The sequence below is a fragment of the Uloborus diversus genome, chromosome 6 (genome assembly GCF_026930045.1).
Source record: "Uloborus diversus isolate 005 chromosome 6, Udiv.v.3.1, whole genome shotgun sequence".
NCBI classification, from domain to species: Eukaryota; Metazoa; Arthropoda; class Arachnida; order Araneae; family Uloboridae; genus Uloborus; species Uloborus diversus.
The window spans coordinates 133,279,092-133,423,270 of NC_072736.1; the positions used below are offsets into that span (position 1 = coordinate 133,279,092).

The 144,179-nt window shown below is 33.8% G+C and overlaps 2 protein-coding genes across 2 annotated transcripts in view; one reads left to right on the forward strand and one right to left on the reverse strand.

Moving 5' to 3' along the window:
- The first annotated feature begins 19,818 nt into the window (after positions 1-19,818).
- On the forward strand, positions 19,819-119,941 carry LOC129224458 (uncharacterized). The gene is made up of 4 exons (XM_054858911.1): positions 19,819-20,457; positions 97,658-97,774; positions 99,941-100,126; positions 118,720-119,941. Exons 1-4 carry the CDS (start codon positions 20,178-20,180, stop codon positions 119,043-119,045), a joined length of 909 nt encoding a protein of 302 aa, XP_054714886.1. The 5' UTR covers positions 19,819-20,177; the 3' UTR covers positions 119,046-119,941.
- Positions 119,942-138,795: 18,854 nt separating this feature from the next.
- Positions 138,796-144,179, reverse strand: part of LOC129225149 (calcium and integrin-binding protein 1-like) — a 12,213-nt gene continuing 6,829 nt past the window's right edge. Inside the window, exons 6-8 of the mRNA XM_054859710.1 lie at positions 142,445-142,554; positions 140,231-140,319; positions 138,796-138,887 (exon numbers count right to left, since the gene is read on the reverse strand). Of these exons, the coding sequence (XP_054715685.1) occupies positions 138,866-138,887; positions 140,231-140,319; positions 142,445-142,554 (221 nt within the window). The 3' untranslated portion in view covers positions 138,796-138,865. The remainder of the gene's footprint in view (positions 138,888-140,230; positions 140,320-142,444; positions 142,555-144,179) is intronic.

A 144,179-nucleotide genomic window follows, 5' to 3' on the forward strand; every position in this document is an offset into this window, starting at 1 on the left:
TCCGAAACACTTAGACCATCAAGAGCAGTACTATGATTGCATGCTTTTCTTTTCGCAACTAATTAAGAGAAAGCTGAATTGTTGCTGGATGTTAATACATAAAGTGTACACCAAAACCTAAACAGTCCCGACCCCAACCCCTCTTGCTTCTCCTCCCCCCCCTTTCCGAAACATTTGCACGCTGATCATTTCAGTACCATGATTATACGCGTACAGCTTGAAAATTTAAGATGTTACCGGGGTGTTCCTTTTTACTTTCTTCTATATTTTATATATAGAAGAAAGTATTGGATTCGTGCAAATTTTCGTATTTCGAATTTTGACGGATTCAAACGTTTTGAGGTATGCTGAGTTCATTTCGACTATTTTTGGAAAATGTCTGTCTGTCTGTGTGTGTGTGTGTATGTATGTATGTATGTGTGTGTGTGTATGTGTGTCACGTCTGTGTGTGACCAGTTTTTTGTGGCCGCTCTACAGCAAAAACTACCGCATGAAATCGAACGAAATTTGGTACACATATGTGCCCGTATGTGAACTTATGCCCATTGGTTTTTGGCGCGAATTCCTCCAAGGGGGGTGGAGCGATGGGACTTTTTTGAGTTACGCGTGCTTGCTATTCCTCAGGAAGTAACTGGCGGAATCAAACAAAATTTGGTCCATATGTTGCCATTAACAGGAACAGGTGCTGATTCAATTTTGGTGTCAATAACTCAAACGGGGGTTGAGCTATAAAACGTTTTTTTGTCGTCAATTGTGACTGCTGTATCTCAAGAAATAATGAACGGAATGAAAGAAAAATTTATCGGCAAGTAGCCCTTAGTGGGTATAAGAGCTGATTTTATTTTGGTGTCAACAGCTAAAAGGGGGGTAGCGCAATCGCCCGTTCTTTTTTTCCATTGTGAGTACCCTATCTCAAGAAGTAATGCTACGTTCTGGTTGAAATTTGGAATATATGTGAATCCATACGTAAACAGGCTTTGGTTCAATTTTGACGCCAATCGCTCCAAGAGGTGTTGATTTTTTTTTTTTTTTTTTTTTTTTTTTTTTTTTTTTTTTTTTTTTTTTTGCGAATAAAAATAGCTTTATTAATGCAAGAATAAGAAAGATAAATCGTAATAGATTGTCGTCTGCGTATTTCTCGCGATTTTAATTGTATGGAAATGATCGGAAATATTATCTCAATGATTTAAAATTTTTAACTGTTGCCATCTTATGTTTGTTAACAAATAAAATATTTGTAATTAATTCAAGCAAGGCTTTTAAAATAACTTTCAATTTTCGCTCTTTGCTTTGCTTTTGCAATAATTCAGACATTGGGATGGTCGTCAAGTTTTTGCATGTGTAATTTTGTTTTTGTTGGGAATATTGCTTCCTCGTCAAGCATGGGGAGGGATCAGAAAAAAAAAAAATCTAGAAGAAAGTTTCGTGATGGCCACTACATACTAGTTTTTTTTATTTCACTCCTTCCAATATTATAAACCAGTGGTGCCCAACCTAAGGCCGAAGTGCCGTATCCGGCCCGCAAAGCTGATCCGTGTTACCCGTTGTTTTGTGAAATGTTACAACTCGAAGAGCACGATTAATGACAATGTTACAAATTGTTAGCAAAATATTTAGAAATTGATTTCTGAAAAACAAGTTGGGGACCACTGTTATACACAAATTATGATACATACATTTTTTATGTAGATAGCCCAGTTTCACCATTTTGCCAACTTAATCATATACCAGAAAACTCACAACAAAAACCAAAAAGTAACTTCAACAAATTATAGCTTTTTATCATTACATCTTGGAAAGAAATGTTTGAACAAAATTTATAGATAACTAGAGGACCCAACAGACGTTGTTCTGTTAAAACTTTGTAAATTGAAAAGTTAAAAAATGTCAATAAACAATCAAGTGTTTGAACCGTTTTGTTGAAAAAAATAAGCAAAAAAATGTTTTAAGCTGCTACTAGAGAACCCGACAGACGTTGTTCTGTTCAAACTTTCTGATTTGAAAAGTTAAAAAATTTCAATGAACTATCAAGTGTTTGAACAGTTTTGTTGAAAAAAATATATAAAAAGAAAATGTTTTAAGCTGCTTGGTGTCTGTCAGAATGTGTACATTTATTACAACTTGATTTCTCTTATGTCCACTGAGTTTTTGTTTTATTAAACACTTTTTCTCCTGTACTTGATGGTTCAGCCATACTCAAAGGATAAAAAGAGTCCTCAGATATTAAGTGTAAAAAACTAACTACCCATCTAGAACAAACGGGAAATCCCGCTGCAACATCACCTATATGAAAAAAGAGTAAAATAATCGAAAGGTTTCTCGAAAAGAATAAAACAATCGTTTAAAAAAATATATAAAGGTAAAAACAGTTCTCTGAATAAGCGAAAATCACTCATCCCTCCCCCCTCTCGAGTTAAAATAAACACATTCTTCAACTAAATTGACTAAAAACTCTTTAAAAATGAAAAACATTTCTTTGCAATTTGAAATATTTCGCCAAATAAACAAAAAATACAATAAATTACATTAACAGTAGCTTTGAAATATAAACAAATGATCACGCAACTCTATTGTTTATAGCCACAGTCGCCAAGCCACCACGTTACTGTAGTCCAGCCGATCAGTGAGTGAAGCCAACTCCGACGAATTAGCAGTCCGATCTTTTGAACGAAAACTTTTAAAACTTCATATATTGCCTAATTTGTTCTTTCCACCAAAGATAAAGATTTTCCACTTAACTGATCTTTTGTGTAAAGAACTACCCTGTTGTAATTTATCTGTATGAAAATAAAATTTGTTTCGTCTTTAAATTCCATCATCTTTTCCTTTAATAATGTACTGATTAGTTTGATAATCCTTCAAGTATTCTTGACATTGGTGCCAAAACTCAGATGGATTTCAGCCGAGAAACAAATGTTGCTAGGTACGGTACTTTCTGATCATTTGATTAGGAAAACCTAAATCACCGATCCAGTCACATGGTTCAACTACGATGATAGAACATACGTTTTGCGTGAACCTTCCAGTACTTTATTTTAAAATCTATCAGGGGACCTAAAATCGTTGCTTTTAAGAGAGAGAGAGAGAAATGAAGGCTTCACTCTCTCTCTCTCTCTCTCTACGTTTTATATTCTCAATGACATATCACACTAGGAAATTTCATTAGAAAAAGCAGAGCTGGCTTTCTTATTCGGAACTCCAGCGCTCGAATACGCTACCTTGTGGTGATTTATAAAACTGCGAATGCACCTAAAACTTTGCCACGTTGCGTTCCATGTGTGTCTGTTGACGTAAACACAGGCAGTTTGTTCTGAGTATTTATTAACGCAATCGATGTGTCTTAGTTTGCTTTCAGCTACAGAAATTAATTCGACCCTTAGTAGTATTCTCGAGATCCTCAAAATAATGTTAGTTTTCATTATTTCCTTAATAATAGGTGAAAGCGAAAATTCTGGATTAACAAACTTGGATAACGTTATACAAGGTAAAAATTTTTATTGTTTTGTATGAATTTGTAAGAATATGGGAGTTTTTTTAATCTTAAATTAATTAAACTTACCATATTTTACAGCAGCATTTAGTTGGAATGGACAGTATGCAAAATATTTTCTTGAATATATTATCGTAGAACAAAATGAATAACCGAGAAAGAATTTACTTTATTCCTTTTATTCTCAGCTGAAAGGTATCGCCAAATTTGTTTAGGGTTATAATTCTGGCATTGTGCGAGCAAAGTAGCCTCGGCGAGATTTCGCGTTTTTAGTTAAACCATTTTCAAATTTTATCATGAGTGGAATAAAATGGTAGTAAGATTACAGAATTCGATAAGTAAAAAGAAATAATTGTCAATCAACTGAAAAGAAAACTGCCACCATATATCCGTGAGAATTTTGTTGATGATTTGCATAACATGACACAATTAAATCGTAACTCAGAAATTAGAAAAATCGAAACAGAAAATTTTTAAATTAACCGATTCGGGAATTCAAGAGAAATAACTCAGCTACAAATGGAAAACAAGCGCTAGCCAAAGCAAAGCAAAGAAGTATCATCTTCTTTTGGTAATAATTTGTAATGTCATATTAAATTTTCTAGCATTAATTGTTATTCTTGTCAGGCCACAATTATGATTTAGTTTTATCAAGAATTGATAAATATCGAATTCAACATCGTGAAAATGGCTGCTTAGAACTACGAACTACGTACTTTGCATTAATGTTTGACGTTTAGTAATGCTTCTTGAATTCTCATTTCTTTCTACGTGGGCCAGAATATCAACAAGACTTTGAAAATTAATTTAAAAAGAATAAAGCGAAACAATCATATGTACGAACAAAAATCACAACACTTTTAGCATTTTCTTCGTTACCATGTGCGTTTGTTTTAGTTTTCAATTCCGCCATTAGACAGTGACTTCAGTGCCCCCTATAGTTCGTTGGAGTTGCGAATTGTCCTTTGGCAACGTGTTAAATATTCATTTCAGTTCTCGCTCAACAATAGGTTAAAACAAGGCTTCACTCGATGCGTGTCTTATCAGGCTCAGTCATTTCTCAAAAGATCAAAGGCGCCGCCTTGCCCGTAAGATGGCGCTGTAGTATAACCGGGGGAAATCATTTGTTTACATTAGTTAACGTATTATTTCTGCTGTAAAAAGTGATGTTTTTTCAATCTTTAACATAAAATTTCATTTATATGGTTAACCGATGTGTAGTACAAGTGAATTGATGCCGGAACGGCGCACCGGGTCTGTTTTTCAAGGAAAATAAATTCCCTTTTCAGGTAAAGCTAGTCCCAACTCAGTATTCAACTATTTCTCATTGGCGTTCACTTCTGGCAAAATGCATCCCTGAAGCACAGGGAACTCCAAAGCATTTTGAACCTTGGTCTCACTTTTAATAAGTCGGCCCCAGGGATTACGTATAAATTTTTTGAGACATTTAATGTGAGTTGATATCGAGAAGGGTTCGAACATTACTCTTCCTCTAAATTTAAAATAAAAAAAAATGTCTGAGAAGAAAACCTTGTTGTTTATAAATTATATAGTATTTTACTGCATATTTAAAAGTGGTATTTAATGACGCAATCGTCAAGATTTCGACAATAATTGTTTTATTTTCACAATATCGGTAAGACTGTAATACATATTTGCTCTTTTGATATTATTTAGTTACAGGTATGTCGCTCAGCTTGGTGAATTTTATCTTTACCATTACTTGGCGAAAACTGAAAAATTGCACTTACATCATCGTCGGCGAAAATTAAAAAATACGACTTACATTGTCGTACGTTTGCTTCTTTTTCTAATTTTACAAAATTTACACTTTCAATTTTTACTTATGACAAGGTAATTTATTCTGCTGATTATGTCACATAATAATGGAGAATTAAAATTGATTTAGCGAAATATTTTGACGAGATTTCTCATATTATTTATTGGGCACCACTGGTTTATAATCTTGTCAGAAGTGAAATAAAAAAAGGAATATATATATATACTCCGGTATAATCATCAGCTTTCGAGATGTAAGCGTATAATCATAATGCTGCTTTTGCAATGTTTTGGACGGGGCGGGGGGGGGAGCAATAGGGGTAGGGACTTTGTGATTTTTTAGTGTATACTAACATCTTGAAAAAAAATCAGCTTTCCTTTCATAGTTGGGACACAAAAAGCGTATAATCAAAGTACTGCTCTTGTAATGTTTCGGAAAGGGGGGGGGGGAGGGTCAGGACTTAGTCTTATTTTAGTGTATAATTTTTGTATTAACATCTTGAAAAACATCTGCTTTCCCCAAATTAGTTACGACACGAAAAGTGTATAATCATAGTACTGCTCTTGCAAGGTTTCGGAGGGTGTGGGGAGGAAAGCAAGAGGGATGGGGATCGGGACATTGTACTTTTTTAAAGAATAGATTACGTACTAACTTCCTGCCAAAATTCAGCTTTGTCTTAATTAGTTGAGACACGAAAAACGTACAATCATAGTACTGTTCTTGCAGTGCTTCGGAGGGGTTGGGGGGAGAAAGAGTGTTGGGGATCGGGACTTAGTACCTTTTTAAAGAATACATTACGTACTAAAACATCCTGCCAAAATTCAGCTTTCCTTTAATTAGTTGCGACACGAAAAGCGTGCAATTATAGTACTGTACTTGCAATGTTTCGGAGGGAGTGGGGGGAAAGCAAGAGGTTGGGGGTCGGGACTTTGTATTTTTTTCAAGAATACATTATGTACTAACATCCTGCCAAAATTCAGCCCTCTCTTAAGTAGTTGCAACACGAAAAGCGTATAATCATAGTACTGCTCTGGCAATCTTTCGGATGGGGTGGGGGAAAGCAAGAGGGGGGGGGTCGGGACTTAGTATTTTTTTAGGAACAGACAGACATTTATTTATTTATATCGGGCTCTTGAACTGAATTTTTCAGTGAATCCAAGTGTGAATCCAAATGGATTCGTATTCACAGATGTGAATCAGAAATGATTTGGATTCATAGGTCTGAATCTGAATAGATTCGGATTCGGATTCATAGGTATGAATCCAAATTTCGTATTCGGATTCACACTTGCAAATATGAATCTATTCGAATTCACACTTGTGAATACGAATGTATTCGTATTCGGATTGACACATTAAGGTACTGTAAATCAAATTCGGATTCGGATTTACGAATATGAATCTGCCCATCTCAGCAAGAGAAGCCCTAAAACTGAACCCTGAGGAACCCCGCTTAAAACATCACTCCATTTAGAATAATTTCCCCTCACAATTACTCTTTATTTCCTTCCAGTAAGCCAATTTCTAACCCAAAGTAAAGTTTTTCCTCCTATTCCTATATCAGCTAATTTGCTGAGAAGAGCAACATGCGGTGCCTTATCAAAAGCGTTTTGAAAATCAATATAAACAACATCCACAAACTTTTTGTTATCTCAAGCCAAGGTAACCTTGTCGTAGAAATGCAATAAATTAGTAAAACACGATTTACCTTTCCTGAATCCATACTGCAAACTAGTCAACAGACTATTAGTCTCAAAGAAATTCATAATATTACTTTTGATCAAAGTTTCGAAAATCTTACAAACCACTGAAGTCAGACTTACAAGTCTATAACTCCCAGCATTACCCCTTTAGACCCTTTCTTGAAGAGCGGCGTTATGGTAGCCAGTTTTCATCCTCTGGCACTGCCCCTGAGTTTTATGAAGCATTGAAAGTATTTAAAATGACATCCACTCTAATTCCTTTGCAAATTTTGATGCATTCGAACTTAAATTTAGAAAGTTCTCATATATCTGGCTTGGTCCCCTCCCGAAATAAATTCCTATGCGCTCCTGTTGCTGAAAACTAATATCTAGCCCTTTTGACGCATGCAATAGTGCGACATTAAGATTCTTTAATTTTTAATAAAATTATTTTGAAAACTTAATTGTGTAACATGAAGCAACATGCTCTGTTATGCCATTCCTCGCGTCCTCCAGCGAATAGCAGTTGCGACTGGCAATGTTAGAGCTCTTAATTCAACTAAAGTTTTACACCTGTAAGCGATCCCAAATCTCAACAAACCTTCTGAACTATGATCTGAATTCGATTACCCGATCAATACTCCACTTTATCTCCGAGGTAGCTGAAATACTGTATCTTGCAGAAATGAAAAAAAGTGGAGTGGCCTGAGATTTAACACCTATATATATTGCTAAAAAAGCAATAACAAGGAGCGGATGTGGTCATTTAAAAAAGCCAAGTGAAAGATTTCTTCATATACTTTTCTCAATCTTTTTATCTTCACTAATTTTTGCCATTTTCCCCCCATAATTGTTAATTCCTAATATTTATCTTTTTTTTAGTTGAACATCAAGATTAGTACTTATATCTGCGATTTTATCATATAGCCCGCATAATCCGAGTTTTCAATTATCTAAGTTAGTGTTCCCGATCAACTGGGATTATCTGAACTGCACTGCAATTCAAAAACATTTAAGTGTTTTTTTTTAAATTAATTAATTTATTTTTAAGTAGTCTGCCTCATATTCAATAAGAAATTAAGGTGGAAAAATACACAAATTTAAAGGGGAAGGAACACGCATAAAAAGGAGCTAAAATCAAAGCATTCATAACTTTTTTAATTAATAAATTTAAGTAAAACGTTAGTCTTTACAAAGAAAAGAAAATTTGCCCTGATAAAGTAAATGCAGTAATAATGAACCGTATACCTATGATGAGTCCCATGCTTTGATTGGTGAAGAACAAGTTTGACATTGAACTCTGTAAAAGTAGTTTCTTAGCCAGGGCAGTATCAGTGCAGAAAAAACAACATGTCTTCACTGAAAAATACATACATTTAGGATTTATAGTTCGAATTAATTTTAAATACTTCGTTCTTAACCCTGTTAAGGGAATTATCGGAACAGAAAACCTGTCAAATTGGCAAAAAGAAAAAAAAAAATCCTTTTCCAGAAAATTCTTTTTTTTTTTTTTTTTTTTTTTTTTTTTTTTTTTTTTTTTTTTTTTGCCGTCATGTTCACTCCTCGTGCTTCAATTTTACATTTTAATGGAACTTGTTTATTCATTCATTTATTTACTTTTTTGATTATTATTGATTTGATATATTTTTTGGGCGGATTACTTTAAATTATGATGGAGCTCTTATTTTTGTTTTATTTAGTTGGAGGACTAAAAACCAATTAATGGCTTATTTCTTTTATATGATGGATTTTTTTTCCTCTTAAATGGTCAAATTATTTAGTAAAATCATTTTTCAGTTTGATGGAACTTTTAGTCTTCTTTTGCTTAAGATGTAAACATTTAACATAAAATTTCAGCAGCATTGTCAATATTAACAGATTGTGTTAAAATTGACACAAAAATCTGAGCCTAGCATTTAGTACCATGTTTAGTGAAAAATTTCAAAAACGCAGCAAGCATTACATGTTATGACAACTCTTACACCATGTTAGGGGTCATTCATCAATTACGTAAGGATGATTTTAGCAATTTTTGCCCCTCCCCCCCCCCCCCATGTAAAGGTACGTAAGGTTTTTTTAAACCCATCCTCCCTATTCTTACGCAAGATTTCATTTCGTTTCTCAAAATAATAAACCTCCCAAATAATCTTACCTCACTGGAATAGTTATTAAATTCACTATCATTAAATTATTTTTAAAAACCTTTTTGTGTAAAAGAAATATTTACTAAAAAGTTAAAATCCAGAGTGAGTATTTTTCGACTTTTTTTCCCGTGTGATGCGACACTAATTAAAAATTAAACGTGCCATATACATAGTGCAATTCTTTTATTATATTTTACACTATTCATTCTTTGTAAAACAAGTAAAAAAGAGCTCATCCTAATACGTTTTTTACCTCCTAGATGCAAATGATATTTGATCCCTGCCAAACCACTTGACCGTGCAATTCTTAATATTAAATATCGACTTAGAAAATATTTCGTAAGAATGGGCTTGATACTCCTCCCGCTCCCCAAATTAAGGATATGTAGCGATTTTTCAAACCCTCCCTCCACTTAGGGACTCTTACGTAATTAATGAATGGCCCCTTAGTACCACTATTTTTTACCTGATACATTTTCAGCATTACACTAGTATGTTGTAGCCATCACGAAACTTTCTTCTATATTTTTCTTTTTTTTTCTGATCCCTCCCCATGCTTGACGAGGAAGCAATATTCCCAACAAAAACAAAATGACACATGCAAAAACTTGACTACCATCCCAATGTCTGAATTATTGCAAAAGCAAAGCAAAGAGCGAAAATTGAAAGTTATTTTAAAAGCCTTGCTTGAATGAATTACAAATATTTTATTTGTTAACAAACATAAGATGGCAACAGTTAAAAATTTTAAATCAATGAGATAATATTTCCGATCATTTCCATTCAAATAAAATCACGAGAAATACGCAGACGACAATCTATTACGATTTATCTTTCTTATTGTTGCATTAATAAAGCTATTTTTATTCGCAAAAAAAAAAAAAAAAATCAACACCTCTTGGAGCGATTGGCGTCAAAATTTAACCAAAGCCTGTTTACATATGGATTCACATATATTCCAAATTTCAACAACAACGTAGCATTACTTCTTGAGATAGGGCACTCACAATGGAAAAAAAGAACGGGCGATTGCGCTACCCCCTTTTTAGCTGTTGACACCAAAATAAAATCAGCTATTATACCCACTAAGGACTACTTGCCGATAAATTTTTCTTTCATTCTGTTCATTATTTTTTGAGATACAGCAGTCACAATTGACGACAAAAAACGTTCTATAGCTCAACCCCCGTTTGAGTTATTGACACCAAAATTGAATCAGCACCTGTTCCTGTTAATGGCAACATATGGACCAAATTTTGTTTGATTCCGCCAGTTACTTCCTGAGGAATAGCAAGCACGCGTAACTCAAAAAACGTCCCATTACTCTACCCCCCTTGGAGGAATTCGCGCCAAATACCAATGGGCACAAGTTCACATAGGGGCACATATGTGTACCAAATTTCGTTCGATTTCATGCGGTAGTTTTTGCTGTAGAGCGGCCACAAAAAACTGGTCACACACAGACGTGACACACACACACACACACATACATACACACACACATACATACATACACACACAGAGACAGACAGACATTTTCCAAAAATAGTCGAAATGGACTCAGCACACCTCAAAACGTTCGAATCCGTCAAAATTCGAAATTCGAAAATTTGCACGAATCCAATACTTTCTTCTATGTATTAGATATAGAAGAAAGTAAAAAAAGAGCCATGCGTTTAAACGTAGAAATATGGCTACGAACAGTCGTTAGTTCTAAGCTTGCGATACAGAGTCCGGATCCAATGGCACCATCAAAGTAAAATGAACCAGATTACTAAAGATATCAAAGCGAAATTTGAAATGCTGCTGGAAGATCTCTGCGGGTGACTTCATTAATATTTTTATCACGGCACGGGCAAAGTCAAGAGCCGTGTGACAGCGCAGCGGTATGAGGTACTTCTAACATACACTACGTGTCGAAAAAAAAAAAAAGTCGCATGCCTTAATATTTGGTTGGATCACCTTTTGCACGTATTACGGCTTTCATACGCCGTGGCATTGCTTCAGTGAGCTTTTGTAGAGAAACCATTTTTATTTTCGCCCACAATTCCATCAAGAGGTCTTCTAAACGTTCGATAGAATAGATTTACGACCACAAAGACGTCGCGAACAGGTAGCTTCTCCGCCATCTTTCCACCTTTTAACAGTTCGCAATCCTATACCACTAATTTCAACTATATGTCTTTGCATTTTGTCCCAATTTGGTACAGGCCAACAATTTCCCCTTTTTGAACTATGTTACATCACTTCCTCGAACACAACTACCGATTCCAGCCATGCTTTCTTCGACCTAAACAGTCTCCTAGTGCAACGCCCGCATTTTAAGATTGCATCGAGCAAAGATTTATGCAAATATCAATAATACTCATCGAATCACCTTCTTCCAAAATTGGAACGCTTAAAATTCGACCGCGACTTTTTTTTTTGGACACTTAGTGTATACAGTGAAATTCCGTTACAACGAGTACCGATGCAACGAAATGTCCGTTAAATCGAACAAAACGTTTGGTCCCGTTTTAAAACCCATTAATATAATGTATAAAAAATCTAGTTTTGACAAAGTGATATTTTTCAAAAATTCGTTACAACGAAACGTTTTTTTCAACGTCTAGCCCGGTCAATTTAGACATTGGAAATAACAAAAATTCTGACAAAGCCAAATTTTTGCAGAGACCTTGGAATTACCATTACAAATAAAGTGCCAAAAGTCTCCATCGATCCCACGTGAGCTAAAAAAGTTATTCGGGGTTAAAGGTCAAAATTTTAGGTTTTTTGGATTTTTCTCAAAAACGTTAAGTTTTATCAAAAAGTACCTCAGACCTAAGTTGTTGATCTCAAAATTCTCTATAAAAATGATCCTTATGATTTTTTCTCTAAGACCAAAACATTTCCTAGATATTGCGTACTCTCAAAAGACAGCCAGTCATTTACAGAATCCCTTCTACTCGCATGGCCTTGAATAACATCTGGCTGTTCTAGTCCGTGTGGCGTCGTTCACGTACCCTGCGGTGCCCACCCCCCTAAAGCCAAATGCGCACCCCCTTCAATATAGCGGAGATCCCCCCAAAAGCAAGCCCTTCCCTCAAAATGAAAAAATACCCCTCAAAACAGCCTCCTAAAAAATTCGATGGGACAGTCTGACGTACTTGCTTCTTTTAGAGTTAAACGTGCAGTTCGAGTGAATAAACGTATTTATTACAAGCGTCTACTGTTGTTTGTGCTGATCAATATTTAAGAAAAATGTTACAATTTTGCTTTATTTGCAATAAACTTTTGACTGAAGGTGAAACTTTTGTGCTGGGTAGAAGTGGAATGCCAACTTTAATCGATACAAGTGTCAGGAGAAGTGATAAGAATGCTAGTTATAAGTCAAAAGTCCGTTACAATTCACGTGGATTGCAGAAAATCATACACCCGGAAAAGTCCAATCTCTGCTGCAACGTGAAGATGAACAGGCCAGTACTTCAAAAGTAAGTCCACCTCGTACTAGAGCGCGATTAAGTGAATTTGAATCCAGCTTTTGTTTTAAAAAAACACTGCTTATTTTGTGGCGATGAAGTGGATGAGGAGGCTGAGAAGAAGAAAGCTCAACATCATCGCAAAAAAATTCATAAAGCAGCGACTAAATCATACTCAAAATTAATACGTGCAAGGGCAGCTTTTGACGCATCTCAGAATAGCTAATTTTAAAAGGGATTCTTTGAATGTAAGAGTAGAAAATTTATGAATTTTTCTGCTATAATTCTGCCCTTTCTTCTCAGTCTCTTCATCCGCTTCATCGCCACAAAATAAGCAGTGTTTTTTTATAAAACAAAAGCTGGATTCAGATTCACTTAATCGCGCTCTAGTACGAGGTGGACTTACTTTTGACGTACTGGCCTGTTCATTAGGGTGAAGTGCAAAAACATCAAAATCTGATAAACGCTAAGAAAAAGTGCGGAAAAGTTACCTTTTGTAGAGATATTTAGTCATGGCAATAGGATTTCGACAGAAAAAAGTAGCTTGAGGTGTCGCTCGCGCCTTGAAGTTGACCATTATTGCATAAAAACTGGAAAAAGTTACAATTATATCACTTAAGAACAGGCTTTTTGTGTAGATTACACACCGCATAGGAATTGAATAACATCGTGTTGGTCTGTACTTAAAGAAAAAGTATTAGAAGTTATGAATTGTAAAAGTTTGCTTTCACATTAACTAATTCTTACATAGATATGGAAAAAATAAGTAATAAAAGCATTTCTTATCTAGTAAAAAAAAATGTTAATACTCCACTTAGCCCATAACTTTGGCTCAAAATGCCAAATTTACCCATAATAGAAAACAAAGGTTAAGTATAAAAAATTTTAAATATAATTGTGGCTTGCAACAGCCCACATAAGTTACCCTTCAAAACAAAAGAAGTTGCTAAATAAATTTTAATGGTTTTTGAGCCCTCAAACTGTAACCACATTGATTACAGTAAAACATAAGTTTGGCGGCGAGTTTAAGTATTTGACTTCTCATAATTTTAGTCTTGATTGAATTATGCCTTGATGGTATTGTGGCTTAATATTGCTAGATTCTAATCTTACTCGAATAAATCGATCCCTTTTGATTAGATAACAAATTGTACCTGACACTTTTTTTTCTTATTTTACCTATCGTCTCACTACTTTAGTATGACATGCGATGTTTTGAAAACCATACTACTCAGTAGGTACGCCATCAAGCACCATTTCTTTCAAAGTTCCATCGGGAATCCCCTTTTTGAAAGAGGGAGCCGAGTTTTGTCTGTTCTGCTTATCGATGAGCTCATAGTAGTCTCTCAGATTCAAAATAGAAATCTGGAATTATAAGTTTTCATTGTCCAGTTTAATTCTTCGAATTGGTCGTCGTAATCCGTCTCGAAACAAGTTCTCTGATGATGGTCATCCGCAATACCAAGCGTTATATACAGTCGAGCCCGCTTATTAGAATATCGGTTAATATAATATCCCGCTTATTGTAATACATTTTCAATGCACTAAAAGAATGTAATCTGTTATTTTGATCCCGGTTAATGGGATATCCCGCTTATTGGAATATTTTTTCATGGCAAAATGGCTATTCCATTAAGCGGGTTCGACTGTATTTAGATTCTCAAAGTAACCAGTTTGCAGAACAAGTGCAGATGATCCAAACGTAGAACGATGGCAAGTTTGAAGCATTCGATTGGATAACGAAAATTTACAATTCCAAATTTTAATTTCTATGCAGAGAGACTACCTTGAGTTCTTTGAAAAGCAGAAGTATTAAAACTCGGTCGGATCATCCTCTTAAAAAAGGAATTTCAGATAAAACTTTAAAAGAAATGGTGCTTGATGACATACCTACTGAATTATATGACTTCCAGAACCTCACGTTACGTTAAAGCAGTGGAAAGATGCGCAAAATTAAACGAAGAAGCGTCAACCACAGTTTGTTGTCTAACCAAGAAAGAGGGATTTCTTAGAATCAGATTAGAATCCAGAAATCTTACCCACACTGTATCACTAAGGTCAAACATTTTCAGGAGTCAAGATAATAATGCGACTCGCCAGCCAAACTAGGTTTTATTGTATGAAATGTGGTTACGGTTTGAGAGCTCAAAAAACATTAAAAGGGGGGTTGTTTTAAGTGGTATTTATCTCATTCTTTGGAGGGGGGCTCTTGCTTTTTTGGGAGGGGGGCTCCTCGATATTGAGGAGGTGCACCCATGCCCCTAGGGGGTGGGTACCCCTGGGTACGTAAACGGTGCCACGCGGACTAGAATAACTGATGTTATTCAAGATCATGCACTGTAAAAAAAATTCGGAAACGTTTCTGAGTATATCGTGCAGCTGCGGTTCATGAAATTTTCAAAAACGTTTCTGAGTATTTCGGAATTCTCTTTCTGTAATGTCCGGAAACGTGTCTGAGTATTTCGGAATAATCTTTCTGTAATGTCCAGAAACGTGTCTGAGTATTTCAGAATCCTCTTTCTATAATTTCCAGAAATGTTTCTGAGTATTTTGGAATCCTCTTTCTGTAATGTCCAGAAACGTGTCTGAGTATTTCAGAATCCTCTTTCTATAATTTCCAGAAATGTTTCTGAGTATTTCGGAATCCTCTTTCCGTAATTTCCAGAAATGTTTCTGAGTATTCTGTGCAGCTGTGGTTCATGAAAGTTTCGAAAACGTTTCCGAGTATTTCGGAATTCTCCAAACAATTTTCAAAAACGTTTCTGAGAATTTCGGAATCCTTTTTCCGTGATTTTTTTTAAAAAATAATTCTTTTTTAATAGTATTGCATGCCATATCAGTTTCAATTCTTTCATATCTAAGAGCAATGAAACAAGCAATTTTAGAATCATTCGTGGATTTTTTTTTTTCTGAATTTCTAATGACAAATAGCATGGTTAACAGCATTACATATGCACAGTTATAAATTTTTGAAAATTTATGAAATAATATAGTAGTTTCATTCATAATCACAAAATCATCGGGGGAGGGAAGGGGAGTACTTTCTCAAAAGTGGGATTGTTTGTTAAACAATATTAAACTTCAGTTTTTCTCTCAATATTTTCAAGACAAAATTATCAACATATTATATTTTTAATGCAGAACTTAAAAACATATCTTGTATCAAACTTGATAGCTTTTATTTTCGGATAAAATTTGACAGAACTTACCTACACTTTGCGTTCCGAAATTCGTTCACGTCAAGTCAATTTCTTTGACGAACAAAGTGTACCGAAAAGTACCAACAGAGAAATTGATGAATTTAAATATGACACCAAAGTCCCCCTGCTGGAAACATTCGGGTTTATTCCTCTGTTCTTGCCCTTTTCCAGTTTATCACAAATATAGATACTTAATCAAAATAGGTTATTGGTTTAGAGTGTGCGCAAAATGCATTATATATTTTATTTATTAAAACATTGAACTCTATTACATGATTATTCCATTTCATATATACGAGAGTTCCCCCCCCCCACACCATAAGAGTGATGGCGCAGCCATAAAATGATATAAAGTGCCCCCCCCCCCACCTTAAAAAAAGCAACCCCTTGAAAATGTCAATGGCACAGTCTGCGTGGTGAACGCCCCTCGTCTTCTCACCATATGTGCATTGCATATTAATAACATAGTATTTAAAAACTGATCACTTTTAAAACGATGACATGAAATAATATTACTTTTTATTTCAGCATGTAAATGCAGCTGTTCCATTTTTGCCACTGACTCATTCCTCCTGACTGTCCTACATTAAACTAGTATATCCACGAAGGAAATGTTATTTTCGGAACTAATGTCAAGGAATTTTTTTATTGTTAACCACATTTAACAAAATGAATAAGCAGATGAATTAATTTCATAACTATGTTCTTACTAATAGATAACATGGTCATTTTCTAATGGTATAAATATTTTTAAATGAATGAATAAATTATAATAAAAAAAGATAAATTATACCGGCACATTTTTTGTGAAGCATATTACAATACTAGAAAATATTTGCATTACCATATTTCTAATGAATTAAACAATTGATTTTTTTTTCTTTTTGAACCAAAATGTATGTACATCCAAGTATTTCGAAATAACTTTTCTGCGATTGCTTCTCAAATATAAATCTTACTTCTTTTGCGTAATTAATCAGTTTCAGTTGGTTACAACAAATAGTACACCGCGCACATAGGTATGTAGGATAACTTTAAATTAATTCGATAAACCCAAAAACAGTTACAATTGGAGCCTCATCAAATGCAAATCAACAAAAATATAAATGTATATAACAACATGTTTTAAAATATTCGTTAATACTTACAAGTGAACATGAGCGGAAGAAAATCTAAGTACCTCCATTACAACTGAATAAGTAATCCAAAGGGTTTCGTTTCATTAAGTATAAACACGGGAGTTGAAACTATTCACGCTTGAACACACAATATATATCTAATTATGGTCGCATTGGAAATTGTAAAGAAGCAAATGGTTATTAACTAACTTAATAGCTGCGTACATCGTCTAAAAAATCAAGGGTAGTCCAAAATGCAAAGGCGTAAAATTAGTTTCGACACATTTTACTACTCTCTAGACATGAAATAACAAGCAATCCAATGCTAAACAGTTGCTAACTGCAGCAACCATAGATAAGAAAAAAAGAAGTTCTCGTTATTTCCGACTCATTGGCGCCTGTGTTAGAAGGATGAAATAGGTTTCGAAGCGTTGCGTCATCACTTCCGCTTCTAGATATCTTGAAATAACAAAAAGCTTTCTGAATATTGAGGAGTTCGCTATTGGATGAAGGATTCTTACTATTTCGGAAACGTTTCCGATATATCTAGAAACGTTTCCGAAATTTGTTACAGTGTGCGAGTAGAGGGGATTCTGTAAATGACTCTGTTTTTACCGGACGCAATATCTAGGAAATGGTTTGGTCTTAGATAAAAAATCATAAAGGTCATTTTTATAGAGAATTTTGAGATCTACAACTTAGGTCTGAGGTACTTTTCGATAATGAAGTTTTGGGGAAAAATCCAAAAAACTTAAATTTTTTACGTTTGACCCTTAATAACTGTTTTAACTCACATAGGATCGACGGGGACTTTTGAAACTTTATTTGTAATGGTAAACAGAAGGTCTCTACAAAAATTTGACTTTGTCGGAATTTTTGTTATTTGATCACTATTTTTATGTCTAAATTGACCGGACTATACCTTTCAAGCGACAGTACTTTTGCCGTGGCAACTGAAAAGTGCAATCTGTTTTTGGACCTCAAAAGTGTTAAAAACGGCAAAAATGCCACTTTTTTGTGACCTTCATTGACGGCGGGTGATCCCCTTCTGGGGAGAGATAGCAAAATGAGTTTAAGAGTAGATGAAAAATATGAATACTTCAATTCAGTAAGGTTTTTCCAAATATATTAAATCATATATAACATGGGAAACATGCACAAGAAAAACTAATCATATGAAAAAATATATTTTTTCTCCTTCTTCTAGTGGTTTAGGTATGAATAATTATTTCATTGGAAAATCAGTGAAAACTCGTTTTCTTTTCACTTATGCATCTTCTCAGGGCAAGTTTGAATCAATGCTTCGGAGTCAGAGGCGGACAGATTTTAAACCAAAAGAGTCGGAGCTGGAGTTGCTAAAAACATGCCGACTCCGACTCTGAGTTTTTAATTATTTTTATTAAAAAAAGCTTCTTATAGAGACGCTCTTCTTATTTTTTAGTACTCTATCATTAGCTTCATCTGTAAATATGTATGTATGTATTCCATGAGAACGTAATGGAATCTTGCGATTCAACCTTCGACCACTTCCTGTGATCGAATTCTTGAAATTTGGTTTGTTACCACAGAACTGGTGACAATACAATATTCCATAATAAAAGTAATTAATCCCTTACTATTCGTTTTTTCCATTTTCAAGCAACATTTCCGCATAAATCCGTTAATATGAGAGTGAAAACCTGCTCGCGCATATATGTATTACAGATGGCTTGATAGCCCTAATTTTCTACTTTTGATGAAATTTGTTCGAATTTTCCAAAGAAATGAGTCTAAATTTTCATTGAAATAACTTGTTTTATTTACTAACTTATATCTTTTGACTTGTTTTTAGATTCAATTTTACAATATATTAACCGTACGTTTTTATTTTTATTTTATTTATTTATTCATTTTTAAAGAAATTAGCCTTAAGAAAGGCATTTTAATGTTACGCGGACAAGATAAAAGTATCATTGAACAGGTCATGTGCTACGTAAGTGTTTCACCTTTTTCAGTAGCCATTGGCCATCAGAGACTGTTGCGCAAGGAAAAAAACACAATTCCCCTTCCTCTGACAATAAAACCCCCACAAATAACAGGAGCCTGATTACCGCACAGGCCTACTAGGTCTGGGCCTGGGGCCCCCTACTCCTAAGGGGCCCCAAATTACTTAAAGAATTATGCATAGCATTACAACTGTCAAAAAATACACACATTTTTAAAATAATAGCCTTCAGGGGGCCTCAAAATTATTGTGGGCCTTGGGTCTCACTTTTAGTTAGTCGGGCTTTAGCAAGGGCACCCCCCCCCCCAAATCACGAAGACCCCCCTCAAAGCAAGAGTTCATCCAAAATAGAGGGGAAAATACTTCTAAAAATAACCTGTTGCTCATAAATCTCAATAGCGCAGTTTGCGCCATGACCCCCTCCCCCCTAGGTGGGTACGCCTGCAAATAATATTTCGTAGAAAAAAAAGTTTTCAAAACACAAACCATTCATCTTCCCTGTTTGCGCAGTTTTGTCTAAAAAAATCGTAGTTAAATATATCCACACGGAATCAATCGATTCTTTGGAAGAAAACCGGTTCATATTTTTGCTCTTCTATTTGCCATGATACTTTACATGATTAACTGCCTCGACAGGAAAACTTTCCCTTTTTTTTTATTTTCACTATATAGTCGATTCTGAGCAAATGTTTTAAAAACGAGGAGTTAAAAAAGAACAATCAAAGGAAAACCCGCCTACACATTATTTGACACGGTTTCGAATTCGAAACTTACAGGTAAGCTCGTATTTCACATCATTGTCCGGAGAAGAAAACAATGTAAAGCCGCCGCGATCGTCTGCCTGATCAGAATCGACCAATCGCGTCGCTACATTCTTTCTCATTGGCTTTTTATTTTTCTTTCGTCACGTGGTTGAATGTGATTATGATGCGAGCTTCATTCCGTTTGACAGCTGGCGGTGGGGAAGATGATTTCGAATTCGGCGCGTAGAAAGTTCTACGAACGTTTCGATGACATGCAATGGAATTTAAGAAATCAAAAAAATATTCGGTGGTAAATATTTTAAAGAATTCTAAAAATGGATTGAAGTGAAGTGAAAATTTATGTATGGAGACATTTTTCCGAATGCAAGAATGCGAGATATTGATGGGTTTATAATATAACTTTATGCATTAAAAAATTAATGAATCGTCTGAGATAGTTGAAGTTTGAGTTTTGAAATGATGCAAAAACTAAATGCTCTGACAGTTTTACAAGAGTAATTATGAAAATGGAACACTATTTTTTTCGTTTCATAAATTAAATTAAAAAATACCTCGCCATGTTTCCTACATATTTTCCTATGGACACTATCAAACGATGCTTAGTCTGTGTTGTGTTTTTGATAAACTGTGTGACATTTGCTTTAATATGTGCGGCAATGCTAACACAAGAGTGGACCGTGGTCAAACCGGTAAGAACCGGTCTGAATATCAGTATTCGTAACACAGAACCAATGGATCCTGAGACCAACAGATTTCAGGGACTCATATACTTTGGACTTTTCAGTGGAAAGAAAATCTTAAACTACGGATTCGGAAACAGAGCATTTGACCTTAAAAGTAAGCCCTCTTGTTTATTTAATTTAATACTTCACGAAAAACTAGGAAAATTTGTATCAACTTGAATTTGTTTTTGATAAATTTTCACAATCAGCTAGTTGATTATTCTGTATTTCTAAAAATTACAATTTTGCATGAATTTCAGTGTATCTCTTCAGTATTTTATTCATGCTAAAAAACGTACTAAAAGAACACCAATGAATATTAATGTTTTAAAATGTACACCATAATTAAACCGTTTATTTTAAAAACTAGTCAAGCGACGAAATTTCGTAAAAATATTTTTACTTTCGTTAAAAAACTTTTATATAAAGTTTACAACGTTTTAAACTGAAAGGGCTATATATTTAGGTAAATTTTTTTCAATAAATAATGTTGTAAGCCTTTTTGAATAATTTGATGTGGTGATATAAGGGGAGGTGATGTACGTTGGACGCGAGGCACGTTGGACCGGTCTCAATTATTTTAATACTATCAATATTTTTTATTTTATTTTATGGCCAACAAATAGCATTTATGGTCCCACAAATCCGATAATGAAATCACATGGTAGTTATATTGAACAAATTTTATTCCAGAAAGTGTTATTTCAGGAGTCCTGAGTAATTTTCAGAAATCTGTAACTTTATTTTTTTTTAACGGTTTTCACCAAGATTGCGCGAAAACAAATTGAACCCTTTTCTTATAGTAAGTTCTTTTAGTTCGATATAATTGGCTTTTTTTTTTGAGCAATCACGATTGCTTATTGTTCTCATTTGACCGTTTTTGGTGTCCGTGCCTTTTTCAACTTGGACCAGAAGCCGCTGCAGCACCACCGCCCACCGTCCTCTGCTGGCGGCGCGGCGCGGCTGCTCCGGTTTTAAGCTATCCGCTTCTCCTGGTCGGAGGCGTCCATGTCCTACACACACGCACGTTCACACACATACACACATACGACTTCACACACATACACTCACACACGCCTACGTGCATACACACAGGTATATGCACTTACACAACTATGCACACGTAACCGCCCAGGAGGAGAGGTAGGCTTGGGGGGGACAGGAGCCGTTTCTATAGAAACAATAACTCCAATGAGTAGGGTCCTGTCTCAGTTCGTGATTGCGAAAAACATAATTTGGATTCAAAATTTCGGAATTCAAATTACTTTTTTTTTTCTTCTTTTCATTTTTTGTCAAAAAGGAAAAAATTATGACATCACGTTTTCAAACCAAGAAGGTGGGGTAGGTTGGTCCACTCTTTGTGAGGCACGTTGGACCCAACCAATCTACCCCACATAATTTTAAACTTTTTTTTTTGCTCTTAAATCTCAATATTCCATAATTTTTCTTTTGATTTTTAAAATTAATTGCGTACTAATGGTGAATGCTTATTGATGTTTTTAAATAAAGATGATTTATCAAAAAAATCAATTTAATATGTTGTTTTGATCTTAAAACTTAATTCTCAACTCCAATAAACTATAGGGGGCGCTGCAGTCACTGTCTAATGGCGGATGAAAAAGGTAAAACAAACAAATGCCGTAACTTATAACTTGCTTTGACGCTTAGCGAATGACAGTAATTTTTCATCGTGTTTGTGGAAGCTTTCTTTTCTATTCTTCTGAAATTACATTACGCCGCAAACTGTCTGAAGCCTGTAATTTACCCCAAAGAAAACACGTGTAATGGAATGTTTTATCTTTTTTTTTAGTATTGGTAATCACCGCAAGGTAGCGTATTCGAGCTCTGGAGTTGCGAATATTTTTCACTCTACCTACACACAACAGAGAATATGGCAGTTACAAAGTTTAATGGTATTTATCATTAAAATTGTAACAAATGCTATTTGAGTTATGCGGTCCAACGTGCCCCACCAGGCGGACCAACGTATCCCGCTCCTGGGGCACGTTGGTCCACTTTACGAGGTTCCGTTAAAAAAATAATGTAAAAAAAGTTTATCAATTCAACACTTCCAAAAAATCTGTGGTGTTGAGAAGTGTTTAATGAAACTGAAAATTGAACTAATTATTAAATTTTTTGATGAGATAAAAAATGATAAGTAAAAAAGTGGACCAACGTGCCCCACCTCCCCTTAAATGTTTTCCTAAAATTAGCAATTTTGGTGTTTGACTGGTTTTTGAAATAGACGATTCAATTTGTAAAGCAATCATCAAAAATATATTTCCTCTGCAGTAAAAACTTGTGCACAGTTGTATTATTAAATAAAAGATGCTCTTAAAAAAAATGTAGTACTTTAAAAAATAAGAACAAAACCTTTCCATTTTCAAGGAGACAAAATGATAATCAAAAACATATTTCAAATGAACTCATTTAAATATATTTGATGTAAGGAATTCTTAAGTTGGATATGATTTAAAGAACAATCATTCATGATTATTGCAACAAAGTGTTTAAAGCTAAATGGCAAAGATAAAAGTTCAAATATCCATTTTGCTAGAAAATGCTAAAAAAGGGGAAGAGGAGCAATAATAATAACAATAATAAAAATAATCAATAAAGCTGAATTTTTTCGTCTGCTAAAAGAAATTATTAAATCATACGAAAACATTAAACAAACGGTATTTATACGTGGGAAAAAGTAGACGATAGTGTTGAATAAATATTGAATAAATACCTTTGTGCATGAAAGTGAAATAAGATATAACAACGTTTAATTGTATAACAACTGATGATTAATGCAGAAATATAGCAGATTAATACAAAGCAGATTAATGCAGACGATAATGTTTAATTCTATAGAATGAATATCATTGGAAACGGAGCAACGTATCCCGTGACTCGCTATCTACCAATCGCAAAAACAATACATCTTGAGATGAGGTTTTGGGCAAAATGACGACAATAAGCCATGAGTACCCACCTGGGGGGTAGGGGAGAGGGGTATGGCGCAGTCTGTGCCATTGTAATTTTTAGCGTTGTGTTTTGAGGGGTATTTTTCTCTCTTTTATGGGGGCTCTTGCTCATGTGGGAGGCGGCGGGGTTTCGTGGTATTTGGAGGAGTGCGCCATTGCTCTTGGGAGGGGGGGCACCCCTGATTAAGTAATTTTGATTGCCCAATAATTTCTAACAGTATAATAGTTTGGTAAAATCATGTTCTGAATATGTTTTTATCACTTACGTAACTCAGAAACGTTTCAAAGTTGCAATTACAAAACATCAAAAGTTACATAATATAAAGCATTTGAATTAAAAACGGCATAATCAGACTAATTTTTTCCGTCAGTAAGGAAAGATATAAATTAATAAAAGTTATTTTAAGCACAAATAATGTTACTAAGAACAATTAACTTAAATGGTAAATGAATGACTATACTGATTGTATACCAGATAAAGCTCATTTATTTTAGTTTAAACGAATCTCTCATCTTATAGAAATTAGAAATTCTAAATGTCAGTTCATATCGCCTATGTATCATATTTTCCGTAAATATGGAATAGGGGGAGATGGGGCACGTTGGCCCGCTTTTAAACTTTTCATTTTTTATCTCATCAAAAATTTAATGAGCAGTTTGAGAAAATACAATAAGTTTATCCAAACATTTCTCATCATCTCAGATTTTTTTGAAAATGTCGAATTGATTAACTTTCTTTTATATTAATTTCTTATTAGATTATAATCAGATAATCTTACTGAACCTTGTAAAGTGAACTAAACATGGAACGGGGCACGTTTCACCGCCTTAAGCAACCAACTTCTGTTATAATTTTAGTGGTAAATATTATCCAATACTGTAACTAACTTATTTTATTTTGTGCTTAGAATGAAAAATATGAAGTTTATAGATCAATATAACATAATAAATTGATTTTACTTGTTAAATCGTCTATAATTAAAAAGAGCAATAAGCATCCACCATTAGTACGTAATTATTTTTTTAAATCAAAAGAAAAATAATTATTGAATATTCATGAGAAAATGAATGCGGATTAAAGTTTACAAAAGATGCGTTAGATGATAACTGAAAATATAAAGAGCTTCTTACTGAGCAGACACTGGGTTTTAGAAGGATAAGTTATGTGTCACTTTTATGCGCAGTTACATCAATATTTGCTGGGGGGGGGGGGATTTTCTGGGGATTTTTTTTCTTCCTTGCATTGAAAGAAAAAAAATCGAAAAAGAAAAGAAGCCTATCAAACAATACCATAAATTTCAAAGGAAAAGTACAATAAAGACATCATTAACTTAGTATATCTTTGTTTTAAAATTAAATGTAGAAAATGTAATTAGATAATCTTAAGAAAAAGCGCCTTTTACCTTTTTTTCTTTTTCCAATCAATTATTTGTTTGATTTATTTTGCTTCTATGTAAAATGCTTGTTTGACAAAAATTTATGTTTAATACAGGAACATTATCATTGCATGTTTTTCATATTTCTTTCTTTAAAAACAATTGTCTGCCAAAATTTAAAAGACTATTTTTAAATAAAAATCTTAAAAATGTGCAAATATGAAATAAATATTTTGGTAAAAATAATTTAGTATAATTTGTGTTAAAAAATGTCAAATATACCTTTGTTCTCTCCCCCCTCCCCCCCCCGTTTTTATTGCTATTATTTCCAAACATGTTTCAGTTTTCTGAAAATTACTTAACACTAGTGAAACAACACTTTCATAAACAAAATTTGTTCATTATAACTGTACCGTATGATTTAATTATAGGATTTGTAGTACCTTAGGTGTTATTTGTTAGTCATAAATTAAAATAAAAAATATTAATGATATTAAGATAATTGAGACCGGTCCAACGTGCCCCATCTCCCTATACCCTTTTATCTTCCCTAGCCTAATATAGGCAGCATAATAATAATAATGAGATCGGTTTTTTTTTCGAAATGTACTTTTTAGGGAAGGGGAGGGGGGCATTTTTATAATTTCATGCTTATACCTTAATGCTGGGTTTTTCCTTTTAATTTTTCGTTGCTTAATTTTTTTATTCGTTTTATTTTAATAAAAATTTGTGCTAACAAATATATATTAAAATAAAACGTTATTTTAATTTGGATTCGTTTCTAGCACTCAGAGATATTCATTTGAAAAGATTGGTTGCTTTTAATATTTATATCCTGCAAACAAGTACTTTAATTTACTGAAACAAGCTTTTTTCTCGTATTTTAATAATTGAAATATTGCATTAAACTCCCTGATTTAATTTGCAGTAAACTAATACCACGTTATTGGATTTCCTACTATTGTATTTGTATTTCAAAGTAAATATATGGCTTACTTAGATTTTAACGTAGGGCTGCGCCGATAAGCAACTTGACCGATCACCAATTACTGATTAATCGGTTGTTGATAATCGATCGATTAATGATCATAATAATTATATTTAAAACTACCAGTTTGCCTTTTTTTTTTTTTTTTTTTTTTTGCTCTTTAACAATTTCGACTTTAGAGATAGTTTTATTTTTGAGAGTAGATTTATTTTTCTTCATTTTCCTAATTTTCCTAAAATAATTTTAAAATTTCATCCAATTTCTTTGAGCCCATTTTGATGTTATTGTTGATAAAATTACATTATAGGTATAACAATTTAAAAAACATGAAAATTTTAAAATATTATCGGGTAGCCTGTGGTCAGCAGGCTAATTTAAAAAAACTTTAACTTAAATTTATTGTTTAGATACTCGTATTAGTACCCATTTCACCCAAGACTTTTTTTGTGAAAATTATAAGGTTTTTTAAAAGTACTACACTGAATGAGAAAAGTATCGAAGCATGAAAAATGTTGCAACATTGTATAACCTGCGTATATTTATTCAAAATAGAAAAAATACATAAAAAACAAACATTTATTTTAACCATCTTCTTTTTTTTTTGCGGATTTAGAAAAACCTGATTTTTGCCGTTGAAACGTAGAAATGTTCAAAGCAACAAAATTTTTCCTTGCTTTTTAAGGCAAAAATAGATGAAAATAATTGCAATACGTAAAAATATTAGTAAACATTTGGAAGCAAACGGGAGAGAATTACTTTATGTAGGTTTTTTCAGTAATACCACTGTGCGTGTATGTTTCAATTAGATAAAATCTCCCAAAGTATTATGTACAGCTTTTGTCGAGTGCGACTGACTTGTGGGACTTTTCTGGATACACTAGATAATGCATCCCCAGAAAAAAAAGGCATGAAAAATATAACTCATTAATTTGAAACCAGGCGCATTGTTCCATTGGAAAAAGCTTGTATTTCCTGAAGTTTTATTATTTTCTCTGGAAAGTGTGTCATGTATTCCCCAAAAAGAAAAAAAATTAAAATTCAGAAATTACGCGCTCATAACTGTCAATTCTTCCCTCGGCGGGGCACGGGTGCATGACGGGCGATGCTAAAATGCGAGCGAATCTCGTGTCTAATTTTTACTATTCTCCACAAATAGGTATGGCCTTGCCTGGTCTCGGATCACCGGGTGCTCGCGGGGAGGAACACTCGCTCTAGGCGTCTTTCGAACCACATGCGTTATGTTTCCGGAAAAACTTCTCCACCTGTCGATTCTCAGACGATTTATGAGAGATATTTCGTTTCGAAGATAGCGCGATGGAACTACTGATCGTTGCTTTTAGCGAAATGAATACAAGCACTACTCTGGTGAAGATACCAAAATACGGTGGGTGAACTGTCCTTAGTGCAATGAGTATACAAACTCCGATAAAGATTTCAAAATAAGATGAATCATATCTGAGGAGCTGTCTTTTGTGCAATGAGTATACAAACTCTGATAAAGAGTTCAAAATAAGATGAATCATATCTGAGGAGTTGTCTTTAGTGCAATGATTGCACAAACTATTCTGATAAAGATTCTAAAATGAGGTGAACCATGTTCTGGGGTCTAATTTGCTGTCTAAGAATTTTACCCAAAAAATGGGTTAATGTCACAGCCAAGCGACTATTTTTTTTTTTTTTTGAACAACTGAGCTATTTATTAAAGTAGATATTGCATTTTCGCCAATTTGAGGCGAAAAGAAATGTTTCTTTTCGAAAATTTGCTGTAACAATAAGCAAAAGGATAAATGCTTTTTACTTCTTTTATAATTGAATATTGAAAAGTGATTTTAATTGCTATACTTTTCGTTTCTTGATTCCTCCTACGGGATTATTTAGTTTCTTTAGAAACCTAATGTTATTACTTTCAATCTAAATTATGATACATTTTTTTCCCTTTTTCTACTGAAAAACTAAATTATGAATATGAAAACTTCATTTCATATCTCATTGTAAAGTGGTATGCAATCGTCTTTCACATAATTTTAACCAAAACTCAGGATTTTATTACATTGCGTCGCCTCAGAAGAACAGTAAGACATATAAGTCAGAGAATACCAGCTAACTATTCCACTGTTGCTCTGAGACGAATAAACTTAACGATAATCTAATAAACTTTGAGGTTGTCACTACACATAACCTTAGAAGAAGAACACTGATTTAGAATGTGATCTAGTTAACAGAGAGTCAGTCTTGTTCCTATTATAAAGTGATTACGTTTAATACAAGGAAATGACTGTGGGGTAGTAAGTTAACCTTAAACTTGCAGAACTCCCTAATAGAGGGGTTCCAAAAGTGGGTGCTGCGGCACTCTGGGGTGCAGCAGTGAGAGGCGAGGGGTGTCGGGAAGTAACCACTGTATCAATATATGTAATATAATAGGTATGTGCTAGGGTGCCGTGAGAAATTTCTAATATTTTTGAGGGGCGCCGTGAATCGGAAAAGTTTGGGAACCCCTGCCCTAACACAAATAGATATCAAGCACAAAATTGATTTTTACAAAATCGTTTTATTACGTTTCTTAAATTTAAACTACCCCCAGGAAATTTTCATTGGAACATAAGTCATAAAACAGACCAATGAAAAGATGAAACAGTATTAGTTCTTAATAAAAGAATAGAGTTCATTTTGGTTCCTTTAAACTAACTAAAAATAATAGCATATGACTTTTGAAATAGAAACTAACAATTAGGGACAATCGTAAACGTTTAGCAAAATCTTCATTATATAACGATTAAAAGTCGAAATTGGCAGACGTTTCCTATTTTCTTCCACCATACATGAAGTATTACATCTACCACAGTCATGTATACAATCATTATTATGTACCTGGTTTCAGTTTATGCACCACAGTCCCATTGGTAACTAAGGACATCTTCAGTTGGGATACAATGAATAGTTAGTTTTTGATAATTTAATTAGCAATCTTAATTGTTTTCTTGTTGAAATTATAAATAAATTGAAGGTATTATGTTTCATCTAAAAATATTCATTACTTCAAATGTACTATGTAGGAAATTTATGAATATTAACACACGAGAAGGAAAAGTGGGGTTATTTGTAAAAAATTAAAGACACATTTGAAAACTGGTTTTGCAGACACATTTGGTTAAAACGAAGGAAAAAGTTGACCCTTTACAAACTGGTTCTTCAATTGCTAAAAATAACAGCTCACACAACTTCCAAAAAAAACTGAAACCATTGTGCAAAAGCTATTTTTTCTCAACTTTACTTAGAACTTTTCCAATCTTATTTTAGAACGGAACAGTCCTCTACATTCCATCGCTGGTTCCGAAAATACCGATGAAAGCACCGTGCACGCAAACTGGCGATTCTACTCTCAAACGCCTGATGAAAGGGGTACATTAGAACGGAATCGATGTAAAGACGCTCAAAAGACTTTCTCGGGTCACGTTTTATTCTTGCCAAGAAGATGACGGTCACGATGTTCTAAATGCGATTAGCGGTTCCTACGTGCACCCAAACAAGCTTAGTAATCGGATTTAGGAATACAATCGTTCTTCAGCCGTATCCCGTTTCTTTCCCAAGAAAGATATGAGAAATATGTTGATGGTTTTAAAATTGTAGAGTTGGGACTCGCGTTAAAGCGACGATTGGTGTTGAAAACCTCTACAACAACTTCTAAACATACAAGTATAACATCTGATGGGACGGTAAAAGCATTTTAAAATTGTTGCAGGTTTTACATTTCACAAGGAGAGGTGACAATAAGGTAGCGTTGGTTGACATCCAATGATAAAAACCCATTTTTACCTACATTTGTAGTTTGGGCTTATTTTTTGAAATGCAATTGGCATCCAAGAAGCAAGCGATTAGCAAATTCAAGGGGGTAATTGTAGCTATCTTTTTCTTTCTGATTTTACAATATAATCGATCTTCAACCGTATTCCATTTCATTCCCGAGAAAAATACGAAAAATATGTTGATGGTTTTTAAATTGTAGAGTTGAGGCTCGCGTAGAAGCGACGATTGGTATTGAAAACCTCTGCAACAACTTCTGAACATACAAGTATGGGGTCTGATTGGACGGTAAAAGCATTTTAATGTTGTTTGCTTGCAGGTTTTAAATTTCACGAGAGGAGAGAATTGATACTTTTCTGTGTTAAAGAAATAGGTTAGCAACATTGGTGACTGTGGCAACGTTGGTGACATCCCTTGACAAAATCCATTTACACCCTCATTTGCAGTTTCGGCTTATTTTTCGAAGTGCAATTGGCATCCAAGAGGCAAGGGATTAGCGAACTGTGGTTATCTTTTTCTTTAGGATTTAGGAATGCAAGCGTTCTTCAGCCATATCACGTTTCTTTCCCAAGAAAGATAGGAAAAAATATGTTGATGGTTTTAAAATTATAGAGTTGGGACTCGCGTAGAAGCGACGATTGGTATTGAAAATTTCTGCAACAACTTCTGAACATAGAAGTATGAGGTCTGATGGGACGGTAAAAGCATTTTGAAATTATTGCAGGTTTTAAATTTCATGAGGAGAGGTGACAATAGGGTATCGTTGGTGACATCCCTTTACAATATCGATTTATATTTACATTTACAGTTTTGGGTTACATCTTGAAACTTAATCGGCATTCAAGAAGCAAACGATTATCAAACTGTGGGGAGTAATGGTAGCTATCTTTTTCTTTAGGATTTAGGAATGCAATCGATCCTTAGCCGTATCCCGTTTCTTTCTCGACAAATGTACGGAAAATATGTTGATAATTTTGAAATTGCATAGTTGTGATTCGCGTAGAAACAGCGATTGGTATTGAAAATCTCTACAACAACTTCTGAACTCATAGATATGAGGTCTGACGATACGATAAGCGCAGTTTAAAGCTGTTGCGTGTTTCAAACTTTATGAGAGGGAAGAACTAATACTTTTCAATATGAGAGAAAAAGGCTGACAACATTGATGGCAATTGGGCAACGTTGGTGATATCATGTGAAATATAGTTCAGATTTGTGCGGCTTATGTTTTGAAGCGCGGTTGGTATCCATTAAGCAAGTGGTTAAAAAACTGTGGGAGTAATGGCAGTTATTTATTGCTTTTCATACATAGCGAACGTTTGCAACTGCTTCGCCTGCTTTATTGAAATTTAAAACCGCCCAATTTTGAGCTGGTGTGCAAACTTTGAGCTTTAAGCTAACTGTGAAGGCAATAGTAATCATATTTTTCTTTTTCATGCCTACTTTGCAACTCTGTCGCCGTCTTCGAATTGGAAGCCGCCCTGTTTTGAGTCGGAACAGTTTAAGTTTTTCCATAAATAGAGTGGTCATAATAGCATATAACACAATCTTTTCAACTGATATTGCGACTGTTTTGCGAAGTAACGATTAATCGATTAACAAACATATATCTTCTGCTGTACAATGAGTATCATTTTAAGGAATGCTGTATTACTTTTATAGAATGCACGGATCTGCTTCGACTTAATTACATATCGACAAAAGATTGTGAAACTCTTTTGCAAATTCTATCAAGGATTGTTTTGAAAGTCTATTGCATTTTGAGTTAATTCTTAAATTTTATGTCTCGCGTTCACCTTGAAGAATTACATCGAAACCCTCTTTTTTTTATCAGTAAACTTCAAGAATGCGTAAAATAATCGAAACAAAGCATGAAACACAGACACACAGCTGTATCCAATAAAAAAAAACCTCTAGTTGTTCTACATAATAGCTAATTGCAAATGGTAACTTTTGAACCGAATACACATTAAGAAATTTAGTATAATCAAACGAGGACATGGAGCAAGACCCGACTGTTATGACACATAAAGTCAAACAAATGATTAGTCGGTCGGAGAAATTATAATTTAGTTGTTTGTTTCTTGAAGAGTGTTTGAAGCAACAGTATCATTGATATTAAAAATCATATCAAGGTAAGGGCTAAAAATCATATTAATGTAAAGGTAAAACGCCGTGCTTCTCGCCTATGAATCACACTCAAGGGCGTGTCAAGGGAGGTCACTGTGACCTCCTTAAAAATCCAGATTCAGTAAATTTTGTCGGGAGATCCTGCAAAATTATTATAATTCAGCAAACTTTGGAGTTCTCTTTGGCAAAACGATCATAATTCGTTGAAATTTGGAGTTCCATTTGGCAAAATTATCATCATTAGGCAAAATTTGAATCTCCATTCCGCAAATTGAGAATTTCCACCCTCCCAAAAATTCAAGCTCGGGGCACCCCTGGTCACGCATTTTCTTCCTAAATTTTAATGCTGAAATTAAGCCGTGACATATGGGAGGAAATTTTTTGCCATGTAAAAACTGCCATAAAAATTGCTTCAAGATTTGACCATTTTGTGTTATTCCGCAAATGCAAAAACCCAATTTTCATTGCGATACGAAACGTTAGAAGTGCCATTGAGTTGTGATTAATGTCCAATATTGTAAAACTCATTTGCAGGTTAGTTCCTGGAGGATTGTCTTACTTTTGCCAATAATATAGTAACTACCTCGTGAAAAGTAGGCTGCGACTTTAAAGAAGATAATATTTTTTTCGGCGAATTTTTCTATTTCAAAACTAGCATGCGAGGGCGACTTTAGCACTAGCAAGATCTGTGTACCGTATCACACCATCGTCCTAAAAACATTCCTACAAGACGTCTGCACTCTTATTCGTTCCGAACGTGCCCAACCCTCATATTCCTATTAACTCTTCGAAAAGGCCAAGTACTTTCGCTGGAAGATGTTATCTTATTGACCAACTAATGGATAGTTTGGAAGATCGTTTGACGCCCTCTCCAGTTAAACGATATCTAGGAGAGTTCGCAATGACACCGGGACTGCGAGAGTCATTGTCTGTAGTTTGACAATTGCTCCTATTATTGTTGCATGGCCATTCCTTTGAAGCTACCCACGAGTTCAAGCGGAAACTGGTAATAGGGCGAATAGGTTAAGATACTTCTTCTCAAATGAATAGAATTAAATAGTTCGGATTGGAAGAGTCGGCGATTTTAAAGGGGTGATAAGACGTTTGAGCAAACGCCCCTTCATTTTTCTCAGTCGATGTTCTGTAATTTCACAAAATATATTTTTAATAGGCATTGCACATCTATAAATGAATAAAAAAAACATTCAGTGATAGCTCAATTTACTTTTGTACCGTCACATACATGCATGCACAAAAATTTAGACACCGCACAAATTTGATTGTATCAAAACACTCTTAAAGTTAAAGCACTAAGAACTTAAATATAATGATGTATGAAGACCTACAATGAAATAAATTAAAATGGTAAAGCAAAAGTGGCTCATCAGTAGTGAGCTTGTTGCAAATTACAGCTTAGAATGAAAAATATATTAACACAAAAATGTACGTGGGTTATTCTCCAAAAACCTGACATTTTGCAATCACATTTTTTTTAAATAAAAATGCTGAAAACAATCTGAAAAAAAATCATACTTACTCTTTGCTAGGAACTTATTAAGGGAAAAATAGATGGAACTCATTTTAACTATGTTACACCCTCAAAAGAGGAGTCAAATTTTCATACAGCAAAGAGACTGACAAGCAGCACCAGGAGAGTTACAAAATGAATTTCTTCATGGGTTATCTAAAATGTAACTATAGTAATAAAGAAATAACTGAAGCCTAAATCAAAAAGTATGGTTATTGAATGACAAAACAAAATTTATGTAAAACCTCCCTTAACGGACACCCCCAATTTCTTCGAGTACAAGTCCCACAGAGGTTTTTCCATTGGAATAGCTTACACTTCGAATAACGGATATTCATTTCAACGAAAAAAAAATTGATTGCTACATTAAAACTTTTTTAAACTAGCCATACGAAGTATGATAAAATTTACAAAAAGAAAAGTTGCCTTCTCATTTCCTGCGAATTTTTTTATGTTTCAGGAAATACAAACATAAAGCAAAAAGGGAATCAGCGATATTAATGACATGTATTTTACTTTTAATTTAAAGCAACTACGAAATTTATAGCAACTTCACTAACCTAATCGAGCAACATTTAGATCAACAAATGTCTAACCAAAAGATCTCATTTTGAACGATTCGTCTGAACAAAAAAAAATATTACACTGATACATTTTTTATTTATCGTTTGCCAAATTTAACTTTCCTTTTTTCCAATCAATCTTATTTTCCAACTAATGTATTGAAAATAAATCCTTCTATTCTACGGGATGCATTACCAGCGCTTGAGAAATAATGCTAGGAGAGTGGTTTTTTTAGGACAGGAGTATGACACTTTTTAGGACAGAAGTATGACACTTTTTTAGGACAGGAGTATGACATTTTCCATACAATTTGCCTGTTGTGCAAGCCCAGAATTATAATTAAGGTAACTACTGTTATTTTTCGATTCTGACCTCTTAATTCTATTACACACTATATGAGTAGAATTATTATTTTTCTTTTACTTAACACAGAAATTTTTTCCAGAAGAATGACAGCCAAAATGTTTCATACCCATTTTTGAACTTCAAAGTTTTAGTAAGAACAGGAGACAACTCATATGAACTTAATACTCAAGGAATCTAAAAAATGATGAAAATAAACAATGATGTAGCACGGCAAATCAAAAATTTCTTTTTTTAATCTATAATAACTGAACTCATTCCTAGGGTAGGAGAATGACATGAAACCTGGGGACAAAGTTTAAAACGATGTACGTTGATGATTTAAATAATTTAATTCATTTAAAGAATGCTATTTTACACCTTTAAGTATGCTTAACTTTGTACTACAAATTGAATTTCTGGATTGTTGATAAAAAAATTTTAATGATTTAAGGTCCATTTGAAAAACGGCTGTGACTTTTTGGTTATTTAAAAAATTTTGTAGAAAAATCTAAATGAGTTATTGTTTTAGTAAGAATAGAATAACATCAGATAAGTTTTTTCTAACTATTTAAAAAAATGAAAACACTTTCTGAGTTAAGCAATTTTTGTGTTTGGCTACTGGGACATAATATTGTTAGAATTTTGGAGAATCACCCAGGTGCAACATAACTTTTAGCATCTGTGACTAAACCTGTGATCAGCCTGTGACTAAATCTTCTCCCTGATACGTGTTGTGCTCTGAACTAACACAGGACCTATTCGAAGTTATCATTAGTAACGTTAAAGGCCAGTAGCGCAGCCTGGAATTATTTTCTGGGTATGGTTTTTAATCATAACTGCGCCTGCGGGAGGAACGTTCTGGGAGGGGTTTTGACCCCCAAACACTCCACCTAGTTACTCCGGCGTTAAAGATCTCAAGGATCACCCAAGTTCAATATTTTTTTCGCCACTAAATAACACCTGGAGCCATTCGCTGCTTTATGACATACTAGTGGTATCCGCACGGCTTTTCCCGTAGTAAAAAAAAATTAAAAGGTCTTTTGGTCCGTACGCCACAGCCTGTATATTTACAAACAGTGTAGGGTGAATTTCTTGCCAATTGGTTTGCCCATGTTACGGTTCCACGTTATGATAACTTAATAATTTACTCGTCCATCTTATGATAATTTCGCTCGGGAAAATGTTCTTAAAATAGGAATAGAAAAAGAACAAAATCGAATTTTCGAAATATCGCTTCGAGGTGCACACTCCCATGCTACAAACTAACTTTGTGCCAAATTTCATGAAAATCTCCCGAACGGTCTAGGCGCTATGCGCGTCACAGACATCCAGACATCCTAACATTCAGAGAGACTTTCAGCTTTATTATTAGTAACTAGTGGTACCCGCACGGCTTTGCCCGTAATAGAAAAATTAAAAGGTCTTTTGGTTCGCCTGTATATTTGCAAATAAAGTATGATGAATTTTCTCGCCAATTGGCTTGTACCCATGTTACAGTTCCACGTTATGATAATTTCGTATCTCGCCAATTGGCTTGTGCCCATGTTACGGTTCCACGTTATGATAATTTCGTAATTTACTCGTCCATCTTATGATAATTGTGTTCTTAAAATTGGAATATAAAAAGAACCGCATCGAATTTTCAAAAAATCGCTTCGAGGTGCACACCCCCATGCTACAAACTAACTTTGTGCCAAATTTCATGAAAATCGGCCGAACGGTCTAGGCGCTATGTGCGTCACAAACATCCTACACACATCCAGACATCCTCCGGACAGAGAGACTTTCAGCTTTATTATTAGTAAAGAAGATGAGGCAGTGAGTAGCAAACGGAGGTAAATGCCAAAATTAAAAATTTGTTGATAACCAGTACAAACGGTAGGTGAAATTCTCCTCTGTTTTGGGCAAAAAAGTAGTATAGTAGCAGTGGTAGATGCTGCTATACATCATGATTAAGAAAAACATTTCAATGAAAGCCTATACCTAGGAAATGATCTTTAAATGCGTTTTACTCTAAACTTGAAAATGACCACTTACATCCCTTTGCTTCTCACTGCCCCATATCTTAACTTGCCCAAAGCAGTTGAGCTTGTTTATAATGTAATAACAAGAAGGGTTTGCGCTGCATTTTTGCTCATCTAAATTGTTCACATTCAACAATCTTTCAATGATAACGCGTTTTTAATTTGATTTTCAGACGCTCTTTAATTTGAAGTCAGTTTTTGCATTCGTCTATGATCCCGAATGCTGGTCACTGGAGCCTTTTCTCAGATCGTGATTTCGTTTCATGTACGTATCGCCTCAGGACATCGTAAGATACAACACCGCGCTTCGAACGGTTTAATGATAGACATACAATTTGAGCAACACATCCTTCACAGCTTTCATCCCCCAAATCTTCAAAATCTCGACATCCGTGATTCGCTTCGACTTTGGCGTCGTTTTAAGCGTTCTAACTTCTTTCAGGCCTTGCGTAACAACTCTGAAAAATGTCCCGTCGGCCAAATGGGCGTTTTTCTCACTGTTCATTTACATAAAACTGGCACATCATCCTAAATGCATGAAAATCCTTATTCTAAAGTGTTTTGATATTATGTTCCCAGTGCTTTTGAGAAAATTTTAAGTTGTAGAATTATCGCTTGTTCTTGTTACAATATCTGTGAAGTGTATTGCAAGTTTTCGCCAGGACAGCCGAGAGCCAAGGCGGACCTCTTATCAGATTGATAGTGAGGCCCCCTCCCCTTTAAAACTTATAAAATTTATACTACGTTTCAGTTCCCCCTCCAGGGCCTTGTCCCTTGCTTCTGACTAGGCTGACATGGCCTCTCGTTGGCCCCGGTTTTATCTTTTTTGTTTATATCTTAGCATTGGTGCAGGAATCTGCATTACTTTCCTCTTTACTTGCGGTTGTTTTCAGGTATTGACTTGAAATGTTTGAATCAAGTGATAAATTAATTTTCTTACCAAAAACATATTCAAGAATATAAATCTTTTCTTGCATCATCTAACGCTCTTGCATATAACTGCTATTGAGTCGGTAGTTTAAAGAAGGGAACAAACGCCAAAATATGAAAATTTGAATTTTGAACAAAGACCGAACAAGTTCCCTTGTTCCAACTGATGAATTTTCTAAACTCAATTCTTCACATGAAGAGATAGGATTTTGTATTCGTCTTCTGCCTTACATTACGAGCCAACCTTCAAACAATTTTTAACCGCTAAAATTCAAATTTTCATATTTAGGCACTTGTTACCTTCTTCAAACTACTGATTTAATTATAACTACATACCTTTAGTAACCTGGATTGCTAGATGTGTGGACCAGAGGTATTGCATAGGCCTTGGAACTAGAAAGTTCCAACTAAAACTTATTTTGCCTTTAGCAATACAACTACCGTAAAATGGTCCAACTCTGGGCAACTTTTTGATGTTTTCAATGAAAATTCCTTGTACATTTTTGATTTAGAAATTGATTAGAATTTTTGATTAGAAATCTACCGCAAACTAGATGGAATGATGAAATTCGAAAATTGGCAGGCATCAGATGGAAGTCCCAAGCAGCAGACAAAAAAAATTGGAAGCAGAAGGAAAAGACCTTCATCCAGCACACCCACCCACACACACACACACACACACACACATATATATATATATATATATATATATATATATATATATATATATATAATATTTGAACGAGAAGGAACGTAAAATTGTATCAATCTCAAAACACCCTGGGGCCTCATCAGGGGGCTACTCCTCGATATATTTCATGTATATATATATATATATATATATGTGTGTGTGTGTGTGTGTGTGTGTGTGCTAGCACTATTATGCATCATTACACACACATATTGGAGTCTAAGATCGAGTCATTGCTCAATCCTCTTCGGGTTTCCCCTTTTTTTCTTCTGTAAACTTAATTTTAAGACCAGTACTGTCATTTCAGCTTTCATTTTTAGGTTTTTCATGGCGTTTCATGAAATCGTTCTTTTTTTTCAATGGCGAAGATCTATTGCAACGCTACATTTCGCACTTTAAATGCATAATTCATTCCGAGGTTCTGCTTCATTTCAGAGCGGAACTACTGATACAAAGACCCGCAGCTTCTTAATGTATGAATTTTCTTCGATAAAAATGCAAACGACCTTTCAAACATGTGTTCCTTCTGCATGAACTGATGTGCAGGAATAAATAGAAGCATCTCTCCGACCCAGTAAATAAGCATATTTAGTTCAATCGTTTGGCCTCAGTGCAATGCAATACGCACTTGGCCACACGCAGTGAGTATAATACCATCGAGGGCTTTGTTCAAAAATTTGGGAAATGTCTTTGAAGGAGAAAGTTTCTGAAGTTTTTATGGGGCTGTTATCAAGGCTGTTTCTTCTGATAGGAAAATTGACAAAAGCGCTCTGAATAACTTGGCTGTTTGGTCACCAAGCGTGAAATTACAGCATTTTGTTTTAAGATCACATTGTTTCTAAAACTTAAAATTGTTGGTCTTATGATTTTAACCTTCACTTTCTAAAATTTTAAGGAGAATTCTTCGTCATAATTTGCATATTTAGTTTATACTGCAATTTATGCTGTCAAAATCCAGGAAAATATTGGATTCCTTCAACAGAACCGCAGAAAAGAAAAGCTTCCTTTTTGGAACTACTTCCTTAATGCCGCGAAAGTGTTCCAATGATCTGAAAATGCAAGATTTCCCACTTTTTCTTAAGTGGAAACCATTAACCTATCTCTAAAGTTGGGAAATGCGAGATTATGTGCCCAGCGTGGGACAAATATGTAAGTAGTACGCTCTTTTTGAATATGCACTTCATTCATTTATCAAACTCGCTTGAAAAGCGCTTGAAGATATGCTGTTGCTCTTGCTTATGTAACTTACTGGACAGTATTATCACAGCAAGTCCATGAACGCGTAATTGAAGGGTCGAGAAAGAAGAAAAAAATTAAAACATCTAGCACTCAGCATTCATTTTAATTTGTCGACTTGAATTCAAATGATGTTTTTCGCAATAACGAATTTGTGATAGGACTCGACTTGTTAAGTTTCTTGTTTCTATAAATGGAATAGAAATGACCAAGAAATTTGCACCCGTCATATTACGACTAGTGATTTTCTAGAATAGGTAACACGTAGCATAATCGTAAAAAAAGAAATGGTGGTTATGATGTGGTAATAATGATAAAGATTTTATAGCCGATATACAGCAGTACACATACTTCATAAAGATTATTTAAAACGTATAACGTTATGTATTTTTATTTACTATCAATCATAAATGATGGGAATTAGTAATCTGGTAATTTTGCATTTAGAGGAAAATTTTTGCTGTTTAAATACATCTATATTGGTGTTTTCCTCTGAAAAAACGTAATTTTGCACAAAAAAAAAAAAAAAAAAAACATTTTTTAAAAATTTTTGATGTAAAGTCTACTTGAGTTAAACCCTGAAAAAAATATGAATAAAATCAAACCACAGAAGACTTGTATCTATGGAAACGAAAATTCCGCTCTCTAAATAAATATTACACTACTGGCCATTAAAATTGCTACACCAAGAAGAAATTGCCAGAATGAAGCTAAATTTTGAGCACGTGACAGCAAAATTGACATTATAAAGTGATTACAAAATGAAAGCAAATTGATCATTTATTGTTGGAAAAATCTCAAACGAATGGAGGTTCAAGTACCCTGTTAAGTAACCTCTAGCGTGAATGTACGATGTACGAAACGATACAATCGGGCGCTGAGGCATAGCAGTCTCCTACGATATCCTACGTCATCTCGTACCACAGTTGCTGTAAACGTGCCACTCATTCGATCAAACTCATGCGCATGTGTTAGCACTCACGACGGGGCTCACAGGAGCCATTTTTTACCATGACAATGCTCGGTCACACACAGAAAGGGTGCCAAAGGACTTCCTCTTCCACGGTATCACTTTCTCTGGTCTGCGCGATGCACTGATTTGTCACAAATCGAGCATATCTGGGATCACTTGAGACGGTAAATTGGACAGCGTGTAAGTTTGATCGAATTAGTTGCGCCTTTACATCAACTGTGGTACGGGAGGACGTAGGACATCGCACGAAACTGCTGTACCTCAACGCTCAACCTTATCGACTCTTACATTCTAGCTAGAGGTGGCACAACAGTTTACTTAAACCTCCATTCATGTGAGATTTTTCCAGTAATAAATGATCATTTTGGGCCGTGGTAGCCCGATCGGTAGAGTGTCGGATTCGGGGCCGGAGGGTCCTGAGTTCGAACCTCGATGGTCGAAGATCCACCGTCGTCCATTAAAAAGGAAAGGGCGACGTTAAATATGCTCGTGGTCTCAATGTCCTCCAAGTGAAACGATACCTCTGGGAGTGCTAGCACCAGGTAGCTATTAGCTCCTGGTCTAGTTCTAAATTCTCATTAACTGTTCGATCCGGTGATGGTGCTGCCATCTATCGGTATAAAAAAATAATGGAGGCAAGGCACTTAGTATGCAGTCCTCGACATAAATACAGTTGTAGTCAGCTGTGACTCGGAATCGAAATGATCATTTTGCTTTCATTTTGTAATCGTTTTCTGGTGTCAATGTTGCCCTTACGTGTGCAAAATTTTGTCTCATTCTGACAAATCTCCCTTGGTGTAGCAATTTTAATGGCCAGTAGTATAAAAACGACCGTTATCATAGTAATCTGAAAAATCAGAGCATTATCAACTTTGATCAAGTGAGGATAGTTAGCAGTTCGTGATTGCTCAACAAATCAAGTCTTGAAAATAGGCAGTCTTTTGGACTCATGGGCAGTCCAAGATATGTGAAGGGTAGCCTGAGAGGAGTAGCACTGCGGGCAGAGAGGGGAGATTTTATGCATTGCCTCACATTTCCTTCCCAGTAAGTAGCCACTGCTAAACCTGGAATGTACAGTACAGGGTTTTTCGGCCACCCAATTTAATATAAGTGGCACCTGACTTCTTGCTTTCATACCAGCTGCTTGAATATACGAGACAGGGAGAAGCAAAGGGATGAAAGTGCCAAAATTCAAAGTTTGGAGATAACCAGTACAAATGGTAATACCAGTAGCCCTTGTAGGTGCTGCTATGAGTATGATTTAGTAAAACGTTTCAATGAAAGTCGACTTGATATTTAATCGTCAGCCTGTATAATTACTATTATTTTTCATTGTTTTTGGCAACAATAAAAAATCGGGAGTCTATTAACTTTATTATTAATATTATGTTTCAATGTTTCTTCAATTATGTATTAATAAGTGGAAGTATTTTAACTTCATATAGGGGTCGTTTCCGAAATTTCAAAAGTATTTTTTTCTAAAAGAGCATGCTTTAAAACATAGGCTTTGACCATTTTGAAAATAGTTTGACAAAGTTGAATATTTTTTAACATTTATTTTAATCGGCGTGCAGATTTGATTTCATTTTTTACGCTTCTTCACATGACATCACAAGTGATGAAATGCCATTCACTGATGCCATTAACGCAGAGCGCAATAGTATTTAATTCGCCCCTTTACTCCCAAGTACTGGCAACGATATGGTTGATAGCAAGCGTAGAGCGCTATGTTTAATTCGCTTCTGAATTATCATAAGCTGGAAACGCGTGAAAAATCGGGCATTTAAAAAAAAATAATTAAAAATTAAACGTTTTGAAAACAAAAGTTTTTTCTCGCTCCATATTATTGTTTTGCTCATTCTATCAACTTCAGTGACTAAAAGTAGTACTTTTGACTGATGGAGCCCCCATTATTATAATTTTTCATCGTTTTTGGTAACAATTAAAAAGGAAATACGTCACATCCGTCACACAAAAAGGTTGCGGGTCAGAATTTTAAAGCTGTCGCATAAAAAGTTTCAAATCAATAGCTGAGAATATCTGCCTTTTCTTTCACTTTCATACTGTGATGATAAGAATTACAACAAAACTTGAGAATTTGCAGGAAAGTTTAACAATAAATTTATTTTTAGTGCTTTCATAAATGTGATGTGGCTCGGTGTTACAAATGATTATTTCATGACCTGGTGCTCCATTTTATTCCAATAATACGCTCAAAACCGATTTGCAGATTGTTTAGTGGGATTTTTCAAGTACTTTTCCTTTGTGATGGTTTGGTCCTGCCTGATAAGAAACTTGCGGAGGTTGGAAACGAAGTTCATTGAAACCAAAACCAGAAATGAATCGTAACATAACCGCGGCAAGTTTCATTATCGTGCGAGGATCGAAGATGCGTCAGTATTTCATTTTTCTTTACAGGAATTCAGAAAGAGTTGTATCTTTCCTATTTCATGCATCTGACAGTCATGTGTGCAGGGGGGGGGGGGGTCATGACCCCTCCCAAACCGTGGACAGTATTTTGTCAAGTGTAAGAATTTCTGCCGCAATTTGAGCGCAAGAAAAGAGTTTTTTCTTAAGCAGACGGAACTGTCATGCTTAAGAAAAATATTTAAATACATTTTTTTCAATGGAAATTTATCGATTGATTTGAAAATCAATTTTTAAATTACCTAGTTTTCAAAATTGATTAGTTTGATCATTAATATAAGTTTATAGTTTTTCTGGCCGATTCGAATCTTTTCATTCACACTTGAAACATTTTAGAAAATTTCGATCCTCAAAGTCTTGAACATATGACCCCACCCCACCCCCTAAAATGTTGGTCTGTATTCTGTAGCCGCACTTGCATTGCTTTATGTAGCATGCTCATTTGAATTACCTTTGTATTTAACTAGTTTACGTTTTATATACTATATCATTATCTCTAATGCAATAGTCCTTACGTTTATCAGTAGGGAAAGGGGGGGAGGGCAAAACTGTGCCCTTTTGCCTTGAAGTAAAATTAAAAGACATTTAGAGACGACTTTTCTAAATTTTCAATTAGTCAGCATGCATGCACTTTTCATTCGTTAGGACGTTTTCTAGAAAGTCTTTTATGGTTTTAATATTGTTATAAAAATCCTCGAAAGCTAATAATAGTACAGTGCAATTAAACATGAACCTCAACATCCAAAGTAAAAGTTTCCCGTCAACTCCAAATTGTTGTATACTGTCCACATATTGTTTGGTAAAAAGTTACACCGTTTTCAGCGTCGGGTTTGGGGGGGAGGGGGGGAAGAAGTTGGTAAATTAGTAGTTTTTATCAGTTTTTCCGAAATATTTAGAAAACTTTGGTGTTTGGCGCGAAAAGTGCAATATACAAAATAATCTACACTAAATTACGAACAAAATGGTCCTAAACATTATTTTGTTAAGTGAACGGTTCCGGAGTTATGGCTGGTGTAAAAGTAGAAAATTTTCGCATTTTTAAGATTTTTTGGAAAATGCAATTCTAACTACTACGTAAACAGAAATAACTAAGCAATTTTATTAAAAGGTAATATTGTACAATCGTATTCTAGTCTAAAAGAAACTGAGAGGCACCACATGGGGTTAGAAACGTAGAAATACTTTGAACGAGAACCGGTTTTCTGCAATTTGCGTGAACTGTGATAAAGCACTTGAAATTAGTTTCAAAAAAGATTGAGAACAAAACATTCACAGATACACTTGAAAAGAAAGTTAGCTGTTCAGTCTCTAGCCTCTATTACCAAGTCTATGATAATTAACAACACCACTGTATGTGAACCCTAATACCAGGGGTTTTGTGATCCGAAGTTTTAGAAAATTCCAAAACTTTTGGGTTGACAACACATTCTTAAACTGAAAAATTATTTAAAAAAAAAAAACTTTAAAAATAATTTTCATCCATGATTTAAATGATTTTTGTATGCATATTTGAAGAGTTTTTACTGGGGAGGGAGAAGGATTTAGCTTCCTCATACTTTCAGAAAATTTCACACTGCCTTCAAAAAATTTTACTGGAGTCCACGTGCACTCTTGCCTAATACTCTTTCACATCGGATGGTGTGCACGGTAAGAAAATATGAGAGACTAAGAAATACTGTCGAACCCGCTTAAGTGAATAGCCATTTTGCCACGAAAAAATATTCTAATAAGCGGGATATTCCAAAAACCGAGATAAAAATAACCACATTACATTGGTTTGGTACACTGAAAATGTATTATATTAAGCGGGATATTCTTTTAACCGATATTCTAATAAGCGGGCTCGATTTTATTTTAATTCGAATTACGTGCATATCCTCCACCCTTGTTCGACGAATCAGGCTTGATGAGGAAGGGGAGCAAATCTCCTAGTGGTGTCTGTTTTGGTTCCAGATTCAAATGAATCATCGGTCACCCCTTATTTATAAAAAGCGTCCTATATCATTGATGAAGATCACCTTCTTCATCGTGTTTTCTGACGTTTCCCAGCTACCTTCAGACAGACTTGCGAGCAATACATAAATTCCGTAATTGCTCATTATAGGCCAGCAACTTGTTTTTGATGAATACGAGCAAGGAACCACAAAAGATGAAGAACAATTATGTAGATCACGTTCTACTACTAACATTGAAGTAAAAGTTGAAGACTCAATCGATGTAACTATCAACCAAAGTGAATTTCTAGCTAACACTAAGAACAAAATGGGCCTAATTTCTCTCCTGACAATGTACTTGCAAAGAAGCAGTTGCACAGTTTATCAAGCATCGGGTGACGATGACTTATTTATAGTTTTAACAGCGATCGATAAAGCTAAGAATGGAGTTGAAGCTTGTGTGATCGGTGATGACATGGACTTATTAGTCTTGTTGAATGTTCACACACCATCAGAAAACAAATTGAAAATGGTGGTACCAAAGAAAGGCAATCAGCAGGAGAAGGTGTGCACTGTTTCGGACATTCAGCGAAGAATTGGAGATATGAAGGGTGTACTCTTTGCAATATACCCCTTCACAGGATGTGACAATGTACCATCTTTCTACAAGAAGGGAAACATTTCACCGTATAGGAAAGTGTAAGCCAACAACGCTCTTCGTACGAAGCTTCTAAATCTTTAACGATTCCAAAGCTGATCCCAGTGTGGTGGCTGACGCAGGAAAGTATTTCTTTCTTGCGATGTTTGGAGCAAAGAATACTGATGATCTAGATAACTTTCGCTACCAGTGGTACTTGCAGGCTATTGCAAAGCAGCCCATACATTCATTGTTCACAAGTTGGCTTACCACCCTCACTTCAACAGCTACCAGGCAGCCTTCATGTAGAACCTACCACCAGGTTCAGCAGCGGCTGGATGAGGAAAAGAATTTACCTCCAGTGGGGGGTGGAAGAAGATTGGTGAATGCCTGAGACCAATTATAACAATGCCTTCTGCAACTCCCTAGGAATTACTTCCCTCATAGTGCGCGTTTAAAAAGCCGAATGCGTCCATAACTGCGAGTGCAGAAGTAGTGGTCTAAACTGCTCAAGTATGTGCAGTAATTGCTCAGGTCTAGGAAGTAATAACAGGGGCACTAATATCATAGACGAAAATCTAGAAAAGGACGGTGGTATACTTGAAGAGGACTGAATCCTGGTGTACTTTACATCACAATATGGCGCATTCAACGTTCTGCATTTTTATTAAATATTAGTATTAGACTCAGTTTACGAACGTCAAAAAGTTTGATGAAATATGGTTGCAATATACAGGCAACTATGCCTATTTTCTAAAGAAAAAACTTCAAAAGCTGCACTTATAAAAATGTTATTATTAAAAATGATATAACTATAAATCATAATTGTTATGAATTTTTATAATTTTAAATCATCTATGTTTAAAATATATTCATTCTTTTTGCGGCATTGTCTAGAGAAAGTTTGGGTTTCTACGTGCCGCAGATTTATTTAACCATGGCCCATGAATGCTTCTTTTCCCTTAAAAGTAGAGCCCCTTGGTGAGGTTGTCGTTCCTTCAAGGGCTAATCACAAACATACCACCTGCCCCATAAACCGCAATTTGCTTTTACAAAACACTCCCCATACAAAAAATTAGTTTCCAGATTGATAATGAATTTTTTTTCCGAAAAATCTAAAAAAATACGAAAAATTTCTATTTTCACCTATGGTAGCTCTGCAACCGTTCACTTAACAAAATAATGTTTAGGACCATTTTGTTCGTAATTTAGTGTAGATTATTTTGTATATTGAACTTTTCGCGCTAAATACCATAGTTTTCTAAATATTTCGGAAAAACTGATAAAAACTACTAATTTACCAACTTCTCCCCACCCCTCCCCCCAAAACCCGACGCTGAAAACGGTGTAACTTTTTACCAAAAAATATGTGGACAGTATACAACAGTTTGGAGTTGACGGGAAACTTTTACTTTGGATGTTGAGGTTAGGCCTTTTTTCGGTCTATTTGCACCGTACTATAAGTCAATGTTACAAATGACAAAATAATTATCCTTAATAATCCTTCACAGTTAATTATTTTTAGATATTTTTGGTCATTTGTAGGGGTAACTACTGAGCCTTGACCATAAGGGAGGCTTGACCCACCCTTCAATTTTTGTATTTAAAAATATTTTAGCTGTTTCTCACGGTTTAGGGTCAAAATGTCGCCACCGAAATGTCGCGGGACAAAATGTCGCTGCCAAAATGTCGCCGGCCTAAAATGTCGCCAGTTCAAAATGTCGCCGGTCCAAATTGTCGCCGGCCTAAAATGTCGTCGGTCCAAAAGTCGCCGGTCCAAAATGTCGCTTGCCCAAAATGTCGCCAGGCCAAAATGTCGCTTGCCCAAATTGTCGCCAGGCCAAAATGTCGCTTGCCCAAAATGTCACCAGGCCAAAATGTCGCCAGACCAAAATGTCGTCGGGTCAAAATGTCGCCAGTCCAAACTGTCACTGATTCAAAATGTCGCCAGTCTAGGAGGTCGCCGGTTCAAAATTCGCTCATTCAGTCGGTAAGAAAAATGTAAATGTATAACAATGCTGTTAAACATCAAATTTTCGAATAAATGGTAACTGCCTTAAATGAATGTCTCCATCAAAAATGGAACTGAGAGAAATAAGTTTCTTGATAAATTCTAAAAACTTTCTGCCTTTTTGTTTCGTAACTATTAGCTGTTTTTCAGCAAATAAATATAGACTACAAGCAAACGCACTTTCATTTTTTACGTTATCTTATTCTTGTGACTCACTATCTACCAACTGTAAAAAGTTCTGACGGCGATCAGTTCAGACGTTCGCTGCATTGTTTTGAACTTTTCTTTAAGAATAGTACGTGTGTATGTTTCCGATTTTTTGCTGCCATTCTACCTAAAAACCTGTAGTAAGAACTCGAACGATGCCCGCGAGTACCCATGATTTAGGGCTGAGTGGTTTTTTGCGCCATTCGGTTCAAGATACTGGAGCAACTGAACGTTTTCATCAATATGCGTGACTGACATTTCTCAAGAATGATGCTCGGAATCAAATAAAATGTTAGGATGCAGCAGCTGGACAGATGTCGGAGCCATCAACACCACAGGGTGGTGCAATAGAACGTTTTTTCCCTTTCTTTTTTATTATTTGTGACTGATATATCTCAAGAAGTGATACAAGGATTCAGACAAAATTTGGTCTACAGGAATATCTTAAATGGCGAGTTGCTTATTTATTTTTGGCTTCAATCATCCCAAAAGGATGGCGCACAGAATAATTTTCCACGTTTTATGTGACTGCTATATCTCAAGAAGTAATGCAAGGATTCATAAAAAAAAAAGGTAGTACGCAAGTGAAACTAAACAAAAACAGGCATTGTTTCCGTTCTAAGTTGATTTTCGTTAACGTTTGCATGAGTAAGTGTAGTTAAATAAACGATGAAAAATAAACTAAATTTAAATATATCACTCAAGAAAGAGAGAGGGGGGGGGGTTGAAAGAGAGAGAGAGGACTATTTTATATATCAGTGCTACAGGGTTGGAGGGAAAATGGCTGACTCTTGCCATGGGAGTTTTGGAGCCTTCGATTCCAACTCCTTCACCCCAAAATCAGATTGACAACTTTTCTAGCACTGTAAAAAAAAATCCAGAAGCGCTGCTGGAAAATAATGCGCTACTAATGTGTCCAACATCTGCAAGTAACATATCTTGCAAATAACAGGCATGTTTTTCGCTAAAACTCAGTAACCTTCCTGAAAATATTCTGGCATCTTTCTGAAGAGTTCAGTAATTTCCCCGATAAAAGCCATTCGTGCCTTTGGAACCTTTAGAGAAAACTTTAGTAAGTTTAATATAATAGCTTGACACCTTCCTGCTTTTCCAAAAGATTGCCTAAAGCATTATTGAAAACATGACCAAAGCTAAGACAGAATTGCAGGCAAGTACCACGAATCTAACTCGAAAGCAGTTCTTGCAAAGCTACTGAATCCAGATACTTATTCACTCTTATTGGGAGCTTTGTCAATCTGGACGGGCCGTAATTGAACTAAAGCCAATAAAATTATTAAATTCGCTCAGTTAACCTTTAAACTGGTAGCTTTAAGTATTTTTCACAATAGTGAGTAGCCTGCACTTGTGCAACTTGTAACAATTCAGGAAACCTTTTGACAAATATACTTGATTTTCTTAGGAAGTGAATAAAAACCTGTGAAATCTCGAAATATTCCACGGAAATAATCAGTAACGTTTCGGAATTTTTATTTACAGTGAGCTGCGCTAGCACTGGCACACCTGCGCCCTTTGAAGGAAAATGACCAACTCTGACTCTTGGAATTTCAAACTTTTGACTCCAGACTCCGACTCCGATGCTTTTACTTCAAACTTAGTTCGATTCTGACTTCGAGCGCGCAGCCTTTTTCTATAAAATTGTTCTTGTTTTACCAGGGGTTTTAAAGAGTTGTTGTCTGAATTTTGAAAAAAATACTCACTGCTAAAACTTTGTTTAAGGTTTCAAACTTAAATGATCCTAATATCAGGTTTCTATATTTTCATTTCACGTACATTATTATTGTTTTTTCTTTATCGCGTTTGTCGTAAATGACAAAAACAAAGGGTACCCAACATTCGATGCTTCTGCCCCACAATTGAAAATTCCTTTAAAAGCTTTGCATACATGCTGAAATCAATCATAAATACTTTATTTGTTAAAAATACGACTCGAAAATGGCAAGAGATGCAAATTTGAATTTGTTGTGATTTTTCCGATCACCAGTCAACAATGAAATCGCAACAAACGTGAAAAAGAATTAGACTTCATATTAAAATGGGCTTAAAAAAGGTTATTATTCCAGCTCTATATATGGTTTGGTATTTCAAAAAGAACAATATATTAATGATGATAATCCTCATATAAATAATAGCCAATGATCGAGTAACCCGCGTGTTTCAACAGTGAAACTCGCACCACGGCATGATAGTTTGATATTATGTTTCCGTAATGTTTAACATTCAGGGAAAGGCTGAACTCGATCCGGCAACGTAACAGTTTTACTGGTAAGACTGTCATTTCAGGGGAATGAAGAAACGAAAAAATGGTCAACAATGAACGCTACCTACTGGAGTTTTGGATTAATCTACTGGAGTTAAGTTAACCATTTCAACTATCAAAATATCACCAAACAGGAAATGGCTTCGTTCAAATGTAATTTCACCCGTCCTACCTTGACGGGCAACTTTCTAGTAATAATTAAATGAATAAATTGTTCTTGAAAGGAATCGATCTTTCGAGTAGCTAATTTTTACTGCATAAATTGTGAAAGAATTCTAATTCAGTTTTTAATATCCCCGGTAATTAAAATTCTACAGAAAAAGAGGAAAATTTGACTAATTTATTTATTTATTTTTTGATATCTTGCTCAATCGCCCTCTTTCTTACCTGATCTTGAGACGATCTAAAGGAAATATTTAAATTTAATGTTTACTTAAGTACGCTATGACTCGCGCAATTAATTAAAAAAATCATTTTAAAACAGAAATAATAGTTCCTGTTTCCGTTAAGTTTTACTTCCATAGCAATTTTTTTGTCTGAATCCTTGCATGACTTCTTGAAATATAGCAGTCATCTTCCTTACTAATAATAAAGCAGAAAGTCTCTCTGTCCGGAGGATGTCTGTAGGATGTCTGTAGGATATCTGAAGGATGTCTGTGACGCGCATAGCGCCTAAACCGTTCGGCCGATTTTCATGAAATTTGGCACAAAGTTAGTATGTAGCATGGGGGTATGCACCTCGAAGCGATTTTTCGAAAATTCGATGTGGTTCTTTTTTTATTCCAATTTTAAGAAAAAAACTATCATAAATTACGAAATCATCATAACGTGGAACCGTAACATGGGCACAAGCCATCCTTACTAATAATAAAGCAGAAAGTCTCTCTGTCCGGAGGATGTCTGTAGGATGTCTGTAGGATATCTGTAGGATGTCTGTGACGCGCATAGCGCCTAAACCGTTCGGCCGATTTTCATGAAATTTGGCACAAAGTTAGTATGTAGCATGGGGGTGTGCACCTCGAAGCGATTTTTCGAAAATTCGATGTGGTTCTTTTTTTATTCCAATTTTAAGAAAAAAACTATCATAAATTACGAAATCATCATAACGTGGAACCGTAACATGGGCACAAGCCAATTGGCGAGATACGAAATTATCATAGCGTGGAACCGTAACGTCGGTACAAGCCAATTGGCGAGAAAATTCACCATACATTATTTGTAAATATACAGGAAAACCAAAAGACCTTTAATTTTTCTATTACGGGCGAAGCCGTACGGGTGCCACTAGTTACTAATAATAAAGCAGAAAGTCTCTCTGTCCGGAGGATGTCTGTAAGATGTCTGTAGGATGTCTGTGACGCGCATAGCGCCTAAACCGTTCGGCCGATTTTCATGAAATTTGGCACAAAGTTAGTATGTAGCATGGGGGTGTGCACCTCGAAGCGATTTTTCGAAAATTCGATGTGGTTCTTTTTTTATTCCAATTTTAAGAAGAAAAAAACTATCATAAATTACGAAATTATCATAACGTGGAACCGTAACATGGGCACAAGCCAATTGGCGAGATACGAAATTATCATAACGTGGAACTGTAACGTCGGTACAAGCCAATTGGCGAGAAAATTCACCATGCATTATTTGTAAATATACAAGCGAACCAAAAGACCTTTAATTTTTCTATCACGGGCGAAGCCGTGCGGGTGCCACTAGTATTAAATAAAAAAGAGAATTCCGTTGCACCATCCTCACGTACGTTTACGTATGCAATAATGTGCAGCAAAACGTATGTTTTTCTGTATACTATTGATTTTCTAGAATATGTCTGACGTTTACGAATTAAGACAGAAGACAATTTTTGAAAATTTTCAAGGAACTTACTTAGAAAGGCAATTAGCATTCTTTCGCAACTTTTATGCTGAAAACAATCGACGTACATTTAAATTTTTCGCATCACTTGAACGAGGGAATTTGGCCCGGCGACATTTTGGACGGGTGACATTTTGGCCCGGCGACATTTTGGAATGGCGACATTTTGAACAGGCGACATTTTGGACTGGCGACATTTTTGCTAGACGACATTTTGGACTGGCGACATTTTAGCCCGGCGACATTTTGGCCCAGCGACATTTTGGCCCGGCGACATTTTGGACCGGCGACATTTCGGACTGGCGACATTTTGGGCTGGCGATATTTTGGGCTGGCGATATTTTGGACCGGCGACATTTTGGACCGGCGACATTTTGGCCGCGACATTTTGACCGCGACATTTTGACCACGACATTTTGGGCGTATACCGTTTCTCACTATATGACAGTCAAAGCTAGTGATGTGATCAGGCACCCATCTTAGTTTTATCCATCTAGTTATCAGATGTGTGGAGATATTTAGAAAAAAATGTTTTTCAACCTAAAAACTAAGAATTTTGAGCATAATTTGTAAGACCTTTTCAGCAAATGTAATTAGTTAATACTTTTGCAAATGGGATTTTCTAAATACTATAACATTAAGCTTTTATTATAATTATAAAGTTTGTTCCTTGAATTAGGCTTAACCTCACCATGTGCTACTCTGTACAAAATGGGTAGGTGGGGAGGCTTGACCCACTCTATGTAAGGGAGGTTTTGCCCACTTGGTCAAGGCTCCCTTACTTAAATAGTTTAGGAATTCTAGAAATACTATTTATCAAAAACAATTTATAATTACAATAGTTACTTTATGGGGATAATATATATGGTTATTATATATTTTGTATGTTTTTAATAAAACCAAGACATTGATTGTTAACAAATATTAACCTATCAGTTATTGTTTACAATGGAATTTTTGTTGCAATAATTCATAACAAAAACTAAATAATGATTAATTCATATAGTAGGCGCTGCTTAATGTGATCACGGTTAATGTTATCATTTGCTTAATGTTATCAGAATCACGAAGTCCCGGAACACTTGTATGTTAACACACGTTAAAAAAAGTCGGACATTGTAATCAGCGTCTTTGTTTATTGTTATCACTTTTTCATAAACTTTCAATTTTTTCCCCGTTTTTGTTCCTCAATTAACAGAAATACATGGGCAAACCCTGACGAGACTAACTTTCTGTGTAGCATTTTATGGTTTTCAATAGCAGTTCAAATTTTTTCTAGGAATGAAGCTACAGAAATTTTGCCCCCAGTGACCACAGACTCCCCCTAAGAAAACTTTCTTTTGCACCTAAAAAAAATTCAGTCGCTGGACATTTTGCAGGCATTGATGTAGGACCTTCATTGTTGCTATTACTTTGTAAACTATTAAAGAATTCTGTCGAGACTGAAAACAAAGCGAAATTAAGTTAAAATTTAAACAACAAGCAAAACCATGCTGGAAAATATAGAAAGCTGAATGTGCTTTGAAACTTTTTTACGAATGTCAGGGAAAACGGTCATATTTTACTTCACCTATTACTATGTGATTAAAAATTGCATAATTCAGCTTTAACTTTTTATAATTCAGATATTTCCATTCTGTTAATTTAATAATTTAAAATTGCGTTCAGTTGAGTTATTGTGATTTTAATTTGAGGTTGCCAAAATAAATGCACCTTAATTGGAAAAAAATCATTATTTTGTGTTTCCTGGATTCTTTTCGGTTATTGTTATCAAATTGTATTTGTCCCAAAGTGATCACATTAAGCGACTTACATAGCCAATTCTCTAGATTTATTCCAAAAAAAAAAAAAAAAATCTGGTTTTTGAGGAAAATTTGCAAATTTAAGTTAATTTTTCTCAAAAAGTTTCTCTGTTATAATTATTTTTTTATAAATATTAATTTTTTATGAATAAATTATTACTACTAACACAGAGAAATACAATATTGACACACCTTTTAGCTGCAGTGAAAAAGAAATAGAATATTTTATAGTAGAAAATAATAAATTTGATTTTGACGACTTTGCTGTTGTAAAATTTGCAACAAAAAGAGATTTGTGTTATTTTGTTGGGAGAGTTACACGAGTATTGGTACTAAATGATGAGTATGAAGTCACCTTCTTACGACGATGTGAACAATCATTTAGTTTTATTTATCCAGAAAACAATGATTCATAAATTCAATTCTAAATAATATTAATGTATACATGATCTTAAAAATAATTTCTGAACATTCAATTATCATGATAAAACATGTATACTTAATATTTACATAATTAATAAAAAATATTTTCTATTTCTCATTTTACAAATATATATCACTACCCGGGTCAAGCCTCCCATACCATGAGTCATGCCTCCCTTAGTAAGGGAGGCTTGACCCGCTAACCTAAGTTTTAAGAAATATTAATTTTAGAAAAGAAAAAATGTATTGTTTACATTATCGCAAATATATTCCTGTTGCCAATAGAATGTACTTCAATATGTGCTATCATATGATATTTAAATTTTCAAAATAAAATTTACAAAAATGTTTATCTGAAAACGTGGTCAAGGCTCCCCAGGTTCCCCTAATCTGTAATCATATTTTTTTTTAACCGGTACGTGAAGTAAACTGGCTGAAACACCGGGATTTTGTCCGAAAACCGGCACTGTCCCGATCAGCCGGAACATCTGGCAAGGTTACTTTTAGTTATTGCTATTGAAATTTCAGATTGTAGTCCCTCAAAGAATTGAAATAAATAGCCTAAAGTCGATTCCGACATCAATACGGGTGACAACTACTGAAAATTAATTGTGTCTGTACACGCAATTCGAGACAAAAATTCTACTAAATTTCCTCGAAAGAAAAATTGTCATTCATCTATTATTCCCAGTCATGTCGGAGAGTCAGTTTGAAAGAGAACGCTTCGTATTTTTAAAAAGTTTCGACAACAAAATATGTAATTCTTTTTCCACATTTAGAATTCATGAATTTATGACGTTTTACAATTTTTTTTCACTACGTTAAACCACAAATACGTCGAACTCTACTAACTCCACTATATTGAACCAATATTAGCATTTTAGCATTCTCAACAGGTATAGCCCTTTGCCCTATAACATTCTACGGGATTAAACGGTCTGCAGAAAAAGATGCGTGAGAAAAAAAGAATTTGGTAACTTTATGCATAAACTATTCTCAAGCGCGGATGCCGAGAGGCGCCTTATTTAACATAGCCGAAAACTACGTTTTGAGGACTTAATTTTTAAAAATTCTCCCCAGACTCGCTATTTATATCCGAATGTCGCACTTTCACCCCTCCCCCTTTTGATGATGACCCTTTTCCAACACCAAACGCTGGATCCGCCCTTAACTATTCTTACTATAATTATTTATTCGAAAAGCTATTGCTTGAGAAAAGGGAAAAGGAAAAAAAATCCCTTGAATTAACGACCCCCCCCCCCCCTCTTCCCCCTCTGATGCAAAATAGTCATTTTCATTAACTAAAATGCGTAAAGATGCTTTTAAAGAGCTAAAAACAAATCTTAGCAATTTAAAATATTTCGCCAAATAAAAAAAAGACATTAAATTACATTAACAGAAGCTTTCAAATGTAAATTAATCCATCAACTCTATTGTTTATCGCCAAACTCGCAAATCAACCACACTACCGTAACCTAACCGATTAGCGAGCGACGCGAAGTCCGGTCGATTATAAATCCAATCTTTCTGACGAAAACATTTAAACGATAATCCTGCTCTCTCGCTTTTCCCCGCAGGAAAAAAAACGTAATTAAAAATGCATTACATCTAGAACAAAAGGAAAATCCCACTCCCCTGTCGCCTATAGAAGAAAAGAATTTAATTCAAATACTCTTTTTCCCCAAAATCAGACAGACTCCCACTCTTCGACTCCGACTCAGACTCCACAGCCCTGTTCCATAGTAGTAAATTGATGTGTAAATCTTTACTAATAATAAAGCCGAAAGTCTCTCTGTCTGGATGTCCGGATCTCTCTCTGTCTGGATCTCTGTGACGCGCATAGTGTCTAGACCGTTCGGCCGATTTTCATGTAATTTGGCACAGAATTAGTTTGTAGCATGGGGGTGTGCACCTCGAAGTGATTTTTCGGAAATTCGATTTTGTTCTTTTTCTATTTCAATTTTAAGAACATTTTACCGAGCAAATTATCAAAACGTGGACGAATTACCAAATTATCATAACGTGGAACCGTAACATGGGCGAGCAAATTTGCGAGAAATTCACCATTCATTATTTGTAAATATACAGGCGAACCAAATGAACTTTTAATTTTCTACTACGGACAAAGCCGTGAGAGTACCAATAGTTTATAAATAAAACAAATGAATTTTTTAAAACTGTTGGAAAGATATTTCATCAAATTTGGTGCGCAAATAATTCAGAGTTGTTCATGTACCTTTGACTGTATTTTAAAAATGCCGCCAAAAAATGTATGCGAACTACAGTAAATATCTTTGGAACCGAACTTCAGAAAATATCTTCCCAATAGTTAAACCAATTCATTAACAACCTGTCGACGTATACAAAGTGCTATATCGCACCGTAATGATAGGATTTTTTTAAGCAAAACACGTGTTGCATATACGGTGGATAATTAACGGAAACTAATTATTATTGCATTTTTCTGCAAGGTCATTTGCCTAACTCGCTTTCTTCATGCATAATGCTAATGAACATTTCTTCGATGTGAAGAAATTTCCGATTGTATAGCTTCGCCGAAAAGGGCATCATTAGTAAAGCTTAATTTGGCATTATTCTGTCTGTCTGTCAATGTACGATTGGATGTTTTGATTCGAGTATACTCAAACCGAAATTATAAGTATTTGAATCAGAACTGGAACATGGTGTGTGACGAACCATTAATTCAATTGTTTATAAAACCTCATGTTCTGAAGTCTTACATTGCTTGCATAGTTTGTGCTGTGACTACAAATGACACACAAGCCATAATACAGAGTAGAGTGATTATTAATAGAAAACTAGAAATTATAAAATGTAAAGAAGTTTTCAGAGATGGGCTATAAAATTCGATAAAGAGCACGTTTTTTTTTACTGCCTGCAATATCATGAAATATATAACGCTGTTTTTCACTTTTTCTCCCATCTTTTCTTTTTCTTTTTCTTTTCTTTTCTTTCTTTCTTTCGGGTTTTTTTTTTTTTTTTTTTTTTGAAAACGGCGAAAGAATGCGGAAAGGAAAAGTAGGGGAATATGGGGCAAAGTGAAATAGTGAAATATTTACTCTGCTTTTAGCTCCACCTATCTCGTAATGTTTTAACTATGCAGTAGCACATGTAGTTTATTCCAGTCAGGAAAAAGTACCACCAAAGACTAAAATATATGATACTGCAGACAACTTTCAAAAATTGATACTCATATTGTAATGTTTCGTTGTAAGTCAAAAATTATTTTTGTTTTTACAAAATGATATTGTTCTTGTTATTAACATTTAATATATTCATTGGGCCCTTCTAATATTCAGTGCAATATTTATTTAGTTAATGTTAAACTTATTTGTGTTTTAAATATTTTTTTACAATTAGCCAAGTACATGCGGGGCAAAGTGGATGGAGCAAAGTGAAATAGTTTATTTCGTTTACTCAATCAATCATTTTCTAAATCACTTACGTATTCATTTGTTAATTGATTCATTTACATTCCTTCATTTAGTAATTCTCTTATTGGTTCAGTCATTCACTTTCACGCACAAGTTTATTTCTCTTCATGTATTAATTAATTATTTAATTAATTATTCATTTATTGTTTCATTACCCCTTCATTTATTTATTTAACCTTTTATTTACTGATCCATTTCATCAAAAATATTTTTTGTAATCGAATAAAAAATATTTTATTAGAAAAGTATTTTATTTTTCACTTTGCCACATAAAAAAAGTAATTTTTTTTTTAAGGGGGAAAAAATTTATTGCCAAAACTAAAAAATAGGGTTTAAATGCAACTTTTTTTTATAAAATACAATGTTCTTTCTTTATGTACTGTAATTTTCACAACAAATTTCCGATTTGTTCATTTTGAAAAAGCTCAGTCATCTTAACTATTTCACTTTGCCCAACATTCCCCTGCGTACATAACAGCATTTTTTTTTTTTTTTAACTCGAAACAGATAAATTGCTCAAGAATCAAGTGAAAAAGAAAAAAAATGTTGAGGTTTACATAAGGGGGAAAAAATGGATGAGAAAATTTTACCCTCTGTTGAAATTAGAGCGTGAGTTTTAAAAAATATGAGAAATATTTTAACAAACATTATTTAATTTAACATACGTGATAAACCCGTGAGAAAGTCCCGCATCGAAATATTTTTCGAGTGATTTTTTTTTTAAAGTGCGCTTCTCGCACTCTATCGGGAACCCTGTTGGTTCCAAAAGATGTATTGGGTTATTTTCGAAATTTTAAAAGTTTTTTTCCCTCGAAAAAACATGCTTAGTAACGTGGGATTTAAACATTTTCTAAATGATTCAACACAGTTTAATATTAAAATATATATATATTTAAATCTATGCGCAGGTTAATTTTATTTTTTACGCATCTGTGCATGACATCACGAGTGATAAAAATGCCATTCACTCATGCCATTAGCGCAGAGCGCAATATTTTGGTGCCAGATAAAGATAATTTTCGGCATTAGATAAAGATAGAAATATTATAGCGCAATGATAGTAATGAATTTCATGTTTGATCAGAAAAGCATTTATTCAAACTTCTTATTGTGATTGCTACTAATATTACTGTTTAATGGCAACTTTTTTTTTCTTAGCAATGCGTAAATATTCTGCGCGCCAAAGTACATCACTTGTGACTTCATAAAGACCTAGCCCTATTTCCAAAATCGGACATTAAAAAAAAAAAGATAACTGTTGGAAAGGTAAAAAAATTCTGGCTCCATGTTCTTTTTTTTTTTTTTTTTTTTTTTGCTTATTCTATCAAGTTTAGTGACTGAAAGTAGTTCTTTTGAGTAAAGGAAAACAATCCCATTGTCATGAGTATCGATCGATTTATTGGTGAACCAGAATTGTACATAGAAATGTTTTGCTGAAGATTCCCCATGAAAGTTTCTCTTATCTCTTAAGAAGCTTTCGAAAGAAAAAAAAAAGGAAGAAGAATGAAAATTTTAGTGTCATCAAGTAACTCCAAGAACATAAAGTCCTGAACTTCCCAAATGCACTTTTAAACATAGCCATTAAAGCTCGTAACAATTTGTAGAGGAAAAGTTATTTCAATCTTCCACCTATTAAAGAATCTATCGTACTAGTCTTTTTCTTCTTCTTCATTTTTTTGCTTCCTAGTTAAAGATTTATGTCCGAAATGCGTGAGAATTTTCTTCGGAAGACTGAACCTTGCAACAGCCATTTTCTTCAACTATTCGCGAAAGTTCTACGCCTTGTTACCATCCAAATGCTGCTATTACTGTTTAAACACTTTCACGCGTAATGTTTGAGCTGCAACAAATTTCATGGCTGTGGTAAAATTAGAAGATTCACCAGTGAAGCTGCTTTTTTTTTTTTTTGTGATCGTTACAAGTGTGTGACCAAAGTCGTTGAGCAGCCATTAAGGATGCTCTTAAAGGTGAAAGTGCTTTTTCGGGTGCATGACATCGGTGTTTTACCATCGTTTTTCAAACAAAATGAAGACTGAATTGTTTTTCCTGTTTTCCTACTACCCACAAGGACTATATTTAGTGCTTTTTTTTAAAGTTGTACTTGTATGGAAGAAAAAGTTTGCAATTTGAGATTTAGTTGCCAAAAAACACATTAAAGTTCTTAAGTTTGGAGTCATTAATCTTATGAGATTATTATTTTTTTTTTCAGGGCGAAATTACCCATTCCTACCACAGCATACTTACAAACAAGGGGTTGTAGGGCTTAAAGATTTTTCCTCATCATCTTGAGTCACTTTTATGTCGCAATTTTTGTTAGTTTTAATCCTGCTTTTAGGTGTTGTTATGAAAGTTTAATATTTCAATAACCAAAAAGTAATTAGTTTCCGAAACTAATTACTTTTTGGAATATTTGAGTTTTTTATTTCCCTATCTTCTTTAAGTTTAGAGTCATTAATCTTCTGGTGTTGTTATGAAAGCTTAATATTTCAGTCGTCAAAAAGTGACAAGTTTCCTTTAATTTTGCAAGTGCCATTCTGTACATACCATTTCCACATGCTATAGTATTAAATTAAGTATTATAGGTATATAGGTATAACTATTCAGGGTAACTTTGATTCACATTTCTCTTCTTTAAGTGCCACCATTAGTATATTTTAGTAGTTTTACTGCATCTGTTGGCATAAATGTGAAGAAAAACTTTTAGTGTGCTGTATAGTTATATAAAATTAATAATAATGATTATAAAAAACCATTTTCAATAAAATATTAACACGCTTCGAAGTTGTCCTGTTATTTTCCATTACTCACAGAAACTCGCTTTTGGAGACTTTTCTAACATTTCGGCAGACTTTAAGACCCCATATTTTGATAACCTTGTCACGAAGGCAAATAATTTATGCGACTATAAACATGTTTTACGGTGCTTCTTCGATTGTTATTTATTTATTTATTTCTTCTTTCATTATTACACTATCTTATAATTTCCTGGTAAGAAGTGTGTCTTCTTTGCTTAGTTAGCTGAATTCTAATCAACAAGCAAGGTAATTCGAATTCTTTTCTTCTGACAGGCGATTTGAACTGTTGAATATTCATATTTGTATAATAATGTTATATTTGTATTAATGACAAAAATAAAGGAAATTTTTCCTTTAAATTGCTTACGAATCATCAATTTTGGAATAATTATTACCTTTTATGCATATTCTGTAACTGTAACTTTTCTGTACGATTTCCACGACATTTTGTAAGGCTTATTCATCCACTTTGTTATTTGGCCATTTCGTTACACTAAGGGACCAAAATATTTAAAAACCTTTCATAAATTACTCATGTAAAAACCATTGATTCTTTATTATGCATAAATTAATGAAGAATCAATTAAAAAATGATTAGTAGGTGAAAATTATGAAAATTAATAAACAAAATTTAAAAGTGCCTAACGCGATTTGTGCTATTTTCGTGAGAATGACAAATACATATTTTTCCCCTTAATTATTACAGAATTCAAAGAACGTAAAATTTTCGGTGAAAAAAAAACTGCCTTCTCTCCCCCAGTCTCTAAAGCCACTCCTTGACTACGGTCCTTTTAGATGAGCTGTATTATAATATTGATTCATGTTTTCAAAAGCATTAGAACCTGTTTTGATATTTTTTTCCCTTCAAAATTTGCATCGCATGTAGAACCCAAAGACATATCATGTGAAGGTATTTGGGCATTGACCTTGAAATCAGGACTAACCGCATATAACTAGAACATCTGCCTCTTTTAAGCAGACGAGATTATCAGTTAATAATATTTTTCGCATCGACCTGCTTTTATTTGCATTTTACTGTGCCGATATTTTTATTTTTGAATCTTCTCTTGGAGAAGAACCGGTTTAATTGCTCTCTGTTTATCTGATGCACGAATTTCAGATTTGTTTTCAATGCGTAAACTTCGGCTGAGATTCCTATTTAAGAATTTTGTTTCGTTTTCCCGTCAAATTTTTCGCTGCTTTGTATCTTGAATCTTTATCAGCAAATATGTTTGGAAAGGAAGCGTTGTTAATTGAAAACAACTTGTCAGAAGATTCACCTCAGGAATGAAATTTCACTTGTTCATTTTCGAAAATAAACCACGGGGCATTCAAAAGGAACGCTAAAAATTCTAGCATTGTCTACTGTCTGACCATGTTTGTCATGGAATTGGCTAGCTAACAGCTAAAACTATTTTTTTCTGAATGGGAGGGGAAAAAAAACTTGATGAGCGTGTTTCGTTCAGTTCAACGTGACTATGCTTAATGTCAACCTGATATTTGTCTTCCCATGTCACCGGGAGGTTTCTATGATTTTTGTATTTGCGCTGCAAAACCTTATGACACGTATGTCGTCAATGATTGTCCTCGTGGTACTAGTGGGATGGGAGATGGAGTAACGCACTGAGCGCCAAGATTGCGACGGAAATAGTATAAGAAACATTTTTTTTTTTAGTGTATAAAAATGAAACTAAATGAAAAATAACAATCCCGGTAATATGGGTTATAAGCAAAATACATTTTTAAATAAGTAAAATGCGTTCTTAAATTAGGAGATTTTTTTTCACTACATTATCGAACGATGCTTTTTAACAGAATTATATGGGATTGTGTTTCTCGCAAACACTTTCATTTATAGTTCCGCTTCAGTGGTGACGGACTGATACTCTGTGTTTACCATGTTGTTTGTTAGATAACTATAATTTATTGTACGACTTATCCTGAAGTTGTGCATTTAATCAAAACAAAAATCGAATATTTGATGCCTTTACGGCTTCGTTCTTACTATGATGATTTAAAATTATTATTTAGGTGATTTTTTTTAACACTACAAATTCGATCCGATAAATTGAAGGTGGATAAATGAGATTTTACTGTACTTGCAAACTTTCGCTTTTCATATAAAGCTGAAAAATTAATGTATGCTTACAATAAATTAACAAATAACTTCATACTTTCATATGTGTAAAAAGATATTTTTTGATGTTCTACCAAAGAAATGCTTAATAGCTGAATCACATTGTTTTTTCATTCATAAAATCTCTCTTTCAAAACAAAGAAAAAGAAAATAAAGAAAGAAAGAAAGCAAAAGGAAAGAAAAGTATACTAACTTGAAGCATTCTAATTAAAAATTGATTCTCAAGCAACCAAGTGTACTTTCTGCATTTAACAACGTACAAATTTCAACATTGTACAAATGAAACAATTGATTTCTTAAATTTTAAAACATGTAGTTCGTGATATCAATGAAATACTTGGGTATACAGGTGAAAATAGGTTCCCCCCCCCCCCTGCCTAGCAATTCGTTTCACTTGTTACACTCACTTTCCCTTTAACTGATGTTTAATTTCCAAAAAATTTCTATTTTTCTTTCAATGAAATAAAAATGAAAAATACAGCTTACAATAATTTTCTTAACATTGGTGAGTTTTGTTTCTTCTATTTAAAATAACATCCATTAAAGACTCGTTTTGTGAACATTTTTAGATTTGTGCGATTGAAAAGCATCTAGTAATTTTACTTCCATGAAATTTAAACAATAACTGCATTCAGACTTTTAGATTCTTTATAAACTAATCTATTTCATTCTAGAAAACTTTCAAATAAATGTCTTCAAGTAAAATGTAACAAAATAATTTTCTAGTCTTCTTCATTGACTCAGCGGCTCTTGATGGGCCAAAACCTTATTCAGAAATCTCCTTTCTTTCTGCAATAACTCTTCACTAAATTATGTCGCTGGTTACTGAATGTTTTAAAATTCTCGAGAAGAGAGTACACCTGCCTTAGCTCTAATATGAGATGACTATCAATTAGTTATCAGACTACAGCTGTATCAGTACATTTAGTTACTGAAAGAAATGGAAGAATTGAAGAAGACGGTTATTTCATTACCAGTTTTGCGTATCAATTAACTGACACTGACAGACTACATCTGTATCGGCAAAATCATATTTTTAAGTAATTTTCCATGTGGTCCATAATTTTGAGGACCTCCCTCCAAGGTGAAGGGTCCCAAAGTCGGGCCGCATGGGAGCATTGGTAAATCAGGAATTAAGTAAGCGGGAACACTTGGCAAAGTTAAAATACACATATTCAAAACATCTGTATCAATCCATTTAATTACTGAAATAAATGATTCATAATGAATGAGAGGGTGAGACATCAAGAAAGATATTTATTTTATTGCCATGTTTTAGATAAATTTTCCCACATATCACATGTATACGTACAAAACTATAAAGGGTATTTCAAAATTTTTGGTAAATACTTAAGGAGAAAATGTAAAAACGCTTGTAGAGCACAAATTAACATAGTTACCGTCGTCAATTCTTCTCAAGTTATTGGAGGCAAGTCAAAAAATGTGGAATGATTTCCTCATTTCTGAACCTACTGAAAGCACTACACGGAATCAGACTGTTTTTGTCATTTAACTTGCAGAAATTTCGGAATGCACAAATATATTGAAACTGCTAAAAATAGTACCAGTTGTGTGGCAAATTGGTGGAAACACTCGGCATTCATGTAATAACACCGGCAACAATAGTAATCCTCACAACAAGTGTCCTGGTAGATAAGGTAATCGTAAGCCTTGACTTTTCATAGTCTCATTGAGAAAGAAGAGATCAAGGAATCTGGCCAACCAAGTTACGGAACCATCTCGACCAATCGCCCGAATTGCCCTAGAAATGTAGAATCTAAGATTTCATGCTCATCCGCGGTAAAAAGGGGTGGCACATCGGTCCGTTTTGATGGTACCAATTCGAACTTTAAAGGATCCGGGAACATGTTACAATTACTGGTAATAACTTCTATTAGAAAAATATATAGAATATTTGACCGGTAGAAGGTGTGGGACAATCACGTGATTACCTTAGATTTCAGCAATCAGGAATTTCTTAAGGATTTATACTTTTATGGTCTACTACCAACAACTGGAAAAAAAATGGAGATAGATCAGGGGATCTATGTTCATTTGTGCTCCACATTAGCTTATATATTCTCCTAAAGTATTTACCAGGAGTTTTGAAACACATTTTGGGGGATCTTGCTTTTAAGGATAGATAGTGATAAGGATAGATACTGAAATTAAGAGGGAGTGAACGAAAGGTATTTTTTCACTCACCATTTTTTACATTAATATTCGTAATATATTATCGAAAGCTTTTTTTATTAAACTGCTTTTTAATCAACATTTTAAAATCAAAACCTAAAAGAATAAAAATTGTGAAAGCGAGAACACGTGGTGATGCTTTCGAAGTACGATTACCTCGAGGTATGGAAACTCCTTGCCTGTTTCAGCGTTCCTCGAGTTAACGACACTGCTGAGGTTAACTGACCGAATTCTGAACTCTTCTTTCAACGATTCCACGAAAAGGAAAGAAGAAAAAAAGAATCGTTCCACTAAAATCACGTGCTGATGTTTCCACGGGCGCCATTCCATTTAACTTTCCCTCCCTTCCACAAGGCCATTTGGAAGTCGTAATAACGTCCGAAACGTTTTTAAATTGAAGGTGAGATTTCTTTATGACACCTGTCGGTTAATGAAAAAGAAGCAAAAGAATTTCCCCTGGCGAACAACTCTTTCCCTCATCATTATCGCAATGCATTTTTTCTGCCTTTCTTTTTAAACTCGACTTCCAGTGAATGGCTGGAGGGCGAATGAGAAACGAGAGTTGCTAACGCATGTTCGGTTGTCGACCTACCAGCAATGATATCCACGGTCACGGTTATGATTAAACTGCGCAGACGATGTTCTGCTACCCGAAGGCTCCAAAGAATGATAAATGTGTTTCGCGAATAAAGAAACACACAAATAAAATGAACAGACATAAAACTTTACTTTACACTTTTAACCCACTTAATGCTTATCAAGATAAATGTGAAACGGTATATTTACTCGTTCTGAATCATGTTCTCAGGAAGCTGTGGAGCTCAGCCCTTTCCGCCGTATTCAGCCTCTCCACTCATCCGTGTGGTATCCGGCGGATAAAGGGAAATTATGTCAGTATTTAATTCTAACTGTAAAACTGCTGCGTGATATTCGCTTAATATTGTGCTACTTGACACAAACATATCTACTAGATCATTCCGGTGAATCCAAAACAATGCGGCGAAATCTGGAATTTATTTCATGTTTACGAATGCATTGGAACGACTGAAACGAGAAGTTCATTTTCAGAATGTATGGCTTCTTCAAATGATTGACCCACTAAGTAAAATATGAGCAGCAACGTTAGAAAAGCACGAATTGGCGAAAATCTGTAGACATTTTCACCTCGATAAGCAGGGGTGCCCACCCCCACCCCCCTAAAAATTTATGGTGCAGTCTGCGCTATGACCCCCTTTAGGTGGGCACCCCTGCGGTAAAGAAAGTGACACAACTCAAAAAAGCAGCATTGGAGAAAATCAAAGTTTTATGCAATGGTAGTTTTAAGTGATTTAAGTCTTTTATCTCAAAACTTTTCACGAGGCGGGAGAGCTCCCTTTTCCCCTTGCTTCTCCACAAATGCCACGAAAGGTAACCAAAATTGCAGTTTAAGACTTCAATTTGGAAAATTTTTCAACGGAAATTAGCTTACCCAGCTTTTATCCCTTAACTTGCCTAAAAGTGGCTTAAATGGCCTTTTTTGGGGCTTGAATTACAATCGGTTTTCGATAGAATGTGAAGTATCACAATACGGGCTAAAATATTCTGATGTAATGTTTACTGTTTAGTTTTTATTTCAAAAATTAATGATACATATTTAAAGTTCGAAACTTTTTCGTCTAAATTATGAAATTTTAAAATGATGTGTCATTATCGATTATATCTTTTTTACGCCACCACGAACCAGTTATGTGAGCTAAATTTGTGCGAGCTTTATGCCAAGAAAGAGCATTAAATTTAGATTATTAATCAATCGACGTTGTTCCAAAATTTTGAGTTGTGTCACTTTTCTTTCCGGGGTAAGATGTGTTACAGGGTTGCTACAGCTCGGACAAGTTAATGCCCTTTTCTCTTTTAAAAAGATTTTTTTTTCCAAGTCGGGGCTCTAAGATACAATTAACAGTATTCTTCGTCATTGCGGACACCACAGATGTACTATCCCCTTCTCCTTACTTCCACTTTCATTTCCTTTCACTACTACATTTTACAGTGAAATCCCGATTTTACGTTTCTCGAGGGACTGCGTAAAAAACGTAAAATACGGGAAAAGCGGAAAATGCGGCAAAGGCATAGCAGCAAAATTGATGATGGAAACTGATGAAAATATGTTAAACGCTGAAAACGTAGATTCGGTGGACGTAAAATCGGGGTTTCACTGTATAAGCCTGTGGTTCTAGAAACTAATAGAATTCAAGCAGCAGAGAAGAAGTATTTGCGATCACTGAAGAACAGCACTATCCTAGACAAAATAAGGAATGAATCTATTCGAAGGGAATTAAAGATATTCAGTAGGCCTAGGAAGCGCTGGGGCGACCAAGAAGCTGGAACAGGCTATATGCCTAATCCAAGAAGAAGAAGAAGCCTGTGGTTCTCTACTTTTGGTACGCGTACTCATTGGGGAATTGAGGTAGGCGAAAATATGTAAGGGGTGAAATGAGAACACTATGAAATGAGCAGACAAAAATTATATTGATAATGCTAGAATTTAAATGCGAAAAAGATTTTAAGCAATATCGTATGATTCTACGTTGAAACACAAGCCTTACGATACTTAGTTAATGAATTTCTGATCTTAAGTTAAAAATGAACTAGGGAAGATACACAAAAATGTACGTAATATGAAAAGAGTTGAGAATCTCGATTTGCACACCATTTGTCATCTTTAATCACGATCTTCCCCTGTATCTTCCTATATATCAAATTTTCGGAAATTTTGGGGCAGTGAAAAAAAAGTTTTTTTTCTGGAAAAATAGGAATTTTTTTTTTACAAATTAAAGTGTAGTTTACTTGTTAAATTTTCTTGGAAAGCCTAAAAATGTTTAAATATTTATTTTTAAATTTTAAATAAAAACATGTCTGCAACCAATATTATTTTTTCTTTTAAACAGAAATTCTACATCAAACTATTAAACCTACATATGTTTAAAATAACCAGTAGCCTTCTTTGTTCAAAACTCCAAAAATTAGCCAAATTATTCTAATCATTGTTTAACCGTTAATTTTGAATAAGATGTGATTTCTGTACAAAGTGCAATGAATATTTTGACAGTTTTTTTTTTTTCTTTTGTAAATTGTGAGGTTTTAAACAGAAAGTTGCTTTTCTTTATAAGTATGAGCCTCCCAGCTCATTCGTTTTTTTTTTTTTATGTACTTCATTGTTTGTAAATAGTTTTTTTTTAATCATTTTTTAGTTCTTTTACAAAGGTAACTTTGTATTATAAATATTATAGAAGGGATACACAGATGTCAAAAGTACGACTTAAGGAAGTAACAATAGAGATGAATCACTAGTGACCAAAAACTGATTAATCTCTTGCCCAAATTTCAAAAACAGAAAATGTATGTATTCTTAACGAGGTGGACGAAGTTGAAGTTCCTTTTTTTCTTCTTTTTGTTAGTAAGTTGTAAAATCTAATTCACATACGGAAACTGAATTATTTTTTGATAAGTACGCATACATAATTACTCGGTAAAACTCAACCTCAAAGTAGGTATTTTTTATCTACAATCAATTTTCTTTCCAAAAAGACACGAAGAAAAAAATTGATATACAAAAATCATCAGCGGTAATATATTTTTCATTAGTTATTTGTGTTTAAAAAATAATATCATTCCTTTGAAATAATTCGCTCTTTTTTATAGCTCTAATTTATGAGATAATTAGTGCAAATAAAAAAACAGTGCTAAAAGAACAAAAAGTGCCAGAATGCTATTTATTATATACAGTAAACAGGCGCCGTCACGACATTTTCAGCTTTATTTTCTACATATCAGAAAAAAAAGAAAGCATATCAAATTTGAAACAGCAATTATCTTCAATCAAATTTGATATGGATAAAAATCCTTGACAAAACTGAAATCCTTTTATTGGCATCCGCTGGCTGTTTTTCGTTGTGGTGAATCTAATAAATAGCTTAATTTAGACATCTCTATTTCTTATGGCTCAGGTCATAATACGTAGGTATCCTGCAGAATAGCCGTTGCCAAAATGTTCTTTACAAATTCAACACAAAGAAAGGGCCTATTGCCCTTATTACTCGTCTCGGGATTACAGAGCTTCATGTTCTCTACATTTAATGGCAGAACATCTGCTTCCCAGTTTAATACCTGTTCATTGTTTTCACCTTTTTCTCGCCAAGGGCAGTTTTACTCATCTGCCAAATTCGCCACGGGCTCAAATTGGACCATCACGAGAACATGCTGAATGGATTTTGGGTTCTTTGACTTTGCTAAATTATCTATGGGTTACATTTAACTTAGTATTACATCGTTTTACTGCCCTATTCAAGGGTATAAATTTTATGGTGCCTTGTATCGGGGAGAATGATACATTGTTTTCTCCTTTTTTTGTTTACTTTTTTCCCTTTCATGTTTTCAGGATTATTAATGTCCTAAAAGTCATATTTTAGTGAATATTAGGTCAATAAATACCAGAAGTTGTTGCAAGAACGGCAATTCCAAATTTGATTCTGTTGTCAAAAAAAAAAAAAAAAAAGAAAAAGAAAAAGAAAAGAAAAGAAAGAAAGCTTTATTTTTGTTGTCATCAATAAATTACCATGGCTCAAACAAAAAGTATAAATTATCTTTTTGAATCGTAACATGTGCGTAGCAAAAGAAATTATGAAGAAGAAATTTACAAATTAATGATAGTGCTTTGCAAGATAAGTTCTTAATTTATGTGTCATGGATGTGATTAGCTAATTAAGGTATATTATAAGCGATGGTAAAATATTTCTTTAAAAAGGACTTGGTATAAAACTAACTAAATTTTATTAACTGCAATAACAATGTCTGAAGAGTTAAAAAGCAGTGCCAAATTTTTGAAACTCCATGAATGAAGGAAGTTCTTTACAAATTATATTTGAACAAATCCCTGAACTGCAATTTAGTTTTGGAAATTAGATAACGCAAAATTAATGAATCTGAGCAATTTTAAAACCTGCCAATATCAAAAGCTTTGAATAAAAACAAATCAATGCTTCTATTTCTTAACTATTCGGAGCGACAGACACGACAGTTGTCAAACACCGAATGATGTTACCGAATTTATTTGAATATTTTCGAGAATCAGGAATAGTAAACAAATTTCCAAGATTGATTTGAGATTTTGAAAAATGTTTTTGAACTTAAAAAAATATTTTCAACGAGCTGATGTGTGTATCACATGAATTCCTTTTACTCCAATTTAATAGTTTACTCTCTAAATATCACCAACAGTGGTCAAATTGAAAAAAAGATTAACAGATTTTTTAAAAAAATAACCTAATTGGCGACAAAACTTGGCGACCAAAAGACTGGCGATATATCGCCAAGTGCCCGCCAAATAATAACACCACTTGAGTTTACATCGAAATTAACAATGATTTCCCCCCAAAAAGGGGCAAAAGACCCCTTTAGAAGCAACCAAAAGGGGAGATGCAAAACTAGACCCCACTAGGAGTCTACGTACCAAATTTCAACTTTCTAGGACTTACCATTCTTGAGTTATGCGACATACATACGCACATACGCACATACATACATACGTATATACGGACGTCACGAGGAAATTCGTTGCAATTAACTCGGGAATCGTCATTATGGATATTTCGCGTGTCTATACGTTCTTAGACACTTATCCACGTGTGGTCGAGTCGAAAAAAAAACTCAATATTCATTCGGGGGGTAGTAAAATGGAAATTAAGGTCGATTTTTGAGTAAATTTTTTTTCGCGAATACAATACTTCCTTTTTGTAAAAGGAAGTAAAAAAAACTCGGAAAAAGCGCTTAACTTCAAAATTTCTCTATTGTTAGTATTGAATCCAAAACGTTTTTTTTTTTTTTAAATACACTGCTCGACATTGAAAATGCAACACCAAAGAAGGAGTGTTGAGAAATTTATGCAAATTTTAGAGTAGACGTACATCACTGAGTTATGTAAATGATGTGAAATGCGCAGTTCTCCTACGCACGTGAAGTAAGATATAAGGGAAGGAACTTGCAGAATGAGCAATATTCGTGTCGTTATTTCTGACTCAGTTTCAATCAGAAAAAGCTATCGAATTTCCAAGAATGGTTTTAAATTTTGGAAAATATTTTTTAATAAAAAAAAAAACTGATGTATACAGACGTTTTTTAAATTCAGATTGTGCGTTTTCAGACGTTGAAAGGTAATTTCTTGTCTAAAACAAAAGTTGTTACGCAGAAATAATTTTCGTCAATGTTTGAAATAACTTATGACTCAAGAATGGAAATTCTACAGTTTATATATTATATGCAGCTAAAGTATACACATACGTATTTAACTTCACAAATATTTCCTATGGCAAGGTAAATGTGCGACTTAACGGTTCATATTCAATAACGGAATTTTTTAAGATGTAGTTCTTACTAGGGATGCACCGAAGAGCAAATTGGCAGATTACCGATTAATCGGTAAAACATGATCGGTCAATTAGTAGCAATGATAATAATTTTTAATGCTACAATTTCTCCATCACCTATTCTCAGTTATAATTTCGACATTTCGTAATTAGTTTGTTTATTTCTATGAGTGATTATTTATTTTTCACTATTTAGACCTGATAATTCAAAGTTATAGTTAATAATCTGTGATCAGGGGACATTTTTCTTTTAGTCACGGCTATTTTTACTATTAGTAGCGATGTAATTCAGAACTTTTATTCATTATGAAAATTATAAGACAATCTTAAAGCAAAAACTAAGGATAAGATATGGAGAAAAGCTTTTCGATATGTGCAACTTTTTTTATATCTCATTGTGCAAATCAGTGCGAATTAGGAAATTAAATTTTTTTTAAAAAAACTTGTTTCCACCGGCAATTTTTGTAAAAAATGTTCAAAGTGTGCTCGTAAAATTTTTAAAAAATGAAAGGTATTTGACAATACTCAACTTTCTTCTGTATGAAATAGACAGAACATAATAATTCTAACAATAAAAGTTCATCTATGTTTTTCTCAAATTTTCAGTTACGATTATGGTCGAAATTCGACCATTGGGCAAACACTAGTTCATTATTATTACTCATTTATTAGTAATGCTTTCATATGTTACAGAAACTTATTTAAAGTTTATCAAAGTTACTTAACTCATACAGCATAGTTTCTAGTTTTTGGCGCACGCAAGTAACTTTAATTGAAAAAAGTAATTTTTCACCAATTAATCGATAAAATCATAGTTTAAAGAACTAAAAAAAACACGCTTTAGTAGCAAAATGAACTAAAAAGTTAAAAATAATCTTTGAATGACAAGTCCATAAAGTAATTGACCAAACACTTAATTTTACAGTAATAGAAAAAAGCGTGGGGGGCTGCTTATTTACATTTTTCCATGGATAACAAGTGGAAGAAATTTAAGACAACTGATAAGAAGCCCCCCACGCTTTTTTTCTATTACAGTAAACTTAAGTGTTTGGTCAATTACTTTATATACGTGTCGTCCAAAGATTATTTTTAACTTTTTAGTTTATTTTGCTACTAAAGCGTGTTTTTTTTAGTTATTTAAACTATTATTTTATTTTTTTACTTTTTAGTTCATTTTGCTACAAAAGAGTGTTTTTTTTTAAAGTTTTTTAAACTATTATTTTATTATTATTTTTTTCCAAATAAGATTTAGATACTAAATATTGCTAACACTTGTAACTCTTAAATCTTTGTGCGTGTGTTCGATTTTTATAATGGAATGTATTTTAGTAATCTATTGCATTATTTGCATCAGACATTTTGAATGTTTTCTGGTAAATTCATATGCAGGCATTGTTAAACTCCGTATCTCTGATTTGTACGTTGTAAGTAATTCTAATAAGCCACTCTAGCTATTTGTCCAAAGGAAAGTTGGACCAACAAACACACCCACAAACATACAAGTTAAGCTAATAAAAGCGTGTTAATTATAATAAACTAATAACTTATCGTTAATAAATTAATTTGATTGTAGAATATTGTATTGTCATCGGGTCTGAGGTTGCATTCCAATTTATAAAAGAATCCGATCACAAAAAATGGGCGAAAATTGAATTACAAGATTATAAATTTAATTTCGGTGTAGACGGGATTAGAACGAATGCCCAATGATTCCCGGAGGTGGACTTCGGCGCAGACCTGCGCTTTAGACCGATCGACTACGAACGCTCATAAAGTGGTGGAATGTACTAACAGTAATAAGCCACTAGCTCTTAGTCCAAAGGAGAGTTACTCGCAAACATATAAGTGTAGCTAATAAAAGCGTGTTACAAATGGTAGATTAGGGCCGATTATCGATTACTACCGATGAATCGATGCATCCCTAGCTCGTAATATGTTTTTGAACCAAGTATCTTATGAGATTTCTTTAACGAGGTTTAATTTGGTGCTCCAAAGAATGGTCTATCTTTTCAGTACCTCAGAGCCAGACTGACGTAAGTTCGAAAATTGCGATTTTCCGTTTATTAGTACATTGAATGTAGAAACCTATTCCGCATCGAGCCATGTAAACGTGACAATTAAAAAAAAATCATTTTCAATGTTTTACCAGAGTTATAAGAGTGCTTGTCCCACCCTTTGCATGCACCAGAAAAAAGTTTTTCCTCTCTTCTGCAAAATTACCATAGTGTGACTTATGTCCTTCTGTATCAGAGGTACAGATTTGTGTTCTCCTGAATGGCTTACATTTGTCATAGAAAAATCATTCAGTAACTTTTTCCGTAACCTCTTTTGTTTCTCTCTATCGAAAACCTAATAGTAATGCTAAACGGAATATGTAATTGATGTTATTCTCTGAAATGGTCTCATTCTTATTTTATAGCAGCAATTTGACTTACTTTATCATTTCCGCGTAGTTTTGTTTCAAAAGCTTTTACTCAGTTCAATTGTTTCTTGTGAGAAATGAAAACACAATAGCCGTCCTGCCACTGCCATAAGTGAGTAAAACCTTTCGACTAGTCATGAAACCTTTCATCAACAACATGAAAAGTATCATCGCTTCCGAAAGTTTTTAAATTTTCCTCGTTGAAAAGTAGTTTTATTGCTTTTGATTCCTGCTACCCTTTGTCTTTATAGGTTAGAACAAAAGTCGATTTCATGAAGAACAATATAGTATGTCACTCACAAATTTTCAAAAAAAAAACATGTAATTTTTCATTGCAGTTTCTTTCGGTGATCTTCGTTCGTAATGCACTTACAAGTTGTATTTACTTTTTTTAAGATCCCTTAATCAACATTCTTAATTGTTTATTTATACCTTTTTCTTGTACAAATGTTTACATGATTATATAAAGTTTGACACATAAATGCTGCTAATGTTCTCCCATACAAACTAACGAATGGACATTTCTGTACAACAAATTTTTGTTGTTAAGTTGTACACTTTTTCTTGAATTACAGTACAAGCAATTTGCTCTACAGGCAAAAAGGAAAAAAAAGTTTCTGAATTATACGCTTTTGTTAATTTGAAAATTTAGAGAAAGAATACGATTCAAAGTGGGCTGTATCAGAAACTTTTGTTTAACTGCTAAAACAAAATCGTACTTATTCGCAAGCGTTCTCTTTTTTTTTTTTTTTTTTAATTCAAAATGGGTTGTATCAGAAACTTTTATTTAACTGCTAGGACAAAATCGTACTTATTCGCAAGCGTTTTTTTTTTTCTTTTTTTTTAATGAAATAAACCATTTTTATTTCTAAGTGCTGTTAAACTGTAGGTTGCACAATTTACAGATTTACAGATAATGGTATTTCTTATGGGTATTGAACAATGAACAGATGTGTTTAAAAAAATCCTTCATCCCTGGAGTACAAAGAATATTGAATGTTTCTAAAGTTTCCCCAAATATAAATATGAGTTTTTTTATTATAATTTTCCTCTGAAATACATATGAATCTATATTATTGTCCCCCTTTCTCAATAAACTTTTGATTTAAAAAACGTTTTACTTTAAATATGTACTTAGTATGCATTTCAAGTCGCTATAAATATGCATAGTCTTTGAATACAATTTGAGTTTTAAATATGATCTAAAATTCTTCTATATATTTCCGTTGAAAGTAAGGAAGCTAAAACAATCATTTATTATTGATTATATTTCCTTTTTCTCTTTTTTACTTTCTTATCTTTTTTTTTCTGTTTTGGGTGAGCATGTTATCAACAATGAATTTTTTTACAAATTTCTCTGTGATTCGCAACAATTACTAAGTAACTTACTTTCAGTTTTTGTATTACTTAGGCACGCATTTTTAAGAGGTTACAATATTATTTCAATAAGTTTACTGATCTTTCTTTCTTTCTTTCTTTTTCTTTTTTTGGTATTTTAAATGTATAAGGTATTTATTCCTTTGCATTACTTAGTTTGGAATGTTAATAAGTAATTAACAGTATTATATATTGTTAGCTTTTCCTTGGCTGTTCAAAAATCTTCTTAATTAATAAATTGATTTCTGTGAATATATAGTTCTAGATTAAAAACATTTTTTAGAGTTTATTGTGCAGGAATATGCATTTAAAAGGTTCGATGTTTCAATACAGGGCTGTGGAGTCGGAGTCGGAGTGATTTTGGGGTAAAGGAGTAGGAGTCGTTCGAAAACGTTCCGACTACGACTCCGGGTTTCTTTTTTTTTTCTTCAATTTCCAGACTCTTCCTGCATTTTTTAAAAAACTGACTACCAATTAAATTTATTACATGTGTAAAAGTCTACTAATAAGAAAATAACTGTCATTGTGATAGCCAGCTGGCTTGACTGTTATCGAACTTTCCGTAACAGCTACCTTCGCCATCTACTAGTTTGCTTATTTTCTAACTTTATTTAACTGATAGCAACTGTCAGCAAACAGTTTTGCTGCCTAAAATTTTCCAATCACTTTCAAATAAAAATAATAATATATTTTTTGCCTCGGATCTCAGTTATAAAATAGTAAAAGGAAGGTATATATCGCTTGAGCAAGTCGGGAAACTTCTGAAGGTGCTTGGTAAATTCAAATAAGTGTTGGTACGAAAGCGCAAATCCAAAAGATCCGATAAAATATAAATGTTTTTTTTTTAACTAAAGATTTTATCTGAGAAATCTTGGTAATCACTGAAAAGTGCAAAATAGAATTAGTATATGATTTATTCGTTACAACACTCAATAATTGTAGTTAATCCTAAAATCTTCATATTAAGGTTTATTCTGAAGCTGCCAATAAAATTAAAATTAAAAATTGAGCCAAGAAATGTAGGTATAGTAAAAACTATTTATACAAAGTTGTATACTACCGCATTTTGTGTAAAATTTATTCCGGACGTACATGTACCCGACCTGTCTGCGCAATATTTTTGATTAAAGTTTTAAGATGAAATTTAAGATTTATTATCGGGGAATTTTTTTAGAATTAAAGTATTTCAATTTTTATAAACTCTGAAATTAAGTTGAGGTGTCACTCACCAGATAGGTGTCCCCCGGGAGCGGGGAAGGGGGACCGCTCTGTTGGAATTTTAATTTTATTCTGCCGTAATCTATTAACTGTTTCATTTGCTTAACCGTATGCAAATTTCCGTAGCTTAAGAAGGTATTTAAGCAGTCGACTGTATCTACGAGTGGGTGATTTAATGTGTTGATTTTGTCTGTTTAACACGTTCTGTAAATACTTTTATTTTACGTTAATTCTTGAGTATAAGAATAAATATATTTTAACTTAATATGATAGTTATCTCTCAGTCTCTAACTACACCAGGCAATGGCACTGCTTACATAAACTCTGCTATTTATCGGAATACGCTCCCACTCAAGAAAAGTTTTCTCACTTAGCAAAAAAGGTTTTTTTTCTCTCTCTCTCTCAAAACTCTTTCTCTCACTCTTCATCAATATGCTTTCAAAAATTGAAAGCACAGGATCTGATCAACATCTATTTATTAAAGGGGGACAAATTAATCCTTTTGAATTTTTTTTAAAAATGAGATTTTTAAGCAATCTCATTGTAGAAATCGCAACTATTGGATAATTTGATTTACGAATTGAATTTCTAACGTTGCATGCATCTTAGATTTACAATAAAATACAACGCGAAAAATTCATTAATATGAATTTAATATTTCAATCTCTGTTTGGGGTTCTTCCCCCTTCCTATGAGGGGGAAGTGGGATTTGAAAAAATAAAGAAAAATAAATAAAAAAGCCGGAGTCGGAGTCGGACGTTTCAAAATCCTGGAGTCGGAGTCGGCTATTTTTTTCCGACTCCGCATTTATAGTTTCAAAACATCAATGTTTTTGTGCCCGATGTATCGATAACATCGATGTTTTAATTTTAAACATGTACGTATGTTTTTTCATCGATGTTGCACGCACCACTAATGGCTATAAGAACGGTTAGCCCTTTGTCACAGCGCACCAGACTTGTTAGCGAAAATATCGAAAACATCCGATATTTTGATATAGTCGGACCTAAATATATCGAAGTAGCAAATTGCCGAAAAAAACTTCGATAAATAGAAATTTCGATACATAGAAACGATCTTATTTTATCCTAAAAATCTCCTAAAACATTAAAATTAAAGCTAATTTTCGTGTATGAAACCCAATTTCTAATTTATACGAGCATCAGATTAAATGAAAGTTAATAATCAAAAAAATAACATAAATTACATTTTTGCGCCTTCATACATCTTCATTCTTTTGCAGTTCAACTTGATCCGCAACATTAGGGAATTTTCATTTTGACAATGTAATCGAGAGAAAAGTAAAAAAACAATCTACTTAACTTGAATGATTTGTACTGAAGCTGCTAGGCTTCACTAACTAGGAATGATAATCAACAGATAAAGGGGATAACTTGAAACTAACTTTACAGTGTTACTGGTTACAACTAAGATTTGAAATAAACTTGAGCGAATTACGGAACTCCAGAACGAAACAACGACCTATATACATACCCCTCAACCACAGATTCCTTATGAGTTTCCTTTAGTGAACATAATTTTCTTTCCTAACCTTCATTTTTCATGAGACAAACACACAGTGGGGCATAAACGCCAAAAAGCGCTTAAAAGTGTTTTTGAACCTCTCTCGCTTGTTTTGCTTACACTGTCATGTTATAATGGAGTTTTCTCGATTTGTTTGGGCTCAGGGTCCAAAGTTCGCAGGTTTACGCAGCTATTCCTTTTCAGGGTCTTTCTACAGACCATTTATGACTAATTAATATTAACTAGTGCTCGCCCAGTGGTCGAAGTTCGACCATATTCATAAATGAATATTTGAGGAAACTTGTATGAATTTAACTATTTCCAACATCTTTATTTCTACTCTTGCTCATGTTTACTGCATATCTGAAAACATACAATTTTAATATGTACACAAAATACCAAACAATAATAATTTATTAAAATTTTGGTTTTTGTCTGTTAATCTCAAAATAAATGGATGAAAGGGGATACTTCGGTAATGGGGTCGTTTCCGAAATTTTCAAAGTAATTTTAACTGAAAAAGGATGTTTAAAAACAAAGGTTTTAACCATTTTTTAAATAATTTGAATAAATTTAATATTTTTTAACAACTATTTTAATCGGTGCGCAGATTGAAATTAATTTTTCGTCATCAAAAGCGATAAAATGCCACTCATTGATGCCATTAGCGCACAGCGCAAATTATCATAACCCGAATACGCGGTTGAGAGCAAACAGTAAATATTTAGCGCGGCAATGGAGTCGCGCGCCAAAGTACATCACTTATAACGACATAAAGACCACGCTTTATTTCTAAAATCGGACATTCAAAAAATTTAAAAAAAAACAACTGTTGAGAAAATAAAAGTTTTTTCTGGCTCAACATTTTTTTTCTTATTCTATCTATTTCAGTGACTAAAAGTAGTACTTTTGATTGAAGAAAACAACTCCATTGAGAAATTGGTGTGGTCGACAAATTGCTGGCTTGAATAATTTTATTTTGGATATCATGTTGCTTTGTGCTAATCCTATGCAAATAAATATTTCCCTACTCTTTGTTTACGTATGCAAAGGAAAAACATTTTTCGCGCTGGCACTGGAAACAAAAAAAAATTGACGCCAATGGATAAAAATCACCAATTAACCAATTTTTGAAATTTCCCCGTATGAAATGAAGCATCAAAACTCAATTTATATGTAAAACTTCTGTGTGAACAATGTTACTTATAAAACGTCTACTATTATTGAGTAAGTGGCTTCTTCGTCATTAGAAATATAAACTTCCAAGTATCAAATGAACGAACTCTACTCGTGTCAACATATAACTGTCCATTCAAAAACACTGGGCCTCATAATAGTAGTACAATTTTTAAAAAAGGTCGACTTTGTGATTTGTTTATGGTTAAGGGCGGTGCATAACTGATGTCATACTTTTCAACATTTTCGACCCTCTCCCCCCTTTGTCACAATGTTTTGCATTTCACTATACAGCCTCTTCTCTTTGTCACATGTCACGCTCTTTTCATAAACTTTCCTATTTAAAAAAAGGCGTGTTGTCACGTTCTCCAAACTGTATGCTCCTCTTTTCATGTCTTTCCTCTCCCTTGTCACAAACTGTTACTATTTCGTGAACCCCACCTTAAAGCGGGACTTCATTCGTGGACAGCCCCTATTTTGTGGCAACCGTATTCAAATATACATTTCCCTACTCTTCGTTTTCGTCGTATACAAAGTAAAAACTTTTCTCGAGCTGCAATTGGTGTCGAAAATTTGACACCAATAGATGAAGAGCGCCCACCAATTTAACTATTATCGAAATCTTCCCGAATAAAATGATCCTGCAAAACTCAGATTATACGTAAAACTTCTGCTTGAACACTGCTTCTTTTAATATGTTTAATATTATTGAGTGAGTTGCCTTGACCTCTGCCGTTAGAATTGTTAAATTCTAAGCAGTGAAATGAGCGAATTCTACTTGCTACATTAAAAATTGTCCATTCAAAAACACTGGACGTCGCAATAATAGTGTAATTTTTTTAAAAAATCGTATTTGTGATTTGTTTACGGTTTAGGGGAAAACTGACAAATGCACTTTTCAAAATTTTTGATATATCTCCTTTTTTTCGCAAAGTTTCACATTTCACCATAACCCCTCTTCCTTTTGCCACATATCACACTCTCTTTCATAAACGTTCTTATCAAAAACAAAAAAACAAAAAAAAAAAAGCTTGATGTCCCATTCTCCCCATTGTATGTTCCTCTTGTCATTTATTTCCTGCGTCTTGTCACGAACGATTACAATTTAATGAACCCCACCTTAAAAAGGGACTTCATTCGTAGTCAGTTCCTTGAAAATAGACATTTCTGTACTCGTTTTTTACGAAAGCAAAAGAAAAATATTTCTCGTCCTGTCACTGGTGCCAAAATGGATAAAGTTTGCCAATTTCATTATTAAGGAAGTCGTTCTGAATGAAATGATGCCGCAAAACTCCCTTAATGCGTAAAACTTCTGTACAAACTATATTTTTTGTAAAAGTAGGCATGATCTTGCCGTTAGATATAAAATTTCCAACAGTCAAATGAACGAACTCTACTCACGGCAACATATAATTGTCCATGCGAAAGCACTGGACGTTGTAATATTATCAAAAGTTTCACCTCGAGATCTGTTCGTGGTGATAGCAAATGCAGGTATTATTGGGAGCTGGAACTGAAAGTCGTCCCTCACTCCGTAAAATATTTTTCTTTTAATATGAAAATCGCGAAAACATAACAAAAATGAAAATATTTTAAATGCCCGTAGTTACTCAAAAAGCCTCAATAATAAAAACAAATGCAAGTATTTCATTTCTTTACGCTCAAGCGAGAATTGGCAACACCACAATATTATCCAGCATTTTCTTCACGCTATGTCGCGTTAAAAAGCAAATAAAAATGAATTTTCACAAACTTTTAATTGCTTCTAGCGCTGTTTTTAGCCAGCATAGCGGTTTCGATTTTCGCGCGGTAAAACCGGGTAGAACGTGTTTTAAAGCATTTTTCGCGAGCTTTCCAACCATACCAAGCTTGAAGCATTAAAATGCATTTTTCGTGTAGAAAGAGCTGTTTAAAAAACAATTAAAACTTAATGCTTCACGCTTCCAACAATGAATTTCAACAATGGAAAAGAGATAAAATTAAAAATTTTGAGTTTCGCTAACTAAAAAACGCTTATAACTTTTTTTCTAGTGAATTTAGTTTATTGGACTTTGGGCGCCCTGACAATTTTTTCGTTAGGAGTGTTTTTTAAAGACCTTTCCAACCATATCAAATTCGAAAAAAAATTGGACCATCCGTTCGCGTAGAAAGAGCCATTTAGGACGCAAATTCGTTTTTTGTTATTATCTCCGTTAATTAGCATTCGATTTCAAAATTTTTTATTGATGACACTAAAACTCGGCAATAGCTACCGAACAAAAAAAAGAATGAAGGAAATCGGTTCTCAAACAGAGGAGAAATCGGTACCGAAAGAAAACGGCTTGCCTATTAATGTATAAAGATTTCTAAGAGGCAGGGCCGGATTTGGAAGTGTGGAGGCCCCGGGTCAACAAAGGAGTGGAGGCCCCGGGGTAACAAAGGAGTGGAGGCCCCTAATCAGGGTTCGAAAAGATCATCGTATTTTCGAAAATATCTGATACTTTGATATACGGGTGTCCGAAAAGTCCTTGACACATTTAAAAAAAATCATAGGAAACCAGCAAATTGTCGTATGAATTTGCGGTTTGCACTATAATACTTCATAGGTTCAAGAAAAAAGAAGTATATGCTATGCTTGTAATTCTTTGTTTAGTATATACTGACTCCCTGGCTGCGAAATGCCTGTTTTCTTCTTCTCCCCCCCCCCCCTTATTTTTTTTTACGATGTCATAAAAATTTTTGAACCTGTGAAGTATTATGGTGCAAACCGCAAATTCATACGACAATTTGTTGGTTTTCTATGAATTTTTTAAATGTGTCAAGGACTTTTCGGACACCCTGTATATCCGAACATTTTGATGTGCAGTGGCTCCCAAAAGTGTTCGTACACTTTGAAATTTCGTAGTAAAATCAAAATATCGCGAAACTGAATTCGAATATGAAGTCTAATTTTTTTTCACATCATTCCTATGCCATTCTAAATAAAATTCTAAATAAAACTCAGTAGGTTTTTTTTTTAAACGTTGCATGTTTTTATTTTTGAAGTTTGTCAAAAAACGAAGAGACAAAAAATACTCCACAAAAGTCATCGTACCCCGAAATATTTTCGTATAAATTCATGGTGAAAATTATCAATGTCGTTTTTTTATTATTATTATTACTTTTGCATTGTGTTGACACTGTAAAGTCATTTGGCTTTAATTTTTTGTTTATTTATTCCCCAATATTCAGCTTATTATTTTAAAATGGCTGTTATTCGTAAAAAACAACAAATACCATTCCAAATATGATTTTTTCCCCTCACAGTTGCGGTAAATTGGTTTGAAATGTTTCTAAATTAGTTAATTTATTCCATGCTATGGTGAAGAGCTTGATAAAATGCTTTAAACAAAGGATCGAAAACAAGGTAAGAAAAGGTCAACCGGCATAGTTAACAAAGCGTAATACACATTTTAGTGCTGTAGTAGTTTCTGCAGAATTTAATGAAACATTTTACGTTTAATTTTCACCTATAATTGTTCTCCGAGTTCTCTGATTAGCTGGATTACATGGGACCTCCTCCCGCAGAAATTTTCTTGTTCGTGCGAAAAACAGAAAGCTTTCGCTTTTCGTCGCAAAATCAATGAAAAATAAGGTCAAAACGTTTTGAAATAACGTCTTACTTACACACGAAAATAAATTCAACATTTTTGGTTCAATTGCTGTATAATTATAAATATAAGAAAAAATGAGAAATTTAATCTTAAGAACTTAGTTGGATCAGTTAAACAAGACTGTGAAGGTGTTCTTATCTGAGGCTGCATATCAGCATCAGGACTTGGTATGTAGTTTGGAATTTTTTCATAAAATAATGAATCACGCTGTTCATTAAAATATTTTAAAAATCAATTTTAAACTATTAGCCCAAAATTTAGCTATCGGAAGCAATTTTGTTTTTTTATCAAGATAACAATAAGAAGCACACGGTTTTCAACGTTTGCGTCTGGTGCCTCAAAAATTGTCCTTAAGCTTAAAAATATCTCCTCAATCGCCAGATTTAAGCTTAATGTAACACATTTAGAGATATTTGAAGGCTCTATTACAAAAATGCGGCTTTGAAACGAAAAGAGAGCTGGAAACAGTAAGACTCGAAGTGTAGTTGAACACTTACTCAGAAATTGCACAAAAAAAGAAAAAAAACAAACATTGAAATCTATTCGCAGACGTACAAACGTTGTTGTGGATGGTGAATGATATTCTACTAAATAATAACTTAATAAAAAGTTGGATTATTCAATAATGTATAGACTATTCAATAATATATAGACATTTTTTAAAGTGCACGAATACTTTTGTGAGATAAAATTTCCGGCACTTTTTGGTTTTTGATTTTTAAAAGCATTAGTTTTGACACGTTATTAAAATTTTTCATGTAGTTTTGTTAAAAATAGATTATAGATCTTATAATCGAATACTTTTTCCGAAATATTAATTTTAACCAATGCATAGGGCCCTATTTTATTGTAAGTCGTAATTGTACGAACACATTTGGGAACCACTGTATATGTATATATCTGATATTTTCGACCCGTGAAAGTTAGGATATTTTGTAAAAATTTTATTGTGGGGGCCCCTTTGTTGTGGAAGCCCCGGGGCAGTAGCCCCGCCTGCCCTCCCCTAAATCCGGTCCTGCTAAGAGGACATAAAAGGACATTTTTTGTAGAGTGTTTTGAAAAAAATAACCTTGAATTCCCAAGTTTTCGGTGCTTATCAAAACCGATTTTCGGTTTGAGAATGTGATTACTCACTTTTTTCGTTCTATTACTATCGTTGGACACGAGAGAAATTAAATATGCACGCCTTTAATAAGAAAAAAAATTATACACTGCTTAAAAGCAATTTTTGTAAATTCCCGCACTCATGGTTCTTCAACTTTCTAAGGGTTCCCTTCAGCTTTGTGGTGGACGAAGAGCTCTAAAATTCTAGTTCTGATTGCCTAAGAGGTAGGTCTGTGCAAATTTATTAATCCTTAATCGGCTGGTTATAGGAAAAAAAATAACTTATAAGCGCTTTTTGGCGTTTTCGCCCCACTGTGAAACAGTCTGAAGTGGAAAAAAAAATCTACGAATGTCTCGAAAAAAATTTCGATATATAGAGATTTTTTCGATGTATAAAAACAATTTTTCTATGAAATGAATATTGAAATTTCCTGGGATTTCGATGTATAGAAAATTTTGATATGTTGAAGTTCAATATATGGAGGTTCGACTGTATATCAGATATTTTGATATCTATCTGATATTTTCGATCAGCACAAACTAAAGTCTTCACTCTTCAAAATAGTAAATGAATCCTGATCACTCTTTATTTTTTTAAACAATGTTATTACAGTATGTAGGCTTAAAATTAACGCTTCTTTCGTTATTTATATCTAATATTTCGTTGAAATTTTTTATCAATGTTAATGTAGTTCATTTAGTATTAGCTGTTGTACTCATTTTTCTTCAGTTAGCTGCTTTTACACAGTTATATGACTCAGAAATAAAAAATATGCTTTAGTCGGTGCAGTCATAAGGTTTTTTTTTTTTTTCTTTTGACCAACATGTAATATTTAATGAGGCACTTTTAATATGAATTAAAATTGTTACATTAATAATCATTTTATGAATATAAAATAAAAAAGGAATATTTTATTACTTTGTTGTATTAATGATGTATTAATACATCATAAAAATGTTATGCATAACTTTTCGGTTATGTTTAATAATAAATGAACAATATTACTATGATTTATATAATTTTTATCTTGAAAAAAGAAAGAGAAAAAAGTTTAGAAATTAAATACCGTAAATATCAAATTATTATGATATTTTCAAAATAAATATCGGATACATATCGTGATATATATATCATGATATATATATCGAATGATATATATCACTCTCCGAAGGTCCCTTGTTCCTGTCACCGAAGACTGATATATATATATATATCGGCGAACCCTGCTTGTTAGACACATTTCGTATCAATAAACTCTAAACGATTGTCTAATTCAAACTATCATCCTAAGATAAAACTCCAATGCTTGGGCGCTAGGCGGCTGGTGCACCAAAAAAGTGGCGGGTCAAACGAAGCGTAGAGCTTAAGGGGCGTGGCATCTGAATCTGATGTTTTTTTTTAATGGGCTACATTACTGGCTTTTAATATTACTGATTTAATAACTTTTAAAAATGCGCAATATGCATCAAAAATCGAGACGGATGGACCACCGTAGACTTTCCCCTTCCATTTTATTTTAAAATTCCATTCCATTCTTATGAAATAAGATGAGAAAAGTTCATTATTTTTAATTTTGAGTTCTTTCGTGAAATATCAATCATCTCTATAAAAATCATTTTTCAATCCATCAGTAATTTTTTTTAACTCTGGAAAATGAGGGGGCAAGGCCCCTTTAATTTTGGAAGGGAGGAGACAGTACCCCCCTCCTCGACGAGCCGCCTATGCTTTGACGGACGCCTGTGCTTTGGTAGAGTTTTTACAGTCAAACGCTCGTACTTCGAAGATTATCCAAGCTAAGACCATTTTGGGGAATTTTGTTTTGAGGGATGGTATTCATGTTACCCAGAAAAAAGAAATGGTGTTGCAGGCTAAATTAATAGTTGTGGTTTGAGATAACGTGAGTTTAATCTTAATATTGCAGCGTTATTAGTAAATTTAACCACCATAATATTCGCTGCGAAATGTGCTTTTCTAAAGCACATAACAAACTTCGGTTGCGTAATAGGCTAACTTCCTCTAGTTAAATCTGCATCTGTGGAAGAATAATTCATCAATTAAATTCGATCCTGTTTTTGGTTTTGAGTGCAACTAAAAAGGACTAAAAATCATCGTTTTAATAATTTAATGCCAAAGTGAAATCTTGTTATCTCCTACATAATTCATTTCTTTCTTTTCCTTCCATGTTTTATTGCAACTAAATTCGTTTTATAGTTCCTCACTACAGCTTTCGTTTTTTTTTATATTGATTTTATAAATAAAGGAGCAATAAAATTATTTCATCTAATTCCACAGCATAAAATGCTACCATTTAATTTTGAGGATGTAATTTGTATTCCATTTTTTCCTACTCTTTCAGGTGTACAACTACTCATTCGCGTGTTACACGTTTCGTCAATTCCTTCTAATTGTCTCGCATTAAAGATTCCTCCCTGAAAAAAAAAAAAAACACCGAAATCACACTCCCTTTAATTAAAGTACCGTGCTTCAAGTTTCTTTTCTAAACGATTATCTGCATCAATTTATATTGCCATTAAAGAAATGATTAATTCGTGACTCTCGGGGTTATCCAGTACAATGGCAGAAGAAACGAACACTTAAGTAATTTAAAATATGACCCTTTGTTGAATGTAGGTTGAGAGAAGAGTAATTTAAATTGAATATTACTCCTCTCTGTTTTTAAACAGATATGAATCATTATCTCATCTGTCATTAACTTTGTAAAACAAGTTTTTAAATATAGGTAGGGGAAAGAGGGCACATGTGAGCACGGGTATGTTTTACTAGGATAATTTCGAGCAAAAAATATTGAAAAATCCTCAAATAGTTTCAGTACGTCTTACTTTTTGGCTAAACTTATAAATCAAGTAGCCAGTCTATGTTCCCGTGGTGACAGTTTCTTAGTTTTAGCAATGTTGATGCTTTAGCATTGTTTAGTTGTTGATGAAATTTTATCACTGTCTTCTTCACGTAAAATCATTTTAAGCTAACTAATAAGTCAGAGGTGTCCCCCCTAAGAGCATAGGCGCACCCCCCCCCCCCCCAAATACCGCAAAAACCCATCTCAAAGGCAAGAGTCCCCCCCAAGTGAAAAATACCCCTCAAAACACTCTCCCCCTACAAATGTCAATGGCACAATCTATGCTATGACCCCCCTCCCCCTAGGGGGCACCCCTGAATAAGCTAAACTAAGTTATTGCAAACCATTATATGAACATTCAGGTAAATGTATTGCAGGGTTCATTTTTTCCATTTAGTTAAGAATTCTTTATTTTTTAAACTAAGGGGCCATTCCTTAATTGCGTAAGAGATTTTTTTATGTAGAAGAGAATTTACGTAACAGATATTTTGACTATATGTGCAAATGCTGAAAATCTAGATTCACAGAGAGTATGTGAATAAAAACCTGAAAGAAAAAACAAAGAAAGAAAAGACGATAATGTCGAAAGTATGACCACAAAATTGAGTAAACTATAGTTCATTTTATTTTTACATTTATTTTCTTTGATGTTCACGCCTCGCTTGAAGTTCTTCTACGTCCCCCTAGGGGGGTGACCAGCAAATTGAGAACCCCTACCGTAGAAAATGCTGACTTTTTTCCTTCCTTTTCCATAAAATAACAATTATAAGCCCGTTCACCTTTATCGCAATTTTCCAGAAAAAAAAATATTGAACGACCTACAAAATGATTATAAATAAACTGACCCCCCTCCCCCTCCATCCGAAACAAAACGAGTTTCTCCGTCCTCCCAAGCACTCTTCGTGTTCCAAATTCTGAGTTATCATCCTACATTTCTTTCAACTTTGACCCGAAAGCCTGCTTGGTGGCAGGCCTAAGGTGTTTTGTCGATTTAATCTATACAAATGTAATCAGTGATACATAAAGCGAGAATCATTTAAAAGTATTCGAAAATTCTATTCTCTCCATAATGTGCGGGCGAACATTTTCAAGACGCCTGACTTTTTGTTGTTTCATTTAAGCTTGTTTTTCTTTTTATTTTTTTCCTTCTTTTAATTTTAATAAATTACTTCTACTGTGATATAACTCTCTGGCGGGACTTCCGTGAAATGATGGTTAGTTGTTATGTTCAAAGCCTCACCTTCAGGGATGTTATTAAAGGCCTGCATTGGCGGGACAGCTCAAAAAGCGTTATGAAATTGCTGGCGAGAGCAAAAGGGGAAGGCAATATGTGCGAGATAATTAAACGATTAACTACGCCAAATGTGACGTAAATATAAGCCTTTTTAATTCATTTCAAACACAGATTGTTTTTTTTTTTTTCTCTCATTTTCTCAAAAGCATTATTTTTTCCCCTGAAAGAGCATTGGCGAAAACATGGGATGAGTTACTTCTTTCTTCTTTTATTTATTTATTTTCTCTCTAAAAAAATTATCTTAAAAGACGTTCAGTCGTAGACGTCCACTATAGGGGCCTTAGTTGCTATTAGAGCCTCTATATAGATAGGCCGGCGCATGAGCCTAAGTTTAGCCATTTTGGATCGGAGCGCGTAAATGAGTGGTTGTCTTTTCTGGCGAGTTATCGCATTTGATGATTGTTCACTGCGAGCGATTATTAGTGGCACGCAAATTGTTTTAAAGTATTATTTTTGGCAAATTTGGCGAAACCCGAAACTTTACTGTAGTAACTCTAGCAGCGCAACAATGAAAAATCCGATCCAAAATGGATAAACTTAAGCTGATGCGTCATCCTATCTATATAGCGGCTAGCCAAGGTCACCAGAGAAAAGTTTCGGATTTTTCCAAATTAGCCAAAAATAATATTTTATTTAATAAATAAGTCACGTGCGCCCCTAATTAATTGTTCCCGTTGAAAACTCAACAAGCGCGATAACTTACCAGAAAAGACAACCACTCAAACACGCGCCCCGATCCAAAATGGCTGATGTGACGGCTCGTATATATAGGGGCCTTAGTTGCTATCATTTTCGCTCTGACGTCACAAGTAAGCAAATCGCCAAAGATCCCAAAATAAAGTTTCAGGACATTACCAACTTCGGCAAATGAATATTTTATTTAACTAACAATTCTCGTTCCGCCAATAACTGCTCGCAGTGCAAAATCACCAAAAGGCCAGGAAAGACAACCACGTGCTTCGATTCAAGATGGCTTTCTTTCTTCACTTGTAATTTGACACGGTAAAACATTTTGTTTTAGAAATCTGACAAAAAAAATTAAATGTTGAGAAAATAAAAGCATTTCCTGGCTTCATCATTTTTTTTTTTTTAACTTATTCTATCAATTTCAGAGACTAAAAGTACCCACAGGGTTCGTACGGGTCATGGAAATCCTGGAAAGTCATGGAAAAAAAATAACAGAATTTCAGACCTGGAAAAGTCATGGAAAATTGAAATTTTCATTGAAAGTCATGGAAATTTATTTCAAGTCATGGAAAAAGTTTCTGGACAAAGAGGAAGGAACAGTAGCTAAAGGAGCATTAGAAATCTTGAGTGATTTAACAGTATAGCACATAAAAGCTATTAAAAGTGGAAAATTGAACGATCCAAACGGCAAATCTGAATTTTGAAATCTCATTACATCCACTTCTGTCGCAGCCGCTTGCCATTTTTTGCGATGTGATTTTGCTGCCTGGACATCACTTATTTTGAATTTTCTTATATTTTCAACACTTTTTATGTTTCATATTCTGTAGTAGCAAAATTTCACGTTCTTAGTTTTGCCACGCCCACTCAAAAAAAGCAATTCAATTGCATGCGAGTTCGATTCCATCACTCGTAAAAACTTTATTATTAAATTTATCAGAGATTATCTTAATTTGTTGAATGTTTTAGAAAATAAAGATTTAAGTCAGGCGATAGAATACAGAAAAAGAGGAATTCTAATGCTCTAAAACAGTAGTGCCCAACATACGGCACACAAAACTAATCCATGCGACCCACTGCTACGTTCAATGTCGGGAAATAAACGTGTTCTGGAATTTCTGTACCTATTAATTAATATACATTTGAAAATATGCAAATTTGTAAACAAAACAAATATACTTGTGAATCAGAAGATTGATTCATTACTGAATGGTATTTTCAAAAAAGATCTGATTTGGAAACATAAAGAACTAAACTATGTAGCTTTACTTTAAAGAACCAAAATACTGTCAAGTTACATGGATGATTAAAGGCACTGTTGACACTAAAAGGTAACTTTTGAAGCAAATTTATTGAAACTTAGTGATGACTCGTTCAACCTTTGCCCCATTCAATATCATTCTGCCTGTTTTTGAAAAAATATCAGACATTTAAGCATCATCATATTTGCTTCACTGCATTTTTACTTTACTTAAATTTATATGATGAAGACAAATAAGAATAGTTTAGTTTTTTAAGTGTGCACTTATATTTTTTTCCATTATGAGTTAGTGCTTCAATGAGGCTGTGGCATTCATATAGACGTTTTGCTAATGCTCATTTCCAATTATTACCAAGTTTGAGATTAAATAGTGCTATTCTCTTCGTATAACGAGGTCATGAAAATTTTCATTGAAGTCATGAAAAAGTCTTGGAGAAGTCATGGAATTTTTTCATCCAAATAGAGTATAAACCCTGTACCCAGTATTTTTGAGTTTTGACTGATGGAAATACCCCCATTGTTGATGATGGATTAAATGCGATGCGCTGCAGAACAGCGAAATGACGATGTATTCTTGCATTTTAGTAGAATCTCGCAGTGTCGTTTCTCTTTAAAACTACAGCACTAGCAAAAAGTATTGCAAGTTTGAGAAATTGAAAAACTTTTCAAGACAAGGGAAAACGGCAAAATATAATATTTTTTTTTCATTTAAACTGATTTTCTAAAAGTGTAAATATAGCACACATATTTAAAGATGCAATAAGCATACCAAAAAAAGTGTTGCAAAATCTTGTAGCTGTAATGCCTTAAATTAGGGCTGTCGTGAACAAAGTCGGAGACGGGGTAGTTCGGTTCAATGGGGTCGTTTCCAAAATTTTAAAAGTATTTTGTTTTGAAAGAGCATGCTTAAAAACATAGGATCTGACATTTTTTTTAAATAATTTGTTCAAGTTTAATATTTTTTAAAAATTACTTAAATCGGTGCGCTTTCATTGTTTATGCTTCTGCCGATGACATCACAAATGATGAAATGCCAGTGTTGCATTCACAGAACAAAACATTTAATTCGAATCTTTACTCATGTGTATTGGCAACGATATGGTTGATAGCAAGCGTAGAGCGCATTTTTAATTCGCTTCTTGATTATCATAAAGTGGAAACGCGATAGAAAGATGCGCCAAAGAGCATCATTTGTGACGTCATCAAAACCACACCGTGTTTGGAAAATCGGAAATTTTAAAAAATTAATTAAAAATAACTGTTGGGAAAATGAAAGTATTTTCTGGGTCCATGCTTTTTTTTTACTTATTCTATCAATTTCAGTGACAAAAAGTACTACTTTTGACTGAAGAAAACAACCCCATTGTGCTCATTCATTATCTTTTCTGTTCAGGAGAAATTAAAATGTTTGTTTTACTTCATTTTATTTCGGAGGGAATCAAAATATATTTCATTTTATGACAATGCTATTACTTCAACAATTATCACAATCATTTTTGCATCCTACTATTTCTATAATCTGAGTCCGGTTTTGAAACTACGGTTTATCGTAAACCATTTGCTGTTTCCTTACCCCCACATAGATTATCGTCTCACCCTCCTAATCAAAAATATTCAGCTTTCAACACATATGTTTATCGTGCAATGAATATTTGTTCTTCACCTGAGCTTCTTAATGCGGAACTTAACTATATAAGAGCTGTGGCTGTTGATAGAGACTATCCGCCCACCTTAGTTGATTCCATTTATAAAAAACTTTGCAAAAAATCTCAAAATGTTGTTCTTAATAGAACTTTTAACACTAAGAATTTAGTTGTTCTGCCTTTCTTCCCTGGTATCAGTTTTCAGGTTGCTAAGATTCTGAAGCGATTCCAATTCCAAGTGGTATTTTCTCCTATTAATAAACTTTCTTTCTCTTCTCTTAAAGATTCTATTCACCCTCTTAATTGCTGTGGGATCTATAAAATTGTTTGCAATTGCGGATTCGGATACATCGGACAGACCCGCCGTTCTTTGAAATTTCGGTTAAAAGAACATCAAAGCTATGTGAGAAAACAACAGCTGAATAAATCCAGTATTGCTCAACACTGTTGGGAATCGAATCACTCTTTTGATTTTAACTCTTATCAAATTATCCAAAAATGCCCCAATTCGTTGGATCTTGATTTTTGGGAATCTTTTCACATCCTGAGGAACCGTTCTAATTTAGTTAACGATCTTACTGCAATTCCCTATTTTTCCTCTGTGTGGACTCCTTTGTTAAAATTGGTTTAGATTTTCTATTATTTTTATGTAAACGTCGTACATTTCTTACTTTTATTTTTTCATTTTTTGCTTTCTTATTTCGTTTTGTGATTAACTAATTCCAATATGTTTATCCTTCACTCTGTTTTTTCTGCATTTCTCCATTTGATACATTGCTTCCATACATAGTTTTTCCCGCTGGTAAATTTATTGCTAATTTATTCAGAGTGGTTTCATTTTTGGACTTTTTGCATTGTTTATGGGTTTTCTTTTAAAATTTATTACTTAACGGTTTTTTCCTGATGGAATTATATAATAAATTTTGTCTCCATGTGTCATTTTATCTTTTTTGTTTTGTTTAATTTCTATTTTTTGATATTTATACTACCTCCTGTTCCACCGTGTTGCTTTTCTCGGATGACTTTTCATCCAAAAGCTCACACTTCTTTGCATTGAAAAAGGTGTTCCTTGTAACACCGAAACACGTGTCTGCAATCATTTGCAAGTTTTGTGCTTAATAACGTTGGATTACTGACATTTTAACTTAATCCTGTCTTGTTTTAACATTTAATAACATTGATTCAGTTGAAAAAATACTATTATTACTTTTTTCTTTGTCTTATTCTTGAAAAACTTGTATTTTTCAAACTTGCGATACTTTTGTCCAATAATGCATTTAGTCTATTTCTCACGGTTTGGCGATCGAAATGACTCTTCCAAGGAACCGATAGCAATGGGGTCGTTTTCAAAATTTTGAAAGTTTTTTTTTCTGAAAGCGCATGCTTAAAAACATAGGATCTGACCATTTTTTAAATAATTTATTTAAGTTAAATATTTTTAAAAAAATACTTAAATCGTTGCGCTTACATTGTTTACACTTCTGTCGTGTGATATCACAAATGATGAAATGATATTCAATGTTGCCATTCACAGAACAAAATATTTAATTCGCATCTTTACTCACGGGTATTGGCAACGATATGGTTGATAGCAAGCGTAGAGCGCAATTTTAATTCGCTGCTTAAATATTATAACGTGGAAACGTAGTAGAAAGATGGGCCAAACTGCATCATTTGTGACGTCATAAAGACCATGCCTTGTTTTCAAAATCGGACATTTTTAAAAATTAATTTTAAAAAACTGTTGGAAAAATGAAAGTATTTTCTGGGTCCATGTAATTTTTTTTTGCTCATTCTATCCATTTCAATGATTAAAAGTAGTACTTTTGACTGAAGGAAACCAATTTATGTAACAAAAAATTTTCTTCGTGCAGCAAACTTTAACTCTATTCCAATGAGCCGTATTTCAAACTGTAGTTACCTGGGAAAGAACATCTAACTTATTAGATAACCGGCAAGTTGATGACGTACAACTTTAACAACGATTTTAAAATACTAAGGGAGACTGGGGATTCTTGATCCCCACTTTAGTTTTCAATTTTTTTTCTCTGCTGCAAATTATCAGTTTTTTAAGTACATGAACAAACGTAATTTTTTCCTCTATTTGGCAGTATTTTAGTTAAAATTAAATAGATAGTACTGGTGAAAAAAAATTTTTCAATAATATTATAAAGGGATCCCCACATCAAAGGATACATGATCCCTTCATGGGGGATACTTGATCCCATTTAGAAAATACATAGACTTTTCATTAGATCAGCAGTTTACTTATAGCTCTTAATTTCCTATATAATGTTTCTAAAAAATAACACTATTTTTAGTTTTCTTTATTAGATTACTAGTGGTAACCGCACGGCTTTGCCCGTAATAGAAAAATTTAAGTCTTTGGGTTCGCCTGTATATTTACAAATAATGTATGGTGAATTTTCTCGCCAATTGGCTTGTGCCCATGTTACGGTTCCACGTTATGATAATTTTGTAATTTACTCATCCATCTTATGATATTTTTGTTCTTAAAATTGGAATAGAAAAAGAACCAAATCGAATTTTCGAAAAATCGCTTCGAGGTTCACACCCCCATGCTACAAACTAATTCTGTGCCAAATTTTATGAAAATAGGCGGAACGGTCTAGGCGCTATGCGCGTCACATAGATCCTGACAGATAGACAGAGATCCGGAGAAAGAGAGATCCTGACATGCAGAGAGACTTTCAGCTTTATTATTAGTAAAGATAAAGATAATAATGTGAACACAGAATTACATTGTTTTAAATCCCGCTAGGACATTTGTAAAAAAATGTACACATCTTATGATGCTTTTGATCAGTTACTTATTCTCCAATACAGTTTTGAAAAAAAAAGGTTATAAATAAAAGTAACATTTTTTTAAAAAAGTAGCGTAATGAAGCTAAAATTACCACAAATAAAAAAAAGGATGACAAGCACAAAAATCAATTTATTTGCTTCTTGTCTTGCAATAATAAAATTAAGAGTTTTATCAATTGAATTAATTTTAAAAAAGAGGAAAGAAAAACGTATCCCTCTAAACGAAGGGATCAAGTATCCCTAATATGCGATTTTTACAAACATACTTGCTCTATTATTAACAATCAGAGTCAATTTACTAAAAATATGTCTTAATTATTGAAGACTGTCTATACTTTAACACACAGTTACACTTCGATATTTTTTTAAGTTGTATATAACGGATAATGTAAACTTCAGAATGCTTTCCTGAAAAAAGTTTCCCTTGACACGTTCAGACAATCATTTCTTGAGATCAAACAAAATGGCTGAAAAAGACTACGTGTTGCCAATTTTTGTGTACAAATATAACTTTAACATAATTGTCAGGTTTCAAATCTCCACTAATTGATTTTGGTACATTTTTGACTGTGGGATCATGTATCCCCGGGGATCAAGTATCCCCAGTCTTCCCTACAGTATTTTAAATTTTTCCATTCTTTCTATCAATAAAACACAAATAATATAATTGTAACTTCTGGTGAGAAAACATTTAATTCTTAAAGTTATTCATCTTCCTGACTTTTTCAGTGTTTTAGTACAATAATGCTACCAAAATTTCCTAAACGTTTACTAATTTGCGCAGTTACATTTCTTCATCCAGAAGTGCCCAACAAGAGGGGTGTTTTTATGGGTATTTATTTCGGGAGAAAGTGGCTGTCGATCCTGGGAGTCTTTGTAGTATTTGGAGGGGAGGCGCGCCATTGCTCTTGAGAGGGAGGAGGGGGCATTGAGGGCTTCATCATTTTACTAAAGAATATATTGTACGTTTCAAGTAAAAAAGAAAAAAAGGAAATTCTAGCAGAAATTTTTTAAACACTACTTGTTAAAAATATATTAAGTATCCTAGAATAAAGTAGAAGCTATAATGGCTGAAGGCTGAGAAATTAATACTATGAAATGAAGGAAAAAAAAGAAGGGAAAAACCTAAAGAACATTCTTAAAATCAAATAGAAAATTATAACTAAGAAATTAATACCAAGAACTATGGGAATTGATAATAACTGAAAGATCAATCCTGAAATTAAGTGGAAAATTATAACAAGTAATAAATAAATGTTAAGAACTTTGGAAAACTTTCTAATTGAAAGGTCAATCTTAGAATTTTGTAATAAATTACAAAAACTAAGAAATGATTACTAAGAACTGCAAAAAAAAAAAAAAAAAATGCATAACAACTAAAACGACAATCCAAGAATTAAATAAAAAATTATAATTTCTGAGAAATGAACACCATGAACTGTGAAAAATTGATAACCACCGAAAGAACTATGATATGATTAAGTAAAGCATTATAATAAATAGAACATGAATATTGAGAGCAGTGAAAAAAAAAGAGATAATAAATACGATTTTTAAAAAAATGATAAAAATTATTTAAAAACCCAAATAATGGGGTGGTTTCCTTCAGTCAAATTACTACTTTTAGTCATTGAAATGGATAGAATGAGCAAAAAAATAATAATAACATGGACCCAGAAAATACTTTCATTTTCCCAACAGTTTTTTTTTTTTTTTTAATTAATTTTTCAAAATGTCCGATTCTTCAAACAAAACGTGGTCTTTATGACGTCATAAATGATGCACTATGGCGCATCTGTTTATCGCGTTTCCACGTTATGATAATCAAGAAGCGAATTAAAGACTGCGCTCTCGTTTGCTATCAACCATATCGTTGTCAATACACGTGAGTAAAGATGCGAATCAAATATTTTGCACTGTGAAAATGGTATTTCATCATTTGTGATGTCATCGGCAAGAAATACAAACAATGAAAGCGCACCGATTTAAGTATTTTTTTAAAAATATTAAACTTAAACAAATTATTTAAAAAATAGTTAGATCTTATGCTTTTAAGCATGCTCTTTCAGAAAAAAGTATACTCTTAAAATTTTGGAAACGACCCCATTGAAGAATCAATCCTAGATGGAGAAAATAATTTTAATACGTGATGGAAAAATATTCCTTTTAATTATAAATAAAAAAAACTTATAATTTTTTGGCAGGGCAGAGAGGAAACCCTGTGATAAGGTCATCATTATAAATACATATAAAATTAATTGTTAATAAAAATGCTCTATATAAGAAGAAGAAATCTTTCTGTAGGTCATATTCTCACACTTTTTCTCGAATTAACAACAAAGCTACATCGTCTGTCGTATTCACTGAACCACATCGAAAGCTGGCGGTTCACTTGGGAGAAACTTTTTCTTCATTTAACTGCGTTTCCTCGACGCCAAATGAAGTTGTACTGAAATAATGCTATACGGAAGTCTTAAAAACCAGCTTTCTATTACTTGCTAAGTAATGGAAGTCCTAAATAACTTTTTCTTCTCCGAAATTTCGTAATGGAAGTTTGTGAAGTGGTTTTTTTCGGGTTGTCAATTAAATGTGTGAAACGATTTCATTTTTGCAATGATTCTTTTGAAGAAGGAATTCTTGAATTGCTTTTGAAAAATTTCCTATTTTGTTGGAAAGTTATTTTGCTCGTTGAAATTTTTTAACACATTCGTTCCGTTTAATGTAAGTCAAATCCCTCAATTTATGATTAATTTTTAAATGATGGTAAAATACTTAGTCAAGTCCTAATTTACCATTAGGCCAGTGCAGCCTGCCTTAGAGGTCCTGTAGTTTTGAGGACCCCAAAAATAAAAACCAATACTATTATTTTGAAGATATATTTTCAACTACATGCAATATACCAAAAGCCTAGGTATCACATCCAGAAACTGCAATTTCGTTCTTGTTATGCACTCATCAGTCTGGAGTAGTGAATAACGATGCTGGAGGCAGATGTCCTCTCATTCAAGCTGAGAGTGCCAACAAACTGGTAGATAAAATAAAGTTGCACCATTGCTGCTGATTCGTAGTGCAATATTCACTTCAATTCGTCAATTGAAGTCAAAGCTTGGGTATTTACGTATCAAGTTACCGCCCTCAAGCCAGGGCTAAGGCAGAACTACATAATGTAGTTCTGCTTCAGCCCTGACTCAAGAGCGATTATTTACTGCTTAAATGTTTTCATTTGTTTATCATTTTTGTAATACAAATTTTTTTCAAATATTTTTATCAAATCAAAGTTTAATAAATCAATTGTTATTGATAATCTGTCTTCTTTCTTGACAATGTTTATGAGTAATTTGGGTTAGAAATTGAAAATATCTGACAGTGGAAAACTAACTCTTCTGCTTAGAGTTAGACAATAATCAGGAGGGAAATTTAACAAAGAGGAAAACTGTCTCACATGTCACTCTATTTAGTATTTAATTTAATTCACATCATGGATCTCACTATCATTGCTTATGGCAATTATTTTGTTTCTTTTGATTAACAATATTTGAAAATAGTGGAATATTTTGTTATTTTTTATTTCTTTAAATTTTAAATCGCGACATATAAAAGGGGGGGGGGGAGATCATGGTGCATACTGTGCAACTGTGTCATTAAAATTTCTATTTTATTTTTTGATTTTTTTTTTTTTTGCTTTTTTTTGGGGGGGGGGTAACACCATTACTTTTGGGGGGAGGGGTAGGCACCCATGCAGTGCCAAAACGATGTTGCCTTTGAGCCTCTTGTAGCATTTAATTCGATTGAAAAATTCTAAAGGTGCTCAAAAAATACACATGTGCTGAACTCTCCCAAAATTTCTAAGTCGGGCTCTACTTGCATTTGCTTTGCACTTTTTTTTTTTCTCCAACGAGTCCTGTTTTACCTATACGTCTTCTTTCGAGGTCTGGAACGTTAAACAAGGAACGTAACAGTTTACAAACCATGATTTCTGATTTGTAAACCTGGAACCGCTGAAAATCAAATTTTTAATTCTTCCATTTTCTCATATAAGCTTCTGAGGTTTGATGGATTTGACTACGCTTTATGAAATCCAAACTTCCCTAAAGTTTGCCATTGCTGTTTTGCCATTTAATAAATTGTACATTTAAATGTATTTATTTATATAATTTATTTTATTTTTTCAGTTGTTTGTGTTTCGAAGTTGAAGAGTTGCATGTACAGCACAAAAGATAATTCCACCGAGAGAGTCCGAGATCTCCATGAAAACTTTTTCCTCAAGTCCTCCAGCGTAAATTCAACAGGTAGGTACACAAAAACACAGCTATACACAGCTATATTACAAAGCTATTAAGAACATATTTTACACAGAGCTGAGGAAGTGGCAAATTGCTGCTAACCCTTTCAGCAAAGCATAACAGGATACTTTTACATAATTCCACTTCTAAAATCCCTTAAATGTCTACTCTTAAATCTGATTTTTATGAATGTCAGTGTGAGGTCATAAGATGAATGTCAATGTGAGGTTTTCTAAAAGAGAGATAAGTTAAAAGTTTTGAAAAGGTTTTCTTCTTTTCTAAAATCTTCTACAACATACTGTGGAATGCCACAACGTTTTCACTTCGAATTGCCACAACGTTTTCACTTCGAATTGCCACAACTTTCTCACTTCGAATTGCCACAACTTTCTCACTCCGCTTATTTCGAAGTTTCAGGCGCCCATCTTTTGGTAATTTCTTCCGTTTTAGTAAATGCGAGTAGCATTACAAGGAAAACCTATCTGGGCAACTTTCACTCACCAAACTTTTTTCTTATAGATTTATGATATCTTTCGTGATAAGTATGAATAAGGAGTCGTACAAATTCAAGTAACCTTTTCTGCAAGTTGAGGAACATTACATAAAAAGTCGCTCAAAAAGGAGCCGAAAACGTCATAAAATGCCTGACATTGAAGTCTTTGTCACGTAGATGAAGTTAAAGACATTATTGAGTGCATGAAATTTTTCTAGTGATCAAATTAATAAAATGCCAAAGGGTCCAAAGGAGAAAAAGATCACTTGTGAATGCTTTAAAATAATTGTACAGTTTAGTAATATTATTATTATTCCTGCTATTTGGCATTTCCTGTGTTGGTTCAATTTCAGAATCGCATGGTTCCTTTTTTAGAGACATATATTCCAAATTTGGACTTTTGCATCTTTGTTAAAAATGCTTTATTATAAAATTATTTTCATAGTTAGAGCAAATGTGTTTACATAAATTGACGCTTCATAAAATTTGGCTTTTTGGTCATCTATTTTTAATTTTTGTTTTGCTTCAAATATAACGACAACAGCACTTTGTTCTTAGGCGGTCAAAATTTCTATATGTCAGGTGATGAGGCATAAACTTTTATCCTAATCCTTCCGGGCCACCTTTGGAAACATAATACTTGTAGCATTGGTGAGTTTTGTTTCAATATGCATAGAAGTTTTAGAAAAAAATCCCTCCCGAAATGAGACTAAGTTTCACTTAACTTCAGAGGTTAATCAAGACCTGACCATAACGATGACGAAATGCTGATTTTTATTTTCGACACGTATTTGATTTATTTGTGCATATGTGTGTATTAAGAATGGTAGGTTGGTAATAGCTGCGTGCCCCTTTACAATGAATATATGTCACCCTACGAAGGTGTGCCCTAGATTGGAACTGTAGTATTTTTTTTTAATTATTTTTTTAAGTAACTGTTTGATATTATTCTTCATTTCGTTCAATGAAAGAAATCAGTACAATTTTTTCCCTTCTTGGCGCCTTGCTCCCGCCAGATATCTTGCCTTTTATTGACATCACACTCCAGAGTCTCCCCGTACCTACACTATTTGTGGTTTTACCGGTTGAATATGGGGCCTTGAAGACAGCTCTGTTTTTTTGCAAACAAGAAGCCGAGCAATCTCTGGTCCGGCACTTTCCAGAGGTATTAATACACTGGAGGACTTCATGACCACTACATATTTAACGAGCCCCAGCGACCATTAACTAACACGGAGGACTTTCTACCGGCTGGCATCGACCCCGGATTCCTTCGGTTACGAGTTCAACGCCTTACCCATCAGGCCACCACGGCTTGCCTTTTGTTAAAACCCAAACCACTGTAAGAAAAAAAAATCGCACCTAAAACCATACTCTTGAGCATGATCCCTCCAAACATGTTAGTCTTTATCCGCCCCTGAGTTAGCCATTAATCTCGTCATAGCCTAGTATTAGTGCCAACGAATAACTAAAAAACTGGAGGTTTAACTAGGATTTTTACAAAAGAAAAGAAGAGTAATTAATTGTTCTAGCTTTTTCATTAAGATCTTTGGCAGTCGCATCAAAAAAAGGTCGATTTTACTTTCTGTTGAAGCAATATGTCATGTCATTCTTGGTTTACCCTTGACTATCTATTGAATTCATTTGAAAACTAACTAATGCATATATTTTCTTTTCAGATGAACTGGATAGCTTCAATTACAGTTTACCCAGCTTCAGCGTCTGGATTCTAACGGTATCCAGTTTATCCCTGGCTGCTATGTTCGCTATTACTGGGGGTGCCTTCTCAGTCATCAATGCCATTCGAAATTCCACGGAACTGGTATTTGGATTCGTCGGAATTCTGATTTGGAACGGACTTGGAGGTAACTGCATGATTTGGTGATAAATAAATTAGTCAGATCTCGTTAATGCAGCATCAGGATGTCTCCAGTGATCACATCTGGTTTAAGTTTCTATCAATGTAACTGAATGAATTTTTATATCCATTCGTTTGTTTCGTATGTTCTTGGCTTAACATGCTAAGTTTTGCACCAGATTTCACCAAATCTGCTAAAAGTTTTAAACAGCATGCAAGAGAAACACCATACTGTAATTAAAAAAAAAAAAAAAGAATGATTAGAAACGAGCATTTAACTATTTTTTTACTACGCCATGCGAGAAAAAATGCAATAGCTTTCAATAATATCTTGGCCAAGAGCCAAGTATACGTGCCAACATAAAAAAATTGCAATTAAATATCAAGAACATTTATATGAGTTGTTGTACGTCAGTTGCATTTCAATAATCGAATGCTTGTTGGAAATAAGAAAATCGAAGTTGATCATAGGGCTCGACCGATGGCATTTTTTGGCCGATGGGCCGATGCCGATTGTTCAAAGACGGCCGATGGCCGATTGCCGATTGTTTTCCTCCAAATGGCCGATTGCCGATGGCCGATGCTGTTGGCCGATGGCAAAAAAAAAAAAAAAAAAAGAATCTAACAGAAATAAATTGATAAGATTGTCAGGGATTTAAAGGATCATTGATTCATTTCACTTTACTTCCTTTCTACGAATAAGGAATTAAAATCCCCCCCCCCCCAGAAAAAAAATCAGATTTCGATCTAAATTTTTATTTTACGATCATCCAATTTAAACTTCACAAGTTTTTTCAGCGCATATGTACATGCATATGTACCTAAGAACATATAGATGACCGAAATATCCGTTTTGAACGCCTCCTTAATTATCTCAAATTCTCTTGTAATGTCTTCATGCGCGTAAACTTACGTCACTCAAAAAGTTATGAAATAGTAAGTTGAAAACTCATACGTACGTAGTATGATCTAAAAGTTCGAGGACAAGTTGTATAAAAATCTACCGTGAATAGTTCACATTACCGAAGTACATCTATCTACAAAATAGTCACCTTGAACGAATATGCACTTCTGCCAACGTTCGTATAGCTTTTAGAAGGACTCCTGCAAGACATTTATCGCAACCTCTTGCGCTGCTGCTTTAACTTTATCGTGGAGAAGAAGGCGACTTTCATGTTGAGGATGCACGGTTCGATTGGTCAATACTCTGATATGACAAACAAATAACATAACGTTTCGTCGGACTTAGCTCCGTGTGACTTTTACCTGTTCCCAGCAAAAAAGCATTTGCATGGACGCTGCTTTCTTTCGTCAGGAGAAGATAAAGCTGCATCACAGAAGGTAGCGAAAAATGGCTTCCAGGAGTGTTTCCAAAAGTTATATGAACACTGGCAGAAGTACATAGTCCCTCAAGATGACCTTTTGAAGGTGGGTGTGCTTCGGTGATGTGAACTATTCAGGGTAAGGTTTTATACAGCTGGTTCCCCGAACTTTTGGATCGTACTACGTACAATCTGTATAGGGTGTAGTTATGCTTCTCCTTTTTTGGCTGCTGTATGATGGAAGACAAAGAACAACAGCCAAAAAAAAGTAAGAAAAACAAAGAGACTGTTTAATAACCAATTGATTTTTTTTAATTGAACAAATAACTAAGATTTCAGTAACATAGTAATAATGTATGGATTTAGGTAAACTAAACATAGTTAAAAAAACATTAAATTATGTTGTTTAATCATTCAAAAAAATTAAGACTAATACTATGAAACCGTTAAGAAATTACGCAATTAAAGTGGAAAGATTGCACGTAGACATTTTTTAGTCATCAAATTAAACAAAAAAGGTAACAGATAAATTGCAGTATTAAATCATAATAGGAATATTTTTATACTTATGAATAGAAAAGTTTGCATTTTTCATAAAATGTATAACTGACATAAATTTTGCGGAAAAAAGAAATAGCCATGAAAAGAGCGAGGTTCTTAAAACGTAGCTACAATAAACAAACTCAATATTTACACCAAGTTAATAACTGAATACATATACTACTTGATCTGATGTTTGTACACGTAATATTGAACAATTTGATTGTTTAATCTTTTATGAAGCACTACAAACAAGTTCAAATTAAAGTCTTCAATTTAACACTAATTTTCTGAAATTTAAAAAATTGCATAATAGAAAAGCCTTGAAACTTTTCTATAACATATTATTAAACATATGATGAAAACGAAAATAACTTATTCATTGATTTTATATAAATACATAAAAATAGTTACTTACAACAGAAAAAAAAATCGATCGCTGCAAAAAAGATGGCGCATTACAAAATATAGGTGAAACAAGTATAAGAAATACACAAAATGACATTTTTTGACCAAAACAAATAATCGCTAAATATTTAAGAAATGCTTGAAACGACGAGGGTGGGTTAGAGGGGTCACCCTCTGATTTTGGAGTAACTCACAACGTTAAACTTCGGCCCCAACTTCGGCTTAATTTTTTTTTAGTACAGAACCGCTACCACCAACGCCTCGGAAGAGTTTCTGAATCTACTTCAGCATTTTCGAAGAAAAAATTCATAAGTCCCTTTGTTTTCCGAATTATGTCACCATTCAAAACGTCTTTAATCAATTTCTTTCATTAATGCTCTAAATTCTTCCTAAACAATAGATAAAGCTTGAAAAAAAATCTCTAATTTTATGAATGGTGTTAGTTTTAAACAACTCAGAACTACAACTAGAGTTTAATTTCAGAAATTAAGGGAGTGTGAGGAGGAGCACGCAAGTGTTTTCGGAAATACAAAAAATAGTCGTAAAAAATAGAGTTCAAAATAATCATAAACATTGAGCAAAAAAAACCTTTGAAAACTTGCACCCGAGTTTGTTTTGACGTGCAGTGTCAGATTTAAAATATAGCAAATGTTGCAATTGCGCGAGAGGCCCCATAACCATAGGGGCACCGTAGGAGTTACAAAAATGCTTATGATAAATGTTTTACAACTTCTGTGATAGAGAAATAGGGCCACAAAATGTATTTCGACGGGCCCAAAACTTATAGCTCCGCCGAAGCGATGCAGAAAATACTGCATTACTGTGGTTCATATTACAAACATCGAGAAATAAAAAATTACCGTCGGTTCAACGGGAATCTAACAAAAGGAAACAAAAACGGTTTTGCCATCTCATATTTGTTTCCATAGTCTCCAATTCTGCAATATATCACCAAATGATCGTCAGTCTGAGACGCTATATTAGTTTTGCATTGAAATAAGTAATTAATAGCCACAAAAAATCAGTTAATAGGCTTTTTAGAACACCAAATCGAAAACAAAAAGGGAAGTGCACAACTGTAACGTGCGCATATCCCACATGCGAAAATTTAACCTTCTACAACTTACCATTTTTGAGTTATGACTTATAAGAGATATATACGTACATCCAGCCGCAAGAAACAACGCAATAATTAACTTGTTTGGTACCTGAATGCAGTATTAAAAACTCTTCCAGGGGTGACTAAAATAGAAATTCATACTGAAATTTAAATAAACAATTTTATATGAAAACAATAACTCCCTTTACTTCGTATTAAAAAGTAAAACAACAAAAGTCCGTTTTTTTTTTCAAAAACATCGGCCAATTCCATCGACTTTTTGATGTTTTTAAGGCCGATGGGCCGATGTTTCCTGCAAGTTAGCATCGGCAGTCGATGCCGATGCCGATGGCTAAATTGTTGAACCATCGGCGCCGATGCATCAGCCAGGCCGATGCATCGGTCGAGTCCTAGTTGATCATGCATTTCTCAAGAAATTCGAAAAACATGTCTATCATTGAAAATGCCCGGTACCTTTTGGCTGTATGTACGGTGTACATGCCTAGTATAAAAATTACTCTGATTAAATATACTACAAAGTGTATCTATACATGTGTTTTCTACAAAACATGCACCTATTTTCTCAAATCTTACTGATAAAGTTGCAATAGGTAGGAACAGTAGTTGGAAAAACTACTTTTTTTTTGTAGCGAATTATAACTACTTTATTACAAATGTAGTTAACTACAACTGCAACTACTTTTTTTTAATGTAGCGACTACAGACTACTTTTGAAATGTAGTCGCTATTTCACTATTAAAAAAAAAAGATAAAAAGCATACACACGCACCGTTGATTGAACGAAAAAATTCGAAAAGTTGCTCAGATCAATAATTTAACTAATTCAGATTAATGTCATTTGAACATGGAACATTACTTAGAATAACCATTTTGTTTTCTTTTCTTTGTTAAACCATTTTTACGAATATTCGCTGCAAGAAAGGATTAAAATTTGAGATTCCCATTTTTGCGATTCGGCTTTTTGAAAAATGTAAGAAGCAGTCAAAATTTGATTTAAATTTTACATCGGCAGACATATACATAAAATTGATTAGATGAGAAAAACATCTTTTAAATCAAAGAGAAAAACTTTATTTTTCTAAATTGGAATTAATTTTATAGGAACTTATATTGTGTAACTTCTAATTGATTAATTTTGAACTTTAAGCTAGGGGTCTGGATCTAGACACCACCGTCCCCTTTCTTAGGTTACTGATAAAATGTTTTTTTTTTTTTTTTTTTTTTTTTTTAACTCAATTCAAAAGTATTCTCAGAAATTGCTTCAAACTACTATTTTTTTTTTTTTTTTGTATCGAACTACTCGCAACTCTACTGCTTTTAAAAAGTAGTGCGCTACACTACAAACTACTAAAAAATATAGCTACTACAGTAGCGTCACTACTTCCGACCACTGGGTAGGTAATAGTTTTTTTAAGTATCGTTATATAATCTAACGAGGTAGAAAATACAATCAACTAAAAGTTCTAAATTTTAAATCAGGAAATTTGTAGGCAAAAAATATAAATACACTATGTTTGTGAAAATTGCAACAACATGAATGACTCATTGGAAAGGAATAAAATTTGTTGCGTATATTACTCATAGTGCTACAAATAGACGATCAAAATTACAGATCAATGAAATAAAATAACAGGCGTAAATTAATATCGAATGTAGCTACCCCACGCAACTAAGCGAGCCTGTACAAGTTTTGGCATCGAATCATAGAGGTGCTGAATGTCACGATTGAGAATAACATCCCTTATGGGATGGCTTCAATCTGAAGCCAAAGTTCATTTGTACAAACTGCCGGACGAGACACATGGGCGAGTCTTAGACCAACGTTATCCAAGACTTTCCCGATTGGCGTCATATCCGGAGAACGAGCAGGGCAAAGAAGTAGCGTAACCTGTCGTGCACCGAAGAACACTTGCACGTTACGCGTGACATGTGGACGTGCATTGTCCTGCTAAAACACTGCTCCAGGAATGCTCTGAAGAAAGGGTAGTATCTCCGGCGCCACAGCGTCCCTGAAGTGGCACTCGCTAATGAAGTTACCCGTACACTCTCAAAAATGGACTTTCAAATTTGAAGAAATTTTCTTCGTTTTTGACGAAACCACTTCCAGGGATATGCTCCGAGCGAACATTTCGTCAAATTGAAGAAACTGCTTTTGTTAGTGGTTTGAGGATGCGAATTTCGTCAAATGTAACAAAATATTTCTTCATTCTAGTTTCGTCAAATTAACAATCATTTTCGTAGTTTTGAGAGCATTAGTTTCGTCAAATTAATTTCGTCATATATGAGGACGTTAATTTCGTAAATTTGTAAGAAATTTATTTCCTTTTTAGCCTACTTTCCCTGTAAAAATCAGAGAAAGAAGAAAAAAGCATGAAAGAAGCCTTATACATCTTAAAAATATCCCGAAAAACAAAAAAAAAAGTCAAAAATAAATGAAATAGTTAGATAAATATTGAAAAATTAAAAATTGGAAATAGGGTATTGAGATGGGGAAAAATGTCTGTCGGTCTGTCTGTCTGTCTGTCTGTCGGTCTGTCTGTCTGTCCCCCCCTAATAACTTTTGAATGAATAGTCCGATTCGAACAATTTTTTTTTGTTAGAAAGATCTCGGCGAGGACATCTCATTCCCATAATTCATTTTTTGATTTGAACAATTTTTCGTTCAATTTTGAACAGTTCAAAAAAACTTAACATTAGCGCCTACGCGGAAATTCAAATCAAAAATAAATCTTGAACTTAGAAGCGAAGTGGCTTCAAACAAACTTTGTAGGGAAAAACTTTTGATAAAAAACATGTATCGAAAATATCTTTTTGATTTGAACAAGTTTTCGTTCAATTTTGAACAGTTCAAATCTCTTAACATTAGCGCCTAAGGGGAAACTGAAAGTCAATATAGATTCTGAACTTAAAGGCGGATTTACTTCAAACAAACTTTGTTGGAAATAGCTCTTGACGACCTACTCCCGACTCCGACTCCGAGAATTTAGGGGCACCTGACACCGACTCTGACTCCTGTTCCCGACAATTAATCGGACTCTGACTCCCCGACTTCGACTCTGACTTCGTAGCTTTGGCAAACATTTATACACGGAGGACAAATGACTGACTCCTATTCTTGGATATTCGACTCCGACTCTTTTATCCCAAAATGAGATTGACTCCGACTCCGACTCCGCTGCTGTGGTTTTAACTGTGAAATAATTATTGTTGATATGATTTGTTTTTATTTTCACGCTAAAGTTTTAATTTAGGTATTTAGTTTTCGGTTAATAAACTCGAAAAATATGCGCAGACGATTTTTTTTTTTTTTTTGACAATGAAAATTATTTCTTTAAGTTGACATTTTATTGTTTTTTTTTATTTTGGTAAGTGCATTAATTCGTTTAAAAAATTATTTTTGGCAACAGGGGAAAAAGAAACGATTTTTTTTTAATATGATGTATTTATTTTAATGAACTTATTATTATTATTTTTTCGTTTTGAAAGCTGTTAAAAAATTTTTTTAATGGAAAGAAGTGTATTAGCTGCTTTGTTTAAAAGGTGTTGCTAGTTTATTTGTTCGTTTTTTGGAAGAAAAGTAAGGAATATTTTATTCCTAGAAATCAGCTTAAAATATTAAAAAAAATATGTTTGAAAAAATTTGCGATTTTAGCTATTTTTGAGAATATTGATCAGGTACTAGAAAGTAGTATGGGTATACGGGAAAGTAGGCTCGTCTAGTTCTAGACGGAACTTCTTGTTTTTTTTATCTTGGAGCACATTAGTTTTTTTTATTTTTCAGAATACAGTCGAACCTTGTTAATTCGAACACGCTTAAAACAAATAACTGCTGAAATGAACTTTTTTGCAATTCTTGTCTTTTTGTTTATTGTTTTTCGGATAAAGCGAACCACGTTTTTAATCGATTTTAATGGTCCCTTTAAGTTCGTTATAACGAGGTTCGACTGTATTTTATAAGATTCGTGTGCGTGTGATCAAATTTTAACTTCAGAAGCTTACCACCGTAGTTTCCCATTTTAATGCTTATAGTCATTTTCACAGGTCCGTCATTTATAAGGTCAGGGGGTCAATTGACGCCCCCCCCCCCTCCCGTCTTGATTTTTGAACATGCATGTTTTTACACATGACTGGCCGTCGTTTAACTTGGTTTCTGTAAAATTTTTATTGAGTACAGACTCTTTGTCATATTTGGGAAAAAACTGAAATAACGGGCCTGCAGCCCCCCCCCCTCCAAATCAAAGAATAGACAAGTAATTGTTGAAAAAAGAGGCACATAAAATATGTCAAGCAAATTTTTATTTATGTAAAAGTGCAAACAAACAACTTCTTAAAAAAGGTAAAACAAATCATTGCAGATTAAACTCCCCATGGTATTTAATTAAACCCCCATAATGGGGGTTTTCCTTCAAAAAATCTAATTTTTGTCGGATATTTTCCAAATTTGGCACAGAGGTTCGTTATTGGAGGCTCGAGAATTCACGCAAGGTCGTTTATGTCAATCTATGTGTGGGGGGGGGGGGGAGACAGACAATCCCACATTAAGGGTTCTCCGTATTAAAAAAAAGTTTTTGTCCGATCTTTTTTAAATTTGCCACAGAGATTTTTAGATGCTCAAGAATAACGTAGGGTAGTTTTCATTACTTTATAAGGAGGGGAGCGGGGGGGGGGGGTCCTTGAAAAAATCTAGTTTCTGTCGGATTTTTCCAAAATTTGGCACAGAGGTTCTTTGATGCCTGGGGATTCACGCAGGGTAGTTTTCGTCCCTCTTTGGGGGGGGGGGGCAACCCCTATGGTAGTTTTCCTACAAGAAAATCCAGTTTTTGTTGGATCTTTCCGAATTTGGCACAGAGTTTCGTTATTTGATGCTCAGGAATTCTCATAGGGTGGTTTTCGTTCCACTATGGGGGCAACCCCCATGGGGGGGGGGGTTCTTATGAAAAAAAATTTTCTCATATCTTTTCCAAATTTGGAACAGAGGTCCTCTGATGCTCGGAAATTCACACATGGTAGTTTTCAACCCTCCATGATGGGGGGGGGGAGCAACTCACATTGGGGATTCTCCTTATATAAAAAAAAGTTTTTGTCTGATCTTTTCTAAATTTGCCATAGAGGTTCTTTAATGCTCAGGAATTCACGGAGGTTAGCTTTCGTCACTCTATGAGGGGGGGGGCAACCCCGATGGGGGTTTTCCTTGAAAAAAATTCATTTTTTGTCGGATCTTTCCAAAATTTGGCATAGAGGTTCGTTCATTTGATGCTCAGGAATTCTCATAAAGTAGTTTTCGCGCCGCTATGGGAGACAACCACCAAATGGGGGGGTTTCTTATAAAAATCCAGTTTTATTAGGACTTTTCCAAAATTGTCACAGATGTCCTTTGATGCTCGGGAATTCCCGTTTTCGTCCCGCTATGGAGTGGGAAACCATGTGTGTGTCGGGGGGGGGGGGGTCTTATAAGAACCCAGTTTTCGTCTGATCTGTTCCAAATTTGGTACATTTGTCTTTTGATGCTTGGGAATTCCCATATTGTAGTTTTCGTCCCGCTATGTGTGCCAAACCCCACAGGAGTTTTCCTTATAAAAATCCAGTTTTCGTCGAATCTTTTCCAGATTCGGCCCAGATGTCCTTTGATGCTGGAAATCCACATAGGATAGTTTCCCATGGGGTAGTATTCATATGGGGTACTACCCCATGTGATTAAATGACCTATGTGCCAAATTAGAAAATCTGACAAAAGCCTGGATTTTTGTAAGGAAAACTCCCCTAATGAGGGAGGGGGGGGTGCCCCTAAAGCGGGAAGAATATTTCAAACTGTTTGGACTACATCGCGATGCATCGCTACATCGCGATGTAAGGATGGCGATGCATCACGATGTAGAAATTCCTACATCGCCCTGCCCTACTGGGAATATAAAAGTGCTACTTCCTCAGCAGATATTAGGTTCTGGAAAAATAAATCATGTGCCACTTTTATGCACAGTTACATCGATATATGCTCGGGAGAAATTTGCTGGGGATTTTCTTCTTCATTGCATTGCATGAAAAAATTCCAGGGAAAAAAAAAAGATTTTTATCCAACTTATACCACAAATTTCAAAGAAAAAGTACAATAAAATGGACAACTTTAAGTTAGTATATCTTTGTTCTAAAATTAGATACAGAAAGTAAAATTACATTATCTTAAGAAAAAGCTTTCCTTTTTCTTTTTCCAATCAATTATTTGTTTTATTAATTTTGCTTGTATGTAGAATGTTTATTTGGCCAAATTTATGTTTAATACAGGAACTTTATTATTGCATGCATTTCATACTTTATACTTCGAAAACAATTCTCTGCCAAAATTGAAAAAAGGTATTTGAAAATATGAATCTTAAAAAAATTCAGATGTGAAATAATTCTTTTGGTAAAATTAATTTAGTGTAATGTTTGTTAAATAATTATAAAATATACCTTTGCTTTTTACCCCTAAGTTTTTATTATTATTTTCAAACATGTGTAACATGAAATCAATGTATAATATACGAACATTCTGAATATTGTTATAATTATGGAAAAAATCTTCGTCTGTCTTGGTTCTGATTATCTCCATGATGTTGGATCCATCCTAAAAGAGTTTTAAAAAGAAAATATATGTATAATAAGTAAATGTGTAAGTCCATTGGTGTATGCCCTCATGCACATTGATCTTTTTTCTATTTCGATGCAAGTTTTACGATTAAATGCAGCAGCTTATTTCTGAAATAAAACATTTTTCTAAATTTCTTTCAAAATTGTTCCCTTTTAGTTAAAAAGCTACGATTCTTTTGTGACTTTAAGGAGCATCTGATTTCATTTTCATGTTTTTCAAAATATGATTATTTCGACGGTGACAGCTATTTTTCCAAGCAGATTGCAAGAGTGAGTTATTTTTACAGCGGATGGGCAAAATTTTTATTTAGGCAGACAGACAATGATTTCTCTCAGTTGGTATCTGAAATTAATTTCTGAACAGCGTTCTGGAATTTGAGTTTCTTCAATTTATCGACAATCAGCATTACTTAGCCATTAAACTAGTTAATTCCTTTGCATATCAAGTCGTGAATTTTCTTTTTTTTTTTTTTTTTCGAGCTATAAAAAAAATCAAGGGTGCGACAATTGTTGATCTGTGATTCTTTTAAATTTATTTTTTATTTCAGCCGACAGCCAAAATACACTATTTTCTCCCGACTTTCGTTTTCAGATTTGCAGTTTTCTTGACGAATGTTTTCTAAAGTACTCCCTCCACCACAAATTAGTTCTATTAAGATACTAACAAATTAAGTAGTACTGAAACTGATGATTATGATTTATTTTTACTTTTTTCAGAAATTTTATTGTGTTATGTTATCAATAAGTAACATTTACTTACCGAGCCTTACCTCCTTAAACCACTACCAAATTAGAGTCAAAAACCAAGGGTTTATTTTTACTTTTTTCAGAAATTTTATTGTGTTATGTTATCAATAAGTAACATTTACTTACCGAGCCTTACCTCCTTAAACCACTACCAAATTAGAGTCAAAAACCAAGGGCTCCAACACTCGATTAATTGATAGTATAGTACCTTGAAATCTTTAAAAAATATTCAAACAAAATTATAAAAGCGTCAGAGTTAATTACTGGTACAAAAATATTCAAACGTCGCTCTACTAGTTTGAGACGGAGGGAGTATTACCAAGGAAGTATTACCTTTTCCCCAAGCATATTTGATAACTAAAATATGTAATTTTCGCGCAGTAAATAAAAAACACGCCAAGGGGAAGAGTTGCCAAAGACAGGGGAAACCCAATAACATAGTGCTTTTCCTTGTTTGTGTCTTGAGAACTAATTGACAGATATCGAAGGATTTTCTTTTTTTTTATTATCCTTCCAATTTTTCAATAAAGTATAGCTGTTCGGTTAAAATTTCAGATATTTTACTTTGCACCCAGCAAAAATCACAACTGTAATTTAAATTTAGATTGATTGGTAGTTCATCTATAAAATACTTCTTAGTCTGGTTTCATGTAGACCTGGATTTCTAATTTTTTGATGACAATACCTTGAAACGTAAAATATGGCAATAAAATTAATGCTGCATTAATTTTAGCCGTAGAAACTATGTATAATAGAAAAACTCATAATTATCACAAATCATGTAACACAAATTGACATAGAAAAACTTATAAATTTAGTGTATTAAGTGTGGAAATAAACAACAAAAAATGCTTATCATTATTATTTTCAAAACATGCTGCTATATACAGTGGCTCCCAAAAGTGTTCGTACACCTACGACTTTCAATGAAATAGGCTCCATGCATTGGTTAGAATTAATATTTCGGATCAGGTATTTTATTATAAGATCTATGATCTATTTTTAACAAAACTACACGAAAATTTTTAATAAAACATTAAAACTTAATTTTTTAAAAATCGAAAACCAAAAAGTGCCGGAAATTTTATCTCACAAAAGTCTTCGTACACTTTGAAAAAATGTCAAAAAATTAGTAAATAATCTAACTTTTTACAAAATTATTATTTAGTAGAGTATTACGCAGTATCAACTACAGCTTTTAAACGTCTGGAAATAGATTTCATTGTTTTTTCTTGTGTTTTTTATGAAATTTCTGAGTAAGTGTTCAGTCGCTCTTCGAGTCTTACTGTTTCTAGTTCGCTTTTCGTTTCAATGGTGTATTTTCGTAATCTAGCCGCCAGATATCTCCAAATATGTTCCATTAAGTTTAAATCTGGCGATTGAGGAGATATTTCTAAGTTTAAGGACAATTTTTGAGGCACCAAACGCAAACGTGTACTTCTTATCGTTATTTTGATAAAAAATAAAGTTGTTTCCGATCACCAAATTTTGGGCTAGTAATTTAAAATTGTTTTTTAAAATATTTAAATAAACAATGATTCATTATTTCATCAAAAAATTCCAAATTTCCAAGTCCTGATGCTGTAATGCACCCTTACACTAGAACACCTTCACCGTCCTGATTAACTGATCCAACTAAGTTCTTAAGATTAAATTCCTCATTTTTTCTTCTATTGACAGATATACAACAATTTAACCCAAAATATTGAATTTATTTTTATCTATAAGTAAGACGTTGTTCCAAAACGTTTTGAGCTTATTTATCATTGATTTTACGACGGAAAGTGTAAGTTTACTGTTTTTTGTACGGACAAGAAAATTTCTGCGTGAAGAGGCCCCTTTTAATCCAGCTAATCAGAGAACTTGGCGAACAGTTTTAGGTGAAAAGTAAACATAAACTGTTTCATTCAATTCTGCAGAAATTTTTTCAGCACTCAAATGTGTATTTTTCATAATTTTTTTAACTGTAAACATCCGATCACGCTTTGTTATCTTTGCCAGTTGACCTTTTCTTACCTTGTTTTCGATCCGATTCTTGTCTTTAAATCATTTTATCAAGCACTTCACTATAGAATGGTATAAATTAACTAATTTAGAGACATTTTAAACCAATTCATGTATACTGTAAGGGAAAAAAAAACAAATTTCGAATCGTGTTTGTTGTTTTCTACGCATGCCTGCCATTTAAAAATAATACGCAGAATATTAGGGAATAAATAAACAAAAAATTAAAGGCAAATAACTTTACAGTGTCATTACAATGCAAAAATAATAAAAAAAACCACAAATGATAACTTTAATCGTGAATTTATTCGAAAATATTTCAGTGTACGATGACTTTTGTGACGCATTTTTTCTCTGTCTCTTCGTTTTTTGACAAATTTAAAAAATAAAATCTGGAAATATTTTGAAAAAAACTACTGGGTTTTATTCAAAATGGCATAGAAAGGTGTGAAAAAAAATTGGACTTCATATTCGAATTCAGTTTTACGTTATTTTGGTTTTACTACAAAATTTCAAGGTGTACGAACACTTTTGGGAGCCACTGTATATATATATATATATTTTTAAATCGAGGTTAAACATTAAAATTCTATTTTCATTAATTTATTTAATTTGCGGAAAAATTGAAAAAAATATTGAAAATATTCTGCTGAAATATCAAGCACAAAGATAGAGTTCTTTACGGTAATTTAATATCTTCTCTAACTTAAAATGATTTGTATTAAATTGATATTTACTTTACTTCATGTTTTATGCAAGTAAAAAAAAAGGCTCCACAAATAATGAACATAAGCACTTATTGCTAGAAACATCTGCCTTTGGGAAAGAGATTATATAAACAACATGGGGTAAGCATTTATAAGTCCTGTCTACGAGCATAAAAAAAGAGGGTATTATTTCGGATCCAAAAGCTGATATAAGCGATTTGCATTTATTTTTTATTGCATCAAGCGCTTTTTTTCCTCGAGTTTCATCGGTTTTATTCAGATTGCTAAACAATTAGTATTTTAAAATGTTTTCTACGAACACTTTTGTGTTATAAAGTTCTTGATACTTTTTGATTATTAATTTCTTCAAAATCATATTTTATTTTGCTATTAAAATATTTCATGTAGTTTTGTAATATTGTTTACCCATTCCAAAATATTAATTTTTACTAATGGGTAGAGCAATATTTCATTGAAAATGATAAGTGTACGAACACTTTTGGGAGCAACTATATAAATTATAACATTGAATAAAACATTACATGTAGAGTGGAAGAAGAAAAAATATCAATACTTATTGGGGGATGGGTACATATTTGTTTAAGAAAATAAAAATGCACAGTGAAAAAAATTTGAACTATTAAACTAAAAAATACACTTTGTTTTACAGAATTATTTTTGTAAAATTCATGGAGAAGAATGAAAACACATAACCATGCAATATATTCAACGTTGAAATTAAAAGCTTCCAAGTTCTATGCCTTTTATAAAAGCGCTGCATATTTATCATCTGCGTTAGTTTAGCTACGGTGGAATTTTTTTTTTTTTTTTGGAAGTTTAAATTTGTACAAATTCTGTGGTCATGTTTGACATTTTTTTAACGAAATAAAGGAAGTACGTTTTTGAAAACTAATTTCAATAAACCAACATTTCCTTTTGCAAAAAAAAAAAAAAAAACGCTAGTTAAGCCTAACGTGGAGGTGACTCAAAGTTAGTTCAAAAAACACACAGAGTTCTAAACCTAATCGAACGGTTCGTTTTCAATTTTAATGTGTTTTAAACACAACTATAAACACAACACTAAACAAAAATGTAACAATAAATAAAAGAAAAAGCACACTGCACATACAAATTTTAATAAATACTAACTTTTTTTATGAATCCTTTAGGATAATTTAACGAGCAAGTACAAGACTGAAACGAAAACTCCCAGAATGCATTGCAATATGACGAAATCGGGACGAAATAATTTCGTCAAAAAGTTGAGATTTCTGGTTTTGTCAAATATCACGTGATTTGGTGACGAAAGGATCGTCGAAAATAACGAAATAGTGCTCGAGGATTGCCAAATCGTCAAAATTGAGCGTTTCATTTTTGACAGTGTAATTACGACTAGATATAACTGCCCTTGATATTCAATAGCGTTCCAGACCATGGCGCCTGGCGTTTTGCTGATATGACGTCGGAGTTCACCCTCTAGGAGGTAACGTTCACATGTGTAACGTCTGAAGTGTACACGTTCATCGTTTTTGTGCTGATTAAATCTAGACTCGTCCGAGAAAATGACCTGTTGCTAGTCCTAACGCCATTAAGCGTGTTGGTGGGCCCATTGAAGCCGAAAGCAACGATGGTTGAGGGTGATGGGAATCCTGTATAGGGGAATCCTTGCATGCAGGGATCTGGCGCAGCAAACGTCGACGAACTGGGGACACAGCAAATGTGACACCGGTAGCCATACTCCAACGTTGTGCTAGCGTACTAGAGGACGCTATACGATCCATCACAGCTAAGCGGGTAAGGTATCGATGATTCCTTGGCGTCGTTCAGTTGCGTGGGCTAATGCGATTCTTTTGGCTAATTTCATCGTCTTCTGTCCATCTTTTACAAATACGCATCACAGTTGAAGCATTTTGCCATGTGCGGCCCTGATTTCTCTATACGTAAGTTCACCTTCACGCATGCAGATCATACGGCCCCATTTAACTCCGTTACTCGTTCTTATGACGCTCTGCCTTTTGGACGAGGCACATTGAGTACAAGAAAAACATCTACCTTCGGCAGATAGTCATGCAATGATTCCAAAAAATCTTTACAGCCCTTTATATACAGCGTCTACGCCGCAGTTCAGAGGGCGTAACTTTGTCCTAGCATGCGCGATGTCTCTGTAATTCTAATCATTTGCATATCTTAACCTGCTATATATTTCCTGTGAATTTGAGTTCATTAGCATCATTCCATCTTGGTGTTGCAATTTTCACAAACGTGAGTGTATATTTTCATTAAGAAAGTTCCTGGGGTTCAATTCCTATAAAGTCAACGTATTTTCAGAAACTTTCTTGCTGCACCATTTTCGATTTTGATGAAATGTGGTGGGTAATATGTATCTGTATGTTATAATGTGTATAACTTTTATTTTTTTCTTGGAAAATTTTTATTCCTGAGATAAAGCTAGTTTTTGCTCCACAAATGAGTAAAAGTTCATTTTTTTATAAAAGCGCTAGTAAATTTATTTAAAATAATAGAAAGATCAAACACGGCTTATTGTAACAATGAAAAAAATAAACTTCTATCTGTGCATAAAAATAAACGGTTTAAGCTAAGCCTAATTAGAAATAATCGGTGGTCGAATCATGGTTCAAAGTGCCGTTTTCGTCATTTCGAGCCACCAAAAGTCGATGAAGGATATACAGTAGGAAGCTAATATTTTTTCTTGTTGTAGATAGTTATGCATACTAAAAGCACAAAAAAAAACCGAGCTGATGGGCGCATCACATGACTTCCTTTTACTTCAATTTAATGTCATTTCCCCATTACTGGGAATTTTAATGTGATTCAATAGTTTACTCTCTAAATATCACCAAGAGTGGCCAGATTGAAACAGATTTTTAAAAAATCGCCAAATTTGTCGCCAAGTTGGCGACAAAACTTGGCGACCAAAAGACTGGCGATCTATCGCCAAGTTATAACACCACTTGAGTTTACATCGAAATTAACAATGATTTACCACCAAAAAGGGGCAAAAGACCCCTTTAGAAACACCCGATTGCAACCAAAAGAGAGGTGCACAAATCGACCCCACTAGGAGTATACGTACCAAATTTCAACTTTCTAGGTTTACCCGTTCTTGAGTTTTGTGACGTACATACGCACATACAGACGTCACGAGAAAACTCGTTGTAATTACCTCGGTGATGGTCAAAATGGATATTTCGCGTGTCTATACGTTCTTAGGCAAGGACGATTTTTGAGGGAAATTTTTTTCGCGAATACAATACTTCATTTTTGTAAAAGGAAGTAAAAAGGGCTGGTTCTAGTAGTTCTTTTTGATGAAAACATTACTTAAATTTGAGGGGGGAGAGGAAAAATGGGCTTTTTCACTCCCTAAAACCGCCTGTGAGTTAGGTGATAATAATCTGAATATGCTTTTTTGGTGAAAAATTATGTTTTGCAAATATAGTTGATAAAAATTGAAAGCTATTTGTTGTGTAAAATTATAATTTGTAATTATATTTCAATGAAAATTGGTTGATGGCATTTTATTAGGTTATTTATAAATTTTACTTGGGCATTTTTGAGAGCGTGCGAAAGTTTTTTTGTATTACTTTAAAGGTTTATGTCTTTTTTACACATTGGAATAACAAGAGAGTTTTTGTTTCGTTTTAAAAGGCAGCATAACAGCTTCTCACCCTAGCATTTTCAAACTTTTATCCCCAAACTCACAGGTCGTTTTTGGGTAGTGAAAAAAAAATTTCTTCAGTTCAAGCAATTTTTTTAATAATTAAAGACTGCCAATATCAACTTTAATTTTTTTCTGTACTTTCAGACTGCATAATTAACTGCTACAGGGGGAAAAATAGCTTCCTACTGTAAGTTCCACCTTGACCTTCTTACGCTCGAAATGACTTTTCTTTTTTGCACAATAAGAAAAGCATTCCAATTTTTTCAATTAATTAGAACAGAAGATATGAGGATTTCTATTTTAGTAAAAGTCTTGATCTAAACTCAATTCAAGCCCGGCGTTAAAGCGAAAATGTTACTGGAAATCACTATTTTGAAAACGACTTTGCAAATGTACAAAACGGCAGTGTAACTGTACCCAAGGGCCCCTTAGAACCAAAATTTGGTGCAGGCCCCAAAGCGCAAGGAAGCTCCTTAGAGCGTTTTTTACTTTTTTAATTTTTAAATAATTTTGTCAAGCACATTTTCATCCAGTTCTTTTTACTTCCTTTTACAAAAAAGGAAGTATTGTATTCGCGAAAAAATTTTCACTAACTTTTCGGCCTTAATTTCCATTTTGCTCAACCCCGAATTAATGTTGAGTTTTTCTTTTTTCGACTCGAACACACGTGGATAAGTGCCTAAGAACGTATAAACACCCGAAATTTCCATTTTGACATTCCCCGAGTTAATTACAACGACTTTTCTCGTGACGTCCGTATGTATGTATGTATGTCGCATAACTCAAGAACGGTATGTCCTAGAAAGTTGAAATTTGGTACGTAGACTCCTAGTAAAGTCTAGTTGTGCACCTCCGCTTTTGGTTGCATTCAGGTGTTTCTAAAGGGGTCTTTTGCCCCTTTCTGGGGGGAAATCATTGTTAATTTCGATGTACACTCAAGTGATGCTATAAGTTGGCGGACACTTGGCGATATATCGCCAGTCTTTTGGTCTCCAAGTTGGAGATTTTTTTTTTTTTTTAATCTGGTTTCAATTTGACCACTGGTGGTGATATTTAGAGAGTAAACTATTGAATCAGATTGAAATTGCCAATAATGGGAAAAATACATTAAAATTGGAGTAAAAGGAAGTAGTGTGACGCACACATTAGCTCGTTTCCTTCTGGTGAGAGCGGGATTTAAATATTGTTATAATTATAATGAGCTCTTTGTGTACTTAGATTCTATTTTGCACAGGAGTGGGAAGGATATTATTTTATTTTTCTAATAGTAAAACATATTTTAATCTGATTCTTATTAAAAGCTGGTGAGCATCGGCAAGCAGGTCTGACGGCGCCCCCTAACAGTATAAATAAAAACAATCGTTACAATTTTCATTGTTAGCTACATTTAAATAATCGACTTTTATAATGTAATTTCAATTTTATTAACAATGTAATTATTTCGTTTAGCTGTGTGCACACTGGTATCCATCTTCAGCTGGATTGTACAATACTTGACAAAATTTCGGAAGAACGTCTTGACGAAGGAAGAGCTTGACCAGCACTGGGTGTCCGAATACCGGTCAGCTGTGGGTTTGAGTTTCTACATGGTGGTCATTTCCACGCTTCTGTTTCTTCTCAATGTTGCCACCGTGGCCATAATCATCAAGCAACCGTGGGTGGACAGGAGGTTGCGCTCGGAGCTACGAAAGAAGTTATCCACCAGGAAATATGTTCCCCATTCCCCCTCCTCCAGCATTGCCAAGAAGCCCAAAGGGGACATCATATCTATCTGAAAAGATGGAAGTTTAACTCGTACTCCAAAACGTATAGTGCAGTGAAATCTGTGTAAGTTGACTACTTTAGTGGTCAACTTAATAGAGGTTGATTTATGTGATGTAGTATTTTGTACCTGAAAAAGAGGTCAATTTAGACATGTGGTTAGCTTACAAGGCTGGTCAACTTTACAGGTTTTACTGTATCGAGTTTTATTGTTGTTATTGCTGCGGTGGTCTTTTTCACATTATGTCCTACTCCTACTGGATTCCAAAATCAACAATGTGATCAGGGTGTCCCCCCCCCCCCGTTTTTCTTTACCCTCTTTCTCTTTTTTTTATTTCATTAATGTTTTTAAAAATATTTTCATTTATTTAATTCTTTTTAATTATTATTACTATTATTATTATTTTAGAAGAAATGTTCTGTGTTACGCCAATGCCACACACACACACTATAAAAAATATATAAACAGAATAAAATAAAACAAAATAAATAATTTAAACTAAAAACAAATCATTAAATAAATTTAAAAAATTAATAATAATATCCCCCCCCCCCATTTTCATGGCTCAATTTGCGCTTCGTATCAAATCTTTTGTCCTAAAAACTACACGATCATCTTATCGTAAGAAGCTCTTACCCTCCCTCCACAACACGTAAGAGGATTTTTTCCCTACAAAAGTAGTGTGAAAGTATATTGTGTATGATAGTGAGTAACATTTTGTGAAGAAGAAAGTGAATAACATTTTGAAGAAAAAACTGAATAACATTTTGTGAAGAAAAAAAATCTCGTGAACAACTTTATCTGATGTGTATTTTTTAAATTATTTTTCTAATGTAGATCTTCTGCTTTCATCATATTAAAATTTGTGCAATTCATCAAACATTCATTTTGTATCTAAAAATTCTTATAAAAATGTGACACTCGAAAATCTACATCATTGTTTTCTGTGTGTGAAAGTTTCATGCATGATGGGGTGCGCCAAATTTTGGAAAAAATGCTCATTATACCGAATAAAACTCCTAATTTTGCCAAATGATAAAATATGAATATGCACACATACCTACATCTAATGAGAAGAGACTTTAGGTAGGAATTAACAAAGAAAAAATTGCAAGATTGTCTACGAATTTGCAGCAGTCGGACAAAAGTTGCTGAAGAAGAAAATGTTTAGGAAGGTCACAATCACCTTTTATTTGGGAGCCCCTTGCATGCGTGTTTGTCCATTTTTAACTTTCTGCTGTAGAGGATGCTACTGTACCCACGGACAAACTTTACTATTCAATTTTTGCTGGTCTCTGTGAATGGATAATCGATTGGTAAAATGTTCTGGCAGAATCTACAACTTATCATCTAATTTGGCTATTTTTGTCAGGTGAATACCTCAAAGCTTTCAACTGCAAAAAATTTTTCTTAAGAACCATCTTTTTTGTCCATGGGTACAACACCCTGTTTGCCCAGCGGACAGGTGCCTTTGTACCCATGGACATATTTTCCAATCACAGTTAAGGTTGCTATTCATTTAGGGGACCAGCAACAAATTGAGGAAACAAAAAAAGGTTTTTGACCATTTCTCATTGTAAAAAGCTGGGAATAAGCTATAAATTTCAGAAATAAGTTAAAAAACTATCAAAAATTTATTTTTATATTTTCGTGAAAGTATCTCTTGTACCCACGGAGATATAAGCATTTCTTTCAAAAATGCAATTTTTTTTTTCAAGGTTTACGGCACACTTCACGCATAGTTTTTCGTCAAACGTTACTAAACATTCAGAATATTCGACAACATATTAGAGAAACATAATAATAAAATATGAAGTTAAAATATTGAAAATTTAATGAAATATTAACGTTTAAAGCAATTAATTTTTCACTGTGTCCAAAGCCCAGATGAATTCTCTTTGCAGTATATTTAACTGTTGAACTAATGCTCTCAACAGTTCTTTCCTGTAACTTATGGCAACAAATCTGAAAGCAGTTTCAGTATTGCATTGTTGCAATAGAAATTTCAAGTTTTTAAGCATATGTTTCTACTTGAATTGGCTTGTCATATCACAGAATGTCATACCAAAATGATTGTCACATGCTTAGGATTTTTTAAGTATAGTTTTCATGGTTTTCATCACATACAATAGAAGAACTAAAATCATGAAACATTTTAAAAAAAAATTAAATAAAAGTTTATTTTTTAAACAAAAGCACACATAATTTTTGTACAATTATTACTTATATATGTTTTAAATGTGACTACTAACTTCAAACAATAGTTTGTTTTATACTAGCATTCTAAAATTTTACCCTGTATCAGCTTATAGTTTAATGCAATGCCGCGCCATCCCCATGTGCAAGGCCCTGATAACTTACGATGTTTAAACGAAAAGTCGAAAGGCTAACAGGCACATAGTGGAAGATGCAGAATCAAATGTTAATGTGAAGAAATGAACATTGGAAACTTGTTTAAAATCTTACCAAAAATTCATTGGTCTATAGAAACTAAAATAAATAAACTGACAAAATAAGTTTATAAGAATAAACCCTGGCCATAATTGAGGTGGAGTTCGCAACTCCCCAACACCTACCGGACCTAACACACAAGAGGCTGACGAACACAAAAGAAAAGAGAGAGAACGATTGGAATCGTTCACTATTTATACTTGCCTCATTTGCATATGATTGGGCATCAAAGGATGCCAACCTAAAACTGAAACTTTACACGTGCCGAAAGAGTTGAGAAGTTAATCTAATTTGAATAAAGTAAATTTTATATTACATTACATTAGGAATGAGAACGCGGATAAATATCGTTTACCGATGTCTATCAGGCCCGTGTGGCGCACGACGGCACCAGAGTCAAAAAGGCGCTTATATCTGCCGATCACAAATGCTCCAAATAGGGGGGAAATCTCTAACCGAATAAATAAAGTTTTTTTCATTGTATAAATGGTGATGGTGAAGTAATAATGCTCATTGAAACAAGCAATCGGTCTCACTGCCTACCTAAAAAAGAAAAAAATATTGCCTTGCTGTGTCTAAATATGCTATCCAAAAGAGAAGGCTTTTACACTGAAAACACTTGATGTTAACTAATGCATACATTAGCATTTTTCTTTCTAATGTGGAGCCTTGAATTCTTTTCCAGTGTGTGTCTGGTTGAGCATAAGAGGCGCAACAAATTTGCTATTCCCCATTTTGGTTACTGAACTCGAATTAACTTCCAGATATGAAGTATATATTTATACACTGTATTCCGAAACTAAATACTTGCCATGTTCCTATTTTCAGGTATATGAAAAACCAGAGGTAAAATTATCGTTAATTCATTATGTCTTCAAATTTGATTTTTTTTTTTAAATAAAAAATGTCGAGTACCACCACCATTTTGAGTTGTATTTGGTATGTATTAAAAGTTCATGGTTTTCAATTTAACGGTTTAAGATGCATTATAAATCCGCAGTGTCAATAGGGGGCAGGATGCACCTCGCTCTGATACCAAAGGTGTTATTCAAAAGTGATTTAAGTGCATAAGAAAATTTTTAATGAGCAGCATGAGTCGATTAATGAAGATTTCAACTTCTTGTATTTTCCCTCAGAAAAGTTTAATTATATTCTTAACCACTAAAATGTAGAAATATTTCATTTATAATGTTAAGATCTTGACACTTCAGCTGTAAAATTTCATGGGAAAATCTTAGTTCTTTTTAAAATATTTTTTTCGTTAAAAAATTTCCCATGTTGCAGATTATTGGTCAGCTAATTACGTCCCGACCACATTTCTCTTTCTTTCATCCCCCCTTTTTTAAACCCTTTTAACCCGAATCTAAATGAAATTTTTTTCACAATGCCAAGCCCTGAATGCCTCCTCCCCCCCCCCCAAAAAAAAATCATTACATGTAATATACATTTGCCTAAATTTGCTTTCAATGCTATTTTTAAAAAATAAAAATTTATGTTTCAACTAATATATTTTAATGTACATTTTAACATTGCAGAAAAGATTTTCTCATGGTTTTTTAAAATTAATTAAGTGCCTAACATATTGTTGCTCACATTATATTCTTTACTAATAATAAAGCTGAATGTCCCTCTTTCAGGATCTCTGTGACGCGCATAGCGCCTAGACCGTTCGGCCGATAATCATGAAATTAGGCACAAAGTTAGTTTGTAGCATGGGGGTGTGCACCTCAAAGCGATTTTTCGAAAATTCTATGTGGGTCTTTTTTTATTCCAATTTTAAGAACAAAAATATCATAAGATGGACGAGTAAATTAAGAAATTATAATAACGTGGAACCGTAACATGGGCATAAGCCAATTGGCGAGATATGAAATTATCATAACATGGAACCGTAACAAGGGTACAAGCTAATTGGTGAGAAAATTCACCATACATTATTTGTAAATATACATGCGAACCAAAAACCTTTAAATTTTTCTCTTACGGGCAAAGCCGCGCGGGTACCACTAGTTTGTCTATAAAACTTCATTCCAGTTGTTAAATATATTTTCCTCAAACGCTAGAGTATAAAGGCGCTCAAAAGACAATTGCATGACGGCGCCGATTGGGCTTGGCGCGGGCCTGGTTAAATGCTCTTCCGTTACCATATTTTTTTTGTCCTTCCTTTACCATTAAAAGCCATATAAATTAAAAATCCATCAAAACTATAACTACGCCTCCTTGACGAGAAGCATAATTCTGCTTTGTATAAAAAAACATTACTTTCTATATGCACTAGGTTCTTGGTGAACTAACTGAGATGTAGTATTTTGGTAACTGAAGGACATCAAATTGTCACCTTAGTAATGGACCAATTTCATGAAAAAAAAAGATATTTTAAATTACTTATTAAAAAGTCTGACTAGACTTGCAAAAGATAAAAGTTAACCTAAATACTATATGCTGACAATAAGTTTATTGAAATTACAGTATGTGCCAAAAAGAGATTTTTTTGCTATGTAAAAATACAAAGAGAAAACTTGATTTTGCTCTTGATTTTCTGAAAGTCATCAAACTATTAGGGAAAAACAGGTAAATATTCAAGAAGTTCATTTATTTCTAAAGAGAATGGTATATGGCAAGTAACCGACTATTAAGATTTAAAATTCAAGTGTCATGTCGCTTTTTTCCTGGAATTCACCCACTAATCTATCTGTGATAAAAGTAAATAATACATTGAGTAGAAATAATATTTGAACACAACTAAAACTTTTTATTCAAAAATATTTTAAAGCTAGCTACAAAAAATCATTCAACAATTTTTAGTGCTTTAAAAAATATTGATTTGCTGTAACATCTCAAAAGGTAAATATCACACAAGTAAAAATCCACACAATAAATATATATTTCCATAAAGGTTTCTAAAACATTTTTTTTTTCTTTTTTCCATTTAGTAACAAGATGCACTGTGTCAACCATACAAAACATTCCATTATAAATATTAAAAAAACTAAAAGATGCTGCCAGCAACATGCAAACACATTTTCATAAAAACTTACACATACAAAAAAAGGCACACCTAAACTACATTAATACTTTGAAAATCCTACTTAAACAATAAATTCATAAAAAACAATTAAACAAAAAATTGACGAGTTATAAAATCAAATTTTTTCAAACTTGTTACGAAAACACATACGTCAACATGTAAATATTTATTCAATACATATTTTGTACTAATAATATTGTATAAATCAAATCGAGAAATCAGATTATTTCTGAAAGAAAAATAAAATTTAAAATTCATGGAGAAAAAAGAATGAAAGTAGTAATCCCCTCACAGTGAAACAAACACACAAAACATGATTGTAGAGGTGGAAAAAATCAGACAATTAAAAAATAAACTAAAAAAATGATATAAAATTTTTTATCAATCTGTATGAGAAAAACTGCTTTTTTACTTATAATTTAATAATTATAATGGGGAAATCGAGCTCACTGTATTAAATAAACTTTTTTTTTTTTGTCGAGTAAAAGTGAATAAAGTAGGACTTATTATTGAAATGTCACTAATTATTGTCAACTGTGACTTAACTTTGATAAAATTTGACTTACTTTCTTAGCGAATTTTGTTGCTAGTAACTGACCTCAGGCAACTTAGGCTTTGAAACCCACCAAATTTTAAATCTTTACAGTTATTCTATTAAATTTTTATTACAACTATTTATAATTGGTAATGTATCAGCTTTTACTTTATATCTGCAGTAAAGCATCGACTATCCAAGCACCAACTGACTTAAACATTAGTAAATTAAAAGCAGTTGTAAAGGCAAATATTGCCGTGGACAGGTAAACTGCAGCATCTGCAGAAATGAGTTTTCAAGATGTTAGAAGAAACGCATTTTAGATTCAATACTAACAGTAGGAAAGTGTAGGAATTTGACTTTTTTCCACGGAAACCAAATAAATAAGTTTGTACATTAAAGCTAACGTACAATAGATGACAAAAATGCAAAAAAAAAAATTGTTGGGCTTTTACCTGCCCTTGGCAGAATGCGACTTAGCATGCCATGTAGAAAGTTCTACCACCACCAAGGTTAAATAAGGAGATTCAACTATTTGTGTTATTTGTAAGAAGTGTAATATAAAATGTATAAAAGGAATAGAATGGAAAATGTTATTTAGTGGAGGAGTTTTTTTGAAATTCTAAGAGAAAGAGGAACTTGCGGAAAAGTGAATGATTCTCCTCCCAAGTAATACATTCATTACAACCACAGAGTAAATAAAAGAATTTTCCCTATATGTCATGAAAGTAATTGAGATTTCTTCAACAAAGAGAAAAAATAGATACATTTTCTATTGAGGAAAAACAACAGGCATGAAATAAAAAATTTACAATTGTGCACAAATAATGAATGAGATAATCAATCTAAATAAAGCTCAAACTCAAAAATATTGCATTTGCAATATTTACATTGACTTCCTCTTTCCATACAAGAGTATCCTTTTCATATAAATGATTTTTTTTTCAAGTTGCAGTCTTATTAAAAATATGTAAATATAGTGGAACCCCATTGATTCGAACACTCTAACAACGAATTACTGTTAAGACAAACTACATTTGGGATCCTTATCCTATTGCATTCACGTGTAACTCTATTTACTGTTTGAAGAGCAAGATCAACTGCAGTTAAGACAAATTAATTTTGAAGGTCCCTTTAAGTTAGTTTTAACGAGGTGTGGCTGTATATCTAACTGAGGGCGCCCATATAGGGGAGCAAGAGGGGGCTTAAGCCCCCCTAGAAATTAGAACTTCCTTGCTTTCAGTACTTTTTTCTTTGCAAAAATGTGAAAACATTTCTTCTCCAGCCATTAAGAAATGATTTATTGAAAATGTCAAACTTTAATAATTCTTATTTGTACTGAAATCAGTTTCTATGGGGAAAATCTCCTGCTCCAGTCTATCTCAAAGTGGGCAATAACGCCCCCTTGTGGGCGCTGGAGGCCTATAGGGGCAGTAAAGGGCACAGGGAAGATTGAGGGGCGTTGAAGCAGTTTAGGGGGGCAATGGCTAATTTAAAAATGTTTTCTTGCTTTTAACACAAACTTTACCGCTCCTATACACTTAACGCGCCTTTTCTCGTGTAATGCCATCTAGGGGACTAGACAGTAACTATTTCCTGCCCAATAGTTGTCAAACTGTACCATAGATGACGGTAAACTCCAATGCGAAGGGAGAAGTTTCTAGTTCATTCTCGAAAAAGTACTAGACCCGCCCGCTGCTGCCTCATATAAATAAATGCGCACGCGCCATCATGTCATTCGACGATATTACGAAAACAAGTGAATTTAACGACTAGGCAAAGTGCTGTACGTGCGGTGGTGAATACTACGAGTGGTGTCATTCGCAAGTTTTTAATACCCTATTTTTCACTTCGGCGTTTTTGAAGACAAAATTATGTCGAAAGCAAAAAGGAAGAGACAGCAGCATAGCGCGGAATATATAAAATATGGATTTATTGAAAATCCCACAAATCCATCTTCTCCTATGTGCTTTCTTTGTCAAAAAATATTTTCGGACGAAGCGATGAAACCCTCAAGGCTACAAGATCATTTGAATAAAATGCATTCAGATAAAAAAGACAAAAATGTGACTTATTTTCAAGAACTGGAAAAGAAACACGCAGCTCAGCCAACTGTGTCAAAACTTTTTCCAGTGGCTTCTAAGCGAGACGACGACGAACACCGAGCTTCCTACAATATCTCCTTGCTAATTGCTCAAACAGATAAAGCTCACACTATTGGGGAGGATTTAATTTTACCGGCAATAAAAGAAGTAATAACTACTGTGCTCCATAAACCAGCGACAGATATTATCCGCAAAATTCCTTTGAGCAATAGTTCCGTGAAAAGATGAATTGATGAGATGGCTGAAAACATTGAAGAGTCACTGTGCAATCATTTGAAGACTTCTCAATTCAGTTAGATGAGTCTACTTAATCAAATGAAGCATTGTTGTTGTGATACATGAGGTTTATTAAAAATGAGAAAATATGTCAAGAACTACTATTTGCCAGAAATTTAGAGATGGATACAAAAGGAAAAACCGTATGTAATACCCTGGAAAATTTTTGTGATGAGAAAGAAATTCCACTGAAGAATATTATATCAGCTGCTACGGATGGCACTCTGGCTATGACCGGACGTCACAAAGGCTTCATAGCGTACTTAAAAAATAAAATTCCAGATGTGCTCGCTGTATATTACGTCATTCATAGACAACATTTGGTTGTGAAAAATTTCAGTGAGCGCCTCTCTCAATCACTGCAATATATCATCAAAGTAGCCAATAAAATCCGAAAAAGCTCTTTAAATGACAGATTGTTTAATCAGCTTTGTGTTGCTAATCATGAAGATTTCAATCGATTGCTATATCACACAGAAGTGTGTTGGTTATCAACAGGTAACTGTCTGACTTGATTTTACAATCTATTTGACTCTGTGATAGAGTTCTTGGAAAACAAAGACAAAGAATTGCACGACAACCTCATCACTTCAAAGAATGATATTGCGTACTTGACAGACCTGTATAAATTATTTAATGATGTCAATCTCCAATTTCAAGGCGATGACTTGAATTTGGTTAAAACAAAAAATGTCATTGCTGCTTTTGTATCCAAGTGCTCTTATACAAGAATAATATCGGCAGACGTGAGTTCCGCAATTTCCCTAATTTGTCAGCAGTATCCTTCAACAATGATGACTTGCTTGTTAACTGCCAACATTTGGAGAACCTCCACAGTGATTTCGGAGAATGATTCCAGGACATTTTAAAATTGGAAATACCGGACTGGGTGTTGGATCCTTTTCAAATGTCACACAGCAGTATCACCCCAGCTGGAAGAAGAACTCACCAAACTGATAACGAACGAGGAAATAAAAATGAAATTCAAAAATGGATACCAAGAATTTTAGCTACAAAAGCCAATCCCTCAATTGTACCCTGGATTGTGGTCCAACGTTCAACGATTTTTAATAGCATTCCCATCATCATATTTGTGTGAACACGGATTTAGTGCTGTGGCAACGTTGCTAACTAAAAAGAGAAATTGGTTGCAGATTACCAAACGCAGTGACTTACGGCTGTTTTTGAGCAAATTCGAGCCTGATATTAACAAACTTGTTAAAAATCATCAAGTTCATCCTTCACATTAGATTAGTTTTAAAATTCAAATTGTAATGTTTGTTTTAATAACATGAATAAAAGTTTTCCTAATACTACAAAATGGTATTTTACCTTACCCTCATCAGAAAGCCTTATTTTCACATGACACACATAATTTAATCATTAAAATAATGACTGCGATTGTGATTCTTAACATATAGTAAAGTAAAAAAAAAAAACAATGGGGGAGCTAGAAAACAATTAATTCTCGAAGTGGGCAGTAGGCATAATAAAGTTTGAGAAACCTCTATGCTAAACTATGGGGAAAATATCTGAGCGCCCCCTTAAAATTTTGCATATGGACACCCATGTATCTAAAGTTCTGCAAATTTCCCATTTCATTTATAAGATCTAAAATATACATAAATATACAGTCAAAAGTTGGAAAAACTTAAGCTTCAGCAAAAAAAATTAGGGAGAAAAGAAATTAATTTCTCAGAGTTTATAGAATTCAGTGTAACATGGCTTCTGAAAGAAAATGTTGACAAGGTAATTTCGTTCGCCCAGGATTTTTCGGACTCTGAATGTATGCATGTATATTATAGGGTGGGCCGAAAGAATCGAATTTTTGCAGAGCACTTTGCCTTAGTGGGGAAATTTGTGACTCCCTAACACTAATTACTGTGCAAAATTTTGTGACTCTGAGTTAAATGTCTTCTGCTCTGCTAAGATACGTAAATTTTTGAGATTTTTAGAAAAGCATCAAATAAAGAGAAAATTTACGAAACATTTTAAATTCCACTGAACTTTAAGCCTTAGTGCAGTAATTTAACTTCCTAGTACTAACTGTTGGCATAAATTAAAGTTAAGTTTAAAATCCAGAAGTTAAGATATTTAAACTAAGCCAACATTAACTGGCCGTGTAATGTCAAGTTGGAGACAAGCAAAAAACATGTTTCAGAAAAATACATTTATTAAATATGACTAGAATAACATCCCCATAAAATACACCCCCAAAATATCATAACAAAAGTGGTTCCAGAATATAAAGAAAAATGTCACCAAGATGTCGATGCAGTCACTTGCCACTCCGAAGGATCAGGTAGAAAACGCACAAAAGGTCCGCCGAATCACACTTCAGGAATGTCCGGACTGAACAGGCAACATTACACAATACGTAGATCGGTAAACATCACAGGTAGACACGTGGAACTCACATCCCCGACATTTTAATTGGCCGGACACAACACAACAGGTCCTTCACCTGGACTCACTAATTCCAGGACTTGGAAGATTAAACATCACATACCACAAAACCCCCCGCTAGCATCGCGGGGAAAAACCCCCCACACGTGAGCCGGACTAGGCTTCACGATCAGAACCAACCACTGGGGATCGTTGAAAGAAGAAAAACGAGAGAGAGATCGCTGCCACTCGCCACAATATATATGTTTTATCAACCAATGAGATTCCATGCCTCGATGACGTCACCACACTAACTTCTACTTCGACCATCACTCATTTGCATATTCCACTACCGCGAATATTCGTACTCCTCTCCATAGCACGTGCGGTCAACAAGTGGAATTAATTCGAGTCGATCAGGTGACAACTCAACTTTTCTGAATCGACACATCGAGACATGCAATCTCCGATGGTTTCAGTAAACAGTCGCCATTAATTATGGCGTGGGGGAATCGTCGATTGAAGTGTTAGCACCAACTAGTTGACAGGTTCTACTTTTACCAGACTGGGCTTAAAGTAGGTACACTTAACTTTAAATTATTTTCTTTAAATTATCGGCTGTGGACCGAGAATAAAAACTAAATAAAATAAAATAATATTTTATGCTAACACTAACTACTGCGTAAAATTTCAAGCCTGTGAGTAAATATTTTCTGCTCTGGCAAAAGGCCTGAATTTTGAGAATTTTACATAAAATTCCTTAAATATGAGTGACACATTACAAAGTAGCAACATACCAAATACACTGCAATAGAGAGAGCATTTTGTTTATTATTACGGCCCTGAAGAGGGCAGTTTTTGGGGAGGAGAGCTTTGCTGATATATTATTATAAAATTGTTTGATTTTGGGATAAAAAGAAAGTTAAAAAAAAAGGTGGTGGGTGGGTAGTAGTGAGCTAAGTTGACAAATGTGTGAGTTGAGGAGAAAACTGAATATTAAAACACTGATGCGTTTATTGCCCTGAGTAGAATTTCTTAATCATTACTATGAGTTCTTGAAATAGGTCTCTCTGGAACCTCTTTCCCTCCCTCCTCCAAATATTCATACAGTCAATCTTGAAGGCCGGTATGGGACATCCCTGTTTTTGTTCACCTTTCCTTCAAAATTTCCAGGATGATTCAATGGTTTGAGAATGCACTCCTGTGTCCAGGTCTACGAAGTTGGTGGAACGGTTTCATTCACATAGTCAAGCCTTGCCAGTCCATCATATGACCTTTTCCCTCCAGAGTCAACCATACCTACAACTATTTGTGGCTTAACCAGTTGGATGGGACCCTGAAGACAGCTATGATTTATTAAACCAGACCAGAAACCGTGCAATCCCTGGTCCAGCACCCCCAGAGGTATCGTTTCACTTGGAGGACTTTGACCACGAGTCACCATTAATGAAGACGGTGGATCTTCGATCCAGCGAGGATCGAACCCGGGACCCCCCAGTCACAAGTCCAAAGTCTTACTGATCAGGCCACCATGGCCACGCCATCATATGACCGGAAACAGTCCGTGTTACTTTTGGTTCCTAATTCTACCTGCTTCAGAGTAAGAGCAGTTAAATTGGGCGTGACCCTTGGATTTTTGCCGTGAACATCGACGCAGATCTCCAGTTGGAACTTGTTGTCGATCATGCAGAGAACGCAGGAGCCTTTTTGGTACCGCCCAACATGATATTTTCTCAGATGCGCCAACTTGCAAAAATTATTGAGAGGGCCGGACGTCACCGGAGGAGGGGGGGGGGGGGGTCAAGAGGGTATTGAATCTCCCACAAATAAAGGGGTCTGGGCAATGCCGTATCCAGAACTTTTTTCGGGAGGGGACCCGGTTTCGCACATTGCCCAAGCACACACACACGCATAAAAATATAAAACATAGAAGTAAAAGTTCTAAACTTACTTACAAAGCTGGTTTTAAGACTTGATGGGGCACTAAGCTATTGCAGGTAAGTGTTTCCCTTTTGAGGCCCGGACATTTTTGTCCTAGTTGAAATAGACTATTCCCCCCCCCCCCCATGTCTTTTTTACTGATACAGCTCTCATGTTTTTGTCTCGTTTTTTTAATGCTCCCGCTGCTTTCATTTTTATTTTTTATTATTTTTATTCACTTGGTAGTGAGAAGGTTAACAGGAGAGTGGCCCTTTTGAGATGTAAAATATCCATTATTTTAGGGGGGTCTGGGAATTTTTTGAAAAATAGATATAAAAATCTGTATTTTGAGGCCTTAATTAGGGTAATTGAGACTACAAAAGTATGAAGAAAAATAGGCAAACAAAACCTTTTAAAAGTTATGCATTCTTTTGCAAGTCAAGATGAATCAAAATAAAAATTGCTTGTTCGACAAATCACAGACACTGATCCACAGAGAGGAGAAAAGAGAAATATATCGTCATTTGCTCATATAAGCTTTTAGTGTAATTTGTTTTGTTAATTCCCCCCCCCCCCCATTTTATCAAATACCCTATAGCAGAAATTGTTCAAAATGCTTTAAAAGAAATAGTTACAAAATTAAGAATAAAAAACTTTGTTATTTTCCTTTTCTGACATTAGTCTTTACTAAACATAAAGCTGAAAGTCTCTCTGTCTGTCAGGATCTCTGTGACGCGCATAGCGCCTAGAGTTTGCCATTATATTACATAGCGCCGTTTGTTCAATTTTCATGAAATTTGGCACAAAGTTAGTTTGTAGCATGTGGGTGTGCACCTCGAAGGGATTTTTTGAAAACTGGATGTGGTTCTTTTTCTATTCCAATTTTAGGAACAAAATTATCATAAGATGGACGAGTAAATTACGAAATTATCATAACGTGGAACCGTAATATGGGTACAAGCCAATTGGCGAGAAAATTCACCATACATTATTTGTAAATATACAGGCGAACCAAGAGACCTTTTAACTTTTCTATTACAGGCGAAGCCGTACGGATATCACTAGTAAATAATAAACCCTTCTTCTGTTTTATGTTACAAAATGTTTCGGGAGCGGGGAGCGGCCCACCTCTGGATACGGCCTTGGGTCTGGGCACCTTCTCCCGGAAAATTTTCAGATTTTTGTACTTTGTAACTGCTATTTTATACATATTTTTTGATGCATGTAATTTGCAAGAACCAGCAATATGTGTCATGAAGCTTTTAAGGTATTAGAATCTAAAAATTGGTATGCAAGTTTTCTGGTTCAATTACATCATGTCACTTGTCTTAAAAAATACTTTTACATTCTATTTTATAGTGAGCTGTGCAGTGGCCAAATATTGCTGGTTGCTGTAAGTGTTAATCCAACTTTTGAAGTCATCAAATTTCCATCTCATATTTGATGCAACACACCGTCAGCGCAGTCCTCTTAAATTCGAAAAAGGCAGGCCTAGGTGTAGGAGAGCCTCTTATAGTAAACTAAATAGGGTATTTGCTTTGAAATTTGGAATTTCATAAAGGCCTATATATTCCTTAGCACTTCACAGTTGTTACTGACTCTCCTAATAAAATGAAATTCCTCTTCAAGCAAAGCCCTGGTTACTTCCTTTAAAAAATGGCACACACAAACACAAATTATTGGGGGGCTCGAGCCCCTGCAAGCCCCATGGAGTCGGCACTAGTGTATTTTCTTCTTCTGACAAGTGACTCATCTGTTTCCACGACGTGACTGATGCCTCCATTCTTTCCTGCCCTTTCTTCTCTGTCCACCATCTCTTTCGCAATTACTTCTCATATATGAATACCTGTCTGACACAGGGGGGAATTGGCAGGGTCTCCAAACGCAGAGTGCTCTGCAGCTTTGGAAAAGTTTATGTCTTGGGCGAAAAAATAAGTGAGCCATAAGGCTTTTTTGATGGCAATTTTGCAATATCTGAACCAGGTTTTCTTGTCTCTTGCGACATTGCAGTCTTTGCTCCTAACATGCTTCTTCCAGCATCGAAAGAGGCCAAGTCCATGCCTACTGGAATCTAGCTTCATGTCATGGCCCTCAGGACAAGGGCTGCAGAGAGCAAAGGCTCCTTGTCAGTTATGTTGCCGTCCCCCCCCCCTGCCCAAAAGAAGAAAAGAAAAAAGGGGGAAAGAAGAAAGAAGGGGAAAAAGAAGAAAAAAGGAGAAGGAAAAAGAAAAGGGAAAAAAGGGGGGGGAACAAAACTGCAGAACAAATAACTCTATTTTAAGTGCCGCAACAGTAAATACCAAAAGAGTACATTTTACTTAATCTTTATGTTTTCTCTTATTCTGAGTCCCCCCCCCTTATTTCTTCTTTTCCTTCTTTTTTTATGTCAGTGTCGCAGGGCCCCCCAAGGTCCAGGCCCCTAGGCCTGCTCAGGACAATGCATGTTAGTGGGTAATAAACAGTTTACCTCGCACCAGCGCACGCATGTGTCATCATCCACAACTACCCTAAGCATAAAGTTATAGAAATCCATGAGAAAGTTACAGTTGGAAAAGATGAATTGAAACAAAAACTGAGCTGGATAATTCTTAAATAAAAATCAGGTAAAGCGCAGAATTTAACACTGATACTTTTCAGGAGATATTATTCATTATGTACACCTAGCAGTAAATTCGCAAAATTATAAAGTTGAATGTTATTTGCTGATGTACAACAACTAAGAACAGTTAAGGATAAGGTTACCGCACTAAGGCTTAAAGTTCAGCGGAATTTAAAATATTTTGTAAATGTTCTCTTTATTTGGATTTTTCTAAAAATCTCAAAAATTCAAGCCTCTCACCAGAGCAAAAGACATTAACTCAGAGTCACCAAATTTTTTACAGTAATTAGTGTGAGGGCGTCACAAATGTTCCACTCTAAGGCTATGTGCTCAGCAAAAATTTGATTTTTTTTGGGCCCCCAACCTAATGTGTATATATATATATATATATATATATATATATATATATATATATATATATATATATATATATATATATATATATATACATATATATATATATATATACAGTAAAACCCCTCCTAACAGACACCCCTCTTATGCGTGCAATTTTTAATTCCCCGGTTCCAAGGCAAATAATGTTATTAAACTCCTGTCCTGCAAACACCTCTACTCAGAAACATTTGTCCTAATAGTGTCTGCATTAGAGGGATTTTACTCCATATATAAACAAATCTACAGGGTCAAACAAATTCTGGGCTACTAAAAAATATACTTTGGCAACTATTTTTTTCAGAACAAGAATCCTTTAGAAGCCATGTTACATTGAATTTTCATATAAACTAATCTCTCTGACAACTAGACTTCTTCCTGGTTTCTAAGATTTTATATTTTTTGTATGCCTCGATACATATATATACGTTGAGATTACTCTATAACCTCCCATACAACATAAAATACAGATTTCATTCTTAGGAACATGTTGAATAAAAATACTTTTAAATGTAATAAATAAATAAATAAATAATGTAGAAGTAAAATCAAATGAAAAATGTCAATACAAAACATGATATTCTACCAACTTCTTATTTGTACTATAACCATAAAGAAGCATCCTTAAAAAAAAAGAACTTCCTCAAAAGTAAGCAAATGGATTCTGAACCTCAAAGCTAGACTAACCTAAGTAACATAATTGCTACTTTACAGGAGAGAGGTGAAACGTTTGGCAAGTGCATACAAAGGATGAGGATTGTGCTCTTTTAACACTGGTAAAAAAAAATTTAAAAAAAAAATTAGAATTATGTTCACATGGCTCGATGAGGGATAGGAATCTCCAAACAATGCACTAATAAACGAAAAATCACAATTTTTGGACTTGCGTTAGTCTGGCTTTGAGGTACATAACATCATCAAAAGCTTCCATACCATATGAACTGATAATGTGAAATTTAGATAATCCTAAAACCAAAGTTTTGTTCCTCACACGATCATGCTAATCCTATGTTTTTCTTTGTCTTTAATGATGCAAAGAAAATGGTTAAAGGAACATAAAAGTATGTATGCTTGCAAGAGGTTACCCGAAAGCAACCGGAATATCCTCGTGTATGGTGGAGTTACCAATTTATGTATTTTTCACGCTAGGTAAGCATTAGGCAGTTCATTAAAATAAAATTGTAGGGAGAGATGGGGTTGTTTGGACCACTGGGCACGTTCGATCGGCCTCAATAATTTTAATACTATTAATATTTTTAATTTTAATCTATGACCAACAAATATTCCCTATAATAATACAAATCCTATAACAAAATCTCATGATACAGTTATATTGAACAAATTTTATTTCAGAAAAAATTTTTATTGCTTCTTTCTCAGTACTGAGTCATTCTAGTTTCTTCATAAATTGACAGCATTTCTTCCGACCAAGAACGTGTTGCGGGTTGGTCCACTTTTAGAAAAACCCCAAAAAACGAAAACTGTTAGATAAATTTAAAAATAAATATTATAGTATTAGCAATGGTCAAGTTGATAAAGACCTAAGTTGTGCTGATTATTGAGAAAATATGGATGGTTCTGGCATAAATAATGCAAAAGTAGAAGTTTATCAATTCAATATATTTTAATACGTTACATTGATATTTAAAAAAAAATTAATTATAATACTACAGTCGACTCCCGCTACAACGCGATCCGACTTACGCGAAATGGCTATAACGCGAGTTTTTCAGGAGCAACGAATTTTAGCGCTAAAGCGAATTTCTCCCTCTCAACGCGAAAATATTTGGAAAGGAATTGGGATGCTAAGTTTCGGCTTTGCTATTGACTACTAAACATTAATTCGTGAACGTACTTTCATCTTTTTTGCATCACTGACTGCGCAAGTTCTCACATACCGCACTATAAACATAGCGTTTTTAGTGTGTATGTACCGCCACTCCTGATTTTTCATTTATTTATTCCAAATATGAAAGGTGATGAAATGTTGTGGCACTATAGGCACGCTGTTTCATCTAAAGTTTGAAGATGGAAACAAGCAGCGAAAGTTTGCAACAATTTAAGAAAAGGTAAAGATTCTTGATAACCTTAACAACTAGAAAGTGGGTCGAAGGTAGCACGACAATTAGGTATGGGGGTGGGGGGTGAATCTTTCAGACGTATAATTAAAAGTCAAGAGAAGGCAATCCACATAAGTCCAGCGGGTCCTGGAGGGGCGTTACCATAGATGTAAGTGTTATAAAAGTAAATGTGAATCTATTGCATTAAAAAATGCATTGGACTGACGATCAGATTGTGCAGAATAAATCATTGTCTTCAATTTTTTAAGTTATAAATGCAACTTATTGTATTCACTGTATAGTAGTACTATTACAGAGCAGTGCTTTATTATTACTACATACTGTATGTACAGTACTGTTTTATTTTTATTTATATCTCTCCCATTGATCATTGATTTTGTGCATCGTAACAGTATTTTATGTTAAATAATGCAACGACTTTTTAAAAAACACGGTAAAAATTCCGTACTTTATGTAAGGAACGGTAATATATAGTTAACAAATGGTCAAAAACAGTTTAAATGGTGTTTAAAAATGTCTAAAGTGATTAAGTATGTTTTAAAAAAAATCATATACACAACACTTTTCCACAACGCGAAATTTCGACTTACGCGAGGAGTCTTGGAACGCATCCCTCGCGTAAGTCGGGATCCGACTGTAATGCTAAATACAAAAGAATATAAGTTAGTTATAATATTGGACAATATTTATCATTAAAATTATTAAAGAAGTCGTTTTCGTAATAAGGACCAATGTACCTGGCACCCAGGACATGTTGGTCCGCTTTAGAGTTCAGTCAAAAAGTTAATATAAAATAGGTTAATAAACCGAACAATTTCAAAAAAATTTGGTACAATGAGAAATTTTAATGAATTTAATGGATAAAAACAAACTGCTTATTTCATTTTTTTATGAGATAAAAAATGATAAGTAGAAAAGTGGGGACCAAAGTGCCCCATCTCTCCCTACTCCACGATTTCAGAAGGAAAGGTTTTAATTTAGTTACAGTATTTTTTCTAAAGGGTTGAAACTCAATTCTGGGGGAAAGTTCCCTGTATGAATATGCAACATCACAAACAAAGAGCAAACACTGATAGTAGGAAAGGAACATGTATATCCTGATAGTTAAATCACAGAAAATAAACAAACAAATAACTATAAATAAGAAAATGTAAAGAAGAATTAATATTAAAATAGTAATATGATGACTAAATATTGAGTGTTCCCCCCTCCCCCCCCCACAAGAAAGGCTTCTCATTAACATAAAAAATGCAAAACTTTAGCAGAACAAAGAAATATGACTTATCTCACTCTGTCTGGATAAAATTTATATAAAATTAAAATTGCGTGTGGGGTACAGCATTGATTTATTTTTAAATTTTATGATAGATATTTTTATACAATGAAAAACATTTCAAATGAAATTAGGGGACCAAAATATATTTTTAGGTAGCATGAAAAGACAACAATTTCATGAAGTTAAAGTGATGAAGAGAAAATGAGAAACAAGCTATTGAACTTCAGAACAAACAAATTTTTAAAGTATTTTCAAGAATGGAATTACTGATTGGACGACTATACTATGATGCACATCGCATTGAAAGTGATCGTTTTTTTTTAAATGTTTGTTTATTTTACTTAAATCTTTAACCCTTACAAAAGCGCTCCAGTTGTTTTTGCGTAATCTTTCTTATATGTGTGTGTACACACACACACACACCTATAGAAATAAAAGTTCTGAGAACATTACATTGGTGATGTGATGATACAAAACAAAGAAAAATAACAATCAGAAAGATAATTGCTTTGCTGTATAAGACAATCAATTTGATTTATTTTTTTTTTTAATGAAAGGTACGCTAAGCTAATATTTGAATGAAATATTTTTCTTTTGTGTTGTATTTCTGAGCAGTCAGGCTAGGAACAATCAGCATTAATCAAAAATATAAAGAATGAAAATGTAAATTTACTCTTTTTTTAAACATAATTTCATATATGTTCTTCAAGAACTTGAAAGACAAGGAAAAGTAATTCATAAAACTTGCACCAACGGATGATAAAAATCAATTTTCTTCATATCTTCAAGCTTGGATATTAAAAGTACTGCATTAAAAAAAAAAGGCAAAACATTAGTTTTAAGCATGAATAATTGGTCAGTCACTGGAATAAAAAAAAGTTTTGAAACAATAAATATGATTAAAAATAAATTGAAATATAAAATTCAATATAAGTCGTCATAACAGGTTTAATAAAACTTTCTTTACATTAGAAACATAACATGGAAAATGATTTTTTTTTTTTAAATTGAAAATATAAACACCTTTCATGCGAGGATATCCATTACTTATTTACTGTTGCTTGAATGCAATATAATAAATACTCTTGCTAGAAAAATAATTAGTACATGAAATGATTTTTCATCAGAAAGTTGTTTCATAACACATAAGAATAAGTTTAATCCTTTAAAAGTACGGGTCAGCAAAGTAAAGCTGCCTTTTAAGGATTCTTGGTTAACAAGATGATGCAAATGATGAAAAATGTAACTTATGCAAAGAATAAGACTCAGTCATTTAAGTGAGGAAGGCATTTGGAGAATGTTTCAGCTTCAAAACTTACACGTAGCTTTTATACAAGGGTGACTAATACACATTTAAACATGATATATTTATTTATAAAATATTACTTCTTGGATACATTAAAAAAAAAACTAATAACAGCCTATACTGGGGGAAAATGTGTTTTACATGTACCTACACAGCATTGCTAAAATTTTCAGTAGGATTATTTACAAAAGATTATTACAAAAGTTTATTTAGTAAGGCTCATTTACAACCGTTTATCCTCAAATCCTCAAAATTGAGTTTTTGTCTTTATTGTAATTTTGTTACAATTTTGTTACAATTAGTTACAATAACTACTTATCTTTAATATTTTTAATGCTATCATAAGTCAAGCATAAGTTCGATCTAGAAATTTTTTAAGCAAAAAATACCTTCACTGGGCTGCTACATGTTTTTGAATTTTTACCAGTCTGAGAGCCCCCCCCCCCCCCAAAAAAAAAAAAGGTTGAGAAATGTAGGTCTAAAGCTCACATGCAAGGAATGCAAAACATATTGTAAAAAATTAATAAGTAGTTACATTATCAGACCCCCCCCCCCTTTTTTTTCCAATTTTAAAAAAAATAATTAATAAATAGAAATATCTGTGTAGTAGATATTCACTCCAATGAACCACAAGGAATATTTTTTGTAACTGATTAAACATGATAAAGAGCATTTCAGTTTATAGGCAAAATAACATTTTTCTCATTGCATGCAGATTCACAGAGTAGTTAATCTAACCAGTGTGTGGCGTTGGTAAAGCTATTTACAATTTGATACATTTTTACAGTGAATTAATACAAAATATAGAAATATAAATTTATCAGTAGAATTTTATAGCCGAACCTTGTAAAATCTGGAAACTTCATGGCAATGTGCACAAATTCAGTAAATGCAATCGCACCATCTTGATCAATATCTGCATCAAGCAAAACCTGTTTAAAAAAACACCATAGTTTAAAAAAGAGCCAAAACTTGACAAATAAATATTTTTTATAAAAGTAATCTTAATTGAAAATAATATTCAGAACAAAGAAATAACAATAAAAAAATTACAAAACTACATTCAACTCTCGTCTTACACTTCAAAAAGTTTTATTTATTTTCCAGAATATTTTTTCATGAATCTAATATCCACTAACTGCTTTCATTATTCGGTGCTCAAAATTTGACTTAAAAATATTCATCAAATTATTAAGCATTACATGGTGTTAAAAATTTTAATTACATATAATTTTAAAGAATTCTGAATTTTACTATTTTAAAGAAATATTACTATTAGAAATAAGAGGAAGGAGAAAGGAATATCTTAAAACACTTTATTATGGAAGAAAGCAAGGAACCCTAAATAATTTTGATGTATTGAGGGTGGTCAATTTTGTAAAACCAAAAACCATAAATTTAATCTGAGAAATTAATCAGCAAATAAAGGATTCACCTTAAATCAAGATATAAAACCTTAAGCAGTTAAAATAAAGTGGAAGAATTAACTTTCTCCATTTTTAAATCCATAGATTGTTCAAAACTAAATTAAAAAGGAAAAAAAAAACAACTTCACAACCAAACTTTCTGAGAGCATATAAAACCAATTCAAAAAAAAGGAAAGAAAGAAAAGACTTGAGAGTATAAACTATTTCGTCACCTCAGAGCAACAGTAAGACACATAATCCTAGGAATAACAGTAAGATATCCAACTGTTGCTTTGAGGAGGTGATTTATTAACTTTTTACAATTATTGAAGCCTTTTTTTTTGACAGAGTCAATAACTGACTTTCTAAAAACTTTTGGGACAGCCAGCCAAATTATTGGCATTTACAGAAGAGAATGCCATAAGCTTAAGTCATTTTTTGAAGAGTTCTGCTCAGACAAAAACAACTGAGTTTGAGAGTGCAATAAAATTTGAAAAATGTCACACAAAAATCTCGAAAAATATTTTTATTGCAAATATTTTTGTCTTATTATCCCCTTTTTACTTGGAATCAGTTAAACTTTCTATTATTTATAGCCTTCTAGTGATCTTAAACCAACTTTAGGCTTTTATACTAAACTAAACAACACCTGCCTGTACTAGACAGGGCATTAATTATGACCTAATAAAAGAATATTTCAGTTGGTTCCAATGTTTACACATTTGATATTTAAAAGAAAGCTTTTTAATTTAGAACATATTTTCATAATCTATGCTTAGAAGGGGTCAGAAAAATGTTAAAAATTAGAAAATGAAAAAGCATTGTACTGGCGCCTCTAGCAGTGCTGCTAAAAAGAAAATAATAATAACAATAATTTTTATTCTCTTTCAAAGAAAATTAAGGAAATAAATTTTTGAATGACGTCATGTTTTGTGCCACACATTCAAATTTCTTCAATCCAAATTTTCAGTCAAGGTTGGAATTTTGAGGTCCAGGGAAGTATTTATTTATTTATTTAATTATGTCCATATACAGTAAAAAAAAAAAAGAGAAAGATAAAGAAAGAAAACTAAAAACCCACATAAATATTTATATATATTATTAGTGGTACCCGCACGGCTTTACCCATAGTAAAAAATAAAAAGGTCATTTGGTTCGCCTGTATATTAATGGATGCTGAACTTCTCGCCAATTTGCCCGTCCATGTTATGGGCCCACATTATGATAATTTACTCGACCGTGTTATAATTCATTCTTCCATGTTATGATAATTCGCTCGGTAAAATGTTCTTAAAATTGGAATAGAAAAAGAACAAAATCCAATTTTCCAAAAAATCGCTTTGAGGTGTTCACCACTATACTACGAACTAATTTCGTGCCAAATTTCATAAAATTCGGTCGAACGATTGAGGCACTATGCGCATAACAGAGATCCAAAGACACAGACTTTCAGCTTTATTATTAGTAAAGATTACAAAAGAATGAAAACAAAACTTTCTTTCAGAAAGCTATAATGTTGATTCATGTTTTTTGCCATTTTTCAGCTTTTAATTTAACTATTAGCCCCTTTCATTGGTCGCCCTTGGCAGGTAGGTTGGTGTTTATATGTTAGTGTTTTGCGTACATGCACTGCAATCTAGAACATACTTACAGAATCTCGAACTTTTAGCCAATCTTCTCTGGGAAGTTTATCACTTTTAAGCAGTCGATTTAAAAGTTCAGCAATGTCTTGACAACATATGAAGTCATCATCAGTAAAATCTAATTTTAAAAAAAAATGTTCATAATTATTCTGTTAATAGGCTTAGACAAAATAGTTTTCACGGAATTTTTCTTAAACAAAAAGTTAAAAGCATACACATAACAGTATTACAAAGCAAGGAAAAGAGAGGGGAATTCATTTCCTTTCTATAGCTTTGTTAATGTTCAAAATAAAATAGCTTGTCCAGGGATAAAATATACTTCATTTAGTTACTCAAGAATCCCATAGTTACAAGCTTCATATAAAACAAGCTGATGTGTGCATCACATGACTTTCTTTTCACCAATTTAATGCTATTTCCCCATTATTGGCAATTTTATTGTGATTCAATAGTTAACTCTCTAAATATTGCCAATAGTGGCCAAAATGAAACCAGATTAAAAAATTTTAAAAATCGCCAAATTTGTCGACAGAACTTGGCGATCAAAAGTTTGGCGATATATCGCCAAGTGTCTGCCAAATTATAACACCACTTGAGTTTGCATTGAAATTAGCAATGATTTCCCCCCAAAAAGGTGTAAAAGACCCTCTTTGGAACATACGAATGCAACCAAAAAGGGAGGTGCACAACTAAACCCCACTAGGAGTCTAAGTACCAAATTTCAACTTTCTAGGACATACCGTTCTTGAGTTATCTTACTAATATTATATATGCGAAAGTTTGTCTGTATGGATGTATGGATGTTTGTTACTCTTTCACGCAAAAACTACTGAATGGATTTTGATGAAACTTTACAATAATATAGCTTATGCATCAGAATAACACATAGGGTAGTTTTCGTCCTGTTATGGGGGGCAAAACCCCCTTAAGGGGGCAATAAAACACAATTTTTGTATAAATACTCTAATATTGGGATGAAAAAATACTTGCACATATTTACATTATATGTCCATCGAAAGCTCTGATTTTTCTGCTGAAGATGGCACCTGTTCGAAATTTCTAAGTAGAATAAAAAACGAGTTATGAGCTTTTTAGATCCATGTTCGAAGGCTTTCCTCAACTCAATACAGTATTTAGTGTATCATCTCAACTCCCTGTCGATAGCGACAATTGTTGTATAGTTGACTTTCTTTGCTTTTCGTGATTGTTCAAGGCTTTTCTCAAGTCAAATCTTGAAGTAAGATTTTTGCACAAGATTGGCAAATACTACATGATTTGGCTGATGATTTTCCATTTAAACGGAACTTTAATGTAATTAATGGTTTTTATTATTATTTATGCTGATTGAACACTTACTCATTATCCAAACAACCAGCAGATCGCCAAAATTTTTGCAGAAAGATTTCCGTAGCTGATGCATTTGGCAGTTTTTTCAACGTTGCTGTTTTTGAAGCCGAAGACTACGTCATAATGTTTCTAAGCTTTCACCATGTAAACAAAATATCGCCAATCAAAGAATTTTCAAAAGACTTTTTTTACTGTGTTAAATAATCCAGCAACTAAATTAGGCAAATCCATAAACAGCACAAAAACTTCCATTAATTTTCCTTTTTGCACAATTTCAAACAATCACCAAATTTTATTACTTATTTTGGTAACATTTCGGATGAAACTGTTTAGCGCCATTTTATGGTGACCAAAAATATCTCAGCATCTGGCGACGATATCTCTGTAACGAAAATT

Bases quoted from the DNA above. Each gene is read 5' to 3' on its own strand.
- LOC129224458 (XM_054858911.1), top strand. From the start codon at position 20,178: ATGTTTCCTACATATTTTCCTATGGACACTATCAAACGATGCTTAGTC. The intron at 97,775-99,940 runs GTAGGTACACAA...TTTTCTTTTCAG, and splicing joins CTCCAGCGTAAATTCAACAG to ATGAACTGGATAGCTTCAAT. The intron at 100,127-118,719 runs GTAACTGCATGA...TATTTCGTTTAG, and splicing joins GATTTGGAACGGACTTGGAG to CTGTGTGCACACTGGTATCC.